At 39.9% G+C, this 144,179-nt stretch overlaps 1 long non-coding RNA gene across 8 annotated transcripts; it reads left to right on the forward strand.

Moving 5' to 3' along the window:
* The first annotated feature begins 10,384 nt into the window (after positions 1 to 10,384).
* Positions 10,385 to 113,379, forward strand: LOC129621369 (uncharacterized). Of its 8 annotated transcripts, none has more exons than XR_008699254.1 (4): positions 10,385 to 10,594; positions 24,516 to 24,631; positions 87,397 to 87,521; positions 112,442 to 113,379. It is a non-coding gene; the product is annotated as an uncharacterized LOC129621369 (long non-coding RNA). The 8 variants fall into 8 exon arrangements; XR_008699251.1 differs by lacking the exons at positions 87,397 to 87,521; positions 112,442 to 113,379 and adding exons at positions 56,798 to 56,969; positions 58,052 to 58,903; XR_008699253.1 differs by lacking the exon at positions 112,442 to 113,379 and having other exon boundaries at positions 87,397 to 87,715.
* The last annotated feature ends 30,800 nt before the right edge of the window (positions 113,380 to 144,179 follow it).

Raw genomic sequence — 144,179 nt, forward strand, 5'->3', positions numbered from 1 at the left:
TAACATAAAACACTGTATAACACCATCAAGACAGTAGCTAGATTGGGAAGCTGGCAACTCCCCAACCCCATGAGGTCAAGTTCTCAGACTCTAGTCTGTCCTTCAACTTGCTCACGGTGGTTGGAGATGCAGGAGATCTCTCTTATCCCAAGCAGTTGCCTCTGAAGCTCCTCCACCAGCCTTTTCTTGAACTTCTGGGGTAGAAGTTGGGAGCACTGCTGCACCCCCTTCTTCCACCTATCTTTTGGGACTCACCATCTCTTTTGCAGCCACTGAGTCACCCAGCTCTAGACTAGATGACTTCTCAAAACTGTAGATCCAGTTCAGGACTCTCATGACCTTTGGAGTCGCATCACCTGTCCTGGCTTGGGTCAGTGTGTCTTCTTCAAAGTCCGCTCTAAGTCCTCACTCTCCAGCTTTCCCCCTTGATGTGACCAGAGCTTGATACCCCCTTTGGAGGCCTTCATGTCACACCTAATTTGCATGCCACACCTTTTCCTCCAATTAACTGGATCATTTCCATTTTAACTCATTACATGGAAAAAAGAATGTGTTCTATTACTAGACAAAATGTAATTGAGCACTTGCTGTTTGTCCAGCAAGTAAAAACCAAAAGGCTGAATAAGGTGTGGTCCTTCTCACTGAAAGGATGTAGTCTGACGAGATGCCTCATACATACACCTCACTTTAATGCCACAAAGAACTCTGGAAGCAGAGACAACGGGTTAACCACTCTGCTAGGAAAGAGTGGCATGTGGAATCAGAGGACAGCAAAGGATAGTGAAAGCAGCAGTTTTAGCCAAGTTTCTCTCATGGCCCCACCCTGCCTTCTTCCTTGCTCCAGGTGCGGGTCTCAGGGCTCACAGATGCGTGGAGTTGAATGATTAGGGGTACTGAGAAGGGCTTTCATAGAATCACCCTCTGTGGCCTGGCCTAGATCTGAGATGTCTGCATTTGAGATTTGTTTTAATTGTCATTATTTAGGGCGCCAGCACATTAAGCCTAGAATATGTCATTTAGGATTAATTTATCCTACTTTTCTCCTTTGGTTCCTCTTTGGTCATTCTTTACTCCTTCTAGGAGTGTCTAACAAACTCTGATTAGAAGGTGAAAGTGAAAATGAAGTCGCTCAGTCATGTCCGACTCTTTGCGACCCCATGGACTGTAGCCTACCAGGCTCCTCTGTCCATGGGATTTTATTAGACCTGCATGTGGGTAAATTGCCTTTTCTCCTTAAAAGGCCAAGAAAAGGGCTTCCCTTGTGGCTCAGCTGGTAAAGAATCCACCTGCAATGCAGGATACCTGGCTTCCATCCCTGGGTTGGGAAGATCCCCTGGAGAAGGGAAAGACTACCCACTCTAGTATTCTGGCCTAGAGAATTCCATGGACTGTATAGTCCATGGGGTTGCAAAGAGTTGGACACAACTGAGCAACTTTCACTTTCACTTTAGCCAAGAAAATTGCTTGATTTTCCAGAAGTTACTTGGTTAGAAAACCAATGACTGGGGTGGAGGTGGAAATGGTAGATAAGGGAGAAAACACAGCAGATGGAAGCACAAAGCCAAAGCCAGAAATAGTAGCGTTTACTAATGCCATTTGTAGCAACAAGGATGGACCTAGAGACTGTCATCCTAAGTGAAGTCAAAGACAAATACCATAAAATGACACTTACACAGAGAATCTAAAATACAATACAAATGAGCTTATTTATGAAACAGAGATAGACTCACAGACATATAAAACAAATTTATGGTTATGAAAGGGTAAAGTTGGGGGGAGGATACATTAGGAGTTTGGGATTAGCAGATGTAAACTACTATAAACAAAATAGATAAAAAGCAAAGACCTACTGTATAGCACAGTACTATAGTATAGATATATAGTATAGATATAGATATATAGTATAGATATTGAAGATATAGTACTTCAATATCTTATAATAAACTATAATGGAAAATAATACTAAAAAGTGTGTATATATATATATGTGTATATATATATATATGTGTATATATATATATATATATAAAACACTATACATGTATATATTGCTGGAGTAAGAAATGACCCTGGAAAATTCCATGGACAGAGGAGCCTGGTGGGATACAGTCCATGAGATCACAAAGATCTGGACACAACTGAGTGATTGAGCATGCACATATATTATTCTTGCCTGGGAGAATCCCACGGACAGAGGAGCCTGGTGGGCTCCTCCATGTGGTTGCAAAAAGTCAGACACGAGTTAGTGACTCAACCACCACTACCATATCACACACACACATAACTGAATCACTTTGTGCTACACCAAAAATTAAGATAAAATCAACCATACTTCAATTAAGAAAAAAAAAAACAAATAGAAAGGATTGAAATTCATGGTTTTAGGAGTCCTGGGCCCAGGTCCTCATATAACTACTCACTGGTTTATGGTTTTCTCGGAGCCTTAGTTCCCTACCCTGCACTGTCTACCTTTCAGCTTTGTTTTGTAGATCCCACTCTATACTGTTTTATAATGTCCAAAGTTTGGTTAAAGAAGCCAGCTTATTTGACACAGATCCTATTCCAAGTGCGATCCATGGACCAACAGCATTAACTTTACCTGGGTGCTTGTGAGAAAGGCAAACACTTGGGCCCCACCCCAGGCCTAGTAAGAAATCAGACTGAATTTTAACAAGATCCCTAGCGATTTATTTTCGAACACTGCAGATTGAGAAGTCCTCATTGAGACCACTAGATCTCAAATTAAAAATCACTTAACGGAATGTTTAAAATACTGGGGGTCAAAATTCTTTCCCAGAAATCCTCATGAAATTAGTATGGAGGTCGACTTGGGCATCAAGGTTTCTGAAAGCTCCCCAAGGTGATTTTCACATGAAACACGTTTTGAGAATCAAGGCTCTCAACCAGTGCTTCTCAAACCATCTCTGATGAATGACCATTTTGCTTGTAAATTTCCAATCCATCAGATTGTAAAATTAAAAAGTGTCCCATGCCTTGAATATAGCAGGAAAGTCAAATTGGTATAAAGATGAATAAATTCTTACTCTCAATTTGTTCCTTCACTTGTCACAAACCTGTGACAGAGAGTTCTTGGGCCAACAGTGGTCTCTGGGTCATACTTGGACTGAGATACAGTGCAGATCAGGCCACCCTTCACCCCAGTTAGGCAGCCAGCCCCACCCACCCATTCCATCCCCTCTGATCCTTTCTTCTAGGTCAGAGGATGGAGTAGATTATTTTATTGAACACACAGTTATATGGCACTTATTTTGTACTAAGTACTGTTGTAAGTGTTTTACGTGTTTCTACTAATATTAGTATTAAACTTAATTATCATTACCCTCTTCCCTTTTGTGGGAGCAGAAACAGTCATTGGAAAGTAAACTAACCTTGCCCAAAGTCACAGAGTTGGTAGGTAGCAGAGGCAGGTTGTCCAGCTCTTAATCACTGTGCTGCCTCACTCACAGCTGCTTGTAGGAGAAGCAAGCACATACTTGCTTTCTAGTCTCTCACATACACCATACCTCATGGGTCATATGTCCTGTCCCCTTGACCCCTAAATGTCTCTAAGTCTCCATCACCCTTTCTTCATCCTCTTCCCACTCATTGCCTCCATCCAGGCTCTCAACACCTCTCTCCTGCACCATTACTATAATCTCATCTCTCCTCTTCGAAAGTATCCTCTGAACCTTCATCACGTTCTCTTTTCCAAATGCAAAGCTGAGCAGGTTCTAAATTCTTTAATGGATCTAAGTCAGTTAAGCTTATCTTCCTAAGTTCTGCACAGCAGCCACTGTGCAACAGGGCGCTGCCTGCCCAGCTTCTTTCTCGTCCCTTCCCCTCCTCTTACTCCAGCCACGCAGAATCAACCACATTGGTCATGGACTTTGCCTCAGCCACTCACACGTCAGGTCTCTTGTGTATTTGGTTTCCTGGATGGACGTCCTCTGTCTGAGGCTAACTCATCCTTCAAGGTGTAGCTCAAGTATTGCCTCCCCTAGCAAGTCTTTCCTGAGCATCTCCTGCCAGTACCACACCACTCCTGATGGTTTATCATTCCCCCTTCATGCTTCTCCCATCACATGTGAGACACTGTACCCTGGTTCCCGGCTTCTGTGTTAGCATTCCTCTTGATTGTGACCTCCTCAACTTTGTACTTTAAAACTGGTACACATTTAGAATCTTAAAAAGTATTCACAATTTATTTGGAATGAATGAGTGAGGGAATGAATGAGTGAGGGAGTGAATGCATGCAAGCAGAACCACTATACCTCTTTAGAGGCACAGCAGGCGCTCCTCTTGTTCTTTTTCTCCCTATCTTACTCCACTGCCTCGCACCCCCACCACCCTCTGCCTTTGAATAGGAAAGCTCTGTGTCCTCATTTTGACCTTGCCAAAGCTCTTCAGACTGTCAGCTTAGGAAGTCTGCCCCTTTCTCCAGAGAGCATCAGCTGTTGGGCAGCCGGCACCAAACAGTGGTCTCACTTTCTCTTATCGCTTCCTTGCTCTCTGTGCCCTGGAAAGAATATTAAATGTTTACACAAAATAGATGCTAAAATATTCATGAATATATTCAGAAGACTTTTTTTTGGTTAAGCCCCCTTTGTCTGAAAATAGAACAAGAAGAGACAAATAGACGAACGTGACACACAACAGTATGGAGAGAAATATACAGTAAGCAGTTAGATGCAATCGATCACTTTGCACTAGGTTAGCTAAAGACCAGTCTTGAAACATACCTGAACGTCCAAGGAGAGACATCCCCCTGATGTTGGAATAGAATGCTTTTGAATTAACGTCTGCCTTTTGTCTTCAGGACCATGAGTCACAAGGTTGTTCTGCCTTTTTCCCCACCTTTTAAATATCTGTCTATTATCCCTAGAGGTGAACAGGCTTTGATGAACCTGGAGAGTTGGGTCAGTCTGGATGGCTTTGCCCTGGTGTTGTGGCTTTGCGGGTCGTGGCAAGCCCCCAGGGCAGGCAGCTAGGTGGTGATTGTGACTGGTGCTATAAGGTATCCTTAGACAGAAGCAGGACTGGGCAGCCTCACTTAAATAGGAGGGAGGGTTCTCTGTGCTTTGGGCTCTCTTGCCTGCATTGTCCATCTCAGTGGTTTCCACAGAGGAATTCAGTTCCTCCTTTAAGACCTTCCCAGTCAGCCTGGTCCACAGGTGTGTTGCACACATCTAGCCTCCTATGTTATCACCTTTTCTGTTCATTTCCTCCATCCGCCCTTCTTTCTTTCTTTACCTTCCTTCCTTCTTTTCATTTTTTCCCTCCCTTCCTCTGCCCATCTTTTCTTCCCTCCATGAAGAATCGTCTTATCATTGCCAAACCTGAAACAGTAGTTATATAATAAGAGGTATGGCACCATTTATTAAAGGGTATGGAAGTTATGCTTAAATGAGCAGATCTATAGACCATTGCCCACTAAGATACAGCTCTTTTTATGGGGATAATATGGTGATACAATAAAAAGATGACTGTTCTAAAGTAAAACTCAGGCTTTGGGAAATGGACTGATGTCAGACCTGGGGCCAAGTAGCCACAGTATGAGGGCTAGGTCACAAACAGAGAGGGACAAGGGTGGTGTTTTTCCCAAAGAGCGAGGATTTTTTCACTGCATTTCATCCTGGAAGGACAGTCCAGGGTACAAAACGAGAACTTGAGAGGCAGAATTTAGGCTGACCCAAACATGACAAATGTTCCCTTTCGCAATGCAGAGCTTGTGTCAGCCCAGATTCTAAGGCCTAAAGCAGTTTCTTCAATGGCGAGTGAGCTGCTCCTGGGCGATCCCATAAGAGGTCATGATACCGCTGTTACAGTGCCATCAGTGTCTGTGATATTGCTCTGTGTTCAGGACATCCATTTTTCTTTTGTTCACCTCTCACTTGACATTACCATTAGTCTCTGGGGTGTGTGGAAAGCTAGGGGGAGCTCAGTGTCCACATCTGGGGTATGGAGTAGGGGAGGACAAGGTCCTTACCCTGAAACAGGGCTGGGGGTGGAAGCAGCTTCGTCGTGCTCAGCAGGCCCTGGTCTCAGCAGAGCCATGGAAGCCAGTTAGTGGGTAGTGAGACAGGGAGTCCAGATAAAGAATTTGTGTTCATAACCTGAGCAATGAGAGGTCTAGACAAACTCTGACACAATTGCGGGCCTCAGAGGAGGCTGACTTCCAATGTAGCGTCATCAGGGACTGCACCTCCATTATTTGTGGCCAATGTAGACTTGACCTTGGATAACAATGACTCCAATTTGAAGGAAGACAGAACCTAATACCCGGGATAGATTCGGGGTCTTTAAGTTAGGCAGATTCCAGATCCCTTAACTTAATATTCTACTACCTTAATAATGGTTTCCACAAGTTACAAAGTATCTCTGAGAACTAGTGCATTCTCAGTAACATAGCAATTAGTATAATAAGTAAGAAGTCTCATTAGTATTAACAGAAATAAAAGCAAAAAAAAAAACAAACAAAGTAACTACAGTGCCTTATATGTATTGTTAGATGATCTAATGATCATGAATGCTAGTTTCTTTTCCCTTATATCCCCAATGGCCGCGGAAGGACAGTGACAAGCATATCCAGTCATATTACTTTTCACAGTGTTTGTACAAATTCCACAAGCCTCAGTAGAAGGAGTCCAGGTAGCTGTTGCTAATACTCAAAATCTGTGTGAGAGACGTCTTCCCTGCCATTGTACCTGCAAATCATACCATTTAAGCAAGTGCTTAGCTCTCATGCTAATTGTGGCACCTATTTCTAAGCCTACCTAGAGAAGCAGGCAGTTTGGTACAGAAGATCTCCTATTTCAAAGGTCTAGAGGCTGAGGATACTGAGAATACCCCCTGAACTCTGGAGCCTAGTTACCAAGACAGCATTTCAACTTTATGCAGTGTTTTCTATGACAGGAGTATGGATAATGTCTTAGGGAAGTTACAGCAGAAGCATGGATAATGTTTTCTGGAAGTAGCAGCAGCAGCAGAGAAAGGAGCAGGATAGCCAGAATGCTTCCTGGAAAAGATAGCACCTGGGCAGAGTCTTGAAGGGAAAAAAGACAGCGGAGCAAAGAAGGGGTAGGGCATTATGTAGGCAGGGAGATTTACCGAGTAGGGAAACAGAGATGGAAGAACTGAGTATATGCAGATGAATAATCTTTCTGGAGAATAAAATTCAAAGGATGAGGTGAGGGGAAGGGAGGGTTGGGTGTTAAAAGGAGCCAGGTCATAGAAAATCTTAAATTCCATGTTGAGGAACTAGTACTCTCATCCATAGCCTGTGGGAACCACCAAAGCATGTTTAACAAGGAAGGAGCATGACCAGAATGAAATATTGAATCTGAAGAGCAACATGTGGCCTGGAAGAAACACACCTGGGAAACAGGTTAGGATGAAGCTGCTGTTGTGGGGATGGGGGTAGACAGCAGGGGTCTGATAACTCTTTAGGAGCTAAAACAAGGACTGCGTGACTGACAGAAGGTCACAGGAGCAAGGCAGGAAAACAGAGAAGGCCAGAAAGGCCTTGGAGGCCCTACCTGCCTAGAGTCGGTACAAGTTTACTGTAAGGAGAAACTGAGGCACAGGGACTAAACTTACTTCTCAAATTTGTTAAAGGTGGCCCTTGTGCTTGGAACACCTGAGCTCAAGAGGACAGTTCTCTCATCTCCTCTTCTCACTACATAAGACAAAGGAAAATAAGAAGTGGCACCTTTTTAAGATAAATTAAACCTCTGTGGTCTATAACCAGTAAGATTATGGGCTGTATGTTCACAGAGTATCCCATGCCTTCCATTTACTTTAATTTTCTTTTTTATTATTTATATATTTTTGGCCACATGCTGGGTCTTTGTTGCTGTGCACAGGCTTCTCATTGTGCTGGCTTCTCCTTTTCTGGAACATGGGCTTTAGGGCACACAGGCTCAGTAGTTATGGTGCACGGGTTTAGCTGCCCTGAGGCATGTGGGATCTTCCTGGACCAGGGATTGAACCCATGTCCCCTGCCCTGGCAGGCGCTGTCTTAACCACTGGACCACCAGGGAAGTCCCAAAGGTAATTTTCATCTTATTTTTTTTTCGACACATAAACTGCACAAGCATTTATAGGAATGATATTATTTTATAGCCAAAACATGAGTGAAAGAAAAAGGGGAGAAAGAAGGGGAGAAAACTGAACCTGAGTCTGCTTAGAATGTTGTTATTATTGTTCAACTGCCAAGTCCTGTCCAACTCTTTGTGACCCCATGGACTGCAGCACTCCAGGCTTCCCTGTCCTTCACTATCTCCCAGAGTTTGCTCAGACTCATTTCCTTTGAGTTGGTGATGCTATCCACTCATTTTATTCTCTGTCTCCTGCTTCTTTTCCTCCCCTCAAATCTTTCCCAGCATCAGGGTCTTTTCCATTGAGTCTGCTTTTTGCATCAGGTGGTCAAAGTATTGAAGCTTCAGCTTCAACATCAATTCTTCCAATGAATAATCAGGGTTGATTTCCTTTAGGATTGACTGGTTTGATCTCCTTGCAGTCTAAGGGACTCTCAAGAGTCTTCTGCAGCACCACGGTTTGAAAGCATCAATTCTTCAGGGCTCAGGGTTCTTTATGGTCCAAATCTCATATAATGAGGATACTACTACTTATTTTCCTAGTCATGGCCACCCCTCTTCTAGAACCGGTTTTCCCCACTGGGGTAGAAAGTTGGCAAGCTATTGGTCATAGTGCAGAACAGTCACTGGGCCACATTTTACCAGCAAACATGGTCCACTGTGAGCAAAAGGGTGAAGCTCTCTGCTCTCTTCCCGCCCTGCACTTGAGTTGTTAAGGTGAGACCACTCCCCAGAGATGTTGTCTCCCTCTTTCTTTTTTTCCATGTAGCGCCCATTGATGAGTGGCTGTCCCCCTCCCTCTTCCCAGCCTCACTTTGTCCATTTTGGACTTCAAAAGGTTGTTTTTTTTTTTTCTTAATGCATTATATCAAATTTACCACTGTATAAATGGAAATTAAGACTTTTTGTAGTTTTTATATGTTGTAATATTTCTTCAAATAAATCTCTTGTATAAAAAAAGCCCAGTGAAGCACAATGGCCTCCTAGTTGAAATTTGGGGTGTGGGCATAGAGACAGGGAGAGTGGTGGTTGCTTGTGCACTTTAGTTTCAAGTCTAAGCCACATGCTGCAACAAGGGTTTTTATCAGCATTTTAGTTTGGGGGCTGAACTCTTGCACAGCTATTAATAAAGCGGCACCTTTGTTCCCATTCTGTTATTGTACCTTGTGTACATAACACTCTCAGGGAAGGGGGGGTGAGAGTGGAGAGAATGGGAAAGAGTGGTTTTCAGGCCAGGATAAAACTATTCCTGGGTTTCTCCATGGTCAAAATCACAATGTTATGGGCAAACCTGAATGTCGGTTTCTAATGATTATAAAAAGGAAACCTGTCCCAGCAAGGATGGACACCACTGTGGACTTGAGGTTTCCCTAGGGGCTCAGAAGGTAAAGAATCTGCCTGCAATGTAGGAGACCCAAGTTCGGTCACTAGATTGGGAAGATCCTCTGGAGAAGAAAATGGCAACCCACTCCAGTATTCTTGCCTGGAGAATTCCATGGACGGAGGAGCCTGGCGAGCTATAGTCCATGGGGGTCACAAAAGAGTCAGATGTAACTAAGCAACTAAGGCTTCTCTGAAGTTTGGAGATGCAACTTTCCTTTGAGATCAGAGGCCGTAGCCCTTTTTGATGTTTACAATTATCTGTCATTCTCCCTTTGGCCTATAAAGTCCCAGGCATATGCTGCTTGATCCCATGGTCTGATTTTAAAACCATTTTACTCAAGGAAATTATGTTGGGGGATTAAAATTGATGACCAATCTTAGCTATTTTATTAGACCCTGAACTTAATAAAGGTGACCTACACAAATCCTTTGAGGAAGGAAAACAGTAAATAGCATATGAATAAAGAGAGACAGAAGCAAGTCCATGTGTTGCCTGCCCATTATGTGTAAGGCACAGTGCTGTTGCCTTGCATCATTTCCTTTGTTAAGAGTTAATGGGTATGTGCTTTGCACTTTACATGGCACCGTATACTGACATCAAGTACACCTCTTATAGTAGAGGGGAAAGCAGGGATTCTAGTGGAAAAGACTCAGCTTTACATCCCAGCTCTGTACCCACTAATGATGTGACCCTGAGCCGCTTCCCCAACTTTCTGGATATCTGCATTCTTGCAGGTAAAAACCAAATAGGGCATGATGGCATCTATCATGCCTGTGATAATATCTGCAAAAGAACTTTATAAACTACAAACACAGTGAAGCACTGTAGAGCTCAGAGATTGTTATTATAGGTCCTTTGTACGGCTGTGCTTGGGGGTTGGACTGGCCCTGTGAACTGACGTCTGATGAAGACACATGTGGGGAGAGACCACGTAGAACCATGCGGTCGGCAGGGTCCTCAGAGGATTCCTATCAGTGTTTGCAGCTGAGATGAGCACTCCGGCCTTGTAAACTGGATTTTGCTAAGTCATTTAGGAGTTACATGCCTGCCAAGGAGGTGCCAGAGGAGCGTAGCTTGCTGTGCTGCTCTTGTGAGTGTGAACTACACTTCTCAGGTACGACAGGGCTGGCAGGACTATTATAATATTTGGTGTGATGTTGCCTTCTATTATCACCATCTTACCCTCTCCTCTTTCCCCAAGCTGTGAGAACGGGAGAGGTGCTATATGGTTCATATGACTGGGCTGTATTTGCGGGTTTGGAGAAAAGATAGCTACATGCATTGTAACTTAGTAAATTGCCCTTCGTGTTGTGAGGGTCCCTTATTCAGAGTTTGGTGGTACCGGACCACCCACAATTTACCAGAAATTGGAATAGGTGTTTGGGACTTTTTCCCCCTACCTTTGGTCTTCAATAGATATTCCATACATCTTGAATAATGTTTTCTTAGATTTAGTCAGTTCACTACTCAAAGAGCTACCCAAATACTGAAGAACTGACCCCACTGTTGCGGTAAATCATCAGTCATTGATGCTGAGTGTGGTAGCTAATCTCAGCAGAAGGCCTCAAACCAGTGGTTCTCACCCCTGTTAGCACAGTAGACTCACCTGGGGAGCTCTGGGGGCAATCACAGTGCCTTGGCTTCTTCCTAGAGATTCTGATTTAATTGATCTGGGGAGGACTTTAAAAATTTATATCTTAAGTAATCCACTGATACCGAAGGCTTGGTTTTACTTGGAGTAGAGTCGGAACATTGACTATGAATTAGAATCACCTGGGAAACTTGCATAAGTACTGTTGTCTGGGTCCCACTCTCAGGGGTTCTAATTGTGGCCTGAGTATCAGGACTTTTCTTAAAGCTGCCTGCTTATCATGGAGCCAAGGTTGAGAACCAGTGGCTTAAGAGAAAGATAGAAGCATCCTTTCTTATAAACATACAGCTTATAATTAACACCATCCAATTTAAATAAGATGCATAGGGTTATTCTTGTACTGTTTGTTGTTTAACATTCATTGTTGTACATTTTATTAAAATTTTTCTAATCAGATATCTCATTCTTTTGCAAAAATCCTAGTCCTGAATATAATCTTAGACCTGAATAAATTGCTTCTTTCTTAACTTAAATCTTGGTTCATACTCTTGCTGAGATGACTCATGATTTATTTTTTGGCCAGTTTGTTGTCAAAAGTCTCTGGAAATATATCCTCAACCTTCTGCCCCCTTTTTCTCGCTTCACCCATAAAGAGCCTCTGCCCGCTTTTTTCCATATGGATTATAGAGCTCTTCAAAGGTTCCTTTTACTCTGCCTTTCTGAGTATGTTAGGATGATTAGCTCTTCCTCTCACCTTCTAGAATCCCCTTTCTCCATCCAGCTAGGACAGATGGTTCCCAGCCATATACATTCTGGTTTCAGCTTTTAAGTTCAACCTCAAATCCTGTCTGGATTTCACTTAAGATGCAATGACTATATAGATCACTTTGGAAGAGAATTACTTTGGAAGAGAATTAATATCTTTGCTATATTGTGTTCCCATCTATGAAGACCATGTACTTCTTTAATTTAGATATTTTTAATGCCATTCAATAAAGTTTTATAATCTTCTCTGAAAGATCTTGAACACATTTCATTAGATATATTCCTAAATTGTTAAGGCATTCATTATATCTTTTAAAAATTTATTTGTTTCTAGTTTATGATTTCCGTATATTGATTTTTTAAACCTGGCAAACTTCCTATACTTTTAATAATTCAAGTAATTTATTTGGAGATTCTTTTGAATTTTCCAAGTATGGAAACATAATCCAGAACAACAACAAAAAAAGACAGTTTTATTTCTTCACTGAAAATGATGGTATTTCTTTTTCTTCTCTTGCTGTGTTGGTTAAGATCTCCAATAAAAATATCCAGTGGAAGTGGTAATGGAGGCATGTTTCTTTCTCCCTGTCTCAAAGGGAAACTATTCAACTGTCATCTATGTTATTTGCTGCAGATTTTTAAACTATATTTTGTAGACATCCTTTATTAGTTAAAGGAAGTTCTCTTTTTTATCTAATATGATCAATTGAATGATTATTCTTGGTTTTTCACCTTTCCCTGTGTTTGACTTCTATCCCATGACATTGCAGTTCCTCCCACTTGATGTGGCATTTCCCCATGCCCAGGGATATTGGGCTTGACTATGTGATTACTTTGACCAGTAGAATGTCAGTAGAAATGTCTATGTGCCAGTTTCAAGCCTCAGTTCAGTTTTAGTCGCTCAGTCGAGTCTGACTCTTTGTGACTCCATGAACCGCAGCACACCAGGCCTCCTTGTCCATCACCAACTCCTGGAGTCTACCCAAACTCATGTCCATTGAGTAGTTGATGATATCCAACCATCTCATCCTCTGTCATCCCCTTCTCCTCCTGCCTTCAATCTTTCCCAACATCAGGGTCTTTTCAAATGGGTCAGCTCTTTGCATCAGGTGGCCAAAGTACTGGAGTTTCAGCTTTAACATCAGTCCTTCCAATGAACACCCAGGACTGATCTCCCTTAGGATGGACTGGTTGGATCTCCTTGCAGTTCAAGGGACTCTCAAGAGTCTTCTCCAACACCACAGTTCAAAAGTATCAATTCTTCTGTGCTCAGCCCTCTTTATAGTCCAATTCTCACATCCATACATGACCACTGGAAAAACCATAGCTTTGACTAGATGGACCTTTGTTGGCAAAGTAATGTCTCTGCTTTTTAATATGCTATCTAGGTTGGTCATAACTTTCCTTCCAAGGAGCAAGCGTCTTTTAATTTCATGGCTGCAATCACCATCTGCAGTGATTTTGGAGCCCAAAATAATAAATCAGTTACTGTTTCCCCATCTATTTGCCATGAAGTGATGGGACCAGATGCCATGATATTTGTTTTCTGAATGTTGAGCTTTAAGCCAACTCTTTCACTCTCCTCTTTCACTTTCATCAAGAGGCTCTTTAGTTCCTCTTCACTTTCTGCCATAAGGGTGGTGTCATCTGCATATCTGAGGTTATTGATATTTCTCCTGGCAATCTTGATTCCAGCTTGTGCTTCCTCCAGCCCAGCATTTCTCATCATGTACTCTGCATGTAAGTTAAATAAGCAGGGTGACAATATTCAGCCTTGACGTACTCCTTTTCCTATTTGGAAACAGTCTGTTGTTCCATGTCCAGTTCTAACTGTTGCATCCTGACCCACATACAGGTTTCTTAAGAGGCAGGTCAGGTGGTCTGGTATTCCCATGTCTTTCAGAATTTTCCACAGTTTATTGTGATCCACACGGTCAAAGGCTTTGGCATAGTCTAGACATTGGGAATTAACTTGTGTTTCTATTTACTCTTTTGTTGCTTCTGCTATCACAAGAAAACACACCCATGATAGTCTATTAGTCCAAATATGGACAGACTTGAACCTACCTAAAACTCAAAACCAAGCCTAGATTAATCCATATAGATTAGCCAACGATCAGGTGACCTGGCATTTTGTTACATTGCATTATTGTGTCAGTAGTTCACCAATATACAGAAGCACCGAATTAATGATAATTAGATAAGTATGACTCCAGTATTCTTGCCTGGAAAATCCCATGTGGGAAGGAGCCTGGTAGGCTGCAGTTCATGGGGTCACTAAGAGTTGGACACGACTGAGCGACTTCACTTTCACTTTTCACTTTCATGCATTGGAGAAGGAAATGGCAACCCACTCCAGTGTTCTTGCCTGGAGGATCCCAGGAACGGGGGAGCCTGGTGGGCTGCCATCTATGGGGTTGCACAGAGTTGGACACAACTGAGGCAACTTAGCAGCAGCAGTAGCAGCATTTCACCAATATAGCTATCTAATTTGCTAATAACTTTTTAAAGTCACAAATGAATTTTGAATTGTATTTTTTTCCCTTTAACCTATTAATATGGTGATTACATTAATTTGTTTTCCTAATGTAAATCAGTCTTGCATTTCTGGAATAAATCCTATTTGGTCATAATATATTCTAGTTTTTATGAATTTCTTGACTTGGTTGGTTAATTTTGTTTAGGACTTTTGCATCAATGTTTATGAATGAGATTCCCTGCAACTTTCTTTAATTGTCCTTGTCAATCTGGGTAGCAAGGTTGTAGTAGCCTTATAGAATAAAGGATGGGTATCACTCCCTCTTTTTCTATTCTTTGGAAGGGATCACATAAAATTGAAATAATCTTTCTTTAAATATTTCAGAACTTGCAGGTGAAGAAACTGGGCCTAAGATTTTCTTTATGGGAAAATTTTTGACTTTTACTTTACTTTTATTTATGGCTATACAAATATTCAGGTCTTTTGCTTATTCTTGAATCAATTTTAGTGATATATTTTTTCTAAGAATTTGTTGATTTTATCTAAATTATTCATAATATTTGTTTATCTATTTGACATCTACAGAAATTATTGTGTTCTTCATTTCATTTCAGATAATGTTTATGTATAGCTTTTTATTATAACTTTGATCAATCTCATCTTAAAGTTTTTTAAACTATAATATCAGCTTTTTAAATAATAAACCTTTGACTTTGTTGGTTTTCTCTGTTGTGTGTTCTCTCTCTGTTTTATTCATTTCTATTCTTGTCTTTACTATTCTTTCCTTCTATTGCATCTGCATAATCAGTACTTTTAAATTTGTTGAGAGTGGCTTTATGGCTCAATATAGAGTGAATTGTTCATATTCTGTCTACCTTTAAAGAATGTGCAGTATGCAGTTGCTGGGTGTTGTGTTCTATATTTGTCACTTAACCTAAGTCTGTTTTACAAATCTTCTATGTCTTTATCGGATTGTTGTTGTTTTTGCTATAAGTTACACCTACAGTGGGGCATCCCTGGTAGCTCAGTTGGTAAAGAATCCACTTGAAATCCAACCTGGTTCAATTCCTGGTTTGGGAAGATCCTCTGAAGAAGGGATAGGCTACCCACTCCAGTATTCTTGGGCTTTCCTGGTGGCTCAGTGGGTAAAGAATCCTCCTGCAATGAAGGAGACCTGGGTTTGATCCCTGGGTTGGGAAGATTCCCTGGAGGAGAGCATGGCAATCAACTTCAATATTCTTGCCTAGAGAATTCTCATAGACAGAGGACCCTGGAGGGCTACAGTCCATGGGATCACAAAGAGTCGGACACAATTGAGTGACAAGCACAAGCACACCTATAATGATTGTGGATTTTTCTCTTTCTCCTGGTAGTTTTGTAAATTTTTTCTTTATATAGGCACTATGAGTTTCAAATCAGTATATCTCCCTGGTTATTACAACATTTTGTCTTTATGAAGTTGTCCTCTTTATCTTTAGCCTTTTTTTTTCTTTTGACTTTTGGTCCATTTGTTCTGATGTTAATGTAGTTACACTTGCAGTCTTTTGATTAGAATTTGTCTGGTATGTCATTTTCCATCCTTTTACTTTTAAGCATTCTGTAGTTGTATGTTGTAGGTGTATATCTCATAAATAGCATATGGTTAACTTTTTAAAATGCCTTCTGATATTTTGTCTTTTATTTGATACATTTGTCCATTCATATGTAATGAAATTGCCAATATATTTATATCTACCATCGTAGTTTGTAATTTCTTTTTTACCCTCCCTTATAGCATTCTCTTTCTGTTAATTATTTTTATCTTATTCAAGATTTTTCCATGACTGCTTTGAAATTAATGTTCTGTAGCCCCTGCTACTTGGGAGATTACAGTAGGTCTGTATAATGTATCAGAAGCTAAAGTTAATATTTTAGCCTGGGGGAAACTTTATCTTGGGGGAAGCCCCAAGATGAGAAATTTAGAAGAGTTAAACTCCTTATCTACCCACTACCTAACTTATATGTGTTTACTGTTGTTGTTATTGTGCTTAGTTGTCTCCAACTCTTACCCTGGCAAAAATGCTGGAGTGAATTGCCATTTCCTCCTCTGGGTGATCTTCCCGACCCAGAGATTGAACCTAAATCTCCTACATTGGCAGGTGGATTCTTCACCACTGAGCCACCTGGGAAACCCATGCACTTGCTATAATGTGTTTTAATTCAGTCTTAAAGAAAAAAAAAAAAAACTCTTAGTAAATGTATTAGTTAGGTAATGCTTGGGCTTCCCTGATGGTTCAGATGGTCCAAGAATCTGCTTGTAATGCAGGAGAGCTGGGTTCAATCCCCAGGTCAGGAAGATCTCCTGGAGAAGGAAGTGACTCCAGTATTCTTGCCTGGAGAATCCCATGGACATAGGAGCCTGGTAGGCTACAGTCCATGGGGTCACAAAGAGTCAGACATGACTGGTGACTAACACACACACAGAGATTATAACAAGTAAATCCTGAAATCTGGGTAGTTATACTATGAAAGCATATTTCATACTCATGTTCCAGGCCATTGGGAAATATTTCTGGTTGGCTACCTTCGATGTCATCATTCAAGGATTCAGGCTCCTTCTATCCTATAGCTCCACCCTCTTTTTCATCTTTTGATCACTCTCCATTAAGTCAGCAAATGGGAGAAGATATACCCAGTTCTTTACCACCTTATACCAGAAGTAGCCTGTATCACTTTTGCTCAATGCTGTTAATCAAAATGCAGTCATGTGCCCATATATAATTGTGCTCATTTCAGGTTCCTCATGAGAGAATAAAAAGAACAGTGGTAACGACCTCACGGCATTTTGTGAACATAAATCTCAGTATATGGCTTCAGTTCAGTTCAGTCGCTCAGTCGTGTCTGACTCTTTGCGACCCCATGAATTGCAGCATGCCAGGCCTCCCTGTCCATCACCAACTCCCGGAGTTCACCCAGACTCACGTCCATCGAGACAGTGATGCCATCCAGCCATCTCATCCTCTGTCGTCCCCTTCTCCTCCTGCCCCCAATCCCTCCCAGCATCAGGGTCTTTTCCAATGAGTCAACTCTTTGCATGAGGTGGCCAAAGTATTGGAATTTCAGCCTCAGCATCATCCTTCCAATGAACACCCAGGACTGGTCTCCTTTAGGATGGACTGGTTGGATCCCCTTGCAGTCCAAGGGACTCTCAAGAGTCTTATCCAACACCACAGTTCAAAAGCATCAATTCTTCAGCGCTCAGCTTTCTTCACAGTCCAACTCTCACATCCATACATGACCTCTGGAAAAACCATAGCCTTGACAAGACAGACCTTTGTTGGCAAAATAATATCTCTGCTTTTGAATATGCTCTCTAGGTTGGTCATAACTTTCCTTCCAAGGAGTAAGCATCTTTTAATTTCATGGCTGCAGTCACCATCTGCATTGAATTTGGAGCCCCCAAAAATAAAGTCTGTTATTTTCCCATATGATTTTATTGGATTTTATTTCTTGGAGCCCCCAAAAATAAAGTCTGTTATTTTCCCACTGTTTCCACTGTTTCCCCATCTATTTCCCATGAAGTGAGAGGACCAGATGCCATGATCCTAGTTTTCTGAATGTTGAGCTTTAAGCCAACATTTTCACTCTCCTCTTTCACTTTCATCAAGAGGCTTTTGAGTTCCTCTTCACTTTCTGCCATAAGGGTGGTGTCATCTGCATATCTGAGGTTATTGATATTTCTCCTGGCAATCTTGATTCCAGCTTGTGCTTCTTCCAGCCCAGGGTTTCTCATGATGTACTCTGCATGTAAGTTAAATAAGCAGGGTGACAATATTCAGCCTTGATGTACTCCTTTTTCTATTTGGCACCAGTCTGTTGTTCTAGGTCCAGTTCTAACTGTTGCTTCCTGACTTGCATACAGGTTTCTCACAAGGCAGGTCAGCTGGTCTGGTATTCCCATGTCTTTCAGAATTTTCCACAGTTTATTGTGATCCACACAGTCAAAGGCTTTGGCATAGTCAATAAAGCAGATATAGATGTTTTTCTGGAACTCTCTTGCTTTTTTGACAATCCAGCAGATGTTGGCAATTTGATCTCTGGTTCCTCTGCCTTTTTAAAACCAGCTTGAACATCTGAAAGTTCATGGTTCACGTATTGCTGAAGCCTGGCTTAGAGAATTTTGAGCATTACTTTACTAGCATGTGAGATGAGTGCAATTGTGTGGTAGTTTGAGCATTCTTTGGCATTGCCTGTCTTTGGGATTGGAATGAAAACTGACCTTTTCCAGTCCTGTGGCCACTGCTGAGTTTTCCAAATTTGCTGTCATATTGAGTGCAGCACTTTCACAGCATCATCTTTCAGGATTTGAAATAGCTCCACTGGAATTCCATCACCTCCACTAGCTTTGTTCGTAGTGATGCTTTCTAAGGCCCACTTGACTTTACATTCCAGGATGTCTGGCTCTAGGTGAGTGATCACACCATTGTTATTATTTGCATCTTGAAGCTGTGTATTCTTGCCACCTCTTCTTAATATCTTCTGCTTCTGTTATGTCCCTACCATTTCTGTCCTTTATCAAGCCCATCTTTGCATGAAATGTTCCCTTGGTATCTCTAATTTTCTTGAAGAGATGTCTAGTCTTTCCCATTCTGCTGTTTTCCTCTATTTCTTTGCATTGATTGCTGAGGAAGGCTTTGTTATCTCTCCTTGCTATTCTTTGGAACTCTGCATTCAGATGCTTATATCTTTCCTTTTCTCCTTTGCTTTTCACTTCTCTTCTTTTCACAGCTATTTGCTTAGTATCTATTAAATGTTCAACATGTGTCAGGTACTCTACTAAGTGCATAGTTTTTATCATTGGGTATAAACCTCACAGTAACTTGTAACATGGGAATCTAATTCATTCCATCATCAGATGAAGCAACTAAAGTTTCAGATGAAGTGACTCATCTGGAAAGTAGCCTGTAGCTACTTATTTCCTACTTATTTTCTGCTCCTATTTTCACATCTAAACTGTACTATTCGCACTTATATGAGCCATCTTGCATGTATCTCTATTTGTTCCATGTGAATTGATGCTGTTTCTCCAACAAAATGGTAACTTCTTGATGGCATGTAACATGGCTTACACTTGATTTATGATCCCCAAACTGAAATCTCAGCATACTGAACACAGAAAGGTCTTAATGCCTACTGTTGATAATGCCCAAGACTCTGTTTTTTTTAATCTTCACAGTTCTTAACATAGCTAAGCAATTAAAGCATACCCCATAAATTATGTTGATTGATGGATAAGTGTATCTTTATATGCAGGATTTGCAAAATGGCAAGGTGGCCAGAAATAGAATGGACTAGACTAACATTGAGTTACTTATGTGGTTTTGGATTTTAATTTCTTGGGCTTTACCTTTCTCATCTGTCAAATCAAGTGTCTGAATTCAATATCATAAGTCTCTTTTACCTCTAAAATTCCAAAATTTTGTGGAATTTGGAGATAAAAAATATATTGAGTTCTTACATAATTAATTCAGTTTATCCTTGCAACAAACATGTTCGTAAGTAGCTTTTATCTCAGCTTTATAGATGAAGAAACCTGAAGTTCAGAGTAGCTGAATAATTTGTATAAGGTTGCACAGTTACTAAATGGAAGAACTGGGATTCGTGCCTGGGTCCCATAGAAACCAGAGAACACATTCTCCCTCCTTTACCCCTCAGCCTCCTAAAAGCCTCTGTCTTAGCAGTAATAGAAGATTTTTATCAGATTTCTTTTAACTGCTTTTCCTCTAAATGGACTGTCTCAAGCCTAACCATGTCAGAGAAAATCCTAAGGCTATTAGATCAGAAATCAGTCGCTGGCAGCTCCTCTTTGCAAGGTTCGTGTTTGGCTCACTTTAATTTGTCATTCATTAAGCCTGAGGAATGGGAGGAGAGACATCTTTGACTTTGCAGGAGCCAGAAGAACAAAGTTATTACCCATACTCGACGTAAGCAGTTGGGTTTCATTTGGGTTTGAGATTCTGGAAAAAGTTCAAAGCTTTCCATTTTCTGTGAAGCCATTGCCCATTCCTGTCAGGAGATCAGTAAATTTTGAAAGAGATTCCAGAGCTGATGGATGAGTCACAGATGCCCTGCCTCCGTAGAGCCTTACTTGCACAAATAAAATGACCAGATAAGATCCTGCGGCTTCTTTGTGTTGCATGGATGTTTGCCATCAAACATGACATAGTACTGGGCTGTTCATGCCAGTGGATGAGAGGACATAAAATTATAGAAGGGACACTTAGAGCAGTGTCCAGTGGATCACCTGAGACTTTGGTCTGACTTTATTTTGTGATACTGTCAAGCGCTACCGAAGAACCAAGGGTGAGCAAGGCACAGCTCAGGGGAGTAGGTAAGGATGTGGGATTTGGCCTGGGCTGCCTGGGATGGAATCCTCATTCTGCCTCTACTCATGAACTTGACCAAGTTACCTAACCCTATTAGGTTAGGTTTCAGTTTCCTCATCTATGAAGTAGGATGAGATCAGTAGGATGAGTATGGTGAAAACAAAATGAAATAATATATATGAAGAAATTAGCACAATTCCTAGAATTCAGTAAACACTCTGTATATTGTAGAATTTTTTTTAATGTTAAAATATGTGTTCAAAGCCTTGATTCTCTTTATCTTTTCAACTGAGGGAACTGAGGCCCAGGCAAGTGAAATAAACAGGTCCTTCACTTCACAAGTGATGCAGAGGAAGAGGGGAACCTACGTTTCTTGACACATGAAATGTAGGTATTAAGAAATCTCTTCTATTTCTTTTTAAAATTTATTTATTTTAATTGGAGGCTAATTACTTTACAATATTGTAGTGGTTTTTGCCATACATTGACATGAATCAGCCATGGGTGTACACGTGTTCCCCATCCTGAACCGCCCCCCCCCCCACCTCCCTTCCCACCCCATCCCTCAGGGTCATCCCAGTGCACCAGCCCTGAGCACCGTCTCATGCATCAAACCTGGACTGGCAATCTATTTCATATATAATAATATACATAGTTCAATACTATTCTCTCAAATCATCCCACCCTCGCCTTCTCCCACAGAGTTCAAAAGTCTGTTCTTTACATCTGTGTCTCTTGTGCTGTCTCGCATATGGGGTCATTGTTACCATCTTTCTAAATTCCATATATATGCGTTAGTATACTGTATTGGTGTTTTTCTTTCTGACTTACTTCACTCTCTATAATAGGCACCAGTTTCATCCACCTCATTAGAATTGATTCAAATGCATTCTTTTTAATGGCTGAGTAATATTCTGTTGTGTATATGAACCACAGCTTTCTTATCCATTCATCTGCAGATGGACATCTAGGTTGCTTCCATGTCCTGGCTATTGTAAACAGTGCTGTGATGAACATTGGGGTACACGTGTCTCTTTCAATTCTGGTTTCTTCAGTGTGTATGCCCAGTAGTGGGATTGCTGGGTCATATGGCAGTTCTATTTCCAGTTTTTTAAGGAATCTCCACACTGTTCTCCATAGTGGCTGTACTAGTTTGCATTCCCACCAACAGTGTAAGAAGGTTCCCTTTTCTCCACATCTCCTCCAGCGTTTATTGTTTGTAGATTTTTTGATAGCAACCATTCTGACCAGCGTGAGATGGTACCTCATTGTGGTTTTGATTTGCATTTCTCTGATAATGAGTGATGTTGAGCATTTTTTCATGTGTTTGTTAGCCATCTGTATGTCTTCTTTGGAGAAATGTCTGTTTAGTTCTTTGGCCCATTTTTTGATTAGGTCATTTATTTTTCTGGAATTGAGCTTCAGGAGCTGCTTGTATGTTTTTGAGATTAATTCTTTGTCAGTTGCTTCATTTGCTATTATTTTCTCCCATTCTGAAGGCTGTCTTTTCACCTTGCTTATAGTTTCCTTCATTGTGCAAAAGCTTTTAAGTTTAATTAGGTCCCATTTGTTTATTTTTGCTTTTATTTCCATTGCTCTGGGAGGTGGGTCATAGAGGATCCTGCTGCAATTTATGTCAGAGAGTGTTTTGCCTATATTTTCCTCTAGGAGTTTTATAGTTTCTGGTCTTACATTTAGATCTTTAATCCATTTTGAGTTTATTTTTGTGTATGGTGTAGAAAGTGTTCTAGTTTCATTCTTTTACAAGTGGTTGACAAGTTTACCCAGAACCACTTGTTAAATAGATTGTCTTTTCTCTATTGTATATTCTTGCCTCCTTTGTCAAAGATAAGGTGTCCATAGGTGTGTGGATTTATCTCTGGGCTTTCTATTTTGTTCCATTGACCTATTTTTCTGTCTTTGTGCCTGTACCATACTGTCTTGATGACTGTAGCTTTGTTGTATAGTCTGAAGTCAAGCAGGTTTTCCTCCAGTTCCATTCTTCTTTCTCAAGATTGCTTTAGCTATTTGAGGTTTTTTTGTATTTCCATACAAATTGTGAAATTATTTGTTCTAGTTCTCTGAAAAATACCGTTGGTAGCTTGACAGGGATTGCATTGAATCTATAGATTGCTTTGGGTAGTATACTCATTTTCACTATATTGATTCTTCTGATCCATGAACATGGTATATTTCTCCATCTATTTGTGTCATCTTTGATTTCTTTCATCAATGTTTTATAGTTTTATATATATAGGTCTTTTATTTCTTTAGGTAGATTATTCCTAAGTATTTTATTCTTTTTGTTGCAATGCTGAATGGAATTGTTTCCTTAATTTCTCTTTCTGTTCTCTCATTGTCAGTGTATAGGAATGCAAGGGATTTCTGTGTATTAATTTTATATCCTGCAACTTTACTATATTCATTGATTAGCTCTAGCAATTTTCTGGTGGAGTCTTTAGGGTTTTCTATGTAGAGGATCATGTCATCTGCAAACAGTGAGAGTTTTACTTCTTCTTTTCCAATCTGGATTCCTTTTATTTCTTTTTCTGCTCTGATTGCTGTGGCTAAAACTTCCAAAACTATGTTGAATAGTTCTAATCTGCTGCTATTTTTGTTTTCTAGATAATCATGTCCCTAAAACATCTTCCACACCATCAACAGACAAGAATTGAGAGAGAACATTAAACTCATTTTAAGGAAACTTGGTAGAAATAGTCTCCCCTGAAAGCTCATGTTTCCATTTATCAAGATATGTTCCTTAAAATGATAAGAACATTATACATCCAAAGCAAATGCCTCCTTATAAGGAGAAATCAAAGAGGACTTGTTTGTCCAAGGTAGAAACAACCAGATTTCTACTGATTAGCTCAAATTAAGGTATTCAGGTCATGATATTAATAGTGTAATTTTTCAAAAGGATATCACTGATTCAGATATCTAAGACTCTGCTTCTAAGGGAATTTCATCTTCAAATGAACTGGTAAATAGTTCTTCTGTAATGGAACTCTAACTTGTATACTGAAATATGTATCAGCTATTAAAAAAAATAATTTCTGTGCTTGATTAGATTTTAAAGATTTTTTGAAAATAAAACTGTCATACATTCTTTATCTTAAAAGAATACTGTGGGATAAAAGATAAATAATTGCTAAATAAAATATTCTGATTTATCACATTATATGCTTTAAATATATGTATTAAGAATAATTAATATTAATAGAGCGCTTGTTATATACCAGGCACTGGTGCTGAATTCCTTAGATTAATCACTTCATGTAATCCTCATAATATCACAATGAAATAGATGCTACCATTATTCATTTTTAGTGGATGATGAAAGTTAGGGAAAGAGAAGATAGGTAGCTTACCCACAGTCATGTAGCTGGTCAAGTGATAAGACCAGATAAATGATAAGCTGGTCAATCTGTGTCCAGAGCCTTCCCTCTCCAGAAGCATCAGAATGGAGCAGAGGAACATGGGCCTTGGAGACAAAAAACATCTCAGGTTAGAATTCTGACTCCACCACTTACAGGCTGTGTGACCTTGGATCACACTATATATTCAGCACTGCATGTTGCAGACTGCTTGGCTGGTAGACAACACTATATTGATTAGGAATCATGCCAATTGAGTCACTGTGTGGTGTGGCATACAAGATACCTATATTAACTCATCAATAGGTCAATACAATACAGGGATGTACTGGTATATGTGGAGCCACAAGCCCTCCGGGGAAAAGAGTTTCCTAATTGATGAAGAGTTTCCTAACAACCTAATTGGGTGGTTTTTGCCTATTTCTGTTGTGTAAATACTCCTCTATTACTGATTTCAGGATAAAATTACTAAATGCTGAACTGGAAGGAGATACATACAATCACATCCTCCAAGCTGACATAAGCTGGCTCCAGCACACCACTGAAGGAGATTCGTTCTCATACATAACACCAGGTAAGCATTTGGTGCATAATTGTTCAGATCTTGAGAGTGAGTGAGAAGATCTGGACATCAGGCAAATAACAGTATGGTAATGATGCAATTTTTACTTAAATGCCTGCAAGGAGGTTTATTATAGCCTTGCTATAGGAAAAAAAAACTTGGACACAACTCAGAGACAAAAAGTAGGGGATTAGGAGATACTACAGGGCAATGCTAAAGTACTCAAAACATTCACCAGAGTGAATTTGGATCAATGAATATTGTATTTCTGCAATTAAGGGCCATACTCTCACGGATATGTTCAACCAGTGGAATCCTGTTTTGGGTGGGCATGTACCCTAGGAACAGAAAGAAACAGCATTTTAAAGGTAGAAGCATAATGCTAAGCCAATGCCAAAGAAAGATTTAGTATTTATTGTAAAGTAAGTCAGTTTGTCCTATTGGCAATACAAAGATTTTATATAGCAATGAATAATGTTAGGTGTTACACAGTAGTAAAGTGGGACTACTTAAATACTGCAAAGCTCTTAGCACACTGCCTAGCACATAGTAAGTGTTCAATATACATTGGCTCTAATTATTATTGTGATCAATTACATTGTCCCATATGATAGAATAATGATCATTAGACTTCTATAGATGATTATTGACATGAAAAGATAGTCACAGTTTATTTTAACATGTAAAAGGTTTTATCTTATTCCTGGAAAATATATATAAATACAGTGTTTTTTATAATAGAAAAATGTCTGAAATTTCATAAGTGATGCTTTATGGATGGCGTGATATTGCATTATTTTAATCTCTTTGTTGTGTTTGTGAAGATATGCACAATGTTCTAAATGAATTTTTCTTATTGTTATTATTAAAAATGCTTTATTTAAATTAAAAAACAAAGCATGCCTGTATAAGTATTCCTTTTCTTGTTTCTTTGGAAGAAAAATCAATACTTGTTTTGTGGTTCAACACTGGACAATCTGGCAAATCTTTTCCTTGTTAGTTTTGTTGAATCGTAGATTGATTAATATCTAGATGGAGCACTTGGATAATATTTTGAGTCATGTACTGCCCCATGAACCTGCATGGCTGAAAAACAGAACAAGCCCAGAGAATGGAATATGTAGCTAGAAAAAACTTAAGGAATCACCTCAGGTCCTTTGTCTATTTTTTATTCTTAACTATGTTAAGAATAAATATGAAGATATTTGAAGTAGATTTTAGACCACATATACAGTGTGGTAATCTTGGTCTTTTAGTTGGCATGTTTAGAGCATTTACATTTAATAAAAGTATTAGTATATAGAAGAAGGGGACAACAGAGGATGAGATGGCTGGATGGCATCACTGACTCGATGGACGTGAGTTTGGGTTAAATCTGGGACTTGGTGATGGACAGGGAGGCCTGGCGTGCTGCGATTCATGGGGTCGCAAAGAGTTGGACACAACTGAGCAACTGAACTGAATTGAGGTTTAAATTTATCATCTTGTTATTTCTTTCCTATTTGTCCCATTTGTTATTGTTCCTTTCCTTTTTCCTGCCTTCTTTCACTAAGAAACAATTGATTGAGTTGTTTAGCAATTCCATTTTGTCTCCACTATTGGCTAATCAGTTGTATATGTCTTTTTCTCTTTTTTCTTTGATTGGTTGCTCTAGGGTTTATAATATGTATTTTTATTTATATATGCACATCACAATCTAATTTATACTTCATTGTGGAAGGAATCATAAGTCTCATATCCTTTCTAGAGCACAGGTAATAAGTAAGTTGATTAGAATTAAAGGGTGAGATATGACAAACATACAAAAAAATGAATCTTTATGTGAGACAGGGTATAGGTCTGCTTTTCATTGTAGGAGTATCTGAGTAGATTTTATTATATTTTTCATCCTTTTGTTCTAGAGTTCTAGAGAAACAGCACAATATAATAGAAAGAGAATGTGCTTTGGAATCAGGCCATCTAAGATCAAATACTCTGGGCCCCACTACTTTCTATTGTGTGATTTTAGACAAATTACTTAAAATATGTGAACCTCTTTTCAAAAAGGGGGTAATAATACCATGCTTCAGGAAATTTATGGGGATTAAATGTCATCATATGTAAATGCTTTAGTAGTAGTAGAGCATACACTTAGTTAATGGTAGTAGTTTTCAATTAGGAAAATGTGTTTGTGTTCATTTAGTTATTTTTAAATAGTTTCTTTTTGTCAAATTAATCTTGGAGTCAAAATTAATTTTTATTTCTCTTAAGTATTCCCCACCTCCCTTCAAAAAATCAGGCTTCATATCCTGGTTCTGACACTTCATTATTTGCAGTCAGGTAAATCACTGAACCTCAAGTCTTTGCTTCCATCTCCATGACATGGAGATAATTTTTTCATAATATTTTCAAAAATTATTGTGAGAATGAGTAGATACCTCTTTTTAAAATGGTGGTACCAATAATACATCTTAATCAAAATATAAGGCACTATTAAGACTTTGATGATGATAATGATAATGATGATAAATACTGGAGTTCATTATCATGTACTTACCCAAACATGGATAATCCAGACATGGATTGTTCCCCTAATGATCTTGAAAAGTTGAGATCATGTCTAGTAATAATGGGTAGCATGTCATTACCAGATGAGGGGCATAAACAGAAAGTGCTAAAATATTTCAAGGAAAGGAGAAGTTTGTGGATTCAAAGGATAAGAAAATGCTTTATCTTGGTAAAGGGGAACATGACCAGGTCATAAAGATGGGTAAAAGTCATGTTAGTAAAGCAGAGAGAGGAAGGAGAGGCCAGATGGAGGAGGACTACAGCCAAGGGTTGGTCTGAGCAATGTGGAAGCTGATATGCTTATCCCAGAAGGTCGTGCAACTGGAATATGGTTTTATAGTGGGAAACAGGGGCCTTGAATTCTCACTGAGGAATCAAAACATTTTTCTGTAAGCTAAGTGTTTAGGGAATGGAGGAGGATAGATGGGGATTGGTACTATATGAGGGAAGGAATGTTAAACTTAATCAGACCCCATTTTTGTCGTTTCTGTTAAGTTGTCTTTTAGCCAAGAGCATCATTCCATTCAACTAACATCTTGCAACTTACAAATATGTTTTGGTAAATGTAGTAATTTTCCAGGAATATGGCAAAACATTTTTATATAACTCTGTTTATCTGGAGTAGTCAACTAGTTTTAAACTAAATATGCATAATTTATATAATAAGAGAATGTTATGCAGAAAACAGTATATCTCTAAACAACATTTGTTCCACTTCATTGGAAACATTACATGAGCACAACACACTCTTTCAAAATTGAATATGGAACCTGAGAGTTAGAAGACATTTTTCTTTCAAGGCTACTTTCCCATTAACTCCAGACACTGAAAATGGATTATTCCAGAACAGGGTTTGGGCTCTGATTTAAGAGACAACCCACAAGCTTTCACTTTGGCTCTTTCCAATCTGTGGCTTTTTTGTCCTGTTCTTTATTGACGAGTTTCCTCCTCATAAGGGAAAATGTGGGTAGCAAAGTTTTGCAGGTGAAGTAAAAGTTATTTTTAGCCTTTTTTTATAAGCTACTGGGGAAAATTGCATTTCATTTACCATATGTCATAATGGCTCTAGATAGAATGGAAAACTATTGGACCTGAGGAACGTGAAAATCCAGGCCAGTAACATAAATGTTGTCAATCCCAAAACACTCAAGGACAGTACTCACAAGAATAATTATTTTACTTAAGCTATGACTAGTTTGGTTAAGTTGGCAGGCTTGAATTGAGTTGAAATTCATTACAGTTTTAAAAAACATTCAGCCAGGCTGATGGAATTAACTAGTTACTTGACTAAATTGACTCCCAGTGTGAAGTCACTAGTCAATTTAATCAAAATGTTCCGACTGACTGTGCATACAAAGGTAAACCAGACACTTGAATGTGCTCTCCTGGCTATTCTTTATTAAATGAAATAGCAAATGTAAGGAGTTTTATAAAAGGTAATATGAATAGCAGATGATATAAAATGGGACAGAAAGCAAGCAGTTTCTGCCCTGGGATTCGCACTCAGAAATCTCACTCACAGAGTTTGGATCCTCTAAATATATTTGCCAGATTACTGCTTAAACTCACAATCCATACTGGGTCTTCCTGACTGTATCTGCTAGGATATTTCTGGTCATTCTCTGTAGAGCCAGAATGTTTTGAGGATCTACTCTGTTCTGTGCATGTCTTTACTCATACAAAGATTACATTTCTATTTAAAGGGAAAAAATGTAAAATCAGATCATCTATGACATGCTCTAACAATGGACCAGAATATTTTCTTCCTGGAATGTATCATTGCCAAGTTTGTGTGTCATGAGAAGAAAAGATAGAGGGAGGAAGGGAAGGAAGGAAAAAGAAAAGAAAGACATGGCATATTAGAGAAAAAATATCAAGTGGAATCTGCATCATATAAAATGAGTAGTAAATTGAACCAAGTTAAACTATAGAAACAGCTTCCTTCTAACCCTAAGAACCTCTGAGTCTCAAAAGCAAAATCACTTCTTAGCATCCTCCTCCTTCTTTCTTTTGTAACATTTTATTAAGATGCTGTGGTACTTCTTTTTAAAGAAAAGGACAGATTTTTAAAGATGCAGGATATATTCAGTAGCATGCAGGACTCTAGAAATAGGAGTTCTGAATGCTAAGCCTGAATGTTACTGTCTTTGGGGAAATGGGTTCAGATGATGAGTCCTCCTTATTGTGGAGAAAGAGAAAAGTTGAATAGTTTGAAGACTTCTTAGCAGTGAAACTCAACTCTGAAGAGCCTTTGAGGTGAGCGAAATAAATCAGAAACATATGGATTACATTTCGCCTCAAGTGCCTCAGGGCTCAGAGTGTTTGGCTAAGTACATTTTAGGTTTTTCCCAATACAGAATTGAAAAAATACGATTGCCTGAAGCAGTTTCCCAAGCCCAACTTGTACTAGGATTCAGCTCAAGGAATGTCTTGCCCCTCTTCCATTAGAAATGCAAATGATCCCCAAGCATCAAATTTTTCAGAATGCTCTCAGGGAACGCCTGGCTGATCTGTAGGAGGCGGCTCCATAGATGGCATCATTATGAGAAGAAAAGGGGAGAAGAAAGAGAAAGAGAGAAAAAAAAATCCTCTCTTCAGAATCTTCTTCTTTGTGCTAAGCAATTATTTGTGTTCTTTCTAGTTGCCTCTCATTCTGAGCAAAGGCAATCACAATGTTGTGTGAACCTCTGGGTGTGAACGAGGTCATTACGCTGTCTGCAGGGAAGGTCACTAGAAAAATCTGGTCCAGAGGATCACACCAGAAACCTCTCAGACCCCCCCAAAAAAGGAGAAGCTAGTAGAATTGCTAAAATGAGTACAGGATACATATTTCTTCCATACTAGTAGAGCATTTATGATATTGGGGCTAGATATCAGCTGATTAACCTAGGACTCAAATAATAAAGATGATAATAATGTCAGATAATTTACTTACTATGAATAATCTGATTTTGATCAGTTTTATGACCTCATCCCTAGACATTCTGATTTCATTTTCTGGAATAGGGTATGGATATTTAGTGTCCAGGATAGAAGCTATGCACCAGAAAATGCCTTTCATGATTGTTGGGAGTAGCACTCTTTTTGAAATTAAAAAACTTAACAGCCCAAATGTTCCTAAGCAGCAAAATGGAAAAATAAACTGTATTATTTTGTACTATGACATTCAATGGAAATTCTCTGCAGCAGTATAATGGACTCTAGACACAAGTTACAAACACATAAACATGGCAGCATCTTAGAACACATGGAGTGCGAGTGGATGCTCACACTGAAATTATTCCATTTGCCTCTGGAGACCAGACGTAGCTATCATTGCTGCCACCTCCCATCTTTAAGACAAATATCTGCTGTCCTTGAGGGGAGGTGTCTGATTGACAAGCCTGGTCCCTCTTTCAAGTCAGCCTGTAAAGCCAATCTCTGTCACTTTCAAATTCTCTAGTGCTAGGTAGAAGAAGGTCTAGATTGTGAGGTAGGAAATTTCCACAATAGAGAAAGGAAGATTGGAGGCTAGGAAACTGAAAAAAATACCAACCGTTACTATAAACTCCAAGAGAAAGACATGAGACATGAGAAGCAGGAGTGACTCAGGAAACCAGTGAAGTCACTATTAAGTCTAAGTAAGCTATAGTTGATGTTTTGAAACCGTTAGTAACACACTAGAATTTAACTCCTAGATAGTATCTTATGGGAGATAAGGAAGAGATGGGGAATTAAACATATCATAAATCTTTTGTCCAATTTTGGAAAATGATAGAGATAATGATTGATTCTAAAATTGACAGAAAATTATTTATATTATATATATATATATTTCTGTCCAAATATAACATTTAAAAATATAAGGATGGAGGGAGAGGAGTGAATAGATGGAGCACTGAGGATTTTTAGGGCAGTTTTGTATAATATTTTGTATAATCCCAAAATTTTGAAGACATCATTAGATGTCCAAACTCATGGAAGTATAGTGTGAAGAGTGAACCATGATGTAAAAACTATGGACTCTGGATGACTCTAATGTGATAGGGTAGTTTCATCAGTTATACTAAATGTACCACTCTGGTGGGGGATGTTGATAATGTAGGAGGCTGTGCTTGTGTGGGCGCAGGGAGTATATGGGAAATCTTTATACCTTTCCATCAACTTTGCACCAAACTGTAAATAGAATCTTAAAAAATTGTAACAATAATTTCTTGGGGGTAATAATTAGAATGGGCCACAAGAACAGCTTCAGAGGTGCTGCTAACATTGTATGCTAATTACATCACTGTGTAAAAATATATCAAACTGTATGCTTGTGATATATTTTGCTTCCATAAAGGTTTTTAAATATATTTTATGAAAGAACAATACGGGCTCATGATAAAAAAACACTGTTTGAAAGTAAAGACATAGAGTAAGTAGTAAGTCTCCCTATACCCGAGACCCACAGTATTCTATGTCCCCTACCTAGAGGCAATGCTGTAATAATTTCTTCTAAATCCTTCCTGAGATACTTTAGAATTGTGTGTATTCTTGTTTGTGTGTATGCTTGTACTTAGGAGAGAGATATATATACACACACATATATTTATATAAAAATATGTTCATTTGTATTTCCCCCTCTTTTTTCATAATCAGTACACTATTATATTCTACGTGGTGTTCTCCATCTTGCCAATTGGGTTGATTGCCCCTCATTTTCCAGGGCTACACAGAAATCATGGATTCTATTGTATGTTAGACTGTTCTGTATCCAGTCTATGGCTACTGAAAGTCATACAGCAGAGAATGTTTGTATAAATATGTCACTGTATAAATGTATGAATATAATTAGCATGCATATATGTATGAATATATGTACATAAGCATGTGAAATTGCTGTATCAAATGGTAGATGCATTTCTAATTTTGATTTCACCAAAATACTCCCCAAAAGTGTTGTACCATTTATATTTTGCCAATGAGTGAAAATACTGTTCCTCCCTGTCTTTACTAGCCTAATATATTGTCAGGGTTTTTCAACATGGCCAATCTGATAAATGAAAAGTGCCACTTGGAAATTTTAATTTGCCTTTATTCAACTGGCTAAATTTAGTAGTAGTTAGAACTTTTTTCATGTGTTTAATAGTCATTTGTATTTTTTGTATATTCTTGTTTTGCTCATTTTTATAGTGAGTTGTCATTTGTTTATTAGTTTTTATTGTGATAAAATATACATAACATTTACCATTTTAACTATTCTTAAGTATATAATTCAGTGGCTTTAAGTGCTTTCATATTGTTATGCAACCATCAGTACTGTCTAGCTCCAGAACTTTTTCATCATCCCCAGCTAAAACTCTGTACCCATTAAACAGTAGCTCCCCATCTCCTTATTAATTTTATGAGTCCTTTATATATTAAGATCATTCATGATTTATCATTTAAATCCTCTTCATAACCCTCTGAAGTAGGTAGCTGTTTGTTTAATTCATTCCAGTCTGACTTTTACCCTCAGTACTCAACTATATCTGTTCTTACCAAGGTTGTCAATGACCTTCATATTGGTAGATCCTATCATCAATTTCATTTCTCTTCTTGCCCTATGAACAGAATTTGACATAATTGATAGTCTTCTAGTAAAACTTTTTACACTAAGACTCCAAGGTGCCACAAACTCATGGATTTTCTTTTCTTTTTTTTCGGAGAGGCCCCAATGGCACCCCACTCCAGTACTCTTGCGTGGAAAATCCCATGGATGGAGGAGCCTGGTAGGCTGCAGTCCATGAGGTCGCTAAGAGTCGGACACGACTGAGCGACTTCACTTTTCACTTTCATGCACTGGAGAAGGAAATGGCAACCCACTCCAGTGTTCTTGCCTGGAGAATCCCAGGGACAGAGGAGCCTGGTAGGAGGCCATCTATGGGGTCGCACAGAGTCAGACACAACTGAAGTGACTTAGCAGCAGCAGCAGCAGCAGCAAGTATCAGTACTTAACATTACTTCTTGTCTATCCTCACTCCTTTTGTGATCTCTTCAAGTCTTATGGCTTATGTAGCATCTGTATGCTAATGACTGCCATATTTATAACCCCACCCCAGAATCTCTATCCTGAACTCCACACTTGTATATTTAACTGCTCCTCAATATTTTTACATAAATACTTATTATTAAATACATCAAAACTAACAAGTTCAAAATTGAATTTGTAGATTATAGGTTCTGATAATGGTAGAACAACTTAGTTGGACTATCCCTCCAATAAATAGGAATTTAGCACTGTGGACAAAATATTTGTAAAACACATTTAAAAGTACTGTAGAGCAAGCAATATATAAAGAAGCTGTAGGGAAGTAATTCCTTGAAAAAATAGAAATTATTTATGGTAATGTGTACATTTTTGTGACTGTTTGCCTGAGGACACTCCCTGATCCACATGAGGCAGAACTAGAGGAAGTAATAGGCTTGCTGAATTGAGGTGTCAGAGGACAGAGTTTTGGGCTAGCAGAATAACTTGAAAATTAAAGGTGGGAGAAAAACCAGAAAACAGTGGCTGCAGAGGTGTCCAACCCCCAAAATATGAACATAACTCTTAGAATTCTTGAGTAATCACTGAATTGTGAGTGTTATATGAATATTCCAGAGGCCTTGCAGAAAGAGCACATGAAGGCTAAAAGAACTGAGAGGAAATCTCAGTGCTTCCCACAACAAGAAGGACAGTTTGGGGTTTGAATCAATGCCCTTCATAGGGAGATAATGGAATCCAAGTTTCTACAACTTGCTACACACTGTCCAGCATTCACTTAAAAAAAAAAAAAATACTAGACAGATGAAGAGACAGAGAATTCAAACCCAGCTCAGAAAAAAAGCAATCTGTGTAAATAACCCAGAGATTCTTCAGATGTTGAAATTAGTAGATAAGAACTTTAAAGCTGATATTATATGTATATTTCAAGGAAATAAAGAAAGCTATATTTATAATGAATAAACATGAGAAATCTGGCAGAGTAATTAAAACTTTAAGAGAATGCAGTAATTGAAATTAAAATTCTGCAAGATGAGTTTTAAAGCATATTGCAGATGGCAGAAAAAAGAGTAAATTTGATGATGGATCAGTAGAAGTTAACCAGTTTAAAAAAGAAAAAGAAGCATGTAAGCAATTTATTTCATTAACGTATAAGAATATATCAAGCAGTGTAACATATGTATAATTGGAAACCCCAAAAGAAAGCAAAATGGTACAGAAAAAAACATTTGAAGAAATAATGGCAAAAATTTTCCAAAATTTGGTGAAAAAAACAAACAAACACAAATTTCAGATCCAGTAAGCTTAGTTACAATGGAAATTAGAGAATATTTTGAATTAAATGATAATAAAACACAACATGTGAAATGTGTGAGGTACAGTTAGAAAAGTGATTAGAGAGCCATCTGTGGCTGTAAATGCTATTTTTTAGAAAGTTTTAAAATTAATTATTTGAGTTTCCACTTTAGTGAGCTAGAAAAATAAGAGCAAATTAAACCCAATGTAGTAGAATGAAAGAAATAATGAATACAGAAATGAATGAATTTGTAAATAGAGGAAGAATCTAATGTCAATTGTGTTTCTACATACTAGCAACAATTAATATTATTCATTTATAATATCTTTCAAAAATACAGATTTAGGAATAATTTTTATGGTGAGAGACTCATATTCTGAAGACTGCAGACCATTACTCAGAGAGATTGAAGAAATATACAATGAATAAACAAATGAATAAACAAACAAATGAAGAAATATACCATATTCATGAATTAGAAGACTTAATATTACAAAAATAACCTTTCTCCTCAAATTGAGCTGCAGATACAACACAATCCCAATCAGAATCATCAGGATTCCTTATAAGAATTTAGAAGCTAATCTTAAATTTTATACGGAAATGCAAGCAACCTTGATAAGCTGAAGAAAAGGAATAATAAGGTTTAAGAACTTGTACTCTCTGATCTCAAGACATTTTTTTTTTTTATAAAACTGTAGTAGGCAAGGCAATATAGCATTAGGTATAGAATGACAGATAGATAAGGACAAAAAGAGGACCTTAACCATTACTTCATATCAACTAAAAGATCCATTTGCAAAGAAACATAAAGTCTAAAATTATAAAATCTTAGAAGAAATTATAAGAGTGTATCTTTGTTATCTAGTATCAACTTTACCTAGAGTTGGTCAAAGATTTCTTAGAAAAGACAAGGAAAACAATTACCATAAAACATCAACAGCAAAAAAGATAAATTAGACTGCATCAAAACTGAAAACATTTGTTCATCATAAAGAACATTAAGGAAATTAGCAAATAAGCCACAGATTAGAGGGGAATGTTTTTAAAAATACATCAGTCAAAATGTACTCTACAATCAAAAGGCAAGCCAACTGATAAAATATAAATACTTGAATAGACACTTACCTAAAGAAAATCCAAGAACTTTCAACAAGCACATGAAAAAGTGATAACATCATTATTCAATAAGAAAACACAAATAAGTCCACTGTGGAGTATGCATTATTTACCTTTAAAATGGTGAAGATTAAAGAGACTATCATGCTTATTGGTGGGGTATAAGATGGAGAAGGCAATGGCACCCCACTCCAGTACTCTTGCCTGGAAAATCCCATGGATGGAGGAGCCTGGTAGGCTGCAGTCCATGGGGTCGCTAAGAGTTGGACACGACTGAGCGACTTCACTTTCACTTTTTCACTTTCATGCATTGGAGAAGGAAATGGCAACCCACTCCAGTATTCTCCTGGGAAATCCAATGGACAGAGGAGTCTGGTGGGCTACAGTCCTTGGGGTCATGACTTAGTGACTATACAACAAAAAAAATGTAAATTTTAGATTAAGAAAAAAATGTAAATTAATATTACACTCAAATTACTAGGTGTTCGTTTCATCCTTTTGTGTATTCCAAACTTACATAAATGAGCAAATATGTCGAGGATAAGGAAGTTAGCTTCTCACAGTTGGGGAAGGATTACAATCAGGGAAAGGAAAAGGCAAGAACCGTGTCCGTGTTTCTGGATTGAAATATTAGTATAAAGTCATGGCTCTTAAGGCAGGTATATAGATAAATAGATGGATAGATGAAAGAAAGAGAATGAGAAATATTTATCTATAAGACAGACTTTGTATATATGTGTGTGTGTGTGTATATGCATCTCTGTATCATATTTACACATACTGCCCAAGCTCTATTTGCTTAGAGGGTCCAGGACCAATTGCACACCATCAGTAAGAATAAACATGTGTCCAGATCTTAGTTTCTGCCCCAGTACCTTTCTCTCATATACCCATATGGTTTATTCCCCTCCATCCTTCAAGTATTTTCTTATATGTCTCTCAGTGAAGCTTAAGCTAATCTATTCTATGTAAAATTGCAACTTTTCATCCAGTCTACTCTTCTTATCCACCATCCTTGATTTTTGTCCACATTGCTTTTGTATCATTCTCTAACATGGTGATTGATCAATCATTTTTATTTTCTTGCTTCCTACTAGAGAGTGAACTCCTGGAGGGCAGGGATTTTGGTTTATTGCTAATTCTCTAGCACCTAGAATGGAGTCTGGCACATACTAGGTACTCAGTAAGTATTTGTTGAATAAATGAATGTCTGACCACGTTGCCAGAAACAATGTTTAAATTCATGGCCAGTCAGTAACAGAGGTAGGATATGACTTTGTCTTATATTAACTACAGGGTTCGTTACACAAAATGCCTTTATCATATGAAAGATCTGTGATGTGACACCAAATGTGATTCTACCTTGTAAGCACTCAATCCTCTGTGGTACCTAAGGTAAATTTGGCTGGCTTCCTAGTTCAGCCCAGGATAAGTTTAGGCCAGTTAGACTAAACTCAAGGGCTATACTCAAAACCCTTTTGTTCTGAATTTTCATTTAGGTCAAAGAAGAGAGACCAGGCCTTTGAGATATGGTGGCACCTACCTAATGTCCTTACCCTGGGATCCAGATTTTCTCTGCCCCAGGAATTGCTCAGGTTTCAGGTCCTGTGTATGTTCTTTCTTTATTTGCACACAGTCACCAATAACCTGGTAAGAGTGTTCATGTGAAATCCTAAGAAATTTGTCCATGTAAGGGAGAAAAGGGAATGAAAGGAAAAAAGAAATAGAGAAGAAACAAAAATTAGCATCAAAAGAAACAGCTGCATGTTTGGCAACTGATGATTGTTTTTTAAGAAAAAAAATATATATACTTTCTCTAATATTAGTTCCTAAAAGGGTAACTAGAGACAGCTGGATTTCTGTAGCAGAAGCACAAAGCTATAGACAACAGTAAGCAGCTAAAGCAACAAAACAGGAAAAGCTCTGTCTGGACATTTTGGCTTAAAGTAATTGAAAGTTTAAAGAGGAAAAAGAGAATATGACAGTTTAGATATCACTCAAGTCTGTCCAAATGCAAATATGTACCTAGAGACCCAGTTCCTTTAGATTTCTCAGTCTACTAGGTTCTGAAGGGGCTGCTAATTATTCAATTTTTTTCCTTGGTCATTGGTAGACATGTGACCCTCACCTGGCTGATCTTAATACCAAGAACCTTTGATCATGGTGAGGGGCTTAGGAATGACCTCATGCCCTAAAGGGCAGGATTTTTTATAGATTTCATGTAGCGACTAAGTGAGATAAATCTTCATTTTCTCCTGCGCTTCCCAAGCTGGGATGGCATAAAGCTGCCTTTATTAGTGGCTATGGTCCCCTCTTCTTGTCAATGGAAAAAGCCTGTGGACAGCAAAAACAAATGAAGCCAAAAGCCCGTATGAACATAAACAGGAAGAAATAGAGAAGCCAGGTTCACTATCTGAATTCCTGGGAGCCTTCAAAATTCTTCCTGTCCCAGGACTTCCTGATCATGTGGATTGTTTCTAGCTACTTGGTGCAAACAGAATCTAGACCAACAGACCCACCCTTCAAAAATGCCATTTGTCTGTTTGTCAAATTATTCTTGACACTATACTAAGCATTGTAAAAAGGAAGAAACTGCCATGAACCCAGTCTTTAAGAGCTGAAAACATAAAACATGCTGTTGGGAATACCAGACCACCTTACCTGCCTCCTGCGAAACCTGCATGCAAGTCAAGAAGCAACAGTTTGAACCAGACATGGAACAATAGACTGGTTCAGAATTGGGAAAGGGGTATGTCAAGTCTGTATATTGTCACCCAGCTTATTTAACTTATATGCAGAGTACATCATGAGAAATACTGGGCTGGATGACGCACATGCTGGAATCAAGATTGCCAGGAGAAATATCAATAACCTCAGATATGCAGATGACACTACCCTTATGGTGGAAAGCAAAGAGAAACTAAAGAGCTTCTTGATGGTAAAAGAGGAGAGTGAAAAACCTGGCTTAAGACTCAACATTCAAAAAACTAAGATCATGGCATCCAGCGCCATCACTTCATGACAAATAGATGGGGAAACAATGAAAACAATGACAGACTTTATTTTGGGGGGCCTCCAGAATCATGGTAGATGGTGAATGCAGGCATGAAAATAAAAGACACTTGCTCCTTGGAAGAAAAGCTATGATAAACCTAGACAGCATATTAAAAAGCAGACATTACTTTTCCATAAAAGATCCAACAAAGTTTGACTACACTTTGCCAACACAGTATAGTCAAAGCTATGGTTTTTCCAGTAGTCATGTATGGATCTGAGAGTTGGACGATAAAGAAGGCTTAGAGTCAAAGAACTGATGCTTTTGAACTGTGGTGTTGGAGAAGACTCTTGAGAGTCCCTTGGACAGCAAACAAGTCAATGCTAAAGGAAATCAACCCTGAATATTCATTGGAAGGACTGATGCTGAAACTGAAGCTCCAATACTTTGGCCACCTGATGTGAAGAGATGACTCGTTAGAAAAGACCCTGATCCTGGGAAATATTGCAGGCAGGAGAGGGGGACGGCAGAGGATGAGATTGTTGGATGGCATCACTGACACATTGGACACGAGTTTGAGCAAGCTCTGGGAGATAGCGAAGGACAGGGAAGCCTGGCATGCTGCAGTTCATGGGATCACAAAGAGTCGGATATGACTGAGTGACTGAACAACAACAATAGCTATTGAGATTCCAAGAATTCCCCCAATGTGGTTTAGTACACCTCGGGGTGGTTTTCCATTGAGCCATGCCTAGCCATTGGTTGAACTCAGGTAGGCTCAGGAATAAGACCTGTTGATTCTCAGCAGCATAGTTAAGTAAAAGAAGGAAATTGTGATGAGACCAAGTCCTGGGGAATTTCTGTAACTACAGGGATGACTCTGAGCTGAGCAATCAGTAGACCAGCTAAGAGTGCTGGATTTAGGCCAGTCATAGAATTGAAGGAGATCCAATATGAGTGCGAGACAAAAGGACAGGGTGAATGAATCTGTGAGTCGTAAGAGGCAGGGGAATTACAATTCTAGGTGATTGATCCATGGGAGGGATATTGTCAACCTGTGGCCTGAAGTGTGGGAGGAGGTAGCAAGTTATATTGGCCAGAGTCCAGTGGAGTTCCAGCCTAATAGGTTGCAGTTCTTTGAAGATCTGGTTTGCCTTTTCTGTGTGGACAAGTTACCTATCAACCTATCCTTCAAGGTCCATGTGAGAACCCAGAGTTCAGAATTCACAGTGAGCTCTGAGTCTTCACCCTAAACAGCCTGGAGAGGATGAGTCAGATGACGCCTGTAAGCCGCAGTCCTAGAAAGGGTCCAGGACAAGCCAGAAACCAAAGTTCAACATTCACTTCTAGGGGAAACCCAGAACTGTAAATGTAAGACCAGACAAAGTGATTCAAGGCTGAAGAACCCAAGGAACAAAGTAGGAGACAGGAGAGGTAATGAGAACAAAGTGATTGCTTCTAAGATTTCACAAAGGCAGCTGCAGTTCTCCCAAACTGTTTTTACTAATGGAGTAACAAGTGGGGCATGACTTGGAGACTGAACAACAACAGTAAGTGGGTTGTGGAAGATGGTGGACATCAAAGGCAGAAGCATTGACACACAATGAGCAAACAGTGGGCTCTGGGAAAGGCAGCGTTCAGTTGGTATACAGGTGGTTTGGGCCCCATCCTGGGTACTGTTGGGGTGGTGTAGTGGCACTATTTACTGGACTTATAGTCATGTCCCAAGAATGGCAGGATCCTATTCTTCCATCTGCCATATTCATTCCAATAGAAGAGAAGTATAATGGGTCTGAGCAGACTACTGCTGCTGCTGCTAAGTCGCTTCAGTCGTGTCTGACTCTGTGCGACCCCACAGACGGCAGCCCACCAGGCTCCCCCGTCCCTGGGATTCTCCAGGCAGGAACACTGGAGTGGGTTGCCATTTCCTTCTCCAATGCATGAAAGTAAAAAGTGAAAGTGAAGTCGCTCAGTTGTGTCTGACTCTTAGCGACCCCATGGACTGCAGCCTACCAGGCTCCTCCGTCCATGGGATTTTTCAGGCAGGAGTACTGGAGTGGGCTGCCATTGCCTTCTCTGCTGAGCAGACTGCCTGTACTCAAATGCTCGGTTCCCTGTTAACTACCTCTATGCCTTTAAACAAGTTATTTAATCCCTATTCCTTCATTTCCTCATCTGTAAAAAGGAAAATGTCTGGATACTACTGCATAGGATTATTATAATTGTCTTATTAATACACATTAAACACTTAAAAACTGCCCCTAACAAGTATTAAGCACTCACTTAATGTTAGCAATTATTACTCTCTCAAGAGAGAAATGCATAGGAACAGTTAGCAAATGGGAAACCAAGGACCTCTTTGCTTTTAACTTGCATGAGTATCTAATAAGCCCAATGCAAAGCATATGATTGGAGTTTAAAATCTGAGGGGATCTTTGCTGCTCCCTAAAGCTTAAATCCAAATCTTGGATCTTAACAGGGTCTGGCCTGGCTTATTATTAGAAACTAAAGGAATGACCATTGTGCTTGGGAATGTGTGAATAAAGAAGAATCTACTTATTCACCAGCTACAGTGACGAGAAGACAGCAAAACAGGGAATGGTGATGCTCCTAGTAAATGCAGCCCAGTGAATGCCCCAGGCTCCTCCCCAGACATACTAATAGTGTATTTCTCTACCCAGACAGGAAAATGGGAGTGGGCTGGTCACAGGGAGTAGAGCTGAGTCTCTGTCGAAAGAACTGAGGCAGGTGCTTCCACACCTATCCAGCCATTCGTAATATGGATATCTACTCGTAATATGGATATCCAACCACTCGTAATAAAGCTACTTTTAGAACCCTCAGGTTCGTGGGTCTGAGCTTATTTGAAAAAAGCCTGTCTCCCACTTTTAGGATTTGTTCAGAACTGGCCAGAATAAGAAGCAACACATCCCATGCATGGCTAACTGGGCATGGTAATTGACTGAAACTTTCTTCCCTCATGGCTCAGCTGGTAAAGAATCCACCTGCAATGTGGGAGACCTGGGTTCGATCCCTGGGTTGGGAAGATTCGCTGGAGAAGGGAAAGAAAGGCTACCCACTCCAGTATTCCTGCCTGGAGAATTCCATGGACTGTGTAGTCTGTGGGGTCACAAAGAGTCAGAAACGACTGAGCAACTTTCACTTTACTCTCAACCATACTTGTATAATTTTTGATAAACAGAGTGTACAAACATGAGTTGATACGTCACATAATAATGAGTTTATATTGATAACTTTTTATTTCCATCTTTCAAGGAAGCTATTTTATTTTATTACTGGCTGACTCAGCCAAAGCTGTTTAAGAGGTGTGAACAGCGTTGTCTTTCAGTGCCAGGTCCTGCAGTGCTCTTGCAGCAACTCCTCCCCAGCCTCCAGCACTGCTTCAGGCTGCTTTCACACCGTTTCTGATGATGCTGAAGGCAGCCCCCCCCCCCCACCCACCCCCGTGCAGGAGTTACATAGAGATATGACATATCCTTGTGTGCACCGTCATTTAAAAGGATGAGAATACACAGAAATGTGTGGGGAAATATTAAGAATATTGTACACAATCAATATTTATGTATATTATGAGACGGCGGCATCTACAGGAAGGTAGATGTTACCTGGGAAGGGTTGTTAATCCCACTTTCTCTTCATTTTTGGTATATTGGATTCTATAGATAAGATATGTGGCAAGCCTCCTATAGTGAAATATTGCTGCTAAACCTATGAGAGCAGAAATTTTGTTTTTCCTTTCTCACTTCTTTCTCACCCCAGAATAGTCTCTTCTGCTTCGGTACAGACAAATTTCACAGAATCACAGCGTTTATGGTCTGGAAGCAGTCTCTTTGCTCATCATTCTTTTTCTGATACAGATTTCCCTCCTAGAACAATGTTTCTTTTCCTTAAAATACATTCTTTAGATATTCCTTGAGTATACATCTGTTGTTGGTAAACTCCAACTTTGTTTGTCTAAAAATGTTTTTGTTTCATTTTCATTTTGGAAAGATCATTTTCCTGGGTATATATGTGTAGATGGTTATTTTTCCTCAGAATTCTGAAAATATAATTTCACTGTATTTGAATTTTGTATTGCTGTAAGGAATCTGATGTGAGTCCAATTGTTTTTTCTTTGGAGATAATCTTTCCTAAAACACTGTTTTTTTTATGATTTTATTTATCTTCCTTATCCTATAATTTTATTTACAGATAGAGATTTCTGTTTCATATTTGTTGTGGTTCTTATCTCTGAGAATTTGTGATTATTATCATTTCTAAAAAAATGTTGTTATATTTCAGATATTATTCTTCCCACTTTCTCTGGTCTTTTCTTCTGGAATTTTGATTAGATATTTTCTCTTTCAACTGTCCATATTCTATTACACTTTCGTCTTTCTCCTTAAATAGTAATTGCTTCAGTATACAGTATGTAAGAAGCAGTTTCCTTAGAGTTATTCTTCAGTTCACTAAGTCTCGCTATAAGTCTCCCTTTAACTCTGCCCATTCTGTTATTCACTCCATCTATTGATTTTTAATTTTTAAAGTTATGTGAATTTTTTATTCATAGACATATTTTTGTTTGATTTATCTCAAAATGTGCTTATTTTTTTCTTGATATATTGTTCCTTGATCATATTTTCAATTTCCTCTTTGACTTCTTTACATGCCAATTGTATATTCTTTTTCTGGTAATTCCTTCCTGAAGTCCATGGAAACCTACGTCTTTTGTTTGTAGTTTTGTTGAATCTTACTCATTTGAATTTGTTTCTCAAAGTTTTGTCATTTTGGTTTCTCAACTCAGATTCGTTTCAGTAATACCTGTGTGAATTCTGCAAAGTTCACTTCAAAGATGATTCTTTACAGGAATAATTTGCTCTTCTTTCTGCCAGGGACTTTTTCCATGATCACTGTAAGTTCATTTGGGACTGAGGCTTCCTAAATCAAATTCATAGTATAGAAATTCATGTAAACACAGAATTCTCCAGACAGACTTCTTTCCTCATAAGAGCTTACATCCAGATTAACAGGCTTCTCCTCTTTCCAGCAGAATGTTTTCTACCCACCCTTTCACTGAAGTTAAACTCCCTTTAAAGCTCTTGATTCTATATAGGAGTCCCAATTTCAACTCCTGTGTTACATAGCCCCAGGGTCTGTCTCATGTCCTCATATGCAGCCTTTAAATCACACTGAGTCACAGGGACCAGCAAAGGCCTGGAGAACAGCCCCAGCTTCAGTATCAGTCTATTATACTTGATTCCCATTCCTTCCTAGTTTTTGGTCCCTAAGGATTTCTCTTACTTTGTTGTAAATGTGGCCAAACCTTTAAATGTCTTTGTTATATTTTATTCTGTGCTTCTAAGTGTTTTGAAACAGGATATTTAGTTCTTAATAATTCCCTGATAGGAATTGCAGGGTTAACTTAGGTTAGTCTGTTCTTTATCACAACACAACTCTTATTTCAAATGGCTTGTTAAATTAGTATGTTTAAATAAATAAAATAAAAGCAGAACTTCTCTGGCTATTGCAAGGCAAGCCTTTTTGAACTTTTTCTTACTCTTCATGACAGCATCCACAGTACCTGCTGGGGCCGATAGAACTACACAGATCATGTAGGACTTCTCTCTTAGACTGTGTCCATGCCACAAACTGAAATGGGTTAAGATGATAAAGTGAGGTAGCATCTCTCTATTGAAGCATTTGGCTTCCTATTTATAAATACAAATGGGACTTATACCTAAATTTACAGTTAATGTATTTATGTGGTTCTATTAAATTTAAATGCAGGGTTACCTTGATTTCTGAAATAACTATGCTGATGAAAAATTTAATGTAAATCAAACCCTCCATTCCCACTTACTTTTGTTGTAGTATCAGAGCTACATTACCATGGGAAAATTAGTATGGCCCCGGGACCCAAAACTACCTTAAAGAATGCAGAGAATCTATTATAAGTACTTATTAATTGGAAAAAAAACAACCCTTTATAATAAAATATTATCTCTTAATAAAATATTAAGCAAAAAATGGAACATCATAAATTAGATTGTAAATGAGATATGGAAGAAAGAAGCTCCGTTTCATTAATCAAGCACTCCAGGCTTTAAAAATTATATTTATTATATCCACAAACCCAAGACATTCACAGAAGGCTGAGTTAAGGATGTCTTCCCTGGTTGTTTCTGGTTCATACTTTTCCCAGGTGTGTTAGGACAGTTAAATGTAATGGAGTAGAGAGCTAGTCACAGACACAGACAGGCTTAGATATCTGTAACCAAGAATCTCTGTCAGCATGAAGCCCCACACTTTATCTTCTGGCCACAATTGTGGTGACTGACTTCAGAAGTCAGATCCAGAAAGATCTGTGATCCGGAAGCATGGAGAAGTGGACTTGGGTGGAAAGACCACATGGCTTGGAGGTTTGTTTGCTTCCCCAGCAGTACAATAAGAGCAAAGGGAAAAACATGAAAGTGAGGCAGAAAAGAGGGAAGGGAGACAGAGCAAAGAAAAACACAAGGGGAAGATGCGAAAAACAAAGTGCCTTTTCTCAAATGAGCAGTCAAATTTGAGAAAGGGCACTGGTATGTGTCTGCTCCTCTGAACTCCCTCACCCAGCAGCCTGTGTTCTCTGCATCTTGTGGTATGTCCTGTCTTCCTTACGCAACTAAATTTCTCGAGAGTGGGGCATAAATAATAATTGTTATATTTCTGTAACACTTTGTTTATAATTAGATTCTCTCTTACATTATCTCACTTATTATTCAAATTAAGGAAGGCATTTTTTAAGATCATCTCCATTTTATAACTGGTGAAATTGAGTTTCAAAAAACATTAAAAGATTTGCCCAGGATCAGATAGCTAGTAAATTATAAAGCCAGGAGTCAGACCAAAGTTCTTTGACCAACTTTCCTGTATTTGTCCTCCTAAACCAATGCCCATGTCCAGTTCACTCCTGTATCGTTTATCACATCTTGCGTAGGACTTCACACAGAGAAGATGCTTATTTAGTGAAGGAATAAGTGTTTCTGAAAGGAAACAAGCTTCCTATTGAGATGAACTGGAGGAATGTTTTCAAGCAGTCACGTAATCTTATATTGTGTCTAATTTGATCTGGTTGTACTTCATCTAATATATATGGTTATTTGTATAGCCATGATTTTCAAAATATTTCTACAGCTTTCTCCCATGTGGGAGGGGTCCTTTCTAAGAATATAGCCTCTTTCTGTAATAACTTACACTTTATGATCTCTTCTCTGGGCACTGCAGTTGGCTTACACCATTGGGAGTGATGATTAAACTGCTAGAACTAACATTTGTAAACCATCCACCAGAGGCCAGGACAGTGCTTGGAGTTTTAGAGGCTTCATATCATTTAATCCCCTCAAAATATGATCATTTGAGAAAGAATTATAATCAACAAGACTCAGAGACTTTGCTCAGATTAAGTAATTTTCCCAAGATGATTGTACTGATAAGTGAGAGAGTAGGGATGCAAACTGAGGTTGACCTCATTCAGCAAACATCTAAGGCAAACCCACGCTCTTCTAGTAGGTTAAAATGCCAAGTACCGCCTCCAAGGAGTTTGCCTTTTTCAGTCTACTGATGATGCAGACAACCAAGGAGATAGAGGATTGCAGTGCTTTGTGGCAAGGGCTATTTGAGAACCCAGCCTGATGTGCTGTAGGAAGGGGTTTTGAGGAACATTCAAAGAAGACTTGAGGTCAGGAAACCTTTGGAAAAAAGATTATCTTGAACTAACTCTAGGGATTTGAAGTTAGTCATATACAAGATAGAACAAAGTACATTAAAGGCAGGGAATATGATATACATAATATACCTGACATATATATATATATATATATATGAAAAGAAATTGAAACATCACAGGTTCTTTGACATGATGTCTATACCATGGTAGTATCACAAATAATAAACAAGTGAATAGATAGATGGTTGTTCTACTCAGACAACTGTCAAGAGAGCCAGAAATTAAGAGGGTGTGTGGTTTAGTGAAGGTAAAGAAGTGAGGAAAACTTTGTGCATCAAGCTTAAGAGTTTGAATTTGATCCTGAAAGTAATACAAAACCATTGGAAAAGTTTTGATACAAGAGGATTCAAGGGGAGTGATAAGAGATTAAAGTTTGGGAAACATCACTCTTAGAGTGAGCTATGTACAGGCCATAAGTGAAGAAGCCTCAAACTCTAAGCAAGGAAAAATTTAGGAAACTCCTGTAATAATAGCACAGGAAGATGTTGTAAGAGGCTAGACTGAAGCAGTAATAGTGAAAATGGATGGGATGGAGCTAACTTAAAAACTTAGGGACAGAGAATCTATGTAAGGTTTGGGGGAATGATTGGATTGGAAGATGACCTGGTGGTGGTCTCCTCTTTTAATGAATTTAGAGATCATGTGATTTGGGAGAGGGGAGTGGATTGTTACACTTAGTAATGAATACGTGGAATTTTAATCATAAATTAGGATGAGATCACCAGGAGACAGGAATGGAGATCCAAGGGTACAGCCCCAAGGAACACTGACTATAAGAGACAAGAACAGCCCAAAAGGAACCTGAGAGGAATAATACAGAGGAGGCAGAAAATTAAGGAGGAGGGAGAGAAAGGTTGTTTGGAAACCAGACCCAAGTGGGTTCGTTACTCCTCTCAAATGTCAGAGAGAAAACACTTGAAACAAGGACAAAAGATGTTGTGTGGACTTCACAAGGTGACTCAGAAAGAATGACATCAGGATGAAGGTGTAACCCCCATGCAGAGGGTTGTAGGACAATGTGAAGAGTAGGCAGTGAGCATTCTTTCAAGAAGCTTGTCTGCGGAGGGAAGAACTGACACAGGAGAGTGTCAGAAGGAAGATCAGATGTATGTGTTGTGAATATTTGCTCCTAGTCTGAGGCTTATTGGTTTATTTCCTGAATCATGTCTTTTAATGAGCTGACGTTTTTAATTTAGATGGAGTCCAATATATCTTTTTTTTCCTTTATGGTTAGTGTTCTCTATGTTTTCTCAATGAAATCTTTACTTAGCCCCAAGGTCATGATGATAATCTCCTCTGTTTACTTCTAGAAGTTTTATAGTTTTAACTCTGTTTATATTTATGACCCATTGTCAATTAATTTTTGTGTATAGTGTGAAGTAGGAATTGAGGCTCATTTTTTCCTGTGAATATGCAATGGTTCTGGCATTCACTTTTGAAACTACTTTCTTTTCTCATTGAATTGCTTTGGTCCCTTGTCAAAATGTATTTGACTGCATAAACATTGGTTTGTTTCTACCCTCTGTATCCTAGTTCATTAATCTGCCTGCTTATCCATTTGTCAATACTCTATTCTCTTAATTAACATATCATCTTGGCTTCAATTATTCAGTTGTTAAGTAACGAGTTAATTCAATTGACTCACCATAATTATGGAGCCCTTTGCCATTGTTTTGTTCTTTTGTTCATTTGTTTTTTTAATTTATTCAATATAGATTTATGGAATGCCAACCCTTTAACAGACACTGTGGTTGGTACTGGAAAACAGCAATAAATTAAGTAAATGTAATTCTTATCATAAAGAACTACTGTAGTGAGGCAGACACTTAAAGAAACAATTTTTATACAATATAATAAGAGCAATCACTTAGTCAATAAATATTTATTGAGCATATACATATTAAACTTGGCAGTGTGGGTTACTGAGCTCATGTGAAATTTCAGCTTTGCAAATGCAAGTGTGAGCTGCTTTTCCTAACCTCATGTCACCCACATACTATCTTTTCCAAGGTACACCTTCACCGCTAATTAGTTGGATCCTTCTCATTTGAACATTTTCCTACCATAATAATATGAATAGTAATACCTTATATTTGCATGGTGCTTTCAACTTTTCAAAATGGTTTTACATCCATGATCTTGTTTTTCTTTTTATCGTACATTTTTCCTGTGAGTTACGTAGAGCAAATATGATTAGCTTTATTTGACAGAGACAAGTAGATTATAGAAGTGTTAAGTGATTTTTTTACTATCACACAGCAAGGGCTACAAGCCTTCCCCTATTCACCCCCTCAAATCCCTTTCTGCTTCTTTCCCATTGCTCTTTCTTTTGAGCATCTTATCAGTACACACTATACCGGGAAGGCTTCCAATTTCAGGTACCACTTCTGGGATCCAAGTTAAGCTGCCACAATGGTACCTTATGCTGAAAGACTACAATAGATTGTCAGTGTTATCTTCAAGTGCTGACGGAGATTTATGAATGGGGATGGAGAGAAGAATCATGATCATTTTCACTATTACAATTGCCCGCAGAAGATGTATAAAATGTCTGACACTTTCTTCATCCTTTTCACCAGGCATCAGCTGTCAGGGGAAGGTCGCCCCTTCCCACCCAGCTTTGGAATGAAGTGATAAATGTGTCAGAAAGCTCATGCCAGGTGCAGTCTTCTGCCTTGTAAACAGTTTTCATTGATACATTAAAGTTTGCTTTCTTTTCTTAAGCCTTCATAAAGGTGCTTGAGAAACAGCACTGTCACTGCTAAATGTCTCCTTTATTGTGGGACTTTCATGGATACAGACTTATTTTTTAAAAAATTAAATTGTTTAAGTGTCTGGATATCTTGCATCTTATTTGACAATATGCTGTTCAGGGTGTCAGGGCAATTGCTTTTACATTAAGAAATGTACACCAGAATTCTGAATTTTCATGGGCTCATTCTCTTCTTCCATCCTCTCTTCTTTTCCACCTCCAATAGCTTACAAAAAAAAAAAAAAAAAACACACCACCTTATCAAGCCTCTAAAGACATGGAAATACTAAATGCATATTTTTTTAAACCAGGATTTTTAGGTCAGTTTATTTTTTTCAGTGTTTAATGCAGAAAAGGGCCCCATTTTGCATTCCCGTTGGCAATGTAGACAGAGTGAAAAGTGTGTAATTGGGATCACGGCAGGAAGTGTGCTAGGGACTAAGAAAGTTTTGCAAAATTAAACTATCTAAAGGATACAGGGAAGAAAAGGACGAATATCTCTTTGGGCAGAATACAGGATACAGGACGTGCCCACTTTTCGACAGAAGATGAAAGGGATGCATTATCCTATAAAATAAGAAAACAAAAAATGCTGTCAGAAACAGAACATGAAATGATCCATTTAGTCTAGGTCTCCTATTATTATTATTATTGTTTTGTTAAATCATATATTGTCCAACCAAGTCAAAGAGAGAGTAAAGTCAAACCTGGATAAGAATTTTGCACCAAACGTACGTCTACAGTGCTCTCACACTCTCAGTTTCTTAGTCATCCAAAGTCATCATCTTGGGCTCCATTGATGGATAAGTCAAGAGGAGGAGAGACTAAATGATTTACCCAGGGTTATAGAGACAGAGACTGTCCAAGCAAGAAACTAAGTCTTTTATTTATTTTTGGCTGCACTGCGTCTTTGTTGCTCTGCATGAGGGCTTCCTCTAGTTGCGCGAGTAGGGACTACTTTCTTCTCTACTACTTCTCAGCACAACGATAAGCGTGCCTGCTTCTCATTATGGTGGCTTCTCTTGTTGCAGAGCACGGACTTCAGTAGCTGCAGCACACAGGCTCTAGGCATGCAGGCTTCAGTTGTTGTGGCATGTGGGTTTAGTTGCCCCTTGGCTTGCAGAATCTTGCCAGACTAGGGATCCTGTTTCCCCTGCACTGGCAGGTGGATTCTTTACCACTGGGCCACCAGGAAAGTCCTAGTCTTTTTTTTTTTTTTTTAATTGGTGTGTAATTGCTTTACAATGTTGTGTTAGTTTCTGCTGTACAACCGTGTGAATCAACTGTATGCATACCCTCTCTCTTGAGACTCCTTCTCACTCAGGCTATCATCCCACCCCTCTAGGTCATCACAGATCTTCAAGCTGAGCTCCCTGTGCTATACAGAAGCTCCCCACTAGCTATTTATTTTATACATGGTAGTATATTTATGTTACTGCTCTTCTCTCAATTTATCCCAGAAACTAAGTCTTTTTGAGTAATTCCTGCTGTTCTCCATCCTTATCTAGTCTGTTACAGTGTCCTGACAGTTTTTCTGCTTCTGTTTTTTTCCTTGCATCCCTACTTCCCCCACACTTACCAAGTTTCTCCTCACTTTACCTCTAAGATTTTTCATTCTAGCCTCCTCCTGTCTTATGTGTCCTGAACTCTGACCTTCAGAAACCTGGTTCTAACCATATTCTACCCAGGTATGCCTGCTCTCTCTGGGCTGCCTCTTTCTCAGTGCCAATCACAATCCCTATAAATCCTTATGTATTCATTTCTTATGGCAGTGATAGCAAAGTACTGCAAACTCAGTAGTTTAAGACAATAGAATGTATTGCCTCACAGTTCTGGAGGTTAGAAGTCCAAAATCAAGATGTCAATGGGGCCAGGCTCCCTCTGAATCTTTCTTTGACTCTTCCTTTTGGCCTTCTTTGACTTGCAACTGCCTAGTTCCAATCTCTGTCTCTGTCTTCCCATGGTGCTCTCCCTGTGTGTCTGTTTTTACATGGCCATCTTCTTATAAGAATATGAGTCAGGTTGAATCAGGGCCCACCCTTCTCCAGTAGGACCTCATCTTAACTAATTGCATCTGCAATGACTTTGCTTCCAAATAAGGTCAATGAGCTATTTCCAAATAAAGTCACATTCTCGGGTATCGGAAGTTAGACCTTCAGCGTATCTTTTTTTTTTTTTTGGTGGCACCTGGGAGTGCACTTCTTAACCTGTAACATATTCTTAAGTGACCAGATCCAACATAGCTAGTTTTAAATCTCAAGTCTCACAATATGTAACCTCAGTCTGGTTCCAAGTGTGCGATACAGACAAGTCCGGTGATAGCACCACCATGAAGGAGAAAAGGCTGAGTCCTGAGGAGAGCATCTGCCTGAGAAGAAAGTTTATTCAAGGCCTCATAAGGCATAACACCTGGAAGGATTGTGGTCAAGGGGACCATAAAATTGCTGGAAAGGACTACAGACTCTCTTTTGTCCAAGACCAACCATATTCATTCCCACTTTGGGGGCTTGATTTATTCTGTTTCTTCCCACCCCCAGAGAGCATCCACTCTGCTTACCCTTCAAAGTCCTATTCATTCCAGAAAATTATTTGCACAGTCCATATTTTCTTGGAAGCTTCTGGACAACAACGTAGTCTTCATTGCTCTTATTCTCCAGCCCCCATGGGACCTGTAGCCTGCATACCATAACTTTGCACTTAACTATGTACTGCTCATAACCATTTGTACCAGATCTGACCATTTATTCTCTGTCCCCCAGAGGACTAAGACCTGGGATGAACACTTGGAATACTGTAATTCTTTGGGGCTAGATAAAGCTTACGCACCATTTCCTGACTCCTTAAACTATGCTGAGAGGTGCCATGAGAATGGGTGTGGTGAGAGGGGATGTTAGGGGAAGAGCTGCTAAGCCAGCCACTCTTGTTCAATTCATCATCCTTCTTTGATCCATATTTTTAATTGGGGAGAGCTATATAGACATCATTTGGATTTGAAGGAGTTCTCCAGCTAAGTAAAAGTTTGAAAGCACAAATCTAATTTAGTTTCCTCATTTTGTAGGTGACTAAACTGACATGCAGACAGACTGAATGTCCCCTCCACCATGACATAGCTAGTTTGAGAGCTAAACATTCTTTCTACTAGGAATATACCTACTTCACCTAGTATAATTCTCATAACAAACTTGGAGAATGTGTTGTTATTATTTCTCTTTCAAAATTAACAGAATTTAATACAAAATAAAATCCAGATGATTTGCTCAAACTGTGACAGTTAGCAGGGGTGGAAATGCATTGTCTCAGAAGAATCAGGAACTCTTGGGGCTAAACCATGAAGATCATTTAGCTGAACCAGCTTTATGATGTTTGCTGTAGACCTCTAATCATAAACTCATTAATGTGTCACAATGTATGACACGTTAAGGGTTCAATGAAATTTGATTTAAATTGTTGTGTCATTTGGTCATATTTTACATATGAATTTTATATATTCAACTTTGTAATACGTGATCATCTGTTTCTCTATATCTGTGGTATGACTGGGATATAATAGGTTCTTATTTACTGCATAATCCTGCTGAAATTGTGCTATGACGAGGCATTTAATCTATTGGTATCTTCTTTTTCTCAGGTATTACACTGAAAAACTTTAGTATTCATTCATATTCCCTCTTTTCTGTGCCTCATGATTTTCCAACATGGCTGGCTTCTTCTAAAAGCACCGCCATAAATGCTCTTGGGAAGCTGTTTCAGTTCTTCTGTGGAAGCCCCTTTATAAACCAGGGAAGCTAAATTAGGTCACAATAACCTAAGGATCTGCAGTGGTCCTGCTTTTTCTGGCCTCAGACAAGAGGCCTTCTCTGATAACAAATAGGGATACCTAATCTCTCTTTCCCCCTGAACAGCATGACCCTGAACACAAGATGCTGTAGGAAAGTGGTACATAAGAAAGCTGAGGAAAGGATCTTTTAAGTTTCAAGTGGCTGTTAAATATTTTACTTTTGCAAACCTTTAAAGTTGCCACAGGTGCTGGCTGGTGTCTCTTTGTATTAGTTATGGATGACATAAAACTGTCTGGCCAATGAAAATTTAAATGATGCTTTCATTCTTGTCTATCCCAGGTAGTATTTCTTCTCAGCTCAGTAAGCATACAAGCATTTCTGAATTCTGATGATGTGCTATATGCTGCAGTTTTTGAATACAGAAAGAGGTAGAAATTTGTCTCCAAAGCATCCATTTAGAAAAAGTGAAAGACTAGCATGAGCCCAGTGGTGTTGGGTTGGAATCAGAGATATCAGTATGAACTCATGGTTTTGTAATATATATACAAAATGATAGATACAAAAATAATTATTACTTGAGTTATAATAGTTACTTGAGTTATTAGTACTTGAGTTGAAAAACATGTATATATTTCCTACTTCTGTCCAGTGAGAGCACCTAGAAGAAATGACACTCTAACAACCATGATCACATCTAGTGCCCAGATTTTGGTTTCTAAATACCATTCTCCAAAAAATAGGAACCTGGGCTTCTTGGAGAAGTGATTGATTCCAAAGCTGGGGCAGGGAGAACACAAGATGAACCAGGAATATCTGTGGTGCCACAAGTAAGAAGGTGGAGGCTTGCTGAAAAGGCAAGAAGCTCTCAGTGGCCAATTTGAACAATAAAAAATAATGTTAGTACAATTTGAACAATAAAAAATAATGCTAGCATTGGATTAGAGCCCAATAAATAACTATTTGTGAGTCTATGTTAATATAAATTTAAAAATCAAGTAAGTAAATATATGGGGAAGAAGGGACATTTCTCCTTACAGAAGAATTCCCATTCATCATTATTAAAAAGTGTGCCAAATATTAAATCTACATTAGATTTCTTCTAATGTAGATTTCATAATTGTTTGAGGCAAGATCAACCAATGAATGCTAGAATTAGTGGGCAAAAGTTTGAGAAGAAACAGGATATTTGTATAGTCTAAAAGTATCTCACCCAAGATTTTAATTTATTATAAAGGGGAAAATAGTAACTTTACAGTGGTATTATTCTGCAGGCAACAGGTATTATTCTGCTGACCTTGACCAACAGAGTGGTCAAGGTCAGCTTTGACATTGTGTACCCCCTGGTGTGGTGCAGTTTGATACACTTAGCAAAATAGCAAGATTTGGCACCTCTTGCCATAATGTATGACTTCAATCTAATCATGATAGCTCATCAAATAAACAACAAATTGCAGGACAGTCTAAAAACTCACTGACCAGTACTTTTTTAAAGTGTCAAGGTCATAAAAGACAAGAAAGGTGTGAGGAATTCACAAGATTAAGGGAGGCTAAGGAGCCGTAATAACTAAATGCAACCTGGGTTCCTGGGTTGGATTCTGAAAGAGAACAAAGACTGTCAGAGGAAATACTGGTGAAATCCACATGAAGTCTGGAGTTAGTTAAATGTACTGTGCCAATGCTAATTTCCTAGTTTCAATCATTGTACAGTAATTATTTAAGATGTTAATGTTATGAAACTGGGTGAAGTGTATATGGGAGCTCCCTGTGCTATTTTTGCAACTGTTCTGAAAATATATAATTATTTCAAAATAAAAAATGTAAATGATAAGTATGCATCCAGCTAGGACATTTTCTATCACAGTGAAATTTGATTAATTGCAGCTCAACTAACTGAAACCTTAAAGCATCCAAAATCATCTTCTCTCACTTCTGTATTTAGCAAAATAAACAAATAAATAAAGCCTGGAAAATAAGTTATCTACTATTTATTCAGAAATGTCAAAGGAAAGCCTGAAGTTAGTGTAGCTTCAGTATAGTGTACAGTCCTGGATTCTTGGGTAAGTCCCATCTCAGCTCCCTGCCTAGCCTCTTCCTCTCTGGGTAGCTTACTCTCCAGTTTCTGAACTGGTTTCTGAACCCTTCAGACACTTTTCTCATCTGTACTTTATCCATGCTCTCCTCAACTGAGAACTGCTTTCCCCCTTCATTTCTGTACTGCCTTTGGGATCAGCCAGAGTTTGGTGTGAATGATAGATGGTCCTATCGTAAATTAGTTATACAAGTCTAAGTGAGTTACTTAACTCTCTGAATGTTAGTTTCCTCATCAGTAGAATGTTGGCACAAATCCTCACCCTGCCTGTATTTTAAGATGTTGAGCTCAGTGACTGAACTCCATAGACACTCTATAATGTGAAGCCCTGCAGCTGGTGTTATTGGTGGAAGGTTCACATGTGTTTCCTTTCCTGCAAAGTCCTTAACTGATTAATTTACTCGTGTATTTATTAAACAAAAGTCTACTGAAATCTACCCTGTGCCAGGCACTGTGCCAGACCTTAGAGATCCAGCAGTGCCGACAGGCACAGCTTCCAAAGGCTAATATGGGCGGTGCAAACAAGTCATCCAAAGGGAGAGCAGTGCTAGGAGAGGGGTTATGTTGGTTTTGAAACCTGTTGTGATCTCATTGGCTAGAATCAGTTACCCCTTTCTCTGCTTTCAGATAGCAAAGACAGATTCTTGATATTCACTGATTTTCTCTGGATAAGCAGGAGTGAGGGAAGGTAAAATTAAGATAGATTATTTATAGCTATTTAAGAAACATAGACTTCTCCTGAAAACTTCATTTCAGTGGAAAGCTCCATGTTCCATTCATCATGTCCTAATTAACTGAAAATTAACTTTAATTCCTTATCAGTGCTTTTCACTTGTAATATGCATTCAACTGAAATCTCTCAGGGCCCTAGTTTGGATCGGGTACTTTGTTGGACTTCAGCCTCAATGAATTCTCTGGCCAATGGTTAACATAAGGGTACATAAATATTACAATACAGTGTGACGAGTTAAAACCCAAAGCAGGAACATTAAATTCTGCCTTGAGAGAGAGGTCAGAGAAAGCCTAACCAAGGAGGTGATACTCATCTGGGTCTACAGGAATAGACTACTTTCTGTAAAGAAGATTAGGATATCCTTCTCTATTCTTATGTGAAAGGGTAGAGAAGGTGCCACAGCGTGGGGGAAAGTCCCTAAGTAGTCAGTAGTATGTTCCCAGACCAGTGATTTGTCATTTTATCTCTGTCCCACTGGGTTTGGTAGGCTAGGAGGCAAGGGCCAGCTGGGTTCTGAGAAGGAGTACTCTTGATGTTGTATGCCGACTGTCCTCAGAGCCAAATTTAGGCCAGGCACCGGTATTTATGTTCATCAAGTTTGCAGCCATTCTGGGTGATTCTATTCTTTGTTTAAGTGTTAAGTTTCTTTTGATTATTATCTGCTTATGAGTCACTCCCCAAGCTGTATCTGTTCATACTCGTCATATCTCTTTCAGTCATTTCCAAACACCTCCCTGCATCTCAAATGCTTCTCTGTTGTGGGTGTTTTTGCAGAGAGCACGTCCTGCCTCGAAGCTCAGGCTCCTATGTGTGCCACCAAATATATCAGCAGCCTATCCAGAATGAGCGTAGACATCCCTGCCTAGAGGGAACCATCCAACCCCGGGGATGGTTGCCAGAGGTTCCATAAACTTTGTTTCCTGGAAGAGTCAAGCAGTGGGATGTGCCAGAAAGGGGGCTGCACCTGGAATCTTCTTCTGAGTCTACTTTTTAAGGGTACACAGTCGGGATGCTACCACTGGGGTTGTAGAAAGAGCTATAACCCTGGAGTCAGATGATTTGGATTAAGCTCCAGTTCTGTCTCTTGTTAGCTTTGTGTGTGTGTGTCCTCAGGTCCTCAGTTGTGTCCGACTCTTTGTGACCTCATGGACAGTAGCCCACCAGGCTCCTTTGTCCATGAGATTTCCCAGGCAAGAATATTGGAGTGGGTTGCCATTTCCCACCTCAGGAGATCTTCCCCAACCAGAGACTGAACCTGTGTCTCTTGCATCTCCTCCATTGGCAGGTGGGTTCTTTATCAATATGCCATATGGGAAGCCTGTGATTTAGCTTTAACTTCTCTCAATGTCAATATCCCTTTCTGTTAAATGGGCATAATAAAAATTGATCATGCCTTGTTCTTGTGAAAGTCTGATGAGATAATGAACGTGAAAGTTCTGTAAACCGCAAAATAGTGTACAAGTTTCAGCAAGGTATTCATTCCCGTGATAGCCCTAAATAATTCTGAATATAATGGAATGATTCTTTGTTGACATTTTCAGATTTAAAAATTAATCACTGCCGCTTTTTAAGACTGCTTATTATGGTTATCATACATTATTGGAGTAAAGAAGTTATCATTTATCTAAGTTTTTCTAGATATATGAATTTTTAATGTGTATAGTTAGCTTGTCATATACGTCAAAACCCCCACCAAAATTTTAGCAAGAGATGATACATTTATGTCCCTCCCACCTTTGAAATCAGAGCAAGAAAAATGCTAAGGAGGAATATCTTGTGCTAAGAACTCAGGCCCCAGGGGAGGTGGAGGAGGGAAGGCAGGCCCATGCAATTTGGGTCCTGGCTTATCTTGGTCACAGCTGGTTGACCTAGGCCTCAGCTCCTCATGGGAATAATGACATCTCCTTCATAGGTTAGAATGAATATTAAATAAAATAATGCATGTGTAAAATTCTTTATCAACTGTTCAGCACCTCAGATAAACTATAGTTACTATCATTAAGTGAGAGATCTTGTCATCTTTTTTAGACTGACATGAATCAATCACATCTCTGGGCAGTGGTGTGTGTCTGACAGTGTTCCATGTTGTAACACATTAGAACATAATGGAAAAGACTGTGAATTACTGTCACAGTTCTTGAGTTCAACTCCTCTTACCAGCTCAGTGACCTAGAGCAAGTCAACCTCTCGGTGCCATGGTGTCTCTTTTCTAAAATGGAAATGACACCTGCCTCAGCTTCACAGGAATATGATGAAGGGAAAATGATTAAGACAATGAATGAAAGATTTGGTGTGTAAAGGTCAATTATTATTATTATGTATTGTGGGTGCCCAGTATTTCAAAAGAGCCCTTTCTTTCATGATCAGAGTGAAGACATGACGAAGGAAACCCCTAAATACTGTTAATGGATAGCAGCCCCACCTGCTGCGGCCCACCTTAGAAGCTACTTTTCTGTCATCGGGTTTATTTATGCTGGTTTTCCTTTTGGAAGAGCTTGGTCTTCCCCACATCTCTACCTACACCATAACCGGCTGCAACATCCAAAGGCAAGACTGGCTTTTTCTTGGAAGCCTACTGTCCTAGGACACATCCTAAACTAGAATTATAGTTTGCTTATCATGTTTTAGGAACCACTCTTGTGGATGATGGGACACTGGCCTGGGAGTTGCCAGGTTCTGACCTCAGCTCTTCCACTAACTCCACTGTAGCCTTGAGCAAGTCTTTCCAGCTCCCTAGCTCCTATGGTCCTCTTGTGTGCACTAAAGAAGAGATTCTCTGTTTAAAGAAATGTTCCAATTACCAAAATACTTCCTTTCTGCAATCTTTATGTTTAAAATGTTATTTTTAATTTCTAAAACAAAACAGAAAAAAGATCGTGGGCGTAGTTGATAGGTTATTTAGGGATCGTTTGTTTTGATGCGCATTTGGAGGCAGAATTCAAGGTGGCAGTTCTCTCTTGCTACACATTTGTGCTTTTTAAACCCCAATCTGAAAACCATTGCATTAGATAAGAGATGGGGGCTGGCAGAAGTCCCTTAGGGATGACTGATAACTGAGACACCCCCCCCTCCACAAGCCCACCAGAAGGAAGGGTGTTTGGGGGTTTCACCTTGCTGTCTTTCATTAGGAAGGTTTAGATTCTCAAGTGCATTGCGGAACTTTTATTTCCTGGGAACAAAGTGAACAAATACAAAATGTTTAATAAACAGCTACAAAAGTAGATTGTTGCTTTCCATTTTCCTTTCTCTTTCCTCTTGGTACCATATCCTTCATCACCTGCTACTGCATTGATCTGTCTCCTCTTTCTCCCATCTAACTAAAAGCATCTTCCTTTGGGGCAAAGGTCATAACTTATCCTGTCCATGTTCCTAGTGACTAGTATCTAACTGTGCACATTATAAACACTTAATAGACTGAGTTGAATGAATGATGGGTGGGTGGATGATCACTAAAATACTTCCAGCCTGCATATTCTAAGTCCTATAGCAAAATATTGTCTAATTTACTTTTTCCATTACTTCTGGCAGAGTCTCCTAGCATATGGACAGAATTAAAGTGTAATTTATTAAATATTGGCCCATGTCCTTTCTCTTTCCCTTTATTCCTTCCTTCAGTCTATAGCAGCACTGGATACATGTGATTGAATAAGCCACACATAGTCCCTGCCTTCAAAGACCTTACAGTCTGGTTAAGGTGACAGATAATCACAACGTAGAGTGTTGATTGCAACTATAGATAGCAGGGAAGCAGAGTGCATGAGGCAGAGGGAAAATGCAAGCTTCCTAAGATGGAAAACTTTGAAAGTCCAGCCAAGATCTCCGTGTCTTCATTCCAAGGGTTAAAGTAAGCTGTGTCATAGACTCCTCAAGCGCTTCTCCTGAGACCATCCCTACTGAAATCCATTTCTGCCAATCATACTGTCCTACTTGTACAAACTTGCTCAGGTATTCACTTGTCTCAGTAACACATTCTTCTACCCTCTCCTCCATGTTCTGCCATCTTATTTTTATCCTCCTAGATCACACTTCCTTCTTTATCTGACTCACCATCATATTGTTTAACTCCTTCGCTAGCCACCCTCCCTCATTTCTCTCTCTCCATTTTCTAGTGTTGAGATTTTCTGCTTGTGTAGCTGGCCTTTCCACCACTGGCCCCATTAGCGAATGAAAGGCACTGGATTTTAGAGAAAAAGCCTGAGCTTTGAAGACAGACAGACTTGAATCTAAAGTCTAGCTTCACTAACTAACAGTTTATGTGACCTTGGGTAAGTGTCAGTAATTCCAAATGCCCAGAGAAGTCAAGTAAAATGAGGAAATTGAGTTTCAGAAAAATGTTTCTTAACTGTTTTCATTCTATCTTGATCGCCTCTCTTCCTTTATGACAATAGCACTGAGGATATGTTAGGTACTTTTATAAATGCCTTACATATATTCACCCAAATTCCTTATAGTATTCCTATGAGATGAAGTCGTAATCCTTATTCTCATCTCTCTTCCACCTTACATCAGAGAACACAGATGCACAGGAAGATGTGGTATGTGCCCCAGGTTGCAACAGCTTCTGAGAGTCAGAAGCCTGATTTAAACATGGGCATTTCACTCCACACCATGCACTCTGGCATCCCCTTGTTCCCAGTTGTATTTCTCAGTTTTCTCCCCTGTAAAATGAGACTAATAATACACACTTCATTTTAATGAGAATTAAATAAAGTAATGTATAGAAAGGGCTTCCCTGGTGGCTCAGTGGTAAAGAATCTGTCTGCCAATGCAGGAGACATGATTTGGATCCCTCGGCTGAGAAGATCCCCTGGAGAAAGAAATGGCAATCCACTCCAGCATTCTTGCCTGGGCAATCCCACGGACAGAGGAGCCTGGCAGGCTACAGTCTAGGGGTTGCAAAAGATTTGGACTTGACCTAGTGACTAAACAACAACAACAGTGCCTAGAAAATACCTATGCTCTGCCTGCTGTGTGGCTCAACTGATAAAGAGTCCATCTGTAATGCAGGAGACCACCTGCAATGTGGGAGACCGGGGTTCAATTCCTGGGCCAAGAAAATCCCCTGGAGAAGGAAATGGCAACTCACTCCAGTACTCTTGCCTGGGAAATGTCATGGACAGAGGAGCCTGGCAGGCTACAGTCCATGGGGTCGCAAGAGTAGGACATGACTTAGTGGCTACACCACCACTACCACCAAACAAATGTCAGTTACAACCCCATGGACTAGAGCCTGCCAGGCTCCTCTGTCCATGGGTTTTCCCAGGCAAGAATACTGAAATGGGTTGCCATTTCCTTCTCCAGGGATTTATTAAAAAAAGAATATGTTCCTTTATTTAAAAAGAATACATTCTATGATTTTACATTGGTCTTCATTTTGTTATGATAGACCCACTGTGTTCTACCTATTCTTCATGTAACATAGATATAAAAATATATCATGCTTTGCCTTTTATATTCTATCTTCTCTATTCAGTCATCAAGTCTTCTAACTGCTAACTCCATAGCTTTCATTTAACAAGTGATTTGCATCAGTGTAAGTGTGTATGTAGTTCAAGAAGGCAAATGGTACTAAAAGATTTATCCTAAAAATATCAGTACCCTGCACTTTCTGCCCCACATTTTAATTCTGCTCCTAAGACGCAGCTACTTTCAACTTTTTCTTAGTCTTTTTCCTTGAGTTTCCTTCTATATTTTAAAATAATATATATATGTTCTATATACTCTGCCTGCCATATGGCTCAGTCTGTAAAGAATCTGCCTATAATGCAGCAGACCACCTATAATTCACGAGACTGGGGTTCTATCCCTGGGTCGGGAAGATCTCCTGGAGAAGGAAATAGCAACCCACTCCAGTATTCTTGCCTGGGAAATGCCATGGACAGAGGAGTGTAATGAGCTATATTCCATGGGATCATGTGAGTTAAGACATGACTTAGCAACTAAACCACCACCACCATGCTCTATATGTTGATTTTTTTTTTAATTTTTAATTTTATTGAAAGATGATGTTTCTATTGACATCTTATCATGGAAGATGAGGGTTTACCAACCACCACACTCCCATCCACATATACAGCTGTCCCACACATCCCTGTATTTTAATTACATCACAATTTTGAAAGATGTAATGTCCGATCTCTATATCAGTATGAACACTGAATTAGACAAATAATGTGTATATGTGTACCTTATATATCATGTATGTATACATATATAATGTGTGTATATATATGTGCATGTGTATGTGTGTGTATATATATATGTATGTATGTATGTTATCAGAGTTTAACCAAGTAATAGACTATGATTACATTTAGATTTTCATTCATATTCTTCTTTTTCATGGAATTAACAACTCCCTGTAGCTCTCCTGGTCTCATTACTGAATCGTCTCATACAGGGAGACCCCAAACTTTAACAGAAGGGAACATGTACTCTACCTAACCCCTAGCTTCCAGTCTGGTGCCTCAACCTCCCTTTTCTGTGCTATTTGTTCCCAGGTTTGGACCTTCTCTGGTTCCACGGAATCACAGAATAGACCTCTGATTCCTTTGGGGTGGGAAGGTGATAGAGATTTGTCTGTATAGGTTCAGAGAGGGGTGAGGGTTCCTTTAAATTAGTGGTTCTCAACTGGGGTTCTCAACTGAGGGGGTGGATTTTATCCCTGAAGGGATATTTGCCAATGTCTGGAGACTGGTTTGGTTGTCACAGCTGGAGAAGGGATTGCTGCTGGCATCTAGAAAGTAGAGGCCAAGAATGTTACTCTACATCTCATGATGCTAGACAGCCCCCAAGAGTTTCTCTTGCTCCAAATGTCATAAAGCCAAGGTTGAGAAACTATGCTTTTGACAGGATTTCCAGCAGTCATCCTGTTTGCAGCCTCCCTGCTATCTCCAGAGGAACTTGGCATCTCTAATTCCTGAGCTAATTCTGAGATATGCAGATGACACCACCCTTATGGCAGAAAGCAAAGAAGAACTAAAGAACCTCTTGATGAAAGTGAAAGAGGAGAGTGAAAAAGTTGGCTTAAAGCTCAACATTCAGAAAACTAAGATCATAGCATCTGGTCCCATCACTTCATGGGAAATAGATGGGGAAACAGTGGCTGACTTTATTTTTCTGGGCTCCAAAATCACTGCAGATGGTGATTGCAGCCATGAAATTAAAAGACGCTTACTCCTTGGAAGGAAAGTTATGACCAACCTAGAGAGCATATTAAAAATCAGAGACATTACTTTGCCAACAAAGGTCCATCTAGTCAAGGCTATGATTTTTCCAGCAGTCATGTATGGGTGTGAGACTATAAAGAAAGCTGAGCGTGGAAGAATTGATTCTTTTGAACTGTGGTGTTTGAGAATATTCTTGAGAGTCGCTTGGATGGCAAGGATATCCAACCAGTCCATCCTAAAGGAAATCAGTCCTGAATATTCACTTGAAGGACTGATGCTGAAGCTGAAACTCCAATACTTTGGCCAGCTGATACGAAGAATTGACTCATTTGAAAAGACCTGGATGCTTGGAAAGATTGAAGGTGGGAGGAGAAGGGGATGACAGAGGATGAGATGGTTGGATGGCATCACCAACTCAATGGATGTGAGTTTGAGTAAACTCTGGGAGTTGGTGATGGACAGGCAGGCCTGGTGTGCTGCAGTCCAAGGGGTCGCAATGAGTTGGACATGACTGAGTGACTGTACTGAACTGAACTGAATTACTGAACTTTTCCAAGTCCCTAAAGAATGAATGTGGTTTCCCAGGTGATTCAGTGGTAAAGAATCTGCCTGCCAATGCAGGAGATGTGGGTTTGATCCCTGGGTTGGGAAGATGCCCTGGAGAAGGAAATGGCAACCCACTTCAGCATTCTTGCCTGGGAAATCCCATGGACAGAGGAGCCTGATGGGCTACAGTCTATGGGGTCGCAAAAGAGTTGGACACGACTTAGCAACTAATCAACAACAAAGAATCAGTCAGCTAACTTTTCATTTGTACCTCCCTGTACAGGCACTTATGTTCCAATGATCCCTCATCCACAAGTTTTCCACCTTCCAAAATACTATTTAGCATTTCTGGTCCTCTTTTGACTGCTATCCCATTTTCCTTGTCCTCATAGGTATAAACCTGTTTTATTCCTTGAATCTCTTTTTAGTTGAGTTTTGAGAGAGAGCTGAAAGAAATGTATGTGTTCAATCTGTCATGTTTAACTTGGAGTTTACAGCTTTCCTAAAACTCTTAAAGAAATATGTTCCTGCTTTTTTTACACTCCTATGTCATGATCTGTGAGTTGTTCCTTTGTTTATTATACAAAGATGCTGGGAGCCACAGAACCAGGTGAATTGTCATATAAGGAGGATGGACAAAGGATATTCTTGGTCTGTAAATGTATATGTATTATCAATAAAAACAGCAGTTAGGAGACATGAAACATGATAAAGCTTAGGCTCAAGTTGTGTAAGGGTTCTTGGTAGTCATCTAGACCATTGTTTTCTATACCTTCAATCATATCACTTGACCATTCCAGTCAAGTCCATTATCTCTTGTACAAACAAAAGTACTCAATAGAGTACTTAATAATTTTAAAACTTATAATTCAAAGAAAACTGTTTTCTTTCTAATTACAAAGAAAACATTGTATCACAACGATCAGTGATCACTTGCCATAATTAGAAGGAGACCTTAAAATCAAATACCACTGGTGGGAGTGGTGGTGAGAGATGGACAGTATTTCAAGTCTAGCCAGATGCCGCTGCCTGCCAAAGGCTCTGAGACTGAGGTCTGCTCTTTTTAAAAGGAAAATCAGTAAAGAATTAGAGGGTGTTAAATATATATATATATATATATATATATATATATATATATATATATATATCATACCAGCACCAAACCGAAGCTTTCTCTATGATACAACGCAAGAAGAAAAGTAGTGTATTTACTGTGTGTTTCAACATCCTCAAATATTCCCAGGTCCCAGATGAGCAGTGTTAGGCCTCTGCCCCTTTGGGTAGCCCTAGCCTAGTCCAAAATTCTCTTTATTCCTCAGACGATGAGTTGAAGGGTGAGGGGCAAATACCCTCCCCAGCCTTCCCAGCTGGGTAAGAGCAGTGGCAATGCCTAGTTCCTGGCCTCCAGACCCCCAGTCTGTGCTTTCTCTCCTGTGTACATCTAACATCCCACCAAAGTACAAGCATTAATAAGACAGTGTTGAAAGAACTGAGTAACCAGATGTGAAGTCAAAAACAGGGAGACCTGCTTCTCTTCCCCCTCTTCCTGTCAGATATGCAATAAGGCAGAAGGATTGTTAAATTTTCGTGCATGTATCATGGAAGCTTGCTTTGTTCCCTCTTCCTTTGGACCATTTTTCAGTTAAGGGTTGTTTTCCATTTGAAAATATGTTTTAGCTACTTTTTCACAACATTATCCACACTCTACAGAAAGGAAGCTTATTAAAAGTTAAAAGGAGCACAGAAAATAGCACTTACATGAACAAAAGAATGCATATGGTGGAAAAGCTGAGAATTGTGCCTTTATTAATTAAATGACAGTATTACAGTTTCTGTTTTCATATACATTTTTAACCTGGCAGATTTAGAAATAGATACTGAACAGTCATGGACCTGAAAATATAAATCATATTTTGGCTTGGGGTTTCAAAAAAATAAAGAGAGGAAAGCTTATATGAAGCCTAATTAATTCAATTCACTATGTCTACAATAGAAATTCTCACAAAGAAACAAAACCAAGGAAACACAGTGATTCCCCCAAATTCCTAGGCTCCTTTGTTTCTCCAGTCTTTACTTCCAGATGTGTTTCAAGGCCAACTTTAATTCCACAATTAGGCTTATTTTTGTTAATTAGGATGCTCCATAATATGAGAAGCTAGGGAGTCTACCAGTTTTTGAACAAGTTTTTGCATAATGCAAGTGGGTGTTTTTGTTTTTCTTTTAATGAGGTGGAATTCATCTAAAAATGTTACTCCCTATGTATTTTACATGTCTTGCTTTATTTGCTAGTCACATCAACTGTAATAGATAAAGTGTTGACGTATTAGTCATGGTTCTTATACCTCCCCAGGTCCCTTTTTATCTTTACACATGGAGCCCTCCCTGGCCAGGCAAGCAGGGCTATGCTGCTTTTTGCAGAGGTGGCCCCTGACTGAAGAAGTTGGTCATGTGACCTGAGACAGGCCTCTCAGTCAGGGTCACCACCCAGTGACCTTGCTGTGAAGGACTTTCTCCAACTGGGTTGATGATTATGAGCTAATTCAATCAGACTGTCTCCTTCCTCAAATTGGCATTCATAAAACAGAGCTGCAAGAGACACACAGCAATGGAAATGCTTTGCAAGAGAAGTCATTTGGGCCATTAGAAAGGAGTGGAGAGATTCACGGACCTGATTCTGATAGATTTTCTACTTCTAGGCTAATTTGCTTGTATTTTCCAGAGTGGTCCAAGGGAATTCTGTTGCCTCACTAACAGAAGTAGGTATTAGAAGGCCCATTTTATAGATGAGAACACTGAGGCTGTGAGGTAAGCTATAAGCTAAGCTAAGCTAAGCTAAGTCACTTCAGTCATGTCCCACTCTGTGTGACCCCATAGACAGCAGCCCACCAGGCTTCCCCGTCCCTGGGATTCTCCAGGCAAGAACACTGGAGTGGGGTGCCATTTCCTTCTCCAATGCATGAAAGTAAAAAGTGAAAGTGAAGTCGCTCAGTCGTGTCCGACTCCTAGCGACCCCATGGACTGCAGCCTACCAGGCTCCTCAGTCCATGGGATTTTCCAGGCAAGAGTACTGGAGTGGGGTGCCATTGCCTTCTCCGAAGCTATAAACATCACTCATATAATTCAAATCCAGGCCTATCTTTGTCCCAGCCCAGTGCTCTATTCCCATGCTTCTTCCCCAGATTCATCATCAGAGACCCCCTTAGCCCAAGATCTCACACAAGTCCAGAAATGTTCATAAGAAGGGAAAAAAGACTTCAGTCAGCCCTATCTTCAAAATACATCCTCATCTTTCTACTTCTTCCTTTCTTTTTCCCTCTCACTCAGTTCTGACCTGGTCCCCTTGTCTTGCTCTTAAAACAAGTAGACCTAACTGAACTCTTAGTTCCAGCTTCTTTCTGCCCTCATCCAAGCACTTTCCACACAGTAGCCACGTGATTTTCTCAGATTGATTTTTCTCATCTGCTTCAAGATGATGGACCGAGTGCAGCCCCTCACCCACTTCTCTTCCTAAATCCCATCATGCTTAGAAATCATAGAATACAGCACACTTTTCAAGTGTCACGAATGGGAAGAGGGTTGATTTATCCATAGCAGAGATTTTGATGATTTTCTAGAGGACAGTAATGGAGGTGGAATTATGTTAACTGATAAACCAGGAAGAAGGGAGACTCAAGTCAGAAAGGATGTAATAAAGGGGGGTGGGGGGGGGGGCTGGTCTTTGTGCAGAGCTCCAGAGTGGCTCTGAGCCAGGAGGCAGTACACAGAATTCCCTCTGAGGACAGAGACCTAGAGAGGAAGGCAGTCCCAACAAGTCTGTGTTGAGTGCTCCCTTGGGTCTAATGCTGAACACGGTTTTTCATTCATAAATATGGTAGGATGACCAAGGACCACCAGACAGCTGAGGCAGCCCAATAGCAAGAAGATGGACATACACATCCAATCACCTAGGGGGTAAAAGAATTCAGGAAGTGAAGCAAGCTTTTAAAAAATTCTTACTAGTGTCCTTGGAGAGATTTAAGAATATATTTTCCCTATAAAGTAATAATAGGCCACTATGAAAAGAAACAGTCAAAGAACAAGAAAGAATTCATGGAAAGGAAAAAAATATGTATTTGCTTGCCAGTAAATTCATTTAAAAGTGACTAAAAAACATGAACCCATCTAGTCAAAGCTTTGGTTTTTCCAGTAGTCATGTATGGATGTGAGAGTTGGACTATAAAGAAAGCTGAGCACCAAAGAATTGATGCTTTTGAACTGTGGTGTTGGAGAAGACTCTTGAGAGTCCCTTGGAGTGCAAGGAGATCCCACCAGTCCATCCTAAAGGAAATCAGTCCCAAATATTCACTGGAAGGACTGATACTGAAGCTGAAACTCCAATACTTTGGCCACCTGATGCGAAGAACTGACTCATTAGAAAAGATCCTGGTTCTGGGAATGATTGAAGGCGGGAAGAGAAGGGGACCACAGAGGACAAGATGATTAGATGGCATCACTGACTCAATGGACATGAGTTTGAGTAAACTCCAGGAGTTGGACAGAAAAGCCTGATATACTGCAGTCCATGGGGTTGCAAAGAGCTGGACATGACTGAGAGACTGAACTAAACTGACTGAAAAAACATGGAGGAGTTTTTCTAAACATGGAGCAAAAAATACAAAATGTAGAAAAAGAGAAGGGGAAAAATATGAGATGCAGAAAATCAACCAAGAATGGCTAAACATCCATCCAAAGAAAGACTGTTTTGGATGCCCAAAGAGAAAGCAGAAATAAAGAGAAAATATATTCTTGGAAATAAAAATAATATTAAAACTAAAAACTCAATAGATGAGATAAACTTTAGACTGGACACAGTTTAAGGAAAAACTAACGAAAGAGCAAAATGACAAGTACTAAACAGATAAAAAAGATGCTCAGCTTCACTAGTCATCAGGGACTTGCAGACTGAAACAGTGGATTCTATTTCACATCTCTTTGGTTGGCAAAATTTTCAAAATCTTAAAATTCTAAGTGTGGGTAAAGATACGAATAGAAATGGGGAATTTCATCTATTGCTGAAGAGTACAAATTGGCACCACCCCATGATTAAATATTTAGCAAGATCAAGTGAAGATAAAGATGCATAGACCCAGAAAACTGGCAATTTCACTACTTAGCATCCTAGAGGGAATTTCACACATGTGCACAGGGAGATATTCATAAGAAGGCCTATTGCAGCATTGTTTGTGGCTAAAAATTGAAAACAACTTTAATACACATCAACATAAGAGATAAATTTAGACATAGCCATACCGTTGAATGCTTATACTGAAAAAGAATGAATTATCCATGTATCAACACGAATAAATCTCAAAAAAACTCTGTTGAAATGTGCAATATACAAATTTGGGAAAAAATGTGCAAAGCAGTTCTATATATTGTTTAAGACATGTATATGTAGTAAAACTATGAAAGAGAATGAAAACACCAAATTCACAATGGCTCACCTCTGGAGAGGAAGGGAGGAGAATGGTGTTAGAGAATGTTACACAGAACACTTCAATATCTATAGTTTAAAAAGATATTGTGGAAAATTTCAAACATACACAAAAGTAGAAAAAAATAGTAAAACATACCCCCATGTACCTAACACCCAGCTTCAATGATTATCAAATAATCATCAAACACTTGGCCAATCTTATTCATTTTCCCTCCATATGCATCCACTTATTTTTCTTGAATTAAAAAATATATATATCAGACACCATGCTGTTTTACCCATTAATATTTTAGTAAGCACCTGTAACAAATGAGAACATATAAAAAGCATAATTACTATATCATTATCCTATTTATCAAAATTATCAGTAATTTCTGTAGTGAGATGAATAATGCTTCCCCTAAAGATATCCATGGCTTAATTTGCAGAATCTGTGACTATGTTACCTTGCATGATGAAAGGAACTTTGCAGGTGTGATGAAGTTAATGCTCTAGCAATGGGGAGAGTGTCCTTAATTATCCAGGTTAGTTGAGTGGAGTCAACAGGATAAATATAAGAGGGAGGCAGAAGTGTCTGAGTAGGTGATAGGAGTGGAAAGCAGAGTGAGCTTTGAAGATGGTACGCTGCTGGCTTGGAGGTGGAGGAAGGGGACATGAGCCAAGGCATCCAGGTGGCCTCTTGAAGCTACAGAAATCAAGGAAGAGATTCTTTCCTAGAATCTCCAAAAGGAACACAGCCCCACTGACCCCTTGATTTTGTCCAAGGAAAGCCACTTCAGATTTCTGATTTACAAGACATGTAAGATCATAAGTTTGTGGTAAGCCACTAAGTTTGTGAAAATTTTCTGCAGCAGAAAGAGGAAACAAATGCAATTCCTTAATATCATCAAGCAGACAATCAATAGTTAAATTTCCCAATTGTCTCGGAAATATTTCATTACATTATTTGTGTGGTACTTCAACAGAAGAACTAATTTAGGTATCAGAGGCCAGGATTTGTTATTATGTGGCTTTGGGCAAATCATTTACCTTTAGTTTTTGTTTCTGGGTTTGTATTTTAATGTTTAATGAGTTTTTAATCAGCATCCCTATCATGGGGAAGACACTACCAAATGTAAACAATACTTTAAAAAGGTTAAAATACTGTGTGCCTATAAGGCAATTGAATCAGCCAAATGAGATTTATTGAGCAACTATTGTGCAGGATGCTTCCAAGCAGAGGTAGGCACCAGTATGAGAGGGCTTGATTCCTGGCCACAGGGGGTTTCCTGTCTAGTTGTGAAAAGCATCTTAACGTCAATGGAGGCCATATGGAATAGTGGGCATCCCAAGATCTGAGTCAGACAGACGTAGGTAAAAACCCAATCCGATTCCCAGCTCAGCCAGGTGCTCTTGGAAAAGTTGCTTAAGCTCCAAGGACTCTTGTGTCCTTCAGAGAGTTGATACGGTGATTAAAGGAGTTAAGCCCTGTAAAGCTCTGAGCAGGTAAAAAAAATGCTGCAGGTGAGCTGATTTCCCTCTCAGGTATCTTAGCAGCAAGAGAAGCATCACTCAGCCTAGATTCATGACTCAGCAGCATGAAACTATCTAAAGGATGTCCATGCTGAGGTTGGACAACTCAGAGAAGGTGAGACCCTTGTTAGGGGGAAGCCCAAAAAAATCAGTGACTTAATAAAGATTGTAGGATTTGACCCAAGCTTTGCCAGATATGAACCATGCAGATAGGGAGCAAGCAGGAAGGGAGCCATTCCAGGTGGGAGAGGACAGGGAGGGGAGGCAGGCTCACATTAGGAGTCAGACAGCAAGGAGATGGTGTCAGTGGCAGGGGAGATATACAAAGGACAATAATGGAAGACAAGATGGGGAGGGAAGCTTGCAGCCAGATGATGGGAAGTTCTTTATTAACCCATCTTTTGTAGTCATAGCACCTACAAGGTGCCATTCATCATGAGCCCTTCCCTTTCTCGCTCCTACTACTTTTTCAAAGAACCTTGAACTCTGCTTTGTCTTGCCTTTTGGAATTCTATAGCTTAAAAAATAAATAAACCCAGTACAAGAAAAATTCATAAATCCCGGACACTATGGCATCGTGACAGAGCAGAGCACACTGAGGCTGCTGCCAGAAGCCATTTCACAATTCCTGCTCTGAACCTTCCATTAATCCCCACGGTTTCCATTTAATTTGGAGGCCTGTACAGAATGTCCCACTCAGAATTGCTTGCTGTCTTATTCACCTTCATCTCCAAGTTCCTGTTTGACCCTTACATCAGCATATATTACCTAGCCCCATACGCTTCATGGTTTTTTTGAGGGGAATGACTGCAAATGGAGCCGTTCTTGGGTCATGAGCCCAAAAGAAGTTAGGTGAGCAGATACGTGAAAGGGGAATTGTTTCAGTGTGAAGTGCTTGTTTCTTTTCTCCTTGCTGGAGGTAGGTTAGGAAGCTGGATAGGAAACTGTGCTGTTGGTTCAGCAAACTGAAATCCCCTGTGTCTTTCAGACAGAATGACTTTTAATATAGAAGGACTTACCAGATCGTGGGGAGGGCTGGAAAAGTGGGCTCTAGGCTGACTGTGCTCCTGGTGACTCCCAGATCACTGCAGAACTGACCCACCAAGGGAGCCACCTCCTGTTTCCTCAATTAGGTGGCTGTCCCTGAAGCTGAGGACCACTGCAGGGTCACCAAGAGCCCTGGATAGACAGTCACGGCTATAGCTACCGTCCAGTTCTATAACTGACTCCCAGCTCCACCCCTCACCAGTGTGTGATGCTGGGCCACATATGTAATTCTCTGAGCCTCCATTTCCTCTTCTTTAAGATGAATATGAAAATCCAACCCTGATGGCGGTGGTAAATACAAAAAGAGATATGGTAGTGGAGGAATCTACCCCCACTCGTTTGAACTCTTAGTGAATTTCAGTCTCTTCCTCTTCCTTCTACTAAGTGCCTCAGGGAGGGGGGAATATTCAGTGGGAGAGTGAAGGGCTTTCTTGGTGGCTCAGTGGTAAAGAATTCACTTGCCATTACAGGAGACATGGGTTCCATCCCTGGATCAGGAAGATCCCCTGGAGAAGGAAGTGGCAACCCACTCCAGTATTCTTGCCAGGAAAATCCCATGGATGGAGGAGCCTGGCGGGGTACAGTCCATGGGGTCACAAAAGAGTTGGCTACAACTGAGCGACTAAACAAGAGTGAAGTTTGGTTTTAAGTTTCTGGCTATTGACTGTGGGAAGAACATTTGGGACAATATCAAACAACAATTGAGAGACATTTTAACTTTATGTTTAAGAAAGTCCACAAGGAAGTCATCTTAGTTTAAAAACAAAGTTATAATTCACGTGCGTTGTGAAGCCAAAATCACAGGTGAATGATGGCCTTTTCCAATGTTCAGGGGGAAAGGGTGGCTTCCTATGGATGCTGTTTGTCATCTTTTGCCCCCATCATCTCCATCCTTTTTCTCAGCTGTACAGAAGAGCTTCACCAGTGGAGCCCCGAGCAGCCAGTCCTAGGGCTGTGTTTGCCAGCAGCAACCCTGTGTCTATTATAAAGATATCTGCCTGCTCATTTCTTGCCAAAACGAGTCATGGCCCATCATAATCTTCATGAGTATCTCTTCAAACATGGTCTCCTGACTTCTACTGGTGATCAATCTTCTTAATTCTCTTAACATTTCCTGGGAACTTACACAAGCCCAAACCCTAGGCTGTCTCTGGAGGAAATGAACTAGGATCACTCTTAGACTAGAGAGGGTGGCAGGCACATGAACAAAGACAGTAATTGAATATAATGAGTGTATAAAGAAAATCAAGATTGGGGTGGTGTAGAGATGAGCCCTGACTCTGCCAGGGGAAGTTGGCAATGCTTTCCACAAGGGCCTTACCTTCATCACTCTCCCAGGAGTATCCCACCATCCACTGCTTCATCCTCCTTGGAACCTCCCTGCTTCATTTTGGGACCACTGCTGCCCACTTTTGGAGAAGGCGATGGCACCCCACTCTAGTACTCTTGCCTGGAAAATCCCATGGACAGAGGAGCCTGGAAGGCTGCAGTCCATGGGGTCGCTAGGAGTCTGACACAACTGAGCGACTTCACTTTCACTTTTCACTTTCATGCATTGGAGAAGGAAATGGCAACCCACTGCAGTGTTCTTGCCTGGAGAATCCCAGGGATGGGGGAGCCTGGTGGGCTGCCGTCTATGGGGTCGCACAGAGTCGGACACGACTGAAGCGACTTAGCAGCAGCAGCAGCTGCCCACTTTGCTCCTTCCTTCCGCTCCTTCCTCAGCAGTCTCCTTTGCCATCTCTTCCTCTTCTGATGCAGCTCTAAATGTTAAGCCTACCCAGGGCCTCTGCTAAATGCAATTTCTTTCCCTAAAGTTCTCACCGTGTGATTGAATTCACTCCCAAGGGTTTAAATGCCCACTGTGTGCTAATACACTGAACACCTCTTCTGAACCCATATGTCCAACTACCCACTTAGCATCTCCCCTTAGAGATCTCAAGAATGTCTGGAACTTATATCCAAAACAGAACTTTCGATCCCAATAGGCCCCCAGCCCAGTTTCTTCCATCTCAGTAATACAACCATATACCCTGTCCTTTATTCTCCTAAATACCACCTTTCTTTCCTCCCATATCCAACCCATTAGCTTGTGGGTGTTCAGACTCTAATCTTTAGTTCTAAGTTTAGCCTGTCATGTCTGGCCTTGATTACTGTTACCCTGCCTCCACTTCTGCCCCTTCCAATCCATTCATACAGAGCAATAAACATGATCTGTGAATAATGAGAACTGTAGAACATCAGTCATCTTCTTAAACCTTCTATTGACTCCCTGTTGCATTTCAGGTAAAATCCAAATCCCTTCCCTTCCATGGAAGACCCTGTGTGATCTGGCCTATGTCCACATCCCCAGACTCATCTCTCACCATAAAATTAGGTGGTATCAGAGAAGTTCTTCATACCCAGGTCTGGGGACGCAGGAGTGCTGACAGGACCCAGTGAGCCAGAAGAAGCTTGAGGTCAGGATGAGGGGTGGGGACATGACTACCTGAGCAACAATCAGATTCTTGACTCCCAGTAGTGGTACCATCAGAACACCTGACTGGAAAGACTCATTGGACCCCAGAGCAGGATTCCCAATCATCAAGAAGGACACATGTCCATTCCCAGGAGGCCAGGGCAGACCCAGAAGACAGGCACTCTGCCTCCTATGCCCTGGTACCATGGAAGGAGGAGGTGGAGGAGTATGCTTGCAATTTGAGAAAAGTACAGATGGGAAGTTTAAACTTTGAATGGACTGAACATTTAGAAAAGAGAAACTATTGTAAGTTTTAGCCACTTGAGTGGAAATGCTTTTTTTTCTTTTGAATTCCATCACTTGGAATGGGACTCCAGAACAAGAGGAAGACAATTACAGTAATTTTTTAAAAGTTCTGTATTTTGAACACATCTTATTTGTGTTCAAAATAATCTGACCCATTGCAGATATAAATAGAACTATATACGTAGATATAAACTGGAAATAAGTCAACCTAAATGTTAACAATAGTCATTCCTGGGATGTGAGAACAAATATTTTAATTTTTTGATATTTTTCCTCTTTTCTTATTTTTCTGCAATGAGCATGTGTGACTCAGAACCAGAATAGCACAGTTAACATTTTTTTGAGAGTTCAAGCACTCTTCATCTGTGAAGACTTTCCTGATTCCAAAGGCAACACCTAAGAGCTCCTTCCATGTCCGCCGATAATTATCTGGCTTCCTCACAAGGCTGTGAGCTCTTCAGAGTGGGGGTGGCGTCTCTTCATCTATATATTCTCAGTGCCAGCTCAAGACATGCAGCCATTGGATATTTAATAAGTATTTCTTAAGTAAAAGATTAAGAATCCACCCTGAGAGGCTCTTCCTTTTGGCTGTAGATATTTCATTTTTAGGATACTTTTGTTCAATCTTTGATTTCTAATAGGAGAATAAACCCTTTGTCAGCAATTAACATTCAGTACAGAGTAACTGAATAGGGCTTAGAAAAATGAGGCAGTAGACTGTAAATTGGGCTTGTCAAGGAGGAAGCAGAGACAGGGTCAGGGGCCAGTACACCCCATGAATGATGAAATGTGGAGGGAGGCAGGACCCAGGCTGGGGAGGTGAGGGAGGCACTTGCCTTGGGCACAGAATTTCAGCAGGCTCAAAAATCTCAGTGATCAAGAGATATCATATTTCATACCATATTTTTAAAATCAAAATTTATGTAAAAAAATCCATGATGAGCAAAAAATCAAAATTGTTCAATAAAAATAGGATCAGTATCACTAATTTTTCTTTTTGCCTTGGGCTATAGTGTGGCTCAGTAGAGCACTGCTACTGATTTTGTCTTGACTGAAAAGTTTGATATTTTGTTCATCCTGGCATTTTTTTTTTTACATTAAGTTTAATTTTTAAAATAATATATGAAAATATTTATCTTGATGTTGGAGTTTTTGCCATCACCTTAAGTTTTGCCCTGAGGTGAGTACCTCACTCCCCTTCCCCTAGTACTGACCCTGGGTGATTGTCAGCCATAGGGTTGGAGGGCGGGTGTATGTGAAAATGTCCACATTCTGGAACAGGAGAAAGGATCTTCCTGGCCTAACACCAAGTGTCTCACTCTACTGGAGCTGCCAGAACATATTACCACAGACATGGGGGCTTAAGCAATGAAAATTTATGTCCTGAAGTTCTGGAGGCTAGAAGTCTGAGATCTGGGTACTGGCATGGTCAAATTCTTGGAGAGTACCCTGTTCCTGGCTTGCAGACAATCACCTTCTCCCTATGTCCCTCATAGTGTAGAAAGAGGGAGAAAGCACTCAGATGTATCTTCTTGTGCATGCAAGAATACTAGAATGGGTAACTATTGCCTCCCCTAGGGGACCTTCTCAACCAGGGATTGAATACTCATCTCCTGCATCTGCTGCCTTGGAAGGTAGATTCTTTATCGCTGAGCCATTGGGGAGGTCCCAGTGTTTCTTCTTCTCTTAAGAATTAGTATCTTATTACTAATCCCATCTGTAGGTGCTACCCTCATGACCTCATCTTGTTGTTGTTTAGTCACTAAGCTGTGTCTGACTCTTTGCAAACCCAGGAAGTGCAGCACACCAGACTTTTCTGTCCATCAATATCTCCTTGAGTTTGCTCAAACTCAAGTCCGTTGAGTCAGTGATGCCATCCAACCATCTCATCCTCTGTTGCCCTCTTCTCCTCTTGCCCTCAATTTTTCCCAGCATCAGGGTCTTTTCTAATGAATCAGCTCTTTGAATCAGGTGGCCAAAACATTGGAGCTTCAGCTTCAGCGTCAGTCCTTCCAATGAATATTCAGGACTGATTTCCTTTAGGATGGACTGGTTGGATCTCCTTGCAGTCCAAGGGACTCTCAAGAGTCTTCTCCAACACCACAGTTCTAAAGCATCAATTCTTCAGTACTCAGCTTTCTTCACAGTCCAAGTCTCACATCCATACATGACCACTGGAAAAACCATAGCCTCGACTAGACGGACCTTTGTTGGCAAAGTAATGTCTCTGCTTTTGAATATGCTATCTAGGTTGGTCATAACTTTCCTTCCGAGGAGTAAGCATCTTTTAATTTCATGGCTGCAATCACCATCTGCAGTGATTTTGGAGCACCAAAAATTGATGCTTTTGAACTGTGGTATTGGAGAAGACTTTTGAGAGTGCCTTGGACAGCAAGGAGATCAAACTATTCTCCAACACCAAGGTTCAAAAGCATCAATTCTTTGGTGCTCAGCCTTCTTCATGGTCCAACTCTCACATCCATACATGACTACTGGAAAAACTATAGCTTTGACTATATGGACCTTTGTCAGCAAGGTGATGTCTCTGCTTTTTAATACACTGTCTAGGTTTGTCATAGCTATTCTTCAAAGAAGCAAGTGTCTTTTAATTTTGTGGCTGTAGTCACTGTCCACATTGATTCCAGAGCCCAAGAAAATGAAATCTGACACTGTTACCACTGTTTCCCCATCTATTTGCCATGAAGTGATAGGACCGGATGCCATGATCTGGCGAAACCGTAGAGTAAGACACATGGTGTTAATGCCAGTTTTTTGAATGTTGAGTTTTAAGCCAGCTTTTTCACTCTCCTCTTTCACCTTCATCTAGAGGCTTTTTAGTTCCTCTTCAATTTCTGCCATTAAAGTTATATCATCTGTATACGTGAGGTTGTTGATATTTCTCCTGGCAATCCTGATTCCAGCTTGTGACTCATCCAACCTGGCATTTCACATAATGTACTCTGCATAGAAGTTAAATAAGTAGGGTGACAATATACAGGCTTGACATACTCCTTTTCTAATTTTGAACCACTCCATTGTTCTATGTCCAATTCTAACTGGTGCTTCTTGTCCTGCATACACATTTCTCAAGAGGCAGATAAGGTGGTCTGGTATTTGCATCTCATTAAGAATATTCCAGTTTGTAGTGAACCACACAGTCAAAGGCTTTAGCCTAGTCAATGAAGCGGAAGTAGATTTTTTTTTTTTAATTCCCTTGCTTTTTCAATGATCCAACATATGTTGCCAATTTGATCTCTGGTTCCTCTGCCTTTTCTCAATCTAGCCTGTACATCTGGAAGTTCTTAGTTCATGTACTGCTAAAGCCTAGCTTGAAAGATTTTGAACATAATCTTGCTGGCGTGTGAAATGAGTGCAATTGTATAGTAACTTGAACTTCCTTTGGCATTGCCTTTCTTTGGGATTGGAATGAAAACTGACCTTTTCCAGGCCTGTGGCCACTGCTGAGTTTTCCAAATTAGGTGGAATAATGAGGGTAGCACTCTAACAGTGTCAACTTTTAAGACCTGAAATAGCTCAGCTGCAATTCTATCACCTCCACTATCGTTGTTGATAGTAATGCTTCCTAATGTCCACTTGACTTCACTCTTCAGGATGTCTGGCTCTAGGTGAGTGACCACATCATCATGGTTAACTGGGTCACTAACAGCTTTTTTGTACAGTTCTTCTGTGTACCCTTACCACCTTTTCTTAATCTCTTCTGCTTCTATTAAGTCCTTGCTGTTTTGTCCTTTATTGTGCCTATCTTTGTGTGAAATATTCCCTTGCTGCTGCTAAGTCGCTTTAGTCGTGTCCCACTCTGTGCGACCCCATAGACGGCAGCCCACCAGGCTCCCCCGTCCCTGGGATTCTCCAGGCAAGAACACTGCAGTGGGTTGTCATTTCCTTCTCCAATGCATGAAAGTGAAAAGTGAAAGTGAAGTCGCTCAGTCATGTCTGACTCGTAGCAACCCCACAGACTGCAGCCTACCAGGCTCCTCCATCCATGGGATTTTCCAGGCAAGAGTACTGGAGTGGGGTCCCATTGCCTTCTCCAGAAATATTCCCTTGGTATCTCCAATTTTCTTAAAGAGATCTCTAGTCTTTCCCATTCTATTGTTTTCCTCTGTTTCTTTGTGTTGGTCACTTAAGAAGGCTTTTTTTTTTTTCTTTAATTTTGCCTTGCTGTTCTTTGGAACTCTGCATTCATTTGGGTGTATCTTTCCTTATCTCCTTTGCCTTTTGCTTCTCTTCTTTTCTCAGTGATTTTTAAGGCCTCTTCAGACAACCACTTTGTCTTCTTGCATTTCTTTTTCTTGGGGATGGTTTTGGTCACCACCTCCTGTACAATGTTATGAACCTCCGTCCATAGTTCTTCAGGCACCATGTCTAGCAGATCTGGTCCCTTGAATCTATTCATCACCTCCACTGTATAATCATAAAGAATTTGATTTAGATCATATTTGAATGCCCTAGTGGTTTTTCCTACTTTCTTAAATTTGAGCCTGAATTTTTCAATAAGGAGCTGATGATCTTGGGAGAAGGTGGGAAGATTTGGGAGAATGGCATTGAAACATGTAAAATATCATGTATGAAACGAAAAAAAAAACCACATTTAGCTCCAGGTCTTGTTTTTGCTGTCTGTATAGAGCTTCTCCATTTTGACTGCAAAGAATATAATCAATCTGATTTTGGTACCATCTGGTGGTGTCCATGTCTAGAATCGAATTTGGTGTTGTTGGGAGAGTCTTTGCTATGACCAGTGCATTCTTGGCAAAATTTTGTTAGCCTTTGCACTGCTTTATTTTGTACTCCAAGGCCAAACTTGCCTGTTACTCGAGGTACCTGCCTGTTACTCCAGGTACTTGACTTCCTACTTTTGCATTACAGTCCCCTATGATGAAAAGAACATCTTTTTTTGGTGTTAGTTCTAGGAAATTTTGTAGGTCTTTGTAGGCTTGTTCAACTTCAGCTTCTTCAGCATTAGAGGTTGGATCTAGACTTGGATTACTGTGATGTTGAATGGTTTGCCTTGGAAACAAACCAAGATCATTTTGTCATTTTTGAAATTGCACCCAAGTACTGCATTTTGGTCTCTTTTGTTGATTATAAGGGCTACTCCATTTCTTCTAAGGGATTTTTGCCCACAGTAGTAGATACAATGGTCATCTGAATTAAATTCCCCCATTTCATTCCATTTTAGTTCACCGATTCTGAAAATGTCAATACTCACTCCTGTCATCTCCTGTTTGACCACTTCAAATTTACCTTGATTCATGGACTTAACATTTCAGGTTCATATGCAATAGTGTTTTTTACAGCATCAGACTTTACTTTCACCACCAGATACAACCACAACTGGGCATCATTTCTGCTTTGGCTCAATCTCTTCATCTTTCTGTAGCTATTTCTTCATTCTTAATATTGGGCACCTACTGACCTGGGGGATTCATCTTTCAGTGTCATATCTTTTTGCCTTTTCATACTGTTCCTGGGGTTCTCAAGGCAAGAATATAGAAGTGTTCTCCAGTGGACCACATTTTTTCAGGCCCTAACTAGCAGGGACATGCCATTCAGCCAGTCAGTGTAACTGGATGACATTCCTGGTGCCCTGGCTGTCCCACTGCTGGTCCTTATTCAGCATTTAAACCTTCACTGGCTGTCAGGTGTCAGTCAACATGCAGCCATGGGTTGAGGCAAAGGCCCTGCTGGAGTGTCTGGGAAGGGAATCCGGGGAAGGCTGGAGTCAGTGTTGGATGAAGACCATGAGCAGAGGTCGCCTTGACTTCACAGCTGCAGTTGGCTTTCCTGGAGCTGATCTGCTGCCCATGAGTCACTGTCCACCGTGGAGCTAATCAGCCACCCAAGAGCCGTTGGATCCGTTAGAGCTCATCTAACCCCAGTTAGATGAGGGGTTAGCTCATCTAACCCCTCCAAATACCATCCCATTGAGGGTGAGGCCTTCAACGTGTAAATTTTGGAGGAACTCATTCAGTCCATAACACCAAGGGTGAGCATTGCTTTTGACATCAATGCCCAAAATAACAAGAGGGATGTTAATAATATTAATAATGTCTTAGAGCATGTTCCAGTTTCACTTCTGTTGTCTCATCTAATCATCATGAAAAGTCTGTGAGGAAGGAAGAACAGGCATTATCAGTTTGTTTATAGAATGAGGGAACTTGATGAAGGCAAGTGGTATCTGACTAGTAGGGAATTCTTTGAACTCTGGGCTCCTCATTCCAAAGCAGTGTTCTGTCCACCACTCCAGTACTCTCCCTCCCTCTCCCTTTACTGAAGAAGGACGTTTTACTTATCGGGTCCTTTAACTCCTGTTATCTCCTTCATGATTCTGACAACAACACTGTGAAGTAAGCAGGACAGGGATTTTTATCCCCATTTTACAGATGAGGACACTGAGTCCAAAAAAGGCATCACCTTGGTGCAAACCATAGAGCCTCCAAGTGGGAAAGTCAGATCTCAACCCCTGGTTCTGTGAGCATACCTCCTCCCTAGCAGAGAAGCACCCGGGTCCCCATTCCATCCCATCGTGAAGGATGAGCGGGTCCTGCCTGTTGTTGGGCCTGGATTGCTGTGATGACGAAAGGCCTTAGAAATCCAGTAAGTGGGAGAGTGTTCCTGCCAAGGCACCAAGGGCAGCATTGACTTCTTGGAATGATGGAGTATGCTGGCAAGCTCTTCACGTCCAGCTCCAGTCTTTACTACAATCCCTGTGATGTTCACAACCCTCCAGTGGGTGACAACAGTCCCCAGGCTCACAACATGCAGATGGTTCCCAGGACAGGCTGTGGGAACCAGGTTCAGTGCCCTCATCTCACCTGCATTGATCAGTTGGTAGCACGAGGGGCTTTCTGAGTCTCCCTTGTACCATATTTTTCTCAAAACAGGAGATGGACCCCAGTCCCCTCCAGGGACTGTAAAAATGCTAGCACATGGTAAATGGACCACACATCTTGAAATTCAAATATGGTGACATGAACATGGGAAGAGAAATCTGATCCCAGCGAAAGATACAGACTCAAAGGAGAGCCAAATGAAACCCTTGAGAAAGAATTCAAGGGGTGCCTCATACAGAACTCAGCCCTTTGAAACTCAGGGAATCAATCACTGAAGACCTTCATCCACTTAGTAGAGTAATGATGAGTCTTTAGAAAGAAGGATGTCAGGAAAATGTGTTTATGGCTCAGAATAAAGAATTAACTTGTGCCAAAAAGTCCGGTGGCTATAGCATTAGCTGTGAATGATTGAGAACAACAATGTCAGAGGCTGGCAATGGGTTGGAAGCCGCCAATGGGATGAGAACCCAAGGAAAGTTTTATCTCCCTTAGAAAACATCTATCATGTGAGTAGACTACATTAAATATGAAAATGCCAGTTACTTGCCTCTTCCTCTTCTCATTCTCCTTCTCTTCCTTCCTCCTCTTTCTGTTCCTTTTCTCCTTTTCATTTCTTCTCTTCTTCTTTCCTTCTCCTTTACATTTTTGTATGTTGTATTCTTTCTCCTTTTTCCTCTTATTTCTTCTCTCTTTCCCTTTGTCTCTCTCCCTCCTCTTTCTAGCTTTCTCTCTCACTGTTCATTCCTATTTCCACTTCTGCTCCCTCTACCCTTTCCAGCTAGATTTTTTTTCTCCTAAGTGCTTTTGGCTATGTGATCTGGGGCCACCTGGTAACAGAGAAGTCTCTCTGGAAATGAAAAGATTGTACTAGAAGTTTTCTGGCACAGGAAAGGAAAGCATGTATATTGCTTGTAAGCTTTTCAAACTAGAATGTTATATAGCCATTAGAAATGATGGCCCTGGAAACTATGAAATGGCATGAAAAGAGCTTATCTGCTACATTGAAATGAAAAATTCAGGAGGCAAAATCATATGTGTGGCATGATTACAATTGTGTTTAAAATGCAGCCAAAATCTATGCACAAGGAAAACCTGGAGGGAAATAAACCAAAAGTTGACAATTATCTTCTTAAAGGAGGTTGACTTTAAGTGGTTATTCTTCATTTTTTACTCCTAACTTTTATTTAGTAAGCACACTTTGCCTTTATAGTGATAAATTAAGCAGTACAGAGAGATCAAACCAGTTAATCCTAAAGGAAATCAACCCTGAATATTCATTGAAAGGACTGATGCTGAAGTTCCAATACTTTGGCGAGGAGTCAACTCTTTGGAAAAGACCCTCATTCTGGGAAAGACTGCGGGCAGGAGGAGAAGGGCACAGCAGGGTGAGCAAGATAGCATCACCAACTCAGTGGACATGAATCTGAGCAAACTCTGGGAGGCAGTGAAGGACAGAGAAGCCTGGCCTGCTGCAGTCCATGGGTCACAAAGAGTTTGAACTGAACAACAGCTAATTACTGAACGACAACAACGATAGTCATTGCTTACTCAGGATGTAAGCAAGTCAGAAACTTGCTATCAGGGCATGACCACTCTACAGTTTGGGGTTACACCTTATAATGGGCAGGGCTTGGTGCCAGCTAAGGGAGATGGAGCTACTTATGAAATTTCATACCAGTCCCCACACAATTCATGGCTCGTGTAATGCCACTTGTCTTTTCAGCCTTCGGATGGGAAATTTGTACTGTACTTATTGAGTCCCCCCTACAAAGGAGCACGTATGCTGGAAGCTTCACATACCTTAGCATTGCAGCCCTAAGAGAGAGGGGCTATTATCATCCCCCTTCTACACGTGTAGAAACTCAGACTTGGTAAGTGATTCATTCATCATCCCAAAGAAACTCAGTCATAAAATAAACTTTAACTCAGTTTGGTCTGAATTCTGCATTACCCCAAGTGATCACCAAGGAATTCAAGCTTCTGAAAGAAGCAAAGGTGGAGGAAAGCTCCTCAAGGTAGTGAAAAATCAAAGAAACCAGTCAAATTTGGGCTGGGAAATAAGTTAGCTCATTGTGCAGAGGTAAATTCCCTGAGTATTGCATGATATTAGTTATCACTACTGAGCTGAGAATAACTTTTCCCAGACATCTTTGTTCAAACTGTTTATATGTGTAAGCAAACTATTAATTAGGGACCCTAAGAGTTCCACATTCAGGACACAGCACCATGCACTGCAAAAGTAGATTTTTTATAATGTTTTTTCAATGTATGTCATTAATTATGTCCACTTACCACTAAGATAACTTTGTGATATGTCATGAGGAAAATAAAGATATAATATGACCTTTACTTTAACTGCTTATATTTTAATTGGTGTCTGTAACTTTTTATACATGTGTGTATGTGTTTATACAGTTGCAATCATACTTTGTACACAGTTTTTGTCTGTTTTGTCCAAACAGTTGATATATGCTTTCCCATTTCCTATACTTTGTCTTCATAATTTTCAGTATACCTAATGTTTCTTGAAATGAATATGCTGCACTTATCTTAACTCCTTATCATTGGGCATTTAGGGTTGTTTTAATCACTAGAAATAATGCTGTTATAAATATGTTTAACATATCACTTTTTTCGTGTAAATTATTACCTTAGGACAAATTTACAAGAGTCAGATTACTGGTACTAAATATGTGAAAATAGTAATGATTCTACATATGTGCTGCTGAGTTACAATCCAAAAAGGATAGGCCATTATATACTACCTGGATCTCAGTAAGTACTTAATAAATAGTTAATGAATACATGAATAAATGTTACCAGCAACATATGTAAATCTTTTTTTGAATATATAAACTATTTAAGCAGAAGAGACCTATCTTTAATTTATTGAATGCATGTACTCTAGTCACACTGGTTGAAACCAGAACTTCTGAGAATCAAATGTTCTCATTTGTTTCAGTTGTTCTAAGTAAAGATTTCCAATAAGGGAAGGTTCTTTATCAAACTGATTTGGCGACTTTTGCTAGGGAAAAGGGTGGAGATGAACCCTTTCACTACATCCACTGGACGCCTGGGACTGGGTTGGAAGCCCTCAGGATTTCCAGGCTCCCTCAACTCTCCAAGCTTTCCTGTGGCCCCATTGGCTTGCCAGGTCTGTGATTATTTTCCCCATCCCTCAGTATCTGTTGAGTTTAAAGCTTCAGTATCACCAGGTCTCTGCTCCTGATTATAGACTTGAGCAGAGAGAGAGTAGATTGATCACAAACAACCCAAATGCAGACATCAGAAATGAAGGAATGCATCACTGAGGACTCAGGATGTAAGCCTCAAAACCAATATGTCAATTTGAGAAAAGCTCTAATGAAACAAGCTCATTATACTCACTCAAAGGGATAGAAAGCCAACAAGAACACAGAGAAGACACCAGTAATGGAATTGCCCTGCTGCTGCTGCTGCTGCTGCTAAGTCGCTTCAGTCATGTCCGACTCTGTGCGACCCCATAGACGGCAGCCCACTAGGCTCCTCCGTCCCTGGGATTCTCCACACAAGAGTACTGGAGTGGGTTGCCGTTGCCTTCTCCAATGGAATTGCCCTAAAGGCAGCAAAATCATCTGATAGTACTCCTTTGACAGATAATAGGAAAAATAATAAGTGAGCTTGCAGGAATAGCAAAAGACAGCACTAAACTTGTAAAGATGATAATAGAACCTAAGACATCCATGACCCTTTCATCAGGGTCAAGAATTAGCTACAGAAGCCTTTGCATACCTCATCCAAATCCCACAGAGTGTACAAACATCTGATAAAATGCAAGAGAACAAGAGACCTGGGCAAAAGAATATGGACTTACAGCCAATGGGCAAAAGAAAACCAAGCCCAACAGGGTCAGTGGTGAAGAATGTAAAACAGAAGGGTAGAAGGTGAGTTCAAGCAAAATGAATGGTTTTTATGTGAGAAAAGTATTTCTCAACAGCAGTCCTTAAAGATATACCATCAGAAAATGACCAGTCAGAATTGAAACTGAAGGACAAAGACTCTCCTAAGTGATCATATGCAAAAATAAGAATTATGTCAGACTTCACCCATCCACATTTGGCCCGGAGCAAAGGCCCTTGGAGGGACATCCACCCAAAGTGAAGAGAAATAAAGTTTGTACACAAACAGCTTCTTGCCAAAATTATTGTTCTTATAAGCACAGAGAGGATGTTCCAAGACCCACCCACAGGATGTGAAATGATTTGTCAACAAAGTTCCACAGACACAATGATCACTTTAGGAAGCAATGAAAATTTAAAGCTCAACAGGGCATAACATTTTTTTTTTCTTAAAGATATCTCCTAGTAATTAATATTAATTTTATCAAACTTTGCTGTCTCATGTGTGATGTTCTTTAGCCTAAGCACTTCTGCCTTTACTGCTCTGGTTAATACACAGTGAAATGTTGGCCCTTCTTTTTCAACATATCTTTTAAGGTCAAACTTTGAACTTCATAAGGTGAATTTATTTAAAATGATGCATTCTTGCAATTCAGGAACAGTGCTTAACACACTGCTCTGCAAATTTTGCGCAATTTGTGTTGATAATGATAAAAAAGGCCTGTGTCAAAACTAGAGGAAAAATGTTTTCAAAGAGGTTGTATCAGCATGCTCACTGAACTTGGATTTTTAAAAAATTAATATTTACTTTATCAAAATAATAAATGCACATAGCTTGAAAGTCAAATAGTTCTAAAAGGCTTATAACAATTTCTAAGTAATTCTTTGCCCCACCACTCCACAATTTTTCCAGTCTCCTTGTTTAGAGGCAACTATTTTGATTTGGGGGGAGGTTATATTTTGGTATTTAAGCCTACACATTTCTAAATAATATGCACATATTACTCTCTTTGGATTAATGAATTTTAAGTATTATTTTCTATCTTTCTATTATAGATGAGGACTAAAGTTCTTTTCTGCTTTTCCTTCCCCATTGCATTTGGCTAAATCAGAATTCAATATTCCTGTGCTCATGTTTCTGGCTTTGTATTATAGAATGCATACATGCTAAGTCACTTCAGTCAGGTCCAACTCTGTGCGACCCTATGGACTGCAGCCTGTCAGGCTCCTCTGTCTGTGGGATTCTCTAGGCAAGAATACTGGAGTAGGTTGCCTTGCCCTCTCCAGGGGATCTTCCCAACCCAGGGACTGAGCCTGTGTCTTTACCACTAGTACCACTTGGGAAGCTCCATATTGTAGGATACTACTCTGTATTTGCTGTCTTCCTTGCCCTTTGTCTTTTCTGAAGTGGATTGCTGTGTATGTGTGAGTGTGTGTGAGTGTAAGTGTGTGTATTTTCATGTTACTAGTCATCTTTGAATGAATTGGTAATTTCCCCCACATTTTCTCAAAGTTTTCAATACAACCTTCTACACAGTCAACCACATCAAGAAATTTAAATTTTTTTTTTTTTTTGCTTGTGCATATCCATCTAGAATACCTTTATTCTCCTCCTATTGCAGCTAAGTGCTGTCCAGACAAGTGGAACAGTGCCATACTAGAAATTTGTTTTGGTTTTTCTCCTGAGTTGGATTTCCTGCCTTTGAGTTTTTCACGATCCTGGTTAGAAATCTAAAGTTATTCTGATACTTCTTTTCGGGTATTTGTTTATTGTTACCATCAGCTTGGAGGAACTTTTCTTTGAGCCAAACACCCTAAAATGTCACAACAGTATCCATTGGTGAGAATCCAGTTTCTCACATTGCATCCTCCAGGGACCCTTTTAATTTGGAGATTCTTGTCGTTCAATTATAAGAAATATTCGAATGATATTATTATTTCCTTTCCTAATTTATTCTCTTCTGTATAGACCAACTATTTTTTGTATGTTGAAACAAGTTGACTCTCTAATTTTAAAAATCTTTTCAAAATGTGCCTTTATTAAGACTTTTTTCATTTCTGATATTATGTTTTTGATTTTCATGTGTGTTGTATGTGTGTGTGGAGGGGGAGGGTATTCTAACTGCTCCTTTTACACAGCATTCTGTTCTAGTTTTGTGGATGTACTATCTTTTCTTATTTCTGCCAATGAATGATGATGATTGATGATATGTTTGTTGTTCTCTTCTCCCTGTATAATCTACCTCTTCTGATTTGCATTGTTCTGTTTGTTTGCTTTGGCCTCCGTCTTCTGTGTTAGAGGCTGTCCTCACATGTTATTATGTGTCTCACATGTTATTAGGCTGTCCTCACTGTCTTATTTTTTCGCAGTTATGGGAAATAAGGTAGTTGATTAAATGTGAGATCCACGGTAGCATTTTGTGGATGAGCTCTTTAGCGGAACCTCTGATATGATTATTTTTCTAGGTTGTCCCTTGGGCTTGTCACATACTCCAGGGAATACTGTTCCAATACCCTGCCTGGAGGGCAAAACCTGGCCACCAGCATTCTAAATTGAACCACAGAAGAGTGTTGAAAGTTCTCGGCATTGGGTATGTGATTAACCACTCAACACCACCCACTATGCTTGTCTACGCCATGTTTGCAGACCTTTAAAAAAATCTTTTCCAGAGAGTAAACCTTCAAACATTTCATGAAATGGGGAAGGACTTGTCACCCAGGAATGTGGAATAGGGAAGGGAACTCCTTAAAAAAAACTGCTTTTGACAGTCATTTGATTTTACCTTTCGACCTCTCTTCACTCCTAGTTTCAGAAGTCCTAGTGTTATTAGTTCCTGAGCCTTTTAAAGATTCTACAGTACACCTTTGGTTGGTTGTCAGATTTCCTTACTTCATCTTACAGTTTTATCACAGGTGCTAGATGCGTTCTCACTCATTTGCTTGCTTTTCCACCTTCAAACTTTTGAATTATTGTTGCTTCTCCTATTTTCCCTTCTTCTCAGGTTTATGTATTTTAGAACAATCTATTTGTTTTGCTTTAGTGGATTTTAAGATCAAGGTGAATTACTGTACACATTCAGGAATATGTTGTTTTCAATTTGAACATTATAAATCTGCCATTTTTATAGGTTGAAAAAGGTTGGAAATTGGCAGTTCCATATGATTCAACCTTACCTTATGTATGCCTGTATTTATATGACTTAAAGATCTCTTTTCAAGTAGTGGGAGAAATTATGGTATATATTAATATATTCCTAAGTTGAAAGCATGAGATCACCCTGAAAAGTTGACCTGAGCATTTTTGACTAGATGATACCTGCCCACGTATTTACTTCCCACTTTAATTGCTTTTTTTCCCAGTAAAAGGATTTCTATGTTCTATGCCAGGGTAAAGTAAGCCAGGGTTTGGTGTATTGAAATGAACAATGGTGTTGACATGAAAGGCACAATTTTTACCTTCAGTATTTACTCTCTATGTAAAAATAGGAGTTCCGCAATCCCCAGTGTTTTCCTTAATAAATTCTTCTGTATTTGGTGTTAGACAGCACTGGTTTTACAAATTTATTAGCTGAGTGACTTTGGAGAGTCTTCCTTTCTAAATAGGATTGAAAGCATCATGGGAGAACTAAGTGTGACCCTAGAAGTAAAGATCTTAGCTTTAGTACCTGGCAGGCAATAAAGGTCTTAATGTTAAGATTATCAATGTTAATTATTAGCAGTATTAATACATGACAGATTATTAAGTTATAAAGATCAATTACATGTTCATTTCCTCACTCACCATCACTGCTCCATAAGTGTGAGAGTCAAATGAGACAACATATGTAAAATTTCCATGTAAATCCTATCTATAGTTCACCATGTATCGCAGACCACTAATAAATATTTTTCTTTGGATAGTTAACCCAAAGGAAGCTGCATAATGTTGAAAGTAAGTGCTTACTGCACCTGCCAGTCAGACAGATGTACTTTCTGTGTCTTTTGTGCCTTTCTGCAGTACCTCCCCAAATCCCTGGGATCCAGACCAGCAGAAGTGACAAGTTAGGTGCAAACCAAAACTCTTCTAAATCCAAATGTATTTTATTTTTCAAAACTGACACTGGTTAGTTTTTTTTTGTTCTGTTAACCAAATAACATTGGTTATTTTTTGTTATGTTAACCAAATAACATTGGTTATTTTTCAAAACTAACAAAGAATAATCCTTTCCCCTAAAACTTTTAAGGGATGTAATAATTAAGAGAAAGATAAATGTTAGACTTTCTTTTCCAAATGTGAGTTTTCCTGCATATTTTTCAGATAAGACTGACCAAAGCATTGTTGGTCAGTGTGGCTCTTAGTTTTACTACTGAGTGAAACCTACTGTGATCTTGTACAATTTTTTTTTTCTTTTTTTTTTTTTTCATTTTATTTTATTTTTAAACTTTACATAACTGTATTAGTTTTGCCAAATATCAAAATGAATCCGCCACAGGTATACATGTGTTCCCCATCCTGAACCCTCCTCCCTCCTCCCTCCCCATTCCATCCCTCTGGGTCGTCCCAGTGCACCAGCCCCAAGCATCCAGTATCGTGCATCGAACCTGGACTGGCAACTCGTTTCATACATGATATTTTACATGTTTCAATGCCATTCTCCCAAATCTTCCCACCCTCTCCCTCTCCAACAGAGTCCATAAGACTGTTCTATACATCAGTGTCTCTTTTGCTGTCTCATACACAGGGTTATTGTTACCATCTTTCTAAATTCCATATGATCTTGTACAATTTTGTGAGCTGTAAGCATATGGAGAACCTATAGATGGATCAAAGGATGGACAAATTCCCAGATTGTCTTCCCACTGATTGAGATTATTTCTATGAGAAAGTCTAGAACAAGAATGTCTTTTAGCAAATGGATAGAGCAGAATCCAATAGGAAAAGGTCTTAAAAAGAGATGTACTATGAAGTATTATTGCTAGTGACTTGTTAGGAGGAAATGTCTTATAGATTAAGAGAATAATTCAAACCATCCAATAGTCTAGTTTTTAGAATTACAGAACACTATTGTTATAGACTAAGTGACTGAGCACACACATGTCCACCATTATAGAATAATCAGAGTGAAGGAGCAAACTAACAGTTAATGAATACCAATTCTTCTTCTCAGCCCTCTGGGAAAGGAAAAGTGGGTATTTTATCTGTTAAATAAATGAGTAAGCAGAGGGTCAAGGAGATTAAGTAATAGCCCAAGAACTCCCAGCTCTTTGTGTTGAAGTGGAACTGGAACTCAGGACTATTCAGTCCTAAGGTGTTAGCTTTTTATTCTCTGTTGTGCATAGTTGTTCAGTCATGTTCGACTCTTTGCAACCTCATGGACTGTAGCCCTCCTCTGTCCATGGAGATTCTCCAGGCAAGAATACTGGAATGGGTTGCCATGCCCTTCTCCAAGGGATCTTCCCAACCCAGGGATCAAACCCAGGTCATATGCACTGCAGGTGGATTCTTTACCATTTGAGCCTCAGGGCCTGACATATAATTAAAGGGAAGTGATATACTTCAGGTTTCACTGCTATTTAATAGTTAAACCAGAACTCAGGTTTCTTGACGCTTAGCTCAGTTCACCATTTTATACTCTGAATTGTCTTTTGCACAAGTCACCCCATAGACTGTCATTTTATTGATAATTTTGCCAAGTTCATATGTGAAAATGGATTTGTCTTGGTCTCAGGCTCTAACACAGGGTTAGTAGAGAGTAGAAATGAGGCTTGCTATAACTGATGGATGATACCAAGTTCTACTCTGGTAAGAATTCACAGATGACCAGGAGCTTAGTCAGCAGAGATTCTTTGTCATTTCTTGGCTTGGTCAATTAGTGGCTGTTGAGATCCATCATCTTGTTATTTCTCAAAAGATGTCTGAGAAGTAATTGAGAGGCTCCATTGTTTGTTTGACTTGACATAGAGAAAACTCATTTGTCTAAAGGAATAATCCTTTTGAGCATGATGATTCGGGCCATCATTCTCTAAATCCACTCTAGTTGTTACAGATTCCACAGGCTTGGCTATGGCAGGAGGACTTTATATGAACGCTCTGAAAGTATTTTAAAGGGACATCTTGATAGCTAATTGCTTTACTTAATGCTAAGGTGTGGGAAATTTTTCTTTTAAGTAATGGAATGTTTTTCATGCTGTGAAAGAATTGCCTTCCTAATGAGTTCCATGTTAAAACATATTGAATATCAACTCTATATGTGTATATATAAATGACAAGCAAAATTATCATCAGGAAAGTTCTTATTAACTTTCTAGAATATTCTAAGAGCAAAGAATAAATTACAGAAAATATTGAACAGATCCATGGAGATTCCTAGCAAATAGGAAGAACATACAATGAAATTGAGCTTGTTTTAATTTTCACTTTAATTTCAACCTTATTTATTGAATTGTTAAAGTTTCAAATGTATCATATGTTTGTATACATATAGTTCAGTTCAGTTCGATGGACATGAGTTTGAGTGAACTCCGGGAGTTGGTGATGGACAGGGAGGCCTGGCATGATGTGATTCATGGGGTTGCAAAGAGTTGGACATGACTGAGTGACTGAACTGACTGATGCCATTCATAAATTTATAAAATAAATTGTTTTAAACCACTGAGTATTTGGGTGGTTTGTTACAGAGCAGTCGCTAACTCATAACTTACAATAGGTACCTAATAAGATCTTTTCTAATCAAATCCAGAGCTTAAAAACTACAGTACATGGATCTCTCAGTGACATGCCTGTTTGTACCAATTTGGCCTCCTTAACAAACTCTGTACTTGCATATCTGAGGCTACAGGCACCCTGCAGATTCCCTTTAGCAGCTAAGAGTTGGTCTCCAGTCTCCTTCTCTATTAGGTATCCTCAGATTTATTACTTTGTACCTGGATTCTTTCTCTTGGCCCAGCTATGCTGACTTTCATCTTGGTCCTTTTAACAGCTTGGTTTCTAATTTCAGCTGAGGCTGGACACTCTGACACACAGTATTCAGTTTTATCCTAACAGTTTGGGGGTCTTGTCCCACTGTATCCCCATAGCCAGCCCAAGCTCTGAGTTCTGACTTTCCTTTTGTCTAGGAAGAAAGACTGAGCAAGAATTACCCACTATGATACTGGCTTAAGCAGCACTCTGTCTTTTGTTGACTAAGCAGCACTTAATCAATCAATCACTTGACTAATTGATTCTTATTGTCGTGTGAGGGGAAGACAAGAAATTTTGCAAAATACTGTCAAATCGTCCTCTTGGACAAATGAGAGCCCAGGACACTGGAATCCCAGAAGCTTATACTGGACAGAAGTAAAGTGAGACCAGTCTTCACATTTATAGAGAATAGAAGTACAGAAGACCCAAGAAACAATAGTGATGGATAAAACTTGAATCAAAAGCCAAGTAGACAGTTCAACCAAAATATCAATACAAAAGACTTAGACCAAGAGGTGTAATCCAGGAGTGAGGTGATAACTAGTAATCCCTGTCCATGTTTGAGTGAGATTTCCACTAGAGCAGGAATGGTCCTGGAGAAGATACCCACATTCTACATGGAGCTCCCGTCTGTGCTCAGTTGTGCAGTCGTGTCTGACTCTGCAACCCCTGTGGACTGTAGCCCACCAGGCTCCTCTGTCCACGGTATTTTCCAGACAGGAATACTGGAGTGGACTGCCATTTTTTCCTCCAGGGGATCTTCCCAACTCAGGGATCAAACCCTTGTTTCCTATATTGTCAAGTGGATTCTTTACCACTGAGCCACCTGGGAAGCTCATGGAGCTCCTGAGAACTCATTTATGGCCAGGGAAAAACTCCCCGTGTGTCCCATGACAACTCTGACTGCACCTTCAATGAAGTGCAAGTCAACCAATCATTATTGTCAGAAGACTTCTCATGGTTCTCGGGCTTTGTATAAAATATACATTCAAAAAGCTAGTTTCACCCAACCACCTTTCTCCCAGTTACTCTCAATCATTCCATAGTAGAAGAGAGGAACAGAACAGTTGCCCTTACTCACCACATCCTGGGAACAGCTCAACTTTCTCAGTTCCCATGGATTCCATGGGAACGGGGTAATGTCATTGACAGTGGAGAGAACAGCTATCTATTTATGAAGTAAATTGCTTGTCTACCCACATTCTATGTGTAAGCATAGAATTTTAATACAGAAGTGTGTGTGGTGTGGGAGAAAGAAAACTAGATGACCGGCAAGAGATCAATCTTCCAATAGGTTGAATTCATAGAGATCTAGGTGTGGATGTAACTTCAGATGTCTAGTAAATCATATAGCCTTTAAAAATACATTGCATCTCTGTCTGATATTGTGTCATCAGAGATCCACTTACAGGGTTAAAAGAATACCTTAAATATTTCTCCAAGAGTATTCTATTATTATAAAGTGGTCCTTGGGAGAGATAAGAATCCACTAGTCATCTAAACTTTAGTGGCAATTAGCTTAATAGAATGAGGTTGGGATAGGCAGGCAGACCTAGTGGAATTTCGTGTGGGTATCATAAGGCCCTAAGCACCTAGCTATGAAAATGACGGCAGAGTTGGGACCAGGAGACAAAGAGGGAAGTAGACAAAGTGAGAGAAAATACAGAAAGAGAGAAAATTTCCACATACTTAGTAGTTTGAATGTTGGAAACAACTAGAAGGAGAAAGGACAAGCCAGGGTTGTAATGCTAACATCTTTCTCACTGGATCATCTGGGCGACCAACTAAAATAATGTACATAAAGCATCTAGCACAATGCTTGACACACTAGACATCCAATAAATAACAACTATTGTTACTTTTATTATGTTTTATTTTCCTAAGGAGATGCTTGTGTTCTGAAAACAAGTGCCCAGGGACAAGTCAAATCCTAAACCTCTTAACCTCATCTGAGGCCACTTTTCAATTCTTACTCCACCCAGTCCTTCTGCTACCAAGCCTGCTGCCTACCTCCCGTTTAAGCTCTTTCTCTTCCTTTCCATTTGGATGTACCATCAGGTTCTCTGGTCCTTCTTTCTCATCTGTTTTCTTTTCACTTCCTTTATTCAGTGTTTACATGGACCTACCACCCTTCTTTTGAGAAGGGCATGGCAACCCACTTCCAGTATTCTTGCCTGGAGAATCTCATGGACACAGGAGCCTGGCGGGTTACAGTCCATGGGGTCACAAAGAGTCAGACACTACTGAAGTGACTTAACATGCACACACACACACACACACTCTTTCTAGAATAAACCACCCTTCAGACTCTTCTCCTATATACTGTTACCCCCACACAGATCTTTTTAGTCTACCTTGGATTTACAGGAACAACCTTAATGAAAAGCAACTCATACTTTTAGAAAAACTAAGTGTCAGACTTCATGCTGCCCCCTTAGGTAGCTGTGTGTGATCATAAGAAATTTATCTCTTAGCTTCAGTTTTCTCATCTATAAAACTGGGATAACATTTCCTATCTTTTCTGTTCATTCAGCATTCAATCCATGTTTATTGAACAATGATCTCGACAATAAGTACCCTATAGTGAGTAGAAAATAGGCATGATCCTTCTCTCTACAGAGCTTATAGTCCAGAGTGGGAGAAAGCAGCTCAGATATGATCAAATAATATAAATAAATAGCATTCAGAGGGTGGTTGAGGTAGGTGGGATGAATTGAGAGGGTAGCGCTGACATATATACACTCCCATGTATAAAATAGATGTCTAGTGGGAAGCTGCTGTGTAGCATAGGGAGCTCAGCTTGGTGCTCTGTGATGACCTAGAGAGGTGGGATGGGAGTGGGGTTGGAGGGGGTCTCAAGACGGAGGGGATATATGTATACATATAGCTGATTCACATTGTTGTACAGCAGAAATGAATACAACATTGTAAAGCAATTATCGTCCAATAAAAATTAAAGATAAAATATCAACTGGGACAAGTGCTATGAAGAAGGGATGTTGGGCATCAGATCAGATCAGATCAGTCGCTCAGTCATGTTCGACTCTTTGTGACCCCATGAATTGCAGCACGCTAGGCCTCCCTGTCCATCACCAACTCCCGGAGTTCACTCAGACTCACGTCCATCGAGTCAGTGATGCCATCCAGCCATCTCATCCTCTGTCATCCCCTTCTCCTCCTGCCCCCAATCCCTCCCAGCATCAGAGTCTTTTCCAATGAGTCAACTCTTCGCATGAGGTGGCCAAAGTACTGGAGTTTCAGCTTTAGCATCATTCCTTCCAAAGAAATCCCAGGGCTGATCTTCCTTAGAATGGACTGAGAGATGTTGGGCATAAGTAGAAGGATTTTACAGAGCTATGGAACTGGGAAACATTAACTTTTCCTTTGGAAGTAAAACTTGAAATAGGATTTGAAGAACTGGCATGAGTAACAGGACAAGAAGTAGGAGTAAAGCATTCTGGGCAAATAGTGCAAAGTTTTAAGTGGTCCTATATTTATATGGGATATCAGCCTGTGTTGAACTGTATAAAAAAGGTGGAAGAGTTGAAGGGTTGAGAGCGTTTTTTCTTTCTAGTGGATGAATGGCAGTTCCATGCATTGTATAGTTGTCAAAACTGAAAAGAACCTAAGATTTTACTCTACTTGCTAGCTAACAAGTTAGCCTCCTTCAGTTTTATCAGTGCTGGCAGAAGACATGAGACTCCTGGGCCAGAAACAAAGGCCTTTCTTACTCGTATCAAAGCCAACAGTGTGGGTTTAATGTTTTCATCGGTTTTTCTCTTCCCAGTTCCTGCGGGGGCTGCCTAAAGTGGCCCAGGTGAATGCTGTGCACACAGTGGGTTCTCACAGCTGAGGGGTGTCCAAGCTTAGGTTGGGCTTCCCAGGTGGCTCAGTGGCAAAGAATCTGCCTGCCAGTACAGGAGCTGCAGGAAACATGGATTGGATCCCTGGGTTGGGAAGATCCCCCAAAGGAGGGCACGGCAACCCACTCCAATAGTCCTGCTGGGATCATCCCATGGACAGAGGAGCCTGGAGGGCTACAGTCCATGGGGTCACAAAGAATTAGACATGACTGAAGTGACTAAACAAGCTCTCAAACTTAGGTAATGCAAGTCTTTCATAATAAACTCACACAAAGTTGCCATTTGCTCTGGAAGGAGACATTATCTTTATTTTGTCCAGACAAAATAAAGATAATGAACAACAAGCAAATCTGCTCTTTGTTGCAGAGGTTGGCATTCCACAAAAAGGCCATGACTGCCTCTGCTCTCGAGATGTGTAGAAGCATAGGAGTACCCCTAGGAGGGAACTGACCCCCTGTGGCGCTAAACACTGGAGAAGAAGCATGATGCTTTATGGCTACCATTGGGACTGAGGATCAAACAGCACAGCATCTGCTGCTGCTGCTGCTGCGTCGCTTCAGTCATGTCCGACTCTGTGCAACCCCAGAGACGGCAGCCCACCAGGCTCCCCCGTCCCTGGGATTCTCCAGGCAAGGACACTGGAGTGGGTTGCCATTTCCTTCTCCACTGCGTGAAAATGAAAAGTGAAAGTGAAGTCGCTCAGTCGCGTCCGACTCATAGCAACCCCATGGACTGCAGCCCACCAGGCTCCTCCATCCATGGGATTTTCCAGGCAAGATTACTGGAGTGGGGTGCCATTGCCTTCTCCAACAGTGTATGCTAAGAGTAAGCAAAGAGAAGGGGTCATGGTAGTGGCTCTCTGGCCTTGGTCAATAAAGGTAGAATTAGGATAATCAGAAGTGAGTCTGATTATCACATGAAAATGATGACTTTCCTCATATCTCTTAATAAGTGGGCAAACAAGCCTTTCTTTGAAAACTTATTATTAAAAAGCATTGCAAACACACCAAATATTATCAGTGTGACACTAGCTAAATAAATTATCAAATATCCATGCTCCGAGGTACTATGTTAGCCATTAAAAAATAAAGTAGATATATATATATGTACTGACATGAAAAATAGTACCTGGATACATTAATATGTGAAAAAAGCAAGTAACAAAATAATTGTTATTTATATTTGTGTGAGAAACATCATGAGAAACGCTGGGCTGGAAGAAACACAAGCTGGAATCAAGATTGCCGGGAGAAATATCAGTAACCTCAGATATGCAGATGACACCACCCTTATGGCAGAAAGTGAAGAGGAACTAAAAAGCCTCTTGATGAAAGTGAAAGAGGAGAGTGAAAAAGTTGGCTTAAAGCTCAACATTCAGAAAACGAAGATCATGGCATCTGGTCCTATCACCTCATGGCAAATAGATGAGGAAACAGTGGAAACAGTGTCAGAATTTATTTTTCTGGGCTCCAAAATCACGGCAGATGGTGATTGCAGCCATGAAATTAAGATGCTTACTCCTTGGAAGAAAAGTTATGACCAACCTAGATAGCATATTGAAAAGCAGAGACATTACTTTGCCAACAAAGGTCCATCTAGTCAAGGCTATGGTTTTTCCAGTGGTCATGTATGGATGTGAGAGTTGGACTGTGAAGAAAGCTGAGCGCCAAAGAATTGATGCTTTTGAACTGTGGTGTTGGAGAAGACTCTTGAGAGTCCCATGGACTGCGAGGAGATCCAACTAGTCCATTCTAAAGGAGATCAGTCCTGGGTGTTCTTTGGAAGGAATGATGCTAAAGCTGAAACTCCAGTACTTTGGCCACCTCATGTGAAGTGTTGACTCATTGGAAAAGACTCTGATGCTGGGAGGGATTGGGAGCAGGAGGAAAAGGGGACAACAGCGGGTGAGATGGCTGGATGGCATCACCGACTCGATGGACATGAGTTTGGGTGAACTCCGGGAGATGGTGATGGACAGGGAGGCCTGGCGTGCTGTGATTCATGGGGTAGCAAAGAGTCGGACACGACTGAGCAATTGAACTGAACTGAACTGAAAAACAAAAACAAAATATAAGTGTACCTGTGACTATAGGTATATGGATAGGAGACGATCAGAAGCACTAATTAACTCACCTGGGAATGTGTGTATGGGGAAGGGAGGGCTACGTAGTGGGTGGTGACCCCCAGGGGGATCTTTACATTTCATTTTATATAATTTTGTGGTGTTTGAATCTTTTACAATAAGGATGCTTTTCTAGATAACAGTGAAATGTTAGGCAATGAAATGTAAAGACAAAAAGAAAAATAAATCCACCACCCCTTATATCTGTCAAGTCCAAGTTTGTTCCACATGCACAGTTTGGGCCACAGGATACATTTCCCTTTATTACTGCATAGCATTTAAACCCAGGGCTTGAATTTTGCATGTGCCCAAGTACCTTTTAACATTGCCCATGGAAGGATTGTCATTTAAAATATGTTTTGTACTGCTTTTGAAACACATTTAATCTTTTCTCCATTAATCTGCTTTCCCTAAACCTTTCCCTAATTCTTCTCAAGGATTTCCTACCTGCTGTGCAGGATATACAACAGAGTGACTCTAATCATGTTTGGAATTATTTTTATCAATTTAATCCATATTTGGCAGTTATTTCCATTCCCAAGTCTTAGACATTCTAGGCCGTATGCTGATCAACTTCTCAGTGTTACATGACATTGGCAACAGATAAGATAATAAATGGATAATTATCTTCTGAAAAATAATGTTAGCTCTTCACATAGGCTAAGCTAACCTGAGCTCTATCTACTAAGTATATTTTAGGCCTTCCAGTTTTGGAAGTTCTCTCCAGCTGAAAATAATACTCTTTGACCAGGTTCCATATAGGCTGCATCTATTTTGAAGTCCTCTTCACACAGGCTTACGGGTTTGTTGTTTTTTGCTGGCTTTTGATGCCTGATCCAGTTTGAGACATTGAGTAGAAAGGGAAGGTCAAGTGTCTCATCATGTGAAATTCTACTTCGATTAGATTTGGCCAGGACTCCCTTTTGTCCCTGAAGGAGCTTGGTGGGGGAGGGGTGCAGTGTCTCCTGGGATTTTGACCCCCTTGGTTGCAGATGCTGAGTCTGCGGCTTAACTTTGCCCCTCAGAGTCTCTTCATTTCTACAAGACACAGCCACTAGGAGCACGTGGGAAAAGCAGTGAGGTTGACGTCACAGCCACCAGGCACTGGGTGGGCCTAGGGCTGCCAGGAGACAAGGTAGACCTCATGGGGTGTGTTGTTTGATTTTATTTGTTTTTTGCTTGTTTATTATTCTTTTGTCATGAGATGGAAACATGAGATGACACCGAGTAGTTCTGATGGCAACCCACTCCAGTGTTCTTGCCTGGAGAATCCCAGAGATGGGGGAGCCTGGTGGGCTGCCGTCTATGGGATCGCACAGAGTTGGACACGACTGAAGCGACTTAGCAGCAGCAGCAGCAGCATTGGAGAAGGAAATGGCAACCCACTCCAGTGTTCTTGCCTGGAGAATCCCAGGGATGGGGGAGCCTGGTGGGCTGCCGTCTGTGGGGTTGCACAGAGTCAGACAGGACTGAAGTGACTTAGCAGCAGTTCTGATAGAAAGCTCTGTGTTTTGAGCCATAGGGTTTATTTCCAGTTGGAACTGCTGTGTGATATGGACTCTGCCTTCATGGTCTCTGTACACTATGAATTCCAACCTTTGCCAACTGGAAATTATATCCACTAGCCTTGTTCTAATGCTGTCAGAAAACACTGAAAATCCTTTATATCAGTGAGACCCCACCAGCATGAAATATTTAGTTACTTTCTACACCTAAAGCTTTAGGGGGCACTAAAGCTGACGATGCCTCTTACCAGCTGTGTGTCTTTGGACAGATAATTAAAACTCTGAAAGCCTTGATTTCTTTGTGGCTATAAAATACACTTCCTTCATGAAATTGTTGTGAGAAATAAATGAGATAAAATAAGCAACCCTGAATCCACCCTACCTCTGGACTTCTCATCCTTTAAAATAATTAATGTCCTTACTGTTTAAAATGTGTCACCTGAGGATTCTTCTGCTTGCAAACAGGAGCATCCTGACCAACAGGTCACATCTGATTTTTCTGCTTCTAGTCCCAAGGGTTACCCTTAAACAATTGTAACCTGGCCCCTCAGGAGTCACCCCCAAAAGAGTGACCATCCTAGGGGTTATTTTCCTTCTTCCTCTACCTTCTGACAGTAAACATCTGGTAGCATCTGAAACTTTTCTTTTTAATTTTTTGTTTCCTGAATTCTTGCCCTGTATTTAATTGCTTCAAAGAGACAAACTCTTGACTATTTCAGCTATTCTACTTGGAGCCCGAATCCTGAGTGCTTAGCCTGTGTTTGTTTCAGATCTGCCATTTGGCCTCAGACTTCTGTCCTAGTGTTTGCTCCATAGCTTCTGCCGTGACTTTCCTGGGGAGGAGCCCCTGCTGGCCATACTTGATTTCTCTGTCAGCAGCACTAAGCCTCTTGTTCCAAGCTGCACAATTTCTCCATGATTCTTCTACATGAAGAAAACACTGCCAGGGAAAAATTAAGTGACTATGTTTCTTTTCCAGTTTCTTTTTCTACTTACAAAATAATGCAATAATATCGATATATATGTACATGAAACTCTGAGACCTCAAATTTCTAAGCTATTTTGTTAACCTTCTTCAAAGCTCCCCATTCTTTCCTGATCGATACCAAACTTAGCTGGATATTATGTGAAATATTCTGTGTGACTTAGAGCACGTGCTCTAAAAACTTCAGCTTCCCAAGCGGTGCTATGGTAAAGAATGTGCTTGCCAGTGCAGGAGACCCGGGGTTCAATCCCTGGGATGAGAAGATTCCCTTGAGAAGGAAATGGCTACCCACTTTAGTATTCTTGCCTGGAAAATTCCATGGACAGAGGAGCCTGGTGGGCTACAGTCCATGGGGATGCAAAACAGTCAAACATGACTGAGCACACACACACACACACGTTTCCTGATTGTTGAGTAAATGAATAGATTTCTCTTGACTAGTATGGTAACTACTAGTCACATATAATTTTTAAATTTAAATTCAGTATAACTTAATAAAATTTAAAAATCCATTTTTAATCACACAACTACTTTTTTAATCACACTTAACCACATTGGAAGGACTGATGCTGAAGCTGAAACTCCAGTACTTTGGCCACCTGATGTGAAGAGCTGACTCATTAGAAAAGACCCTGATGCTGGGAAAGATTGAGGGCGGGAGGAGAAGGGGATAACAGAAGATGAGATGGTTGGGTGGCATCACTGACTCAATGGACATGAGTTTGAGTAAGCTCTGGGAGTTTGTGATGGACAGGGAAGCCTGGAGGGCTGCAGTCCATGGAGTCTCAAAGAGTTGGACACGACTGAGCAACTGAACTGAACTGAACCACTTTTTTAAGTGTTCAGTGTTTACAGTAAGCTAGTAGCTACCGTATTGGACAGCACAGATTATAGAACATTTTCATCATCACAGAAAGTTGTATTATATAGTACTATTCTAGGTCTTGAAATGTCAAATTTTAAAAACTGAGTGTTAATTTTCCAATTATGAAAGGGCTATGAGCTTAAATATGGTGATAACTTATTGACCTTCAGGGTCACATCTCTGCTCAACATACTAACCATGTGACCTATACAAATTACTTTCTTGAACTTTAGTTATTCCAGAACTACAAAACCGTGATAAAATGCCCACTTCTCTGAGCTGTTGTAAATGAAAGTGCTTTGTAAATAAAAAATTCACATTGAACTTTGGAGGCATTGCGTGAGGGTGTACAAGTGGTTACCATGTGTCTTTTGCCAGCTCTTAAAATGGGGGGACAGTTTCAAGGCTGACCTTTAAAATAGGTGGGGGTAGAAAAGTATTGACCACAGCTCCACTAGAAACTGGAATCGGTCACATGCTATTTTTGTCAGATGTATCGTATTATCAACCTTTCCTCTCTCAACTCAGCTGCATCCAGAAACACACTGGTTGTTTGATCATATTTGAATACATTTTATCCAGAGCCACATCCTTAAGGAGCAATTCTTACCCACATTCTTACCCATCAGTGTCTGAGTAGCACAAAAGGGGGCCCTCCTATCATTTGGTGGCTGTCACTGACCTTTCAAGACCAAATGCAAAGACTCTGTTCTGCTTTTTGATTCAGAATACAGAGGCCCACCACTCACCCTGGGATGATGCCCTGGTATAGCATCAGTGAGCTGATTCTTAAATAATCTCATCACAAACAGTGTGTAAGCCATTTGCAAAGTCCCACAATTTATGCCATTTTCCTATGGAGGAAGACATTAGAAACTCAGCCCCATTTCATTATCCATTTGAATAACTTTTTTCAATTTCGAGCTTGCTGCCTAACCATGAGGGCTGAATTATGACTAGATTCCCCCTCTTGCTCTTTCTCTCTCTCCTTGCCTAGTGGGAGCACTAAATAGATAAATAAAAATCACTGCAGAATAATTGTAGGTGCTGTGGGCTAGAAGCCAAACTGGGCTGATGTGCAGCCTCTGAGCCTTGTCTGTCTGGGTCTTTTTTTTTTTGGCCCATCATTATAGAGAATTCAATTATAATCTTTCTCCATAAGCACAGTGGAAGTTTGCATACACCAGCCCTGAGGCATTATTCATCATAATGCATTTTGAGAGTGAAAGAAAAAGAGGAAGATGTCTCTGGTTTCCCCTAAAGCTGTATTTTTCATTTGGAGACTTGGTCAAATTTTAGCATTTTTAACCCTCCCCTAAGTCCCTTTCTCATGCAAAAGCTATTTTCAGAGTATCTTCACAGAAGTGCAAGAGGATGGCTTGAATATGCAGGCAAGGCTTATTGGCATCTACTGGGAAGGGTCCCTTACAAAATGCCAAGCAAGCAAAAAGAAATTTAAGCCTGGGGATTTGTCCCTTTCCGTGCAGGATTTGGGGACTGGGGGAACATCTTAGGGAAAGTTTCCACTGAAGGGGAGACAACCATGTCTGCTTTCTCTGATACTACAGCCTGTCCTAATAATGACAGCCATCCCTGAATGCTTCCTTCGGGCCTGGCACGATTCTGAGTGCTGAAAAGGTATTAACCCATTTAAAATTTGTAGAACTCCTTTGAGGAAGATAGTATAATTATTCTCATTTTGTAGAGGCAGACCTAGAGAGGTTTTTTGTGTTTTTTTTTTTTTTTTTTTTTTAACTCAATCCAGTCACAGAACTAGTAAATGGCAAAGTTGAGATTTAAAGTCTAGATAGTCAGAGCCTCTTTCTTTATTCTTTGTTGACTTGTTTTGTGTTGTTTTATTAAATAGTTGCTAAGTCATGTCTCTTTGTGACCCCATGGAATGTAGCCTGCCAAGGTCGTCTGTGGGTGGGATTTCTCAAGTGAAAATACTGGAGTGGGTTACTATTTCCATCTCCAGGGGCTCTTCCTGACCCAGGGATTGAATCTGTGTCTCCTGCTTGGCAGGTGGATTCTTTACCACTGAGCCACTTGGGAAGCTCTTTATCCGTTATATATGCACAAATATTTTATATTCAAAATAAGAAGAAAATACTCAAAATTACTACAGTTAATCTTGTCTGCTTCTTTTAACATGATTTAATCATAGATCAGGGGAGTGTTAAGGGGCTCCAGCAAATTTCTTGCTTTGCAAACATATTCCTCCCTTCCTTTATGATGTAGGAGCAAACCAGTTTCCTCCTGTAGTCAGGCTCAGTCACCCTTTCAGTAGAATAGCTCCCTTTTTTGCCTGTTGATTCACTGGCTTGAGAATCAACAAATGGCCAGGTGGCAATTTCAAGTTTCAGTTTCAAAGAACCATTGCTCTGTCCCATGGGAGAAATGTTCTTCCTTCAGAAAGCTTGTCTTGTAGCAGATCCCTCACTTGTGGGAACAAGACACAAAATTGTTTCTAGCCGATCACTGAGAAGAGATGGCTCAGCCATTTCCACCCCTGATTACAGTCCCACAAATCTTGTCAATGGGAGAACTACCACCTATTGGTGGCTGATTTAGAGCACATACTGTCTCCTGTAGAACACTGTCCCAGCTCTGCAAGGTCTTGCTGTTCAGTTGTTACTTGGAGTTTTGAAAACCATTCCACTTTTCTACTAGGCCAGCTACTTTAGGAGGGATTGGAGGAAATATAAGACCATGACCATGTGCCCATTTCTGTTTCATTTGCTGTAGAATGAGTTCCTTGATCAGAAGATTGGCTGTGTAGAATGTTACAATGATGAAGAGGGCATTCACAAGTCAATGTATGGTGGTTTTAGTAGAAATATTGCAGGTGGGGCTTCTCTGGTGACTCAGATGGTAAAGAATCTGCCTGCAATGCAGGGGACCTTGGTTCAACTCCTAGGTCAGGAAGATCCCCTGGAGAAGGAAATAGCAACCCACTCCAGTATTCTTGCCTGGAAAATCCCATGGACAGAGGAGCCTGGAGGACTGTAGTCCATGGGGTCACAAAGAGTTGAACATGACTGAGCAACTAACACACAGAGGGGAGGAAAATGTAGATTAGAGTAAGTGTCTATTCCAGTGAGAACACAGTTCTGCTCCTTCCATGCTGGAAGTGTTTCAATATATACAACCAGGTAGCTGAGTGATCCCCCTGGGGAAAGATGCCATACCAAGGGCTCAGCAGGTTGTTGGCAGATTGGGCATTCTGTAAGGTCAGAAGCCAGATTGCACTTCCATATTGGAAGTCCATAATTGCACTTGAAATAGACGGGGAAACAGTGGAAACAGTGTCAGACTTTATTTTTGGGGGCTCCAAAATCACTGCAGATGGTGACTGCAGCCATGAAATTAAAAGACACTTACTCCTTGGAAGGAAAGTTATGACCAACCTAGATAGCATATTCAAAAGCAGAGACATTACTTTGCCAACAAAGGTCTGTCCAGTCAAGGCTATGGTTTTTCCTGTGGTCATGTATGGATGTGAGAGTTGGACTGTGAAGAAGTCTGAGTGCCGAAGAATTGATGCTTTTGAACTGTGGTGTTGGAGAAGACTCTTGAGAGTCCCTTGGACTTCAAGGAGATCCAACCAGTCCATTCTGAAGGAGATCAGCCCTGGGTGTTCTTTGGAAGAAATGATGCTAAAGCTGAAACTCCAGTACTTTGGCCACCTCATGCAAAGAGTTGACTCATTGGAAAAGACCCTGATGCTGGGAGGGATTGGGGGCAGGAGGAGAAGGGGACGACAGAGGATGAGATGGCTGGATGGCATCACTGTCTCGATGGACGTGAGTCTGGGTGAACTCCGGGAGTTGGTGATGGACAGGGAGGCCTGGCGTGCTGCGATTCATGGGGTCGCAAAGAGTCGGACACAATTGAGCGACTGAACTGAACTGAACTGGAAGTCCATATTACTGAACCCATACAGAATCCCTGCCTTGCCACCAGAACTACTTTGTTTGTGATCCCACTGGGCAAGGATCAAGGTGGCTGAGGAAATAAACTCACTGATGTCCACAGGACAGGTTATCTTATCTACCTGGTTAAGTTTATGATAATCCACAGTCAGTCTTCAGGATATTTGCATCTTCTGCGTTGTTGAATGAGGCGGTGATAGGAATCATCATCCCTACCTCCTCCAAGTCCTTGATGGTGTTACTAACCTCCATAATCCTTCCAGAAATGTGGTATTGGTTTTGGCTTACTACTTTGGTGGACAGAGACAATTTCAGTGGCTTCCATTTGGCCATTTTTGCCAGAGTAGTTCTCACTCATTAGATAAAGGAGTCAATATGAAGATTCTCCTAGATCGTGGTACCTCTATTCATATTATGTATTCTAAGCCTAGTTTAATGACTGCAGTTTCCACTATTATTAATAACCTTTATGAGAACAACCACCACAAATCTCTTTAAGGAGGCTGGATATCCCTTGCAAATGTATTATTCACAACCTTGGTAAAAATAATGTGTTTATAACTCTTCAGGGGATGTGATGAGGAAGTGAGTGAGCAGGTCTTTACCTGACAAACCCACTCGAGCACTCTAGGCTCCCTAAGACTTTAGATAACTTGTTGTTGCTCAGTCTCTCAGTCATGTGCAACTCCTTGTGACCCCATGGACTTCAGCACGCCAGGCCTCCCTCTCCCTCACCATCTCCCAGAGCTTGCCCAAGTTCATGTCCACTGCATTGGTGACACCATCCAGCCATCTCATCCTCTGACGCCCTCTTCTCTTTCTGCCCTCAATCTTTCCCAGCATCAGGGACTTTTCCAGTGAGTCAGCTGTTCGCATCAGATGGCCAAAATCCTGGAGTTTCAGCTTTAGCATCAGTCCTAGATAACTCACTCTGCAGCATACTAGGGAAGTTCTGGGATTTTAACTTCATTTGGTTTTTTACTACCTTTAGGTGCAGGTTTCAGTTAACCAAGCAGGCAAACTGTTAAAGCCATTCCTGCCTCCTCAACCTGATACAATGAATCTGAAACCACAACCCTGAGAGTTTTGCATCCTAGATTGCCTTGCTGATTTCACCCTATTCCTGGCTCCAGTAGAACTGAAGAGCAAAATACCCGCCCTCCCACCGCACCCCACCCAGCCTCCCACCGCACCCCCCACCCCCCCACACCGCAGTTACCTAAAATACTGCATGCAATGAGCTGTCAGGCCAAGAAATACTTCTTTGGAAGCATTCGAAAAAATTGTAATGTGGGATATAAAACATAAAGATCACTCCAGTAAGCCTTGGCCTTGCTGAAGGCAAATTCCTGGTCTTGCTTTCAAAATATTTAAAGCCAATGGTAAAGGGAATCTAATGCTGCATCAAATTACAGGCCCATATAAACTATTTGAGAGACTGAATAAGTTTCCTCAACTAGTGGCTTTTACAGACATGCTCTTTTTTGAGAATAAAAACTATTTAGGTCAATCTCTACCATTTTTTGTATACACTGTCTGCCGTAGTAGTAGTAGTTAATGCCTCAAATACTTTGTTACTTGGAAAATAGAGTTAGCGCAAGCAAACAGTTCCTTGATAATCCCCAAACTTAGGGTCAGTTCAAACAACAGGTGTACAGGTATTTATGGTCACTCTCCCTTCTTTTCCTGAGCTTCACTTGGCATATGGGTCAGTGAACTTCTCCAAATGAAGGTCACTAGATAAAGTTGTTGACAGGAGAGAAACCAGAAGGCAAGAGAGAACAAACCAGAAAAACAGCAGTAGTCTTGTAACTGTGGCTAATAAAGCCTTCCTGAGCAGCTTGAGATCTTAGAGCTTATCACACAGGGGAAACAGGAATGAAAAAAAGCATGTCTCCTAACTTAATCCACTCAGTGTAAGTTTGTCTCCCGACCTGATGTGTGCCGAGGAATAGGTTGTTAAGGGCTCAAGGCACCTGGGCAGGACTACATGTATCATGTAGCTTTAAGAAATAAACCAGCTAGTTAGGGGAAAAAAAAAAAAAAAAAAAAAAAAAACCCTCACTCAGGAAGAGCCAGGCGTCTGACTACACCAGATAGTATGCACTCAGCTGCTGGGTGATGTGGTCCTGATTCACTCACCGTGGGAGTCTGGAGGGGAAGGAGATTTGTCTATATATGGGGGAAACTTTGTTGAACAATGTAGGCTTGAAGTGGACACAAAATATTTCCTTTTTTAAAGAAAAATAGCTTTAATAAGGACTCAGAGAAAGAAGAAATATAGAAATAGACAGATATTTGGAAGGTAAAAGAGTAGAAAATGGATGCACTGTGAAATCACTCAATTTTTGTGAGCATGACATTTTAAGACAAGGGCTGATACCAATATAGCCATTAAAACAAAGTTAATCTTCAGTTTAATGTTCATAAATTAAATAATGATGGCTTTTACACTCAATGATTTTGAGGTTAGTTATCCAGGAAATATTCACCTTCCAAGAAAGAAGGTGGCAAAATCTCCTACAGTTAGGTACTATTTACTGTATCCTGTACAGTACGTCCGTCATCCTGATTCATAAGCGCAATGTGTCCTGTGGGAATCTTGAAAGACTTAGAAACATACACATACACAAACATAGCAAGGAAACTTATTTGGCCCTAATTACACCATCCAGAGATTCTACTTCTTAGTATGTTTTCTTTATCTTTTCAGAAATGTTTACATGTGTGGTTGAAATGATCACATTGAAATGATGCAGTCTCACACCATACATTTAAACTCATTCATCCTCCCACTTGAATGAAAACCATGTTCAATTCAGATAATGAAAAGTCCTCTAGTCACTGAAAAAAAAGAAAAAGTTTATTTTAATTTTGGTTGTGTCAGGTCTCAGTTGTATCTCTCGGATTTAGTTGCTCCTTGACACGTGGGAGCCGTTTCCCAACCTGGGATTGCACCCACTTCGCCTACATTAGAAGGTAGATTCTTAACCACTGGACCACCAGGGAATGTCCCCCTCCAGTCACTTTTGGTCATAAAGTGGTTTAGTTCAGTAATTAAGATCCAGCCCAGATCAGTAAACTTCAGTCCATGGCAAGCCCCCCCACTACGCCGCCCTCTACTTTGCCCTGAGTAGGTCTGCTGTCTGCTGTGGGAAAGGAGGACTGGTTCTTCTTTCTTCACCCAGTACTTTGACCTCTGTGACTTGCTCGCTTGGTTTCTGATTCTACAGAGCTGAAGCATGAGCAGGGAGAAGAGGAAAGGACATAGGAGAATTCTTACTTGACTGGATGCTTAGTACTATCTGGTTGTCTTAAGTATTTAGATACCTTCTTTCAGAGCACTCCTATGGGGTCTTTCTGTGTGTGGGGGGGGAGGGGTGTTTTGCTTGGAGATCCCCTCCCCCACCCTAATGTTGGGAATTGCTCACTTGTAATTCCATGGACAGTAGTTGATGCCTTTCTCCTGGCTGATCATTTAAAATGCATTTCTGAAGTCAGAAAGAGAAAAGCAAATATCATATATTAATGCATATATATGGAATCTAGAAAAATGGTACAGATGAACCTGTTTGCAGGGCAGGAGTAGAGACACAGATGTACAGAATGGGCATGTGGACACAGAGGGGAAGGAGAGGTGGGACCCACTGGGAGAGCAGCGTTGGCATGTATCCACTGCTGCTGCTGCTGCTAAGTCGCTTCAGTAGTGTCCGGCTCTGTGTAACCCCCTAGACGGCAGCCCACCAGGCTCCTCCATCCCTGGGATTCTCCAGGCAAGAACACTGGAGTAGATTGCCATTTCCTTCTCCAATGCATGAAAGTGAAAAGTGAAAGGGAAGTCGCTCAGTCATATCTGACTCTTCGTGACCTCATAGGCTGCAGCCTACCAGGCTCCTCCATCCATGGGATTTTCCAGGTGAGAGTACTGGAGTTGGGTGCCATTGCCTTCTCCAATATATCCACTACCATGTATAAAATACATACCTAGCAGGAAGCTGCTATATAACACAGGAAGCTCAGTTTGGTGCTTTCTGATGATCTATCAGGGTGGGATAGGGTATGGGAGGGAGGCCAAAGAGGGAGGAGATATATGTATGTAAATAAATAAATAAATAAAATGCCTCTCTGAGCTTCTAAGATCTAGCAGTACATCTCCAGCTTGCTTTGCTGAGGTTCCTGTGTCCCTCCAGGTGGCCCCTCTTGGACAGGATCTCAGGCAGTAGCTCACCAACTCTCTCTGCCATGTGGCCCTCCAATCTGGCCCACAAGAAATAGAGCTTCTACCCAGGCCAGAAGTGAAACCACAGCCCCTAGTCCAATTCTGCCAGCTACTTACTCCAGCTTCTGTCTCTCCAGACTTCTTAGGCAGGAGTGACACACTCCAGAGGACATATATTAAATTCTCTAAACCATCTCATTGAATTCTCTTCCTCCTTGGGCTGAAAAAGGGGGAGAGAGAGAGAGAGAGAGATGAGCCTTATAAAACACCAGTAACTCTCTTCCTCTCTAACTTACTCCTCTTTGCATCTATAACTTCAGATTCTTTTTATACTCTTTTGGTGGATGATAGGTTGTTCTGTGAACACCTTTGCAGATCCTCCATGGCACTCGCACATCTATCATCTTAGGTTCACAGCTTAAACTGAGACTAATCTACTTTTATGTGTATGTGTAAGTGGATATGTATATAAACAACATCTGGCTCCCATAAGGGAGGGGTTTGGCTGCGGCAGAGATGAGATAGCTATTCAACCACCATTTCCTTTTCTTCCTAGATACACAGTTTAGACAATATTTTCCTCTGCCCTTGCACTTAAGTATTCTCGTGGGAGTGTGGCTCAGTTCTAGCCAAAAGAATATGAGTGAGTATGACGTGTACCTCTTCTAGGTCAGACCTGTAAAAACATTCTATACATGCATCCTCTAGACTTTTCCTTTTCCACTGGTTTTTGCAGTAGATACAACCATATTGGAAGCCACATATTAAAAATGATGGTTTCACGAATGGAAAAAGTTTGGGCCCTCAGTTTTTACAGGGAAAAATACTTCTGTCCACTGAGGAACACATACATATGTTAGACTGTGAGGGGGAGAAGGAATTTCTATTGTAATAAGCCACTGAGATTCCCACTTGGAACTGTGAGCTTTGCCCTAACTAATAAACTTTTTAATGTTAGAGTGTTGAATGTTTCTTCCTGATTTGCATGATCCCTGTATTTATTATTAAATATGTATTATGCACTTTTGCCATAAATTTTGCACACAAAAAAATGCAGCTTGTTGTTTGCATTTAAAATTGTTTTTATATTGAGCACCTAAAATACTAAGTTTTACACAGTGGAATCCGGCAATGACTATTTTTTATGGTTTGAATCTTTTGCCATTGCTTTTAGAAAGATACTCTTTTGTTGTTGTTTTTTAATTTTTTATTGAGGATAATTACTTTAGAGTGTTGTGTTGATTTCTGCCATACAACATGAATCAGCCAAAAGTACACATATGTCCTTTCTCTCCAGAACCTCCTTCCAACCCCTCACCCTCCTCTCTAGGTTGTCACAGAGCACTGAGCTGAGCTCCCTGTGCTATATAGCAGCTTCCCACTAGACACCCATTTTACACATGGGGTCGCTAAGAGTCGGACACAACTGAGCGACTTCACTTTCACTTTTCACTTTCATGCATTGGAGAAGGAAATGGCAACCCACTCCAGTGTTCTTGCCTGGAGAATCCCAAGGACGGGGGAGCCAGGAGGCTGCCGTCTATGGGGTTGCACAGAGTTGGACACGACTGAAGCGACTTAGCAGCAGCAGCAGCAGCAGTGTATATATGTCAACGCCACTCTCTCATTTCGTCTCACCCTCTCCTTTCCTCGCTGTCTCCATAGTCTGTTCTTTATGTCTGCGTCTCTAAGGAATCTGGAAAAATGGTACTGATAGAAAGATATTCTTGATAGTTGGTCATTGTAAATTCAATTGCCAACCTCTCCATTGATATTCTGTTCTACCCAGCAAGTCTTAGTTCTTGGTTTGGAGACTTTTCATCTAGAATTACACTAAGATTTTGAAATGGTCACTTAAAATACTGAGTGAAAAGTTCCCAGCCAAAGAGGGAAACAATATATGCTCTTGGGCCTGGTAAATAAGATTAATCTTATACCATTAAAGAAAAAAGTCTTGTCACAATTTACATAAGTAAAGTTCAACTTTAGAGTTTTGCAACTTTGTATCCTCATTCCCATCTCCTGCCAGACATTCAGCACTCCCAAGATAATTCCTGGATGAGTAGGAATCTTTAAGAACTCTCATTATTTCTGGCCTTTGAGCCATGATTCATGAATCCAAATTCACCTTCTCTTGACCTATATCCTATTTGTTTAGATAACTGCAGTGAAAAACAGAATCTGAATATAAGCCCTCACATCTACATTATTATCCCATATCCAAGGTGGCAAAGAATGAGAGAATTTGTGCAACTTTGGAGAGGAGACCCCTAAAATCAAGCTATACCTCAGGCATTCCCACTTTGTTTATGGGTAGGGCTGACCCTGAATCAGAAGTGATTAATGCAATTATTCAGCATCTGATTTGATCACATCAAAAAAAAAAAAAAAGGCAACAACAACAGTCTTTTCAACGGTAAGATTTTCAGTATTGACATACTCAGGATTTCAGTGAAATACAAGAATTTTTTTTAGGGAAAATGTTGCATGTTGAAGATGTCTGCATTCCCAGTACTTACCACAGTATCTGACATTTAAGAGCCATTCAACACACATATGTTCAATGACTGAAAACTTTTACCATGAGGACACAGAAAGTAGCTTGGAGGTGTCAGGTACAAACATACCTGAGAAAGAAGAGAAACTGGAGGGAAAAAAATTATGCTTTAGCAATATTTGTTGAACAGAGACATGAGAACTTCAGGAGACTAAAAGCTTAGAATATCAAAACAACAACAAGATAGAATAGCAAGAGTGAAGCCAAGGATGTGGTCAGAAATTTTGGTACATCCAGAGAGGCAAGGGCTGTCCAAGAAAACGGCACCAGCTCAAAGAACCACTGTTTGTGAAAAACCAAGGAGGAGTTCCAAGGGAGAGAGAATCTAGGAGAGACAAGTATGGCAGAAAGCCACTCCCAAAAGTCTCAAGGGAGAGAGGCATACCGATCGGAGCTCCCTCTGATGATGCATTAGCTCAGTTGTTCCCACTGGAGGACTCCTCTTAGTCACTTTGTGCAGCCTTAAGTCATCAAGTGGGAAGACATTGATTTATTTTTATTCACCCCCTTACTGAAACAGTGTCCTGAGGACTTCCAGAGCTGGGGCAGGAAGAGGAAGAATCTAAAACACTGGAAGGAGACTCCAGATACGGGGAAAGTTGACAGCATCCTCCCCAAAGTGAAAAGCATAACCAGACTCCTGACATAAGCATCACAGCCCTGAATGGGGCGAGATCTACCCTGACAACGTGTTTCATATGAAAAAGCAAGCAGTTTGTATGTGTGTAAATGCCTGGCAGACATGCTTGGCATTTAGCAAATCCTCTCCCATTATTTATTACTATCATCTCATGATTTATTAAGTCAGATTAGCATCTCAGATTAGTTTAGCAGTGAACAGGAATAGGAGGATAAGAGGTCTGGGGAAACTTAACTCCAATAAGGAGCTAAAATACTGGACGGTTAAGGTCTATAACAGAGGTTCTCCAAGAATGGACATTTGGACCAGAAGCATCAGCACAACCTGTGCTGTTGTTAGAAATGAAAAAAGTCCCTAAATTTGGGACTTTTCCCTTAAAATAATTTCTCAGAAGAACAGTTATGGTACCAAAATACATAAACACCTTTAAGGCATGTTACATGTATTTTTAAACTGCTTTCTAGAAGGATTATATCAATTTGCATTTCTATCAGCAATTAATAAGCATTCTAGTTTTCCCACACATTTACTTGAATAGTTTCATTATTTTGGTTAGTTTGGGGCAAATATTATAGTTCAAAAATAGAGGAATGATTTAATGCTCATTCCTGAACTGGAATTTCTTTTATCTTGTCCTTCCTTGTACTTGAAAGTAGACCATGAGTTGAGATACTGCTCATTCATTCCCATCATTAAACTAGAACCAGAAACTGGAATTTTCTTATGACATTATTTGCTCAGGAGTCTGAATAAGGTACATCTGATTTGAATCACATCTATGAATTTAGTTAATTTGGTTCTAAAAAAGCTCTTAATAACAACATCACTTAGAAGGTGCTATCAAGGTATGAGCCCTGAAGTGTTAAATTGAAGTTTCAATATGAAGAGAAGGAAAAAATAAGAAAAAACAGAGTAAGCCACATTCAGTCTTTATAATTGCTCATAATAATATAGACCTTTTAACTAAGCACATTGACATCAATTATTTCATTATGCCAACACTATTATTCTGAGTCTTAAGAAGCTAAATGAATCAAAGTTTTTGGAGGTTAAATGACTTGCTTAAGGTTACAGAGCTACTTATACCAGAGATTGACCAAAACCCTAGAATTTCTGTTCATCCATCCATCCATTCATTGATTAAGTGAATAATATGTGTTGACCATGCTATATTTCAGTGCTAAGTCCTGAGACTAGAACACTGAACACAAATAGAGATGGAAATGGTACTTTCCCACATAAAGCTTGTTATTAGACAATATGAAACAGACAAGAAAGCATTCAATTACATAATCAATGACATAAATTGTGGTACATATTACAGAGGAAAGAAACATGGAAAGAATAATAGAGAGCTATTTTATTTAGACAGAAATGGTCAGAGAAAGCCCCTCTAAAGAGATGATGTATAAGCAGTGATCTAAAAGGTAAGAAGGCTTCAGGCAGGAGTGTGGTAGTGTGCATGTATGTATGTTTAGTAAAAGATGCATTCCAGATATATCCTGCTGTTCAAATCCCTGACATGGAAAAGCTTTGCACAAGTTTCAGGAATAGAATAAACACGAGTCTGCCTGGTGCAAACTGCAACAAGTTATACCATTTGACAAACCCCACCAAGCTCCCTGCTTGCAAACAGCTTTTATTAACTCTCTCTTGAATACAATTAAACAAATAAGAAGAGCAGACATCTTAGGAACATTTCCAAAATGAAAGAATAGACTAGAAGAATCCAAAAAAGGGATAAGGCAGAGGAGAACTCTCAAAATCAAATGATAATTAATATTCTTAGAATGTGTTATGATATCCATAAAACAAGTACAGGATGCTATGAAAAAAGGAACAGAAGATTAAGTGTAAATTCTTAAGGATTGTAACCTGACAATCAAATTTTTTAAATCAATAGAAATATTGAAAGATACGTATTTAGGGGCAATCCCATAGATCATAAAGAAAAAAACAATGAGAAAGGTTGATAATCAGCCCAAGAAAAGAGAATATAGTTAGAAAATTGCTACAAGAAGCCCACCATTCAACTAATTTGATTCAATAAAAATTCACCAAATTACAAGACACATTTCTCTCATTTAAAATAGACTTGAGTTAGTGCCCAGCACAATGAACAGGAAAAGGCCTACAGCATGGAATTTTCCATCATGAATTTTAGAACGCAGGGGTAGAAGACCCAAAGGTAGACAAAAAATAAAATAAACACACACAAAGTAAGAGGAACCAGGATAACTAATTGGACTTTTCAATAGCAACACTGAAAATTAGAATAAAATGGAGCATTGCTTCAAAAATCTGATTGATGATAATTTTTAACATAGAATTATATTCCTAGCTAAACTTTTAACCAAAAGGATGAAAATACAATACATATATTTTCATAATTGTAAGAATTCAAGTAGATATATTCTTTCTTTAAAAGCTATTAAAAAATGTCCTTTAGGAAAATACAATTGTAAACCAGGAAAGAGAAAGTGATACAGGAAGGATTTCACTTAATACAGGAAAGTGATGAAGAGGAGTCATGAGATGTCACCTGTTCAGGAAAACAAGGATTGATTAATGCAGGACAGAAGGTTATGGGCATGAAAACTCCAGAGAAAGAAATGGAAATCTGATGTGTTTGCTTTTTGGTGAAGGTTATTAAAAAAACAAATAACTCCTTAAAGACTATTGACTCTGTGCATTTACTTCTTAGATAAAAAATGAAAACCATTTTAAAAGGAAGTAAACAAAAGCAAATGGGCTGGATAAGTTTGCTTAGGGAAAAGGAAAAGCAGCCAAGACTGAGACCTGAGAACATTCTGAGTCAGAGGCCAGATAAAGGGAGGAGTGGGTGTCATGGGAGCCAGAAGAGAGAGTGTAAGGAGAAGGTGGTTGGCTACTGAGAAGTTGAACAAGATGAGACTTGAAAGCCATCTGTTTGATTTGGAAAATTGGGTATGCTCATTCCCAGCTGAAATTATTGGCCAGGTGGAAGGGGGCAAAGCCAGAATAAAGTGGGAAAAGTTAGTGTGAAGCCAATGTATGTTGTTGTTGTTTTTGTTTAATCCCTTAGTTGTGTTTGACTCTTTGCGACCCCATGGACTATAGTCCACAAGGCTCCTCTGTCCATGGGATTTCCCAGGCAAAAATACTGGAGTGGGTTGCCATTTCCTTCTCCAGGGGATCTTCCCAACATTTCCTTCATTGGCAGGTGGATTCTTTATCACTGAGCCACCAGGAAAGCTGAGGCCAATGTACATACAGACAACTCTATTTGTCTTAGGCTGTGAACTCAAGAAATAGTATAGAGAAAGAGAGTCAGTAGATGCTTTTTGTTTTGTTTTCAATAAATCCAGGCGATAATGGGACATGTTTGTTTAGTGGTGGGCCTGACCCATTGAGAGAGGAACTGATAATGTAGAAAGAGGGAACAACCAAAGTAGGACAGTATTTGAGGGAATGAGAGCCCGGGTGCATGTAGAAGGAACTGGACTTTGATAGGCTGATGGGCATTTTTTCCATTTTAACCAGAGCAAAGAAGGAGAAAATGGGCCCCACTGAAGATTGCAGGTTTGGTAAAGTGAAGATGATTTTTCAATTTTATCCATGAAATGAGAAGTCATCATGTGAGATAGAGCAAGGAAGGTAGGAAGTTTCAGGGGAGAAAAAGAAGGTATAAAGTTGTATTCTTGGGGAATAGGGAAGTAAGTCAACAAGAGAAAAATACAAGACCTGCTGGGCAGTTTTGAGTGCCCATTTGAAGCTGGAACTCATGAATTTAAAGTGGTTCTATACCTCCCTTGCATTTTTTCTATACACATTCAGGAGCTCAGGTACAAGTTAAGACAAAGAGAAAGTAGAGTTTACTCATTGCTGGGGTCTGGTCTGATGAATAAGGTGGAGGAAGTGAAGAGCAGACGTTTTTGCAAGGAAAAGGTCATAGTGAGAGAATGCTAGAATCTAGACTGATGGGCAGAGGGAAAAGGCTGACCTCATGGAAAAATGGGGATTGGTAGATGGGATGGCTTTGCCCCTGGGGCCTTGGAGTCTCAAGAGAAAGTAGGCATTTGAATATCAGGACACAATGTAATAATCTTGCTGGAATGGTAACTGGAAGAATAGGGTTGCATGCTTGTTAAGAGAATCTATGGGACTTTCCTTCAGGCTGGTGTCCAGGGCAGAGCTGAAAGTGCCAACTTCTGAGTTCCCGTATCCATCTTCAGAGCCCTGAGAGAAAGAATTTATTTAAATAAGGGCTGACCTAAAGTTGATTCCCAGTCTCCTCCAACTAGAATGCCGTATGTGCTGTAGAAGCCAAGACCTGGGCTATCAGAAAGCTAGTGTTTCAGATCCTGGGGCCATCACTTACAGGGCTATAAGGCTTCAGGGAAGCAGTGTAATCTTTCTGACCTTGAGAAATATTCCTGGTTTCTAATATGTTTCTTAGAGATCTGATTTTGAGTGAGTAGAATGCATGTGTCCCACCATAGAGAAGAGAACATCATACATCATCCCATACATACGTGAGAGGGTTTTATTACATCAAACAAGGAATGTCCAACCAGCCTTGCTAAAGAGGAAAAGCTATGGATCAATTACTCTGAAATCAGTTATTTTGGTTGACATTTCCAGTGATAACTGTGTGGTAAATACTAATCCCATAAGATGTGACCATTTAGTTACTTTTTGCCTGTTCCTCTCACTAGCATTCTTCCCCCAGGTTCAGGGGTTTTGTACTCAGGAAGCTCTTCCCCAGATGCATTCATAGAGTTTCACATTCTACAGGTTTCATTTGAACCACCACTTCCTAAGAGACACCCTCCCTGACCAACTCTTTGCAGACCATCCACAGCCCACCACTGTTATTCTCTGTCATAGACACAGTCCATTAGTTTTCTCCTGGCACTTCAGTTTAGTTCAGTTCACTCAGTCGTGTCCGACTCTGCGACCCCATGAATTGCAGCACGCCAGGCCTCCCCGTCCATCACCAACTCCTGGAGTTCACTCAAACTCATGTCCATCGAGTCGGTGATGCCATCCAGCCATCTCATCCTCTGTCGTCCCCTTTTTCTCCTGCCCCCAATCCCTCCCAGCATCAGAGTCTTTTCCAATGAGTCAACTCTTTGCATGAGGTGGCCAAAGTACTGGAGTTTCAGCTTTAGCATCATTCCTTCCAAAGAACACCCAGGGCTGATCTCCTTTAGAATGGACTGGTTGGATCTCCTTGCAGTCCAAGGGACTCTCAGGAGTCTTCTCCAACACCACAGTTCAAAAGCATCAATTCTTCGGCGCTCAGCTTTCTTCAAAGTCCAACTCTCACATCCATACTTGACCACTGGAAAAACCATAGCCTTGACTAGACGGTCCTGGCACTTAGCTAGCACCTTTTATAATTATATATTTATTTGTGTCATTTATCATCACATCCCCTCTCTGTTGCCCAATAGATGAAAGACATTAAATTTATATTCAATTGTTAAAAAATGGAGAATATTGATATCTGGGCATGATGTCTTCTTGTATGATAAAGTGGTTATGAGATTGTTGGGTTTCCCACACTAGTCTTTCACCTCTATTTGGGCAGTGATTCTGTGTTTTTTCCTTTAATTAGAAAATGTTCTATATAATTTTAAAGGTTACTTTCCATTTTAAGTTATTACAAAATATTGGCTTTTTCCTCATGTTGTACAATACATCCTTGAGCCTAGGCCTCAATAGTTTATATCTCCTCCTTTCCCACACCTATATTGCCTTTCCCTCCCAGTGGTACCCACTAGTTTGTTCTCTGTATCTGAGTCTGCTTCTTTTTTGTTATATTCACTTGGTGGTTGTATTTTTTAGATTTCACATATAAGTTATATCACACTGCATTTGTCTTTTTCTGATTTATTTTACTTAACATTATGTCCTTCAAGTCCATCCATGTTGCTGCAAATGGCAAAATATTTTTTGATAGCCATTTAGTAGTCCATTGTATATATGTACCACATCCTCTTTATCCATTCATCCTTGATGGACACTCAGGTTGCTTTCGAATCTTGACAGTTGTAACTAATGCTGCTATGAGTGATCCTGAGTTTTGTTTCCAAGAGTATGCCTAGTATATGACAGGTGACCCCAAAAATGCATTGGCTCAGTAAATAAACTGATGGATGAATAGACAAATACATTTCACAAATTTTTCTGGAAGAAATAACATTGCCCAAATGTAAGTATTCTATAGATGTTTTGTTGAGATTTTCCTTTAGCCAAGTGAAGATCAGTTCCAGTGGTATCAAATATTTTTCAGGCTACAACTATTTCATCCTCGTTATATGAAGTATTACTTAAGACCACAATCATTCAAAGGAGTACTTTTGGAGAAGAATCCTGTTCTTTCTCAGAATATTCCCTGAAGTTTATTCACCTCAGAGCAGGGCTGAGATGACTTTTATTTGGATTGTGTTCTTATTAAACAACTGTGCCTAGTTTTCCATTAACTCATTTGGGTCTCCACTCAAACAGAGCTGCCTGCTATTTGAATATCTTTGATTCGCTGCCACTTAGCATCTTCCAAGTTGAGCTTAGAAAAATGGCATTGAGGGATGACAGTGGAGAGAGAGGTTTGTTGAAGGACACATAATCTTCCCTTTCTCCAAGTTATCTTTCAACCAGAGCTGCCTGCTATTTGAACAATCTCTGACTTGCTGCCACTTAGCATCTTCTAAGTTGAGCTTAGGAAAATGGCACTAAGGAATGACAATGGAGAGAGAGGTTTCTTGAAGGACACATAATCTTCCCTTTCTCCAAGTTATCTTAGATATAGTTTTGAATTAAACCAGAGCATCAACCCACTCCAGTATTCTTGCCTGGAGAATCCCATGGACAGAGGAGCCAGGTGGGCTACAGTCTATGGGGTTGCAAGGAGTCAGACACAGCTGAGCATACATAGCAGCAGCAGCAACCAACTGCTAAGTACTAGACAATGTTTCATTTGTCCCTGAAGGACTACATTTCTGAATTATGCTTGGTTTTGATGCATTAGCCTCCACTGGGGATCACTGTTGACATAACCCCATGGAAGCTGTCCTAGGGTCTATTGTGAGTAACTGTTGAGAAAGTCATTCATTATGGTACACCATGTCCCCTCTAGGAAGGGCCACAGGAGATACTCTCACATGATCTGGGTGTGAAAATAAATTTGCTTTCTTTGGATTTTTTTTTAAATTACATGATTACTGGGACTTCCCTGGCTGTCCAGTGGTTAAGACTGTACCTTTCAATTCAGGGTGTGCAAGTTCAATCCCTGGTCAGGGAACTAAGATACCACATGCCTCATGGCCAGAAAACCAAAACATAAAGCAGAAACAACATTGTAACCAATTCAGTAAAGACTTTGAAAATGGTCCACATCCAAAAAAAAAAAAAAAAATCTTAAAAAATTACATGATCACTGTGAATTGTTCAACTGACCAGATTCCCCTTTTCTTGTTGGCTCCTGGAAAGTGGCTCACTCTGAGCAGGTACACATTCCTCATGTGCTAGTTGAGAGCCTCCTTCCTGGTCTCCCTTGTCTGCACCCAGAATTTTCTTCTTGTCCCCCCATTTAAACTTGTGCTTTCTTGTCCTATGTTAAATGTTCTTGAACATTTTTTCAGATTACTGATGAAAATAAAATATGAATACATGAAAATTACTAATAATTTCTATCTTGCTGAGGGGCTTCCCTGGTGGCTCAGATGGTAAAGAATCTGCCTGCAATGTGGGAGACCTGGGTTTGATCCCTGGATTGGAAAGATCCCCTGGAGTAGGGAATGGCAACTCACTCCAGTATTCTTGCCTAGAGAATCCCATGGACAGAGGAGCCTGGTGGGCTGCAATTCATCTTGCTGAACTATTATAAGAATTACCCATACACAATTTAATATCTACCCAATTTAAAATGTAAAGGATATTCCGTTAATGATTCTGCTGCCATTACCATTATTGCTGGTGCTGTTGGTGCTGCCCACACTCCAGGGTCTCATCTTAAATGTCCTCACCTTACTAATCAAGCCGTTGCCTGTAGCTTTAAATGGACCCTGGTTAGATTATTGTATTAGTGTCTACCCTCCTGTTCTCCCACACAATTACCCTAATGGCACATACTGGATAACAGCTGGAGAGTATTAGGGATGTCAGTCTGGTTTTAATTTCATTAAGAACTATTTGAGACTGCTTCACAGATCTGGCCACTAACCACTTAGTGAGAGAAGAGAAGGTCCTGAGCTTTGAAAAGAGGTCCTGTTCAGAATCCAGGGAATAATTTGGAAGCACTGGGGGTCAGCGAGGACTTTGCTACCCAAAGTGTGCTCAGCAAGTCAGCAACATCAGCCCCACCTGGGCACTTGTATTCAGGCCTCCTCCAGACCTCCTGAATCCGCGTCTGCAATTTAACAACCATCCCAGGTGATTTGTATGCATTTTAATGTTTGAGAAGCACTGAACTAGGACAAACTGTGAGGACGGCAGTCCGGGCAGCCTGCATTAGCGGATGGAGAGGTGCCATGCCGCCAGCCCACTTGGCAGGATTTCGATGGGATTATGGGAAGCATGTGCACACAGGGATCTGAAGAGCGGTTCTGATCCTTATCCTACGGCTGGTGTGCTGTGTGATCTCGGACAAATGATTTCACCTTTCAGAACTCCAGTTTCTTCATCTGTTAAATAGAAATAATCATACACACCCCCTTGGCAGTTTGCTGTGCGGATGGGATGAAATCATGTATGTTAGGATGACCCACATAGAAATCTCAAAGTATGACAGTTTCTAAGCAGTGCCATACAATGACCAGCTGCAGCCTTTGCCTAAAGGGCACTGGGTTTTGGGAACCATCTCTAGACCACAGGACCTGGAAGGTGGCTGTCTATGGACCAAGGGCCAGAGTCACCACAGGAACTGTCTCTAAGGGTCTAGGGTCCTCTAGACTGTGGGTCCTTTCCCCTGGGGCTTCTCTCCAAGCAAAACTTAGCCAGGACCTTCTTGCTTGATTATCCATTAAGGGAAGACCAACTAGGAAGGAATAGGCCACCCTAAAGAAGAGGAATTATGAGTCCCATCTGATAAATGAAAAAACAGAAATTGATTGATTCATATCCCACAGCCAACATTCAGAGACTTGGGCTTTGGACACAGCTTTTTCAACCCTGTGCTCTTTCTGTCTGCATGATAATTGTTGTGGATACATTGATCCCACCATTGTAATTGGGATTTAATTAATACTAATCTAATAATGCTCATTCTAAGGTAGGGTATCTCTGTAATGCACACCCCAGATACATAGTCTGTTCACACAAAATAAGGGCTCTCTTGTTTAAACACTTTTGTAAATATAAATGGTGTCTCTTTAATTATAACACCCTATAAATCCCACTGGCCTTGGGGCTCTAAATCGCCTTTATGGTTCTGCTAATTGCAATTAGGATCTCATCTCACAATGAATGGTCCTTGTCTGTAAGGACAGTGACCAGGGGCTTCCTGGAGTCTACTCTATGTGATTACTTTGGTAATATTTCACCGGCATCTTCCTGGGCTAAAAAGTACCAACATTTCACATCAGAACCTTGATTTACTAACCATCTGCTCAGAAGTCTGTCATCGACAGGGATGATTTCTTACTCCCTCCAGACTGCAAGACTCTGCCAAGGTTCTAGTGAGTCAAGCCCTGACCTTGAAGGCAAAAAGCATACTGTCCCTCTGTCTTTAATTGGTTTAATTGTCTGCCTATAAAGGTAGGCAGCAAGCCTTTTTGTTTTTTCTTGCCAAATTTCCTGCATGTTGGACATGTGACTTCAAGGCAGCCTCCTAGGGGGCTCTCTGAGGAATTTCTTCTTTATTGAGACTTTATTGTATAGGATCTTTGATACAATAATCTTTTAGTTGGAAGGAACAGATTTGCTTGGTCCCCTGGGTGGGAAAAAGAAGAGATGAAATGAAAAGATATATGTGTATGCTAACCCAGGAAAAGTTGAAGAAGTGGGTAGAGCAAAGTCACAAACTCAGCTGTCTTTGGGGAACAGCTTTTTCTCTCTGTCAGCTATACTTTCCTGAGGACTCTTGCTCTACTTTTTATTTCCACTGTGTTTAGTTGTGATTTCCTCTTAACTTCCTTCCACATCCTACATCATGGCTGACAGGTTGTCTCAGTTCAGTTCAGTTCAGTCGTTCAGTCGTGTCCGACTCTTTGCGACCCCATGAATAGCAGCACGCCAGGCCTCCCTGTCCATCACCAACTCCCAGAGTTCACTCAGACTCACATCCATCGAGTCAGTGATGCCATCCAGCCATCTCATCCTCTGTCGTCCCCTTCTCCTCCTGCCCCCAATCCCTCCCAGCATCAGAGTCTTTGCCAATGAGTCAACTCTTTGCATGAGGTGGCCAAAGTACTGGAGTTTCAGCTTTAGCATCATTCCTTCCAAAGAGATCCCAGGGCTGATCTCCTTCAGAATGGACTGGTTGGATCTCCTTGCAGTCCAAGGGACTCTCAAGAGTCTTCTCCAACACCACAATTCAAAAGCATCAATTCTTCGGCGCTCAGCCTTCTTCACAGTCCAACTCTCACATCCATACATGACCACAGGAAAAACCATAGCCTTGACTAGATGAACCTTTGTTGGCAAAGTAATGTCTCTGCTTTTGAATATGCTATCTAGGTTGGTCATAACTTTCCTTCCAAGGAGTAAGCGTCTTTTAATTTCATGGCTGCAGTCACCATCTGCAGTGATTTTGGAGCCCAGAAAAATAAAGTCTGACACTGTTTCTACTGTTTCCCCATCTATTTCCCATGAAGTGATGGTACCGGATGCCATGATCTTCGTTTTCTGAATGTTGAGCTTTAAGAAAACTTTTTCACTCTCCACTTTCACTTTCATCAAGAGGCCTTTTAGTTCCTCTTCACTTTCTGCCATAAGGGTGGTGTCATCTGAATATCCGAGGTTACTGATATTTCTCCCGGCAATCTTGATTACAGCTTGTGTTTCTTCCAGTTCAGCGATTCTCATGATGTACTCTGCATATAAGTTAAATAAGCAGGGTGACAATATACAGCCTTGATGTACTCCTTTTCCTATATGGAACCAGTCTGTTGTTCCATGTCCAGTTCTAACTGTTGCTTCCTGACCTGCATACAAATTTCTCAAGAGGCAGATCAGGTGGTCTGGTATTCCCATCTCCTTCAGAATTTTCCACAGTTTATTGTGATCCACACAGTCAAAGGCTTTGGCATAGTCAATAAAGCAGAAATAGATGTTTTTCTGGAACTCTCTTGCTTTTTCGATGATCCAGCGGATGTTGGCAATTTGATCTCTGGTTCCTCTGCCTTTTCTAAAACCAGCTTGAACATCAGGAAGTTCACGGTTCACATATTGCTGAAGCCTGGCTTGGAGAATTTTGAGCATGACTTTACTAGCGTGTGAGATGAGTGCAATTGTGCAGCAGTTTGAGCATTCTTTGGCATTGCCTATCTTTGTGATTGGAATGAAAACTGACCTTTTCCAGTCCTGTGGCCACTGCTGAGTTTTCCAAATTTGCTGGCATATTGAGTGCAGCACTTTCACAGCATCATCTTTCAGAATTTGAAAGAGCTCAACTGGAATTCCATTACCTCCACTAGCTTTGTTCGTAGTGATGCTTTCTAAGGCCCACTTGACTTCACATTCCAGGATGTCTGGCTCTATGTGAGTGATCACACCATCGTGATTATCTGGGTCGTGAAGATCTTTTTTGTACAATTCTTCTGTGTGTTCTTGCCATCTCTTCTTAATATCTTCTGCTTCTGTTAGATCCATACCATTTCTGTCCTTTATCAGGTTGTCTACTCCGTGGCTATTCTTTTACACTCAAGCCTAACTGGCAACAGCCTTTCCCATCTTTATACGGCAAAATTCCTTAAAGAGAAATCAGATTGGCCCAGGTGGTTTTCACAGGTCAGGCATTGAATTGAGTGCCTGCCCAGAGCAGCCTTATGATGGCTCCCTTGTCTCCCTCTTCCAGGAGTGACCATGAGTAGGGTAGAGTCTCTAGGACCCATCATGGACTGGACATGGACGTGTTATTCCAGGCACATCCTTGTCTTTCCAGTTCTCTGGTCCATGATTTAGTTGGGGCAGAGTGAGTATGCACAAAGTTACCTCAGCCACAAGTTGTTGTTGTTCAGTCCCTAAGTTGCATCTGACTCTTTGCAACCCCATGAACTGCAGCACACCAGGCTTCCCTGTTCTTCACTATCTCCTGGAGTTTGCTCAAACTCATGTCCATTGAGTCAGTGATGCCATCCAACCATCTCATCTTCTGTCGCCTTTTCTCCTCCTGCCCTCAATCTTTCCCAGAACCAGGGTCTTTTCCAGTGAGTCAGCTCTTTGCATCAGGTGGCCAAAGTATTGGAGCTTTAGCTTCAGCATCAGTCCTTCCAATGAATATTCAGGGTTGATCTCCTTTAGGATTGACTGGATCTCCTTGCTGTCCCAGGGACTCTCAAGAGGCTTCTCCAACACCACAGTTTGAAAGCGTCAGTTTTTGGTGCTCAGCCTTCTTTATGTCCAACTCTCACATCCATACATGACTACTGGAAAAACCAGTTTTGACTATATGAACCTTTGTCAGCAAAGTGTGTCTGAGGCACAAGTAGCACCAAACACAGCAACAAGGATGAACAGGAGAAGAGACAGCAAGCACCCATAAGAAAGGATACCACTCAGCTCAATCCCTGGGGCACTCCAGGCCCCTCTGTTTAGACCCTCCAGGCCTCGTGTCTTACTGCCTTCCTGGCTCTCAGGCTTCCCCTTCTCCTTCCTCTAATTAGTCCCAACCTCTGACTCGATAAACCCAGCCTCAAAGTCTTAGTTCCCAGGTTTTGACTTGTGATTCTTGACCTCTGATGCTTGTCCTCTTATCTAACTTGTTTTCCTTTCCATATCTTCATTTTGAAAATCCAACTTGAGGATAATATGCTATAGTGTCTACCTCAATTATGGGTATCCAGCACAGGGGTAGTTAATGGAATGGTGCCCATAAAATAAATTGACTCTTTCCTCTAGAAATAATGTGAATGGGCCATTCACTTCATAGAATATCAAGTAGGCATCAACCTTGAGAAAAAGCATGTATGAAGAAAGATTCTAAAATAGAATATTAAAAAGAATGTGAAATTATTCTTACACTATAGATATTCTTATATAAAATATGAGATATGAGGATTAAGTGAGATGGGAATTTTTGAAAGAAAAAACCTGGGGTGTTCACTTTGTACTTTTGTTTAAAAATTCTTCAGAGTTTGGGTTGCTATTTTGTTTAAAAGAGTGGTGGGGGTGGGATGAGAATGGTGTGAACCTCCAGAATGAGTGATCAGAGGGAGAAAGAAGTCCTTTCTAATTAACTGCCACAGTTGGACATGTGAAGTCAGCCTGCTGCTCCCTCTCCATCTCTTGAAAACAGCAAAAATGTTTCAAGGTGCTTTGCCAAAAGTGATCAATAAACTTCCTTTCAACTCTGCTTTGTCAAAGTAATGATTAAAAGGTAGAGAGTGCTGACCGGAAGTATGAAAGTGAGGTTGTGGGTGGGTAATGGAAAGAAGGGGATAGAGTTTGAGGATCAGATCCAAAGAACAGAAGCACTGTGGGTAAGACACACCAACAGGATGAAGCAGATTGACCTTCTGGGATGAGGTGTTTGGAGGTGACTCAGATACCCAGAGAAGATAAAGTCGTGGCTGGTCTTTGGGAGTGCATGGGACCCATGTCCCAAAGGCCTGCCTGTTAACCAAGATTCCAAGGTCTGGGCAACTAAGTGATAGGGAGCACTCAGAATGGGGAGGTCAGCCCTCTGGAGCTAATGTTGTCTAGCTACCAGAGTTATGAAAGCAGAATTGCCCAGCCATGTGCACCACCAGGATGATTGCCCCAGGCCTCATTACATCAGGATCTCTGCACTTCAGCTTTCCAGCAGGGCACCATGTCCTCGCGTGGTCTGGCTGCCCTGCTCTGAACAGCAGGTAAAACAGGGAGAATGTGTTTGTTTTTATGCTGTGTACTAAACGGGTCTCTGTCATGTATAAGTGATGTCAGACTTCCCAGATAGGCTGCTTTTCTGTTGACCAGTGTCGTGTGTCTGTATTACCATGGACTTCAGGTAGAAGATTTTGGGCCTTGACTGTAACCCCTTTGCAGCTTAACAGCACATAGACAGTGGTTCTTAGGATGAGGATCTCAATAAATATGAGTTCTATAACCCAATAGATGCCAAAGAACCATGGATGGAAAGCAAGGTGATAGAGTCACCTGGATGTCGAACCAACAGTCCAGGAACTATAGTCTCTCAGCAGGTCTGCATCTCACGTGTTGTTTTCCTTTGGCAAATAATTTAGCATTTCAGGATCTGAATTCCTCTTCTATCCTATGGGAATAAACTATTTCAAATTTACATTTTGTTAATAATTACTTGATTCAGTCCTACGCCTTTAAACCTGTCAACCCATCCCAGGTTTCCTAGTGAGAACCCAATAATAATGAGACCCTGAGAGTTTCTTATATGAATTACAGTCTATATCCTGAACTCTCTCTTTCGTCCAGCCTTGCTTTCTAACTGCTCATACCTCAGGTTTTCTTGGCTTCTGCATTGCTCTTCTCATCAGTGTTGAGATGAGCCTCTTAGGGAAAAAGCCTCTGATTCCAGTGTGCCCCTCCCCCATACACCCTCCTCTTGATCTTAGCATTCTTTGAGACTCTCCCCATAACAGCATCACCCACTGGACCCTCCCTGGTACCACTTTCACTTAATTTCACCCAAGATCCAACAATGAGAACTACACAATCATTAATGCCCTGTGATTTTATTCAGAGACCCTGCCCTTAACCAGAAAGCATATTGGTGTAAAACGGGCTGGGTCTTGCTTTTGCTGTTTGCTTTTGGTTTTGTTTTATGTTTTAACTTTACAATATTGTATTGGTTTTGCCATATATCAACATGCATCCACCACAGGTATACACGTGTTCCCCATCCTGAACCCTCCTCCCTCCTCCCTCCCCGTACCATCCCTCTGGGTCGTCCCAGTGCACCAGCCCCAAGCATCCAGTATCGTGCATCGAACCTAGACTATTCCATTTAAAATTTCACATAATTGTCCTGACTTGGGGACATATTTTTAAAATATGAGTGATAGCAACAAGCCAAAACAAGCAAACAAGAATCCTGAAAGAATGAGCAAACACTATTGTAAAGTTCATTTCATGTAAAGTAAGTCCCAAAAGACATGAAAAACTGTCCTGTAAACAAAAGAAGAATTTTAGGGACAGTACGTTTGAAAAATGTCATATTATGCATGCTGCTGCTGCTGCTAAGTCGCTTCAGTTGTGTCCGACTCTGTTGGACCCCATAGACAGAAGCCCACCAGGCTCCCCCATCCCTGGGATTCTCCAGGCAAGAACACTGGAGTGGGTTGCCATTTCCTTCTCCAATGCATGAAAGTGAAAAGTGAAAGGGAAGTCGCTCAGTCGTGTCTAGCTCTTAGCATGAAAGCACGTTAATGGCTCTGAGAAATACTACAGTAAAGAAACCTATTTAAATTTGCCTAATCCAGTATTTGCCACATTAATTTAACCAAGAATCCTTTGTTCATGAACATCTATTCATATATATCACAGCAGTGAAGCTAAATGGAACATTTAGGGAAACACCCATTTAGAAAACTGAGACATCTTTAATGGTCCATATCTATCTATCTATGTATCTATCATCTATCTATCACTCTCTTCTCTTATCATCATCATATTTATCATTTAATAAACATCCAGCTGTCTGAAGATTGTAATATTTAGTGATCAGAAAAAAAAGCTGATGTGGTGCTACACAAATATTGAGAATAGCTTGTGGTGATGCATTGAATGTGTTGCTTGGAAGTAACTTAATAGTTACCTGCAGGCATCAAGTCCTAGATATGTGAAGTATATGAGGCACTGGGGAAATGGTCAAAGAAAGAAAACGAGGAGACTTTAAGAGGCTTATAATCACATTGCAAGAAATTATCATCATGTTACATTCAAAATAGTTTGAGAATAACTTTGACAAAACCTGTTAATACCTGAAAAATAGTAAAATAATGTCTACAGAGCTAAGAAAACAGTGGTCAGAGGGAAGTGGAATTGATATTAAAAAATAACTAGAATTGGATAATCAGTGAGCAATAGAATTTCGGAAGCCAGAAAACATTTGGGCAAGTCATAAAGAACTTAGCAGACCTGAGAAAACGAATTCTAAACTTGCACAGGAAATTGGCAAGAGTCTGTTTTATTTCACAGAATCCGCAAAATACTCAGGAGTTGATCCCACAGTACCTCAGGAGGTACAGAGTGGAGAGAGGGTGGGGGGCATGGAAAGGTTAAAATTAAAGATGCTGGGTTGGAAGTCTATGAAGCATTTAGATCTCGATACCTGTGCCTACTCCCAAGAGCCCAGAAGATATCCTACCTTTGCCCCCAACAAAACACTGCTGCTAAGTTGCTTCAGTCGTGTCCGACTCTGTGCGACCCCATAGACGGCAGCCCACCGGCTCCCCCGTCCCTGGGATTCTACAGGCAAGAACACTGGAGTGGGTTGCCATTTCCTTCTCCAATGCATGAGAGTGAAAAGAGAAAGTGAAGTCGCTCAGTTGTGTCTGACTCTTAGCGACCCCATGGACTGCAGCCCATCAGGTTCCTCCATCCATAGGATTTTCCAGCAAGAGTACTAGAGTGGGGTGCCATTGCCTTCTCCAACAAAACACTAAAAAAGGATAAAAACAGAGTCTCTGGTTTGGGAGAAGTTGGCACAGTTGAGGATAGGAACACTGCAATGAAATTGGGCAGTTTACAAAACATAGACATATTGAATGGAAAGAGAGCCAGTTCCCCACCCCTACCCCAATGTTTTGGCAAATCAATAGTAGGGAAGCCAGACAGGTATAATCCAGACAGAACTTAGAAAGGGCCAGCTCTTGGGGATCTGAACAGCCCAAGAAGGGACACTGAAACAAAAAAAAGCAAGTTGACAACAAAGATCCAAGACATCTAGGGAAAGCCTCTAAAGTAGAAATCAAAGGCCAAAATGAATAGAAATAAGCAACTTGAAAAAATGAGAGATGAAGCAGGAAGAGACTTTCAAAATACTATCATCAATGTCCTAAAAGATTAGAAGTTACTTCAATCATGAAATAAGAACAGTGTACTATAAAAAGGATCATCCAGAGAACAACTGCCACTACCCCTCGGAAATTAAATTTAATTAGAAGAAACAGAACAGTTGATAGGAGTTTTCAAAGATTAGTAAAGGAAAATTCCTCAAAAGACAGAAAAAAACAAAGAGGAAGATAAAGTAAGAAAATTAGACAGCCAGTTCAAGAAGTCCAACATCTAAAAGTTCTAGAAAGGAAGAATAATAAAAATGTGTGGAAAGAAACAATCAATAGACTAAAACAAGAAAATATTCCAGAGATGAAGAACCCAAGTTTCACGTTCAAGAAAGTCAAGTGCCCAAAAATGTACACAGCAATAGACCTATACAAAGAAAATCCTTCTGAAATTCCAGAACACTCAGCTCCAAGAGAAAAGCATATAAAGTTCTGGGAGGAAAAAACAGGTCACATAGGAATGGCTGTGAGGAATCAGAACAGCTTAAGACTTCTCAGAATTAACATTTTTTTCAGGCAGTTGAGCAATACCTTCCTTTGAAATTCTAAAGGAGTATTGTTTCCAGTCTAGGATTCCATGAGAAGCCAAATTGTCATTCAAGGAAGAATATAATAAACATTTTCAGTGATACAACATATCAAAATATTTACCTCATGAAAACAGAAAACATGGGATACTAGAGGCAGTACCTCCTCCAAGAGGAAAGGAGTAAAGGGAATCCCCAGGTGAAGGCAGATCCTCAGAAGACAGCAGTCCACTAGGTGTACAGAGCGGTCGGTCTACTTGGGAGCAGTCAGAAGTCTCCCAAAGGGACTTTTCAGAAGATAAACTTGTTAGAATACCTATTGCACCTGAATGCCCTGAAAAGAGATTTAGACAACTGCCGAGTAGTTTAGTTTGGGATTTGAATTGGTGATAAAACATAGAAACTAAGCAAAGAAATAAATAAAAGTATCAACATTGTTTAAGCAAAACCCACATGATGCAGGCAAGGAAAAACTGTCTCAGTTTGGAACAGCCCTTCCCTTGTCTTTATAATGAAACACTAGTGTAGTCATATTTAACCAAAACTATTGAAGGTGGAGAGATGGGAAAAGTACGTGTGTGTGTGTAGGAGCAGAGGAAGGAAAGAAAGATAAATCCTCTTCCCTTATATTGAGAAATAAATACTTCCTACTAACCCTGAAAAGTCATGAGGTAGCAATGCAAGCATATTTTCCAGAAATCTTGAGGTAAATGTCAAAATGATCAGCTGAAAATTTTTGCCACTGGAGAGAGAAAAATGGTAGTTGTGGGAAGAGGTGCTAGGGGGCAGGGAAGTTTTTTTTGGTAGTAAATCCTAGAGAAATCATTTTACTCGTAAACGCATGTACATTTATAACATACTGTAAGAAAAAAATGTGGAAAGGTTTTACAGGTCATTTTATAAGGTTATTATTGCCTTGATACATATGAAAATGAATTTATAGACCAATCTCATACAAGCATAGATACAGAAAGCTCATATAAAATATTAACACATTTAATTTAGCAGCATTTAAAAAATAATATGCCAAATCTAAATATATTTAATCCCAGAAATCAAAAAGCAAAAACACATTAAAAATTGATCAATATAACACACTGAGTTAACAAATGAAAGGGGAAAACATGTGACCATTTAAATAGATTTAGAAAAATCACTTAATAAAATTTAATCTTTATTCAAGACATGGATCCTTAGCAAATTAAATTGTGGATGCAATTTCCTTCATATGTTAATAGGTATCTAAAATCTATATCATACATTATATTTAATGAAAAATTTAGAAGCAATTCCATTAAATTGAGAAACATTGCAGGAATATTCACTATCACTACTTCTAAGATTCTAACCATTGCTTTAAGAAAAGAAAAAATCATAAGGATCGGGGGAAAAGAAAAAATGTCTTTATATATAGTGATTGTTTTAATAGGAAGTCCACCAAAATTTACCAAAAACTTTCATAATTAATATAAAACTCAGCATGATATCTGGATATGATTTTACTATTCAAATCATTATTTATATATATACCAAAAATAAACTCTTGAAATGGAAACTAAATTTTTATTCACAACAGTGACAAATGCCTGAGGCAATTAGTACTAAATCAACAAATACGTGTATTATAGTTCTGGAGAACATTTCAATAAGAGATTTTCTAATATAATTGAAATTGTATCATCTCTATCACTTGAGAAACTCAGTATCATATATATATATATGTCAGTTCTCATACAATTTATAAATACAAGAATGTCAATTAAGATCCCAAGAAAGTTTTTTTTAACTTGGCAATTTGATCCTTAAGTTCATAAAGAAAAGAAAAATGCCTAAAGTAGCCAATACAATTTTGGGAAAAATAACAAGGCTGGGGCTGATGGTGGTCTGTGCCCTATCAGATACCAAGATGCCTTATAACAGCATACCAAGTGATATAACACATTACAGACATAAAGACAGACAAACAGACAAGTAAAGCAAATAGAAACAAAGCCATCAAAAGCCATGAAAAATTGATATATAGCAGAGATGGCATTAAAATCAAGGGGCGGGGGGAGGAGCCAAGATGGCGGAGGAGTAGGACGGGGAGAACACTTTCTCCCCCACAAATTCATCAAAAAAGCATTTAAACATCGAGTAAATTCCACAAAACAACTTCTGAATGCCGGCAGAGGACATCAGGCACCCAAAAAAGCAACCCAACTCTTCAAAAGGAGGTAGGAAAAAATATAAAAGACAAAAAAAGAGACAAAAGAGGGAGGGACGGAGTTCCGTCCAGGGAAGGGAGTCTTAAAAAGAGAGAAGTTTCCAAACACCAGGAAACCTTCTCACTGCCGAATCTGTGCCGAGCTTTGGAAGCACAGAGGGCAACATAAAAGGGAGGAAAAAAAAAAAATTAAAAATCGCAGATTGTGAGCCCTACGGTAACTCCCCCAGCGGAGAAGCAGCGCAGACGCCTGCACACGGCATTAGCAAGCGGGTGCTGGGCAGGGAAGCGCGGCGCGGGCTGTGTCCCTTAAGAGTAAGAATCGGCTCGAATGTCCTGAGCGCTATCTGAGCGAAATAATTTGGGCTAGCAAACCAGACTGTGGGATATCTACCACGCGAAAAGCCAGCCCTAACCTAAGACACCGCCAGGCCCGCGCACAGAACAAAGGACTGAACAGAGATAGCCGGCTGCAGACCTTCCCCCTCCGGTGACAGGCAGCCAGAGCCGTAAGGGGGCAATCGCAGCCCAAGAGAGACACTATCTCTAAAACTGTAAGCAGGCTTCTTTGCTAACTAAAACTTCTTGGGGGCCTGGACGGTCAACATCTGCCTGAGAAGGTGAGCCGATTTTACACCCAGATAACCGAGTGGCGGGGAGGCGATAAGTCGCAGTATTGGCGCCCGCCAAACACATCACCTGAGCTGCTCGGATCTGGGAAGAGCACAAAACGCAGGCCCAACCGAGTCTGCGCCTCTGAGGACTACCCGAGTGCCTGAACCTGAGCGGCTTGGACCTGGGAGCTCAGCCCAGGGCCGGCCTCTGATTGTTCCCGGCGGAACAACCTAGAGCCCGAGCAGTGTGGGCAGGGAGGCTACACGCACCGTGAGCGGGGGCAGACCCAGTGTGGCTGAGGCACTGAGCGCACGCCAGTGTTATCTGTTTGCAGCATCCCTCCCCACCTCCCCACAGCGCGGCTGAACAAGTGAGCCTAAATAAAATAAAAAAAATAGTGTTCGCCACCATCCGTTTTGTGTCAGGGCGGGAACCAGACACTGAAGAGACCAGCAAACAGAAGAAGCTATAACAGAGGGAAACGCCTTGGAAGCTACAGGCCATAGCCCTGTGGTTACTACGGATAACATAGGAAGGGGCCTATAGATCTAGAGAAATATAAGTCAGACCAAGGAACTAGCCAAAAATGAACTGAACCCACAATACTCACAACAAAACCAGAGAAAGACCTAGATATATTTTTACTATTTTTACGATCAATCTTTCTTTCTTTTTTTTTTAAATTTTTTTTTAAATTTTTAAGTCCTCTATTGTCCTTTAATTTTCACTTTTATAACTATTACTTTGTAAAAAAAAAAAAAAAAAGACCCTATTTTTTTTTCTTCTTCAGCAAACTTCATATATATATTTTATAATTTTTTGACCATGTTTTGTTTTGTTTTTTTTTCTTTTTCTTCTTTTCTTTAACATTGTATTTTTGAAATTCCAAACTCTACTCTAGATTTTTAATTTTAGCCTTTTGGTATATGTTATCAATTTTATACCTATAGTTTTTTTCATAATTTCTGTGACTTTTTTTTTCCCTCTGTTTCTTTCTCTTCTTCTTTTGTATAACATCATATACCTGCAATTCCAAACTCTACTCAAGATTTTTAATATATGCTTTTTGGTATTTGATATCAATTTTGTACCTGTATTTTCTTTATAAATTTTTGCGACATTGTTTTTGTTGGTTTGTTTGTTTTCTCTCTTTATTTTTCTTCTTTTTTTTTAACATTGTATTTTTGAAATTCCAAACTCTACTCTAGATTTTTAACTTTTGCTTTTTGGTATTAGTTATCAATTTTGTACCTGTAGTTTCTTTATAATTTTCGTGACCTTGTTCGTTTTTCTTTGTTCGTTTTTTCTCTCTTTCTTTTCCTTCTTCTTTTCTTTAACATCGTATTTTTGAAATTCCAAACTCTACTCTAGATTTTTAATTTTAGCCTTTTGGTATATGTTATCAATTTTGTACATATAGTTTTTTTTTTATAATTTCTGTGACTTTTTTTTTCTTTTTTTTCCCTCTGTTTCTTTCTCTTCTTCTTTTATATAACATCGTATATCTGCAATTCCAAACTCTACTCAAGATTTTTAATTTATGCTTTTTGGTATTTGATTTCAATTTTGTACCTGTATTTTCTTTATAATTTTTGCGACATTGTTTTTGTTGGTTTGTTTGTTTTCTCTCTTTATTTTTCTTCTTCTTCTTCTTCTTCTTTTTTTTTTTTTAACATTGTATTTTTGAAATTCCAAACTCTACTCTAGATTTTTAATTTTTGCTTTTTGGTATTAGTTATCAATTTTGTACCTGTAGTTTCTTTATAATTTTCGCAACCTTGTTTGTTTTTCTTTGTTCGTTTTTGCTCTCTTTCTTTTCCTTCTTCTTTTCATTAACATCGCATTTTTGAAATTCCAAACTCTACTCTAGATTTTTTTTAATTTTTGCTTTTATGTATTTGTTACCAATTTTGTACCTTTAAAAAACCCAATCCTCAGGACCCATTTTTCACTAGGGAACGAGATTACTGGCTTCACTGCTCTCTCTCCCTTTGGACTCTCCGTTTTCTCCACCAGGTCGCCTGTATCTCCTCCCTAACCCCTCTCTACTCTACCCAACTCTGTGAATTTTCTGTGTGTTCCAGATGGTGGAGAACACTTAGGGAACTGATTACTGGCTGGATCTGTCTCCCTCCTTTTCATTTCCCCCTTTTATCCTTCGGGCCACCTCTGTCTCCTGCCTCCTTCTTCTCTTCTCTGTGTAACTCCGTGAACATCTCTGAGTGGTCCAGTTGTGGAGTGCACATAAGGAAGTGACTACTGGCTAGCCCACTCTCTCCACTATTGATTCCACCTCATCTCATTTGGGTCTCCTCTAACTCCCTCCTCCCACTTCTCTTCTCCATGTAACGCTGTGAACCTCTCTGAGTGACCCTCACAGTAGAGAAACTTTTCATCTTTAACGTAGATGTTTTATCAATGGTGCTGTATAGAAGGAGAAGTTTTGAAACTACTGTAAAAATAAGACCGTTAACTGGAAGTAGGAGGCTTAAGTCCAAACCCTGACTCCACGGAACTCCTGACTCCAAGGAACATTAATTGACAGGAGCTCATCAAACGCCTCCATACCGACACTGAAACCAAGCACCACACAAGGGCCCACAAGTTCCAGGGCAAGACATACCAAGCAAATTCTCCAGCAACAAAGGAACACAGCCCTGAGCTTCAAGATACAGGCTGTCCAAAGTCACCCCAGAACCATAGACATCCCATAACTCATTACTGGACATTTCATTACACTCCAGAGAGAAGAAATACAGCTCCATCCACCAGAACATTGACACAAGCTTCCCTAACCAGGAAACCTTGACAAGCCACCAGTACAAACCCACACACAGTGAGGAAACACCACAATAAAGAGAACTCCACAAACTGCCAGAATACAGAAAGGACACCCCAAACTCAGCAATTTAAACAAGATGAAGAGACAGAGGAATAGCCAGCAGATAAAGGAACAGGATAAATGCCCACCAAACCAAACCAGAGAGGAAGAGATAGGGAATCTACCTGATAAAGAATTCCAAATAATGATAGTGAAATTGATCCAAAATCTTGAAATTAAAATGGAATCACAGATAAATAGCCTGGAGGCAAGGATTGAGAAGATGCAAGAAAGGTTTAACAAGGACTTAGAAGAAATAAAAAAGAGTCAATATATAATGAATAATGCAATAAGTGAAATTAAAAACACTCTGGAGGCAACAAATAGTAGAATAACAGAGGCAGAAGATAGGATTAGTGAATTAGAAGATAGAATGGTAGAAATAAATGAATCAGAGAGGATAAAAGAAAAACGAATTAAAAGAAATGAGGACAATCTCAGAGACCTCCAGGACAATATTAAACGCTACAACATTCGAATCATAGGGGTCCCAGAAGAAGAAGACAAAAAGAAAGACCATGAGAAAATACTTGAGGAGATAATAGTTGAAAACTTCCCTAAAATGGGGAAGGAAATAATCACCCAAGTCCAAGAAACCCAGAGAGTCCCAAACAGGATAAACCCAAGGCGAAACACCCCAAGACACATATTAATCAAATTAACAAAGATCAAACACAAAGAACAAATATTAAAAGCAGCAAGGGAAAAACAACAAATAACACACAAGGGAATACCCATAAGGATAACAGCTGATCTTTCAATAGAAACTCTTCAAGCCAGGAGGGAATGGCAAGACATACTTAAAATGATGAAAGAAAATAACCTACAGCCCAGATTATTGTACCCAGCAAGGATCTCATTCAAGTATGAAGGAGAAATCAAAAGCTTTTCAGACAAGCAAAAGCTGAGAGAATTCTGCACCACCAAACCAGCTCTCCAACAAATACTAAAGGATATTCTCTAGACAGGAAACACAAAAATGGTGTATAAATTCGAACCCAAAACAATAAAGTAAATGTCAACGGGATCATACTTATCAGTAATTACCTTAAACGTAAATGGGTTGAATGCCCCAACCAAAAGACAAAGACTGGCTGAATGGATACAAAAACAAGACCCCTACATATGTTGTCTACAAGAGACCCACCTCAAAACAGGGGACACATACAGACTGAAAGTGAAGGGCTGGAAAAAGATTTTCCATGCAAATAGGGACCAAAAGAAAGCAGGAGTAGCAATACTCATATCAGATAAAATAGACTTTAAAACAAAGACTGTGAAAAGAGACAAAGATGGTCACTACATAATGATCAAAGGATCAATCCAAGAAGAAGATATAACAATTATAAATATATATGCACCCAACACAGGAGCACCGCAGTATGTAAGACAAATGCTAACAAGTATGAAAGGAGAAATTAACAATAACACAATAATAGTGGGAGACTTTAATACCCCACTCACACCTATGGATAGATCAACTAAACAGAAAATTAACAAGGAAACACAGACTTTAAATGATACAATAGACCAGTTAGACCTAATTGATATCTATAGGACATTTCATCCCAAAACAATGAATTTCACCTTTTTCTCAAGCACACATGGAACCTTCTCCAGGATAGATCACATCCTGGGCCATAAAGCTAGCCTTGGTAAATTCAAAAAAATAGAAATCATTCCAAGCATCTTTTCTGACCACAATGCAGTAAGATTAGATCTCAATTACAGGAGAAAAACTATTAAAAATTCCAACATATGGAGGCTGAACAACACACTGCTGAATAACCAACAAATCACAGAAGAAATCAAAAAAGAAATCAAAATTTGCATAGAAACGAATGAAAATGAAAACACAACAACCCAAAACCTGTGGGACACGGTAAAAGCAGTCCTAAGGGGAAAGTTCATAGCAATACAGGCACACCTCAAGAAACAAGAAAAAAGTCAAATAAATAACCTAACTCTACACCTAAAGCAACTAGAAAAGGAAGAAATGAAGAACCCCAGGGTTAATAGAAGGAAAGAAATCTTAAAACTTAGAGCAGAAATAAATGCAAAAGAAACAAAAGAGATCATAGCAAAAATCAACAAAACCAAAAGCTGGTTTTTTGAAAGGATAAATAAAATTGACAAACCATTAGCCAGACTCATCAAGAAACAAAGGGAGAAAAATCAAATCAATAAAATTAGAAATGAAAATGGAGAGATCACAACAGACAACACAGAAATACAAAGGATCATAAGAGAGTACTGTCAACAATTATATGCCAATAAAATGGACAACGTGGAAGAAATGGACAAATTCTTAGAAAAGTACAACTTTCCAAAACTCGACCAGGAAGAAATAGAAAATCTTAACAGACCCATCACAAGCACAGAAATTGAAACTGTAATCAAAAATCTTCCAGCAAACAAAAGCCCAGGTCCAGACGGTTTCACAGCTGAATTCTACCAAAAATTTAGAGAAGAGCTAACATTTATCCTGCTCAAACTCTTCCAGAAAATTGCAGAGGATGGTAAACTTCCAAACTCATTCTATGAGGCCACCATCACCCTAATACCAAAACCTGACAAAGATCCCACAAAAAAAGAAAACTACAGGCCAATATCACTGATGAACATAGATGCAAAAATCCTTAACAAAATTCTAGCAATCAGAATCCAACAACACATTAAAAAGATCATACACCATGACCAAGTGGGCTTTATCCCAGGGATGCAAGGATTCTTCAATATCCTCAAATCAATCAATGTAATACACCACATTAACAAATTGAAAAATAAAAACCATATGATTATCTCAATAGATGCAGAGAAAGCCTTTGACAAAATTCAACATCCATTTATGATAAAAACTCTCCAGAAAGCAGGAATAGAAGGAACATGCCTCAACATAATAAAAGCTATATATGACAAACCCACAGCAAACATTATCTTCAATGGTGAAAAATTGAAAGCATTTCCTCTAAAGTCAGGAGCAAGACAAGGGTGCCCACTTTCACCATTACTATTCAACATAGTTTTGGAAGTTTTGGCCACAGCAATCAGAGCAGAAAAAGAAATAAAAGGAATCCAAATTGGAAAAGAAGAAGTAAAACTCTCACTATTTGCAGATGACATGATCCTCTACATAGAAAACCCTAAAGACTCCACCAGAAAATTACTAGAACTAATCAGTGACTATAGTAAAGTTGCAGGAAATAAAATCAACACACAGAAATCACTTGCGTTCCTATACACTAATAATGAGAAAACAGAAAGAGAAATTAAGGAAACAATTCCATTCACCATTGCAACGGAAAGAATAAAATACTTAGGAATATATCTACCTAAAGAAACTAAAGACCTATATATAGAAAACTATAAAACACTGGTGAAAGAAATCAAAGAGGACACTAACAGATGGAGAAATATACCATGTTCATGGATTGGAAGAATCAATATACTGAAAATGAGTATACTACCCAAAACAATCTATAGATTCAATGCAATCCCTATCAAGCTACCAACAGCATACTTCACAGAGCTAGAACAAATAATTTCACAATTTGTATGGAAATACAAAAAACCTCGAATAGCCAAAGCGATCTTGAGAAAGAAGAATGGAACTGGAGGAATCAACCTACCTAACTTCAGGCTCTACTACAAAGCCACAGTTATCAAGACAGTATGGTACTGGCACAAAGACAGAAATATAGATCAATGGAACAAAATAGAAAGCCCAGAGATAAATCCACGCACATATGGACACCTTATCTTTGACAAAGGAGGGAAGAATATACAATGGATTAAAGACAATCTCTTTAACAAGTGGTGCTGGGAAATCTGGTCAACCACTTGCAAAAGAATGAAACTAGAACACTTTCTAACACCATACACAAAAATAAACTCAAAATGGATTAAAGATCTAAACATAAGACCAGAAACTATAAAACTCCTAGAGGAGAACATAGGCAAAACACTCTCTGACATACATCACAGCAGGATCCTCTATGACCCACCTCCCAGAATATTGGAAATAAAAGCAAAAATAAACAAAATTAACCTTAAAAACTTCTGCACATCAAAGGAAACTATTAGCAAGGTGAAAAGACAGCCTTCAGAATGGGAGAAGATAATAGCAAACGAAGCAACTGACAAACAACTAATCTTGAGAATATACAAGCAACTCCTACAGCTCAACTCCAGAAAAATAAATGACCCAATCAAAAAATGGGCGAAAGAACTAAATAGACATTTCTCCAAAGAAGACATACAGATGGCTCACAAACACATGAAAAGATGCTCAACATCACTCATTATCAGAGAAATGCAAATCAAAACCACTATGAGGTACCATTTCACGCCAGTCAGAATGGCTGCGATCCAAAAGTCTACAAGTAATAAATGCTGGAGAGGGTGTGGAGAAAAGGGAACCCTCTTACACTGTTGGTGGGAATGCAAACTAGTACAGCCACTCTGGAGAACAGTGTGGAGATTCCTTAAAAAACTGGAAATAGAACTGCCTTATGACCCAGCAATCCCACTGCTGGGCATACACACTGAGGAAACCAGAAGGGAAAGAGACACGTGTACCCCAATGTTCATCGCAGCACTGTTTATAATAGCCAGGACATGGAAGCAACCTAGATGTCCATCAGCAGATGAATGGATAAGAAAGCTGTGGTACATATACACAATGGAGTATTACTCAGCCATTAAAAAGAATACATTTGAATCAGTTCTAATGAGGTGGATGAAACTGGAGCCTATTATACATAGTGAAGTAAGCCAGAGAGAAAAACACCAATACAGTATACTAACGCATATATATGGAATTTAGAAAGATGGTAACAATAACCCTGTGTATGAGACAGCAAAAGAGACACTGATGTATAGAACAGTCTTATGGACTCTGAGAGAGAGGGAGAGGGTGGGAAGATTTGGGAGAATGGCATTGAAACATGTAAAATATCATGTATGAAACGAGTTGCCAGTCCAGGTTCGATGCACGATACTGGATGCTTGGGGCTGGTGCACTGGGACGACCCAGAGGGATGGAATGGGGAGGGAGGAGGGAGGAGGGTTCAGGATGGGGAACACATGTATACCTGTGGCGGATTCATTTTGATATTTGGCAAAGCTAATACAATTATGTAAAGTTTAAAAATAAAATAAAATTAAAAAAATAAAATAAAATAAAGGGGCAGAAATGGACTATTAAAGCGGGAAGGAATCCCCTGGTGGTCCAGTGGTTGGGACTCCCAGCTTTCACTACTGACGGCTAAGACTCAGCCCCAGAAAAGTTATAAAAAGGAAAAAACACCAATAGGAAGTGGGGACAATTGGCTATCTATGTGGAAAAAGATAAAATTGGAAGATTGGAACCCTCTCTCACACCATACATAAATATGTTCTAGGTGGACTAAAGACTTAATTATTGGGGGAGAGGTTCATAAAATACTCTTTGTGAAAATGTAGAACATATTATGACTTGGGATAAGCAAGGATTATGTAAACAAGACATAAAATACAATTATATAAGGAATTTTAAATTCTGTTTGATGGTAGACAAGAAAAATGAAGGAAAAAAAGCCCAAGCTAGGTGACAGTATTTGCAATGCACATAACTTACAAAGGATTGATATCCAAAACCAATAAAGAACTCTAGAAATAATGTCAAGCAAAAGAATGAGGAAAATGGCAAAAAAAAAAGAGTAAAAGTTCAGAAAAGAAGCACCTCAAATGAAAAACAAACGAACGTAGTAACACTTATACCTAATAACAATCTGAGGAAATGCCAAATAAGACAATTAAAGGCCAGTTTATGCCAACCAGACCTGCAAATATTAAAGAGCTTTTTGACATCAAATGTTAGCAACATGTGGGGAAAAGGAGGCTTTCAAGAACTGCTGGTAATAATGCAAATTAATGCTGCCTCTTCCGAGGGTGCCTTGAAAATATCTAGAAAAGCTGAATATGTATGTGCCTTACATACATTCTAGCTTTCTCACTTTTACTATGTACCCTTGATAAACAGCAACAAATGTGCATAATGAGCCATGCAGAAAACAGTGTGCATCCAAGCACGGTTTGTGATAGCCAGAAACTGAGATATGATCTAAGCTAACAATGGCTGTTACCCTTTGGACAGAAACTTTAATGCCATGATGTATCTTATGCGGCTGCATTAAATAACTTCAGTATAGTAGCTCAGGAGTTTTATGGTCAGCTATTTCAGGTCCATCCTATGTCATGTGAGCTACACATACTCTAAAAGCAAAGCATTGCTGTTTCACGTTGCAGTTTGGTGATATGGCTGTGTATTCAGTCGTGTCTGATTCTTTGCAATTCTGTGGACTATAACCCTCCAGACTCCTCTGTCCATGGTTCTCCAGGCAAGAATACTGAAGTAGGTTGCCATTTCCTCCTCCAGGGAATTGTCTCAACCCAGGGATTGAACCTGCATCTCCTGCATTGGCAGGAGGATTCTTTACCACTGTGTTGCCAATTTGATGTGTGTGTTACTTGCTCAGTCATGTCTGACTCTTTATGACCCCATGGACTATAGCCCACCATGCTCCTCTGTCCATGGCATTCTCCAGGCAAGAATACTGGAGTGGGTTGCCAGTTCCTTCTCCAGGGGATCTTCCTGGCCCAGGGATTGAACCCAGGTCTTCCACATTGCAGGCAGATTCTTTACCATCTGAGTCACCAGGGAAGCCTAATATCAAAGGGACAAAGCCATATCATCATTTAGAACAGAGCTCAGACACCTCAGTCATTACAGGTTCAAAGCTTAGTTTTGCTAATTTAACAGAAGACAAATGAATATTTTTGGATATTAACAAGTGAAGACTGACAACTATGTCAATCAAATATTTATTTGCCAAATGCAAAAGTCTTTTAATTTTGTGCATTTGCTCTTAGCACCACAGGTTCTACAAGTGCAAATGTGATTGCAAAGGATCGATACAAGCCAATTCCCTGAGGATCAGTGGGCTCCTCTGAACAGTCCCTGGTGACACATTCTCCTTTGAATGCTCAATACTTTTGGCAAGAGGCACCACTTAGACCAGGCAGCTGTGCTTTGCAGAGTACTGAACATCTGTCCAAATTATGGCACAAAACCTGCCTGTCCCAAATTGACCTCATTACTCATTTATAAGCATACAAATAGATGATGGGGGATAATCATCCTTGAGCTTCACAAGAGACTGTTCATTATGCACCCCATCAGCTCCACTACTGGCTTGCATTTCTGGGGAGACCTGGAGAGCTTTTCAACAGGCAGCCTTAACAAATACCACATTACCACTTTGGATGCATTATGGACATAACAAGCCTGCAAAGAGAAAAAAACAAAAAAACAACAGTCTTTGTCCCTCCTATTCAGAGATGATTCATACATGTAACATGAACACATCGTCCAGAGCACTTGTTCTTTGATGCTTATTTCCTGTTTCCTCTTTTAATGAGCAGCCCAGGTTTTCCCTGTGTGCTGTGGGCTTTGTGAGCCCCTAAATGGTTTCTAGGGAGCTGCCAGTAGCATTAGCTGGTTTGGTAAAGCATTTGGACTCTTGCCCAGTTTCCACTTCACCTTCAGATGAGGAGGAACCCAGTTGAAAACCCTGATCAGACTTTGTGCTTCCTGCAGTTTTTCTAAAAGCCCAAGGGCAGCCTGAGAAGGATGAAATGTTTCTGTTCAATTTTCAGATCAAATCCAAGTAACAGGAAATCAGTAATGCTGTTAAGCGTGAGCTGCTTCTTTGTACAAAGGATGCTTTACTTTAGAATTAATTTTTATTCTCTTTCAGATAAAGTCAATAGATCCATTAACAAGTACTAAGGCTTTTATAGATTACCTAGCACAGGCCATTTACAATAAATGGAAAAGAGTATGGACAGCCTACTTCTGAACCCTGCCTCTCTTATTTTCTATTTGGTGTGGTCTTGGACGATTAACTGAATTTCTATAAGCCTCAGTTTTCTCATCTGCAAAATGAAAATAGTACTAGTAGCTACCTTACAGGGTTGTGAGGATTAAACGAGTTAACACATGCAAAGAGCTGAAAACCGTGTCAAGCACATCGCAGCTGTTCAATAAATGCTGGCTACTGCGAAAGCCTAGCGTTATGTTATACATTTGGGGCTAAAAGAAATTATAGAGCACTGCTGCTTCCCTCAAAGGTATTTAATTGAAACAGACAAGTACTATTCATATGAGATAATTAGTGCACAA

This window comes from Bubalus kerabau, chromosome 10 (genome assembly GCF_029407905.1).
Source record: "Bubalus kerabau isolate K-KA32 ecotype Philippines breed swamp buffalo chromosome 10, PCC_UOA_SB_1v2, whole genome shotgun sequence".
Taxonomy (NCBI): domain Eukaryota; kingdom Metazoa; phylum Chordata; class Mammalia; order Artiodactyla; family Bovidae; genus Bubalus; species Bubalus kerabau.